At 41.0% G+C, this 144,179-nt stretch overlaps 4 protein-coding genes across 11 annotated transcripts in view; 2 read left to right on the top strand and 2 right to left on the bottom strand.

Annotated features, from left to right (window-relative positions):
* rab5aa (RAB5A, member RAS oncogene family, a) overlaps positions 1-5,422 on the bottom strand; it is an 11,714-nt gene extending 6,292 nt beyond the window's left edge. Inside the window, exons 1-2 of one of the 3 annotated variants that reach the window (XM_074614076.1) lie at positions 5,286-5,422; positions 113-337 (exon numbers count right to left, since the gene is read on the bottom strand). In XM_074614076.1, coding sequence (XP_074470177.1) covers positions 113-278 — 166 coding nt within the window. In that variant the 5' untranslated portion in view covers positions 279-337; positions 5,286-5,422. Of the gene's footprint in view, positions 1-112; positions 338-5,227 lie in introns of all 3 variants that reach the window. The other 2 variants (XM_074614074.1, XM_074614077.1) reach the window with 2 other exon arrangements.
* A 2,846-nt stretch (positions 5,423-8,268) lies between these two features.
* otud6b (OTU deubiquitinase 6B) lies at positions 8,269-13,545 on the top strand. Its single transcript, XM_074613684.1, has 8 exons — positions 8,269-8,567; positions 10,160-10,308; positions 10,607-10,723; positions 10,958-11,158; positions 12,039-12,159; positions 12,312-12,373; positions 12,465-12,571; positions 12,933-13,545. The coding sequence occupies exons 1-8, from the start codon at positions 8,477-8,479 to the stop codon at positions 13,015-13,017; spliced, it is 933 nt and encodes a 310-aa protein (XP_074469785.1). The 5' UTR covers positions 8,269-8,476; the 3' UTR covers positions 13,018-13,545.
* Positions 13,546-14,707: 1,162 nt separating this feature from the next.
* lrrc69 (leucine rich repeat containing 69) lies at positions 14,708-18,193 on the top strand. Of its 2 annotated transcripts, none has more exons than XM_074613160.1 (8): positions 14,708-14,932; positions 15,053-15,179; positions 15,273-15,345; positions 16,576-16,771; positions 16,846-16,917; positions 17,011-17,112; positions 17,224-17,375; positions 18,053-18,178. In XM_074613160.1, the coding sequence occupies exons 1-8, from the start codon at positions 14,738-14,740 to the stop codon at positions 18,063-18,065; spliced, it is 930 nt and encodes a 309-aa protein (XP_074469261.1). In that variant the 5' UTR covers positions 14,708-14,737; the 3' UTR covers positions 18,066-18,178. The 2 variants fall into 2 exon arrangements, with proteins under 2 accessions (XP_074469261.1, XP_074469260.1); XM_074613159.1 differs by having other exon boundaries at positions 14,714-14,932; positions 17,224-17,403; positions 18,053-18,193.
* Positions 18,194-46,428: 28,235 nt separating this feature from the next.
* Positions 46,429-113,924, bottom strand: runx1t1 (RUNX1 partner transcriptional co-repressor 1). Of its 5 annotated transcripts, XM_074613133.1 has the most exons (12): positions 112,811-113,922; positions 112,337-112,637; positions 72,466-72,603; positions 70,246-70,487; positions 67,107-67,196; positions 62,231-62,412; positions 57,292-57,554; positions 56,420-56,517; positions 55,757-55,952; positions 54,698-54,766; positions 51,640-51,872; positions 46,429-50,753 (listed from the first exon to the last, which is right to left on the bottom strand). In XM_074613133.1, exons 2-12 carry the CDS (start codon positions 112,362-112,364, stop codon positions 50,412-50,414), a joined length of 1,881 nt encoding a protein of 626 aa, XP_074469234.1. In that variant the 5' UTR covers positions 112,365-112,637; positions 112,811-113,922; the 3' UTR covers positions 46,429-50,411. The 5 variants fall into 5 exon arrangements, with proteins under 5 accessions (XP_074469234.1, XP_074469235.1, XP_074469237.1 ...); XM_074613134.1 differs by having other exon boundaries at positions 56,429-56,517; positions 112,337-113,924; XM_074613136.1 differs by having other exon boundaries at positions 51,640-51,830; positions 56,429-56,517; positions 112,337-113,923.
* Positions 113,925-144,179: the final 30,255 nt, after the last annotated feature.

The following is a 144,179-nucleotide window of genomic DNA, read 5'->3' on the forward strand; positions in this document are numbered from 1 at the left end:
TATTTGAAGGCGCTGTCGTGCTGAAGTGCACCTGCCCTGAATCACACATAATTGGGTAACAACCAACTGGCAGCTCATGAGAATTAGCCTGGTTTGTTGATATGGAACTCACCTCCTATCGTGCTCTCCTGGAATTCATGGAATTGACCCTTGACGAAGCGGAGCACTAAGCTGGACTTCCCAACGGCTGACTCCCCCAACAGCACCAGCTTAAACTGACAGATCTTGTTCCCTGCATTGGGTCCATTGGGTCTCGTAGCTCCTCCCCGATTGGCCATGACCTAGTCAGATCCCCCGGTGTCCTGCTGTGTGCCAAACCTCACTATCAGGACTTCTGCTGCAAGAAGCAAGAGAAGAAATAGGTTCACTGTCTATCAACGAGTAATGAACATGCGTTGAATCTTCCTCCAAATAAACAGAACAAAACACATCTGCTTACATTGAGGGAAATACAGTATGCTCCAACATGTTATAACAGTGCAATTTTCTCAAACACTGACAACATTGAAGTGATACCAAAATACTAATGGCAGCAGTGTCTACAGCTGACATTTATTTTTTTGTCAAGTTACTCAAATAAGCTACTTTTTTTTCCTTTGCTTTGATAGGATGAGGGACTCTCTACGTGCTAACTAAATATTTGGTTTCTCATATGACGCACTTGTGAGAGAAATACAGTATTACTATGGAAAGTGTGGAAAAAAATATTTTGTGCAAGCAGTTAATCATGGTTTTATTCAAAAGGGATCAGATATATAGGACTTGATCTGCCAAAAGGTGACATGTATAAAATGCCTTAAAAACGTATAACACTGAAAAAAGTAGTGAGACTGATCTATTTCAGTGTGAGTGAACAGGCTGCAGACTATGTTACCCAAACGGTACAATATACAAGTCTAAGCCGTAACCTTTTGACTGGCTTGTCTGAATGAACATGTGATATTAGGCATTTCAAGAATTCTGAAGAGTATTGGGAGAACAGATTGCAAACATTAGTCCTTCTAATGCAGTTTAACAAATTAGTGTACATGTGTAATTTGCCAATATAGAGTAGTATCTCCAACGCCAAGAACAACCGTGTCAAAAAATCAATGTTTACAATCATACAAAAAGCTAGACCAATAAATAGACTCATAGAACTAATGGAAGAAATTAATATGGAAGCCTTACTTTATGCACCTTATTACTATAAATCTGATCAGTTCAGATTCAGTGATTATTAGTCAAGTCTTTAATTCATATTTTTCTGATATATCTATGTAGTGGAGTATCATAAGAAACATTAGCTAGCCCCATCACTGTAGTTTGAGACACTCTCTATTTTGTTAATAATGAATTTGGATAGTCTTGTCTGCTCCCACCTGTCCTAAATGCCAATCATGTCAACTCCAAACAAAGCAAGTACAGTGAAAGTGATGCATTTCACACCTCTACTTTCACATGTCCAATTCAAGCTTTAGCCCAGTAGTATCACACACTTCTTTACATCGTTCATTTTAAAAAGCAGGCTATGACACTTTGGGCACTGCCTATGCAAAATGTCTGTAAAGTTGTGAATTTCACCTTTGAAAGCAATAAATAAGTTTGCATTAAAATGATGCATTGAATAAATTAAAACATTATCAACATTTACTTACAATGTATGCAATCATTTCCTTCCTTGTCTTCAAGTTATGAAAAAGTAAATTTAAATACAGCCAATTCTATGCTGAAAGCACTTCGAACTTGCAAAGCCCTCGTATAATTGTGTCATCATTGATGCAGCTTTTCTACAGTTACAAACACAAGTAGGCATTCCTTGCCTTTACGAATGACATTATGAAAGAGGCAACGAAATCCCACCACAACCACATACAGTAACATCAATCAAAGGAAGCTTTGTCAAGTACCACGGTAGTTTCACGAGTTTTCACAAAAGTTTCACCCACCCACATTACGTGAGCGTCTCACAACCGCAAGAACCTCTACATGCCATGCATTCATGCATTGCTTAGTAACTTATTTAGGATTGAACTGCTGACTAATTCGTATACAACAGATGGATGTTGTCAGGAGATAATCACAGTCTATGTCCGATATGCAGGGAGAATTTGTCCTGTGGAATAGACCACAAAAAGGTCTATTTATGACTTCACCATGCATCCCCACCAACTCCCTTATCCAGGAGACATATATTATGCTTAGTAACAAAAATACAGATGTCAATATACTCTCTAATGCAAAAAAACCCAACCTTTATAAAGCATATTAGTGACATTTCTGCTGATATCGTTCTCTGACGATTACGATTATTATTGACGATAACTGTGATATTTAAAAATGAAATATTGATATCATGTTAATAATACACTATGATAATATTGTAATAATTCAGAGTCTCTTAAATCATTATATATATATAGTTTTGGTTATAGATTCTGTCCATCTCCCTACACTTGTATTTTGAGTGTAATAAAATTGCCATAAAAGAGTTAAAGATGAATTTGATTGAAATATTCTATAGATATCGCAATAATATTGTTATCATGAATTATATTGGCCACAATAATTGTGTTGCGAAAATCTGATATTGTGTCAGCCCTAGTGGCAGGTGACCTGAAATTCTTACCTGCCACAGCCAACATTTACCCTGGATTTATTTGGCAGGTGGCAGGTGCTTATTTCATTCCCTGCCTGGGAGGGAAAGCCCATAAAAGTCACTAGTGAGGTCGGTCCGAGGTAGTTAACAGTGATGTGTTGGTCGCGAACGAGCCGGTTCAAAGAGCCGGCTCTTTTAAGTGAACGATAAGAGCCGGCTCCTGTCCGAGAGCTGTATTTTTTTTTTTCTTTACTTAATTCAAGGCAGAATGATAGGACGATCCTCTCCGCGTGGTCTACAGGTACACAGCAGGAGGGACAGGAGGAGAGAAAGAGAGAGAGAGGAGTGCGGTGCGCAAATAGCAGAAAAGATGAGTGACAGTCAGAAAAGAAGCAGCATGTAAAATTATAGTATTCTGGAAATTATAAGGTTTAGTATAATTATATTGAATAATTTAAGTGATATAGGTGCCCACATACAAATAATAGGCAGAAGTGGTAAAACAAAGAGCCGTTTGGGAGCCGAAAGAGCCGGCTCTTCTTGGTGAGCTGAGCCAAATGATGAAGAGCCGGAATTCCCATCACTAGTAGTTTGGTCAGACATTTATATTAACCAAGAACATTTGACAAATAAATCTTTTAAAACACAAGCAAGCAAGCAGAAAACAAAACATCCAGAAGAAACTGCTGCGTGAATCCAGTATCTAGAATTGATAGACTAGAGACAGGGACTGTCAACAAACGTTGTGCACGGCAATGCTCATAAAAATACTTGACTGTCGTTAGTTGACTGTAAACACACTTGCTCATGTCAGCTGTACCAATGTATCTGTTTTGATTTTAGAGTGGGACGCCATTTTCCAAATTGTTTTTGTCGTCTTAAGTTATGACTTTTTTCTCGTAATATTATGACTTTATTCTGTAAATCTCAGATGTTTTTTCCCTCAATGTGGCCCTAATAATCCGTAGTACATTTGCAGTTGGGCCCTCACTGCAGTAGACTTATATACTATATAATATAAGCTGTGTTACCTTCATCACAATGATCAGATTCTTTGTGGCTCCAGACAGTTTTGTTTTTCTTCCTTAAATGGCTCTTTTGATGGTAAAGGTTGCTGACCTCTGATCTAGAGTCTCACTTTTTTTGAAGCTATGAAACAAATTCTTACCTGCCACATGTACTCTGTATTTGGCAGGCTGGCAGGTGCTAATTTAATTCCCTGCCTGGGAGGCAAAGCCCATAAAAGTGACTAGTGAGGTCAGTCCTGAGGTAATTAGGTCAGACATTGACATTAACCAAGAACATTCAATATTTTAAAACACAGATAAGCAAGAAGAAAACAAAACATCCATAAGAAACTGCTGCGTGAATCCAGTAACTGCGTGGACTCAGACTAGAGACTGTCAACAAACACTAAGCACTGCAATGCTCATAAAACATTTGACTGGTTGACTGTAAACACACTTGCTCATGTCAGCTGTACCAATGTGTTTTGATTTTAGAGTGGGACGCCATTTCCCCTAATTGTTTTTGTTGTCTAGCTAGATAGATAGCCTACTTGCTGTTAGCCAACCATTGCCTTTTAAACTGACCAGTAATGTTATTTAGCTTCCCAACCAGAACCAGAACCAGAATCAGGTGTTTATTGCCAGGTGTAAGAGGTATACACTAAAGGAATTTGCTTTGGTTTTGTTGGTGCAAGTTAAACAGTATAATAACAAAAGAATAGATTAAAAAAAGGTTAGAATAAAATAAGAATTAAAAAAAATTGAAATTCTACCAAAACACAATATACAAAATGAGCTATAAACTAAAATATACATGATATAAACAGATAGTGCAAATATACAGTATAATAACAGAAGAATAGATTAAAAACGTTAGAATAAAATAAGAATAAAAAAATAGAAATTCTACCAATGTACAATATACAAAATAAGCTATAAACAATAATATACATGATATAAACAAGATAGTGCAAACATTGCCATATTAAGAGTAGCACATTAATAGCATATGAATAGCATATTAAAACGACAGCTAACCAAGTTGCATAAAAATAAAGAGCTAATAGTCGTTGTAATGCTATATATATATCTATATAGATATATAGATATATGTATCTATATAGATCTATATATCAGGTTATTGTCAGTGTTTTGGTGTGTAAGTGGTAAACAATCTGACATTTCATTGCTCATTGATACAAAAGTGTAGATATTTTTACATTATTACTGCCGTACACGAATACCTATGCGTTTAAATCTGAGATATGTATTTATGTTTACAGATATTTATGATATTTAAAGTTATTTAAAGGGCCATCAAAAACAAACACTGTGACGTTAGCATGCTAGCTGTTAGCATCCCACCCACTGACCTGATTCCTCCCGTTTAGCCGTTAGCCATCACAAAGTCAACAACAAGCATCCAGTTTGCTCTACACGCAGACATTACTAAGCTGTTACTGATGGCACCACATCAACACTAGAAGAGGAACAGCCTGTAATGCGTGACAAAGGCCTGTGTGTCTGCATCTCCTCTATAGCTATCACACATTAGCTGACATTAGCTCGGAGGCTAGCTGGCTAACGTTGTGAGCTCCAGCCAGCTGGAAACTTGTCGATTCATGTGAAGTCCAGTTGTTACCTGAGAGACAGACGAGGTTGTGAACTTTAAATACCACTGGTGTAGTATTTACACACACACGGAGCCCGGGACACTATGGTGGTGGTGTTGGTGGTGTTAGAGGTACCAAGAAGAATGATTTCAACACTCCCGTCACGTCTCCTCCTTTTCTTTCTTTCTTCTCGCAACTTCCCCTCAGAACCAAAACACAAACAAGCTCTTCCGCCCACCGTGCCACGTCACACTGCACGTCTGCACCTCCACTGACCAGCTCCTCTCAGCTCAGTAGACACATAAAGACACTATTATCACTTATTTTATGATGGTGAAGTATCCCACACATTTTGGACAGATCTAGAGTCTCACTTTTTTTTTTGAAGCTATGAAAATACAGACGATGCAAAAGTAAATTATTTTTGGCGTAAGATTTACACAGAATTAGTTATACTATATTTGGTACAAACATAGTTTTTAAGTGGGACGAACTCCTGTTTGGTTTTCTACTTTCAACATCTACAAATATTAAAACAAAATACTTATTTGGAATATTGAGTGTAGCTGCTAGAAAAGCAATTACTTTCTTTTTAAGAAATGGCTTAAACATCAGATACCCCATCATTAGAGAGCTGGTATGATGTTATTTATGAAATATTTGTAATGGAAAGTATTACTTTCTCAGTGAGGCTTCAAGAAACTAAATTTGAGGACATTTGGAAGGAGTAGAGAAAGTATATTTCCCCAAAACGCCCTTCTTTTCTTTTTTTTTTTTTTTTTTCTAAATGTAATTTTGTTATTATTATTATTTATTTTATCTTATTTCACATGAAAAGCACCCCATGTTCTATCTGTGTGTTCTATAATTTTATTGTAAAAAGTGGAAAAGTTGGTTCACTTCACATTTGTATCTAATTAAATATGTTTATGTAAATGTCTGAGTAAAACCAAATAAAGGAAAAACAAAATGAAAAAGAAGAAAAGAAAACCTTCAAAAAAAGAAAATGCAGACGACGACACTTTTGAATGATAAATGTCTTTATTCTACGTGCAAACAGAAATGTTCTAAATCACTATACCTAAGTTTTCACCTTTTCTAATATAACTGAATTCTCTACTTAAATCCCTCAGTTTGTTAAACAAAAAAGTAATACGCTTTTGAAGAGGTATGTTCGACGGAGTATTAGGGCCACATTGAGGAAAATAAAAATTGGAGATTTCGAGAATAAAGTCATACATTTCTGAGGAAAAAAGTTGTAATATTACGAGAATAAAGTTGTAATTTTATGAGAAAAAAGTCGTAATATTATGAGAATCTGTCTGAAATATTCATCATTATGTATATTAAAACAAAACAAACAAAAAAACAATGTTAAAGGGACTGTTTGTAACTTCTTACACGTATAAATCAATCCGGGTTGGTGTACCATGCGCGCTCGCGTGTGGCTACGCGGTTCAGACTCAGACTCCAACACAAACTACACGGAAGCACCAAAGCACTCGTTCTCTCTCCACCTCACGTTCATACGCACACACTCCACACTGCAGAAGAGTTAGTTTAGCTCAGAGAATATCTAGTGAATGTAAAGTGGACGTTTGTGCAGAAATAACTGCTGCAGCTCCTTCAGACCAACAGAGGTTTTCCGTGTCTTGTGAAGTGACGGGGCTCCGCAGCGAGAAACGTTGTCGTCTCCGAACGGATGCCATTGTCTCCATCCGGCTGCGGTCGGAGACGATAACATTTCTTTTAATTTATTTTATAATCTGAAAAAAATGTCTGTACAAAAAAAAGTATGAAAAATGTCAGAAAAAATTGTCTAAAACAAAGTTTGAAAAATGTTGTAAAAGAAAAGTCTAAACAATGTCTGAAAAAGGTAAAAAAAAAAAGAAAAAAAGAAAAGTCCGAAAAAAGTCTGAAAAAAACAATTTGAAAAATGCTGGAAAAAAGACTCTGAAAAACGTATGAAAAAAAAGTTTGAAAAATGTTGGAAAAAAAGTCTGGAAAAAACTGTCTGAAAAAAAAGTTTGAAAAATGATGGAAAAGAAAAGGGTAAACAAAGTCTGAAAAAAACAATTTGAAAAATGCTGGAAAAAAGACTCTTTTAGCTGACGTGTGTCGCCTCACTGTTTTGACGGATGCTCGCTCACATTCACGTAGCGCGTGCACACGGACAAGCGCGAGCAACAGGATGCTGATTTTCGCTGACTTAACGGGCCACAGGTGTCGCTGTTACAACCAATTTCTGATTCTTACAAACAGTCCCTTTAAAAGAACACTGGAGGGAGACAGTAATGTGATGTTTGAGCAACTATAAGACAGAGAAAAGAGGAAGTATCTAGAAATGATTTGAATTAACACCTTTTACAGCTGTCTGCTCGGAGAGAACTGTAGTATATGTAGACTACAGAGCTGAAGCAGATCCACCAGAGCAGCTTCAAGTGGCAATTGTAAAGTTCAATTCTGCAGAACATCTTTTGCTCAGACAGCTTTTTCTGTGAAAGGAGCGAAGTCTTGGACCTCCCTATCTGATCAATTAAAATCTGCTGCAAACTTTACCACCTTTAAGAGAGCAACCAAATCCTGTTTAATTCAGCGACAAACCTGTATTCATGTCTAGTGTTTACATGTAATGTGTTTAAATGTGTGCTTTATTGTATTGGGGGGAAAAAAAGTCTGGAAAAAACTGTCTAAAAAAAAAAATCTGAAAAAAAAAATTTGAAAAATGCTGGAAAAAAGACTCTGAAAAATGTCTGAAAAAAAAGTTTGAAAAATGCTGGAAAAGAAAAATCTAAACAATGGGTGAAAAAGATAAAAAGAATGTCCGTAAAAATGTGTGCTTTATTGTATTTATTTATTTTTCCTGTACCCATTCCTGTTTTAATCTCTTATTTTCACAAAAAGCCCTTATAGGGACAGGTGTTGCAAATTGGCATCCACTAAAAGCACTATGATACTGGCATCAGATAGCTGTTTTTAAGTTGTCTATGTACATTGTATTGGTCCCTATTAAATAAACCATGAATGAATAATAAGCAGCCAAGAGGTGGCGGTAGAGCGACATTAATCTAGGAGAAGAAGAAGAAGAAAGCTCCTCGTCTCTTCCGGTTAAGGCCATGATATCAGCACGTTTTATTCATTGTGGAATATTTATTTTTATCTCTCGTCAGTGATGAGGACTATTTTATGACAGGGACATCACAACACGTTGTTTATCTAACGGAGGACAGTCTTCATTTAGCTCACAAAGTGTCCCACTGAACACAGAGAGCTGCATCATGATGGAGGAGGAGAGAGTGGAGACACCAGAGGAGACATCAGACGGGCAGCTGGGAAAGCAGCATCGCAAGGAGAAGAAAGATATGCAAGGTTGCAACAGTTTTTCACTTTCATTGTCAGCTTGTGCATCTCATGTGTTGTTTTATTTCTAGGAATTTAGCACCAATGTAGCTACCAGCAAGCCAAGTGATAGTTAGAAAATGCCACTTCACAGGAGACTGAGCAAAACCAAAATGACAGTGTCATTATGACAGTGTCATTATTAGGTATTTGTGCATTATGTTTTTCACTAGTAGCTCACAGTGATTGTAGTTTTCACAAGTGACATTTTGATTTAATCATGATTCAGACACTGCAGATTGTAAGAGTTTGCTTTTATTGTAATCAGATATAAACTATTTCTATAAATTGTTCTGCTATATCTTAACATATTTAATTTAAAACTCCAGAAAGTGCAAGTTATTGATTAAGTCTGTATGTATTGCCTTTATTTTATGGATGAGATATGACATTATTGAAATAAACTCTGATGATTTCACAGTAAATTCACAGTAAATCATAAAGGGTAGAAAACAGCTGCTGAACAGATCTCTATAGGCTGAAACTTACAAGCTTCTTATGATTGATGTCAACATATAATAATAATAATAATAATACATTTATTTATATAGCACTTCTCAAAGCAGATGTTACAAAGTGCGTCACAAGACAAAAGCAGATAAATAAAGTACAAAATATGGTACCTGCTAAAACAGAACATCACAATACATATCAATAATAGAAGTGGTTAAATGGTAGGACGAGTTGATAAAACAAATATACAGTATATATACATAAATGTGTATAAAAGGTATACATGCGTCCAGAAACGGATGCATACATACATATGTTTTTCATCACTTGTCAAAGACAAAATATTAGCTGTGACGTCACAGATTAGGGCTAAAAGAGGAATATATCTTTATGTTAAGCTATGTAGGATAACCTATTTTAATTCATGGAGAGAGGTGCAGCAGCAGTTTCCTGCCACATGTGATTTATGGATTGAAGAAGGATGTTTTTTTTTATTTCTTCTAACCGATAAATCACTCGGTTAGAAAAGTCTAAATAATATCTGAAAAAGGTAAAAAACATTCGTAAAAAAAAAAGTCTGAAAAATGTCTGACAAATAGCTTGAAAAAAACAATTTGAAAAAATGTCTGAAAAAAAAAGTTTGAAAAAAAAGTCTGAAAAAAATGTCAAAAGAAAGTTAGAAAAATGCTGGAAAAGAAAAGTCTAAACAATTTCTGAAAAAGGTAAAAAAAAAAAAAAAAAGTCTGAAAACAAGTTTGAAAAATGTTGGAAAAGAAAAGTCTAAACAATGTCTGAGGAGAAATATATCTTTATGTTAAGCTATGTAGGATAACCTATTTTAATTCATGGAGAGAGGTGCAGCAGCAGTTTCCTGCCACATGTGATTTATGGATTGAAGAAGGATGTTTTTTTTTAATTTCTTCTAACTGATAAATCACTCACTGATGGTACATCAATACCATCAGTGAGTGTATTCTTCTTCATGTTGATCATCCTGGTCATCTGATATATTTTTTTACTTTTCCAACCCACATCTAGCACCACCTGAGTGCTCTATTCTGTATTGTGTGTGGGCTTTATTGAAGTTTTGTTTTGTGATTCATTTAAAGCTAAAATCCAGAGCATGAAAACTGCAATCCCCAAAAATGACAAGAAAAGGAGGAAGCAGATGACAGAGGAGATCGCAAAAATAGAGGCTGACCTAAACCAGAGACACGAGGAGGAATTGAGGCAACTCAAATCTACCACCAACACAGAGGTAGATATCTGCATTCAGACGACTGACAAAGATTTTACATCATGAAACTTAAAAAAGATTTACCCTTTACAATGCAATCCCTGCATAATTTATTGCACACATGTATCGGTCCAAACCAGACACATGGATGTATTGAAAATGCACATAGTTGTATTTAATCAGTTGGGAGGTACATTGTAAAAGAAGCAAATGTGCACTGAGCAAATGCACAGAATGCATTTTTTTCACGTTTGTATCTGTTTTTTAGATGTTTTTTATGTGCAGCATATCTAAAGCTCTTTTCACTCAATGTTAAAAGGTGGAAGAGGTGTTAAATGGAGTGGAGACCATGAAGATGGAGGGTGGAGGAGGAGAAGAAGAAGAAGAAGAAGAAGAGGTCCAACAGCCACGGTTAACCAAGGCCCAGAAGAGAAGGGTGAGATACAGGCTCCACCTCAAATAGGACAGTTTTAAGTGCTGTTTGTTATTGCCCACAGCCCTATAACTGTCATTTAGTATACAATGGAGGAAGCACACTTAAGAATAATCTATCATTCGTATTTAATTGGTAGTTTAATCAACCAACTGTGTTTGCTTTCCTTTTTAATTTTGTTTCAGTCACGGTTTCAAGTACTAATTAAATGCATTTAATTTAAATGATCCTCTCCAGGACAAGAAGGCTGCCCAGGAGAAGGAGAGGGAGAGCAGGATTGCTGAGGCCGAGGTGCAGAACTTGCAGGGTGTGAGGCACCAGGAGGGTTTGAAGCTGGCTGAGAAACTCGCCCAGCAACAGCTTCAGATCAAGGAGATCTCTTCTGATGGCCACTGCATGTACCGTGCAATTGAAGATCAGCTGGCACACCGATCAAAGGTACTTCACCTCGATATAGGACTATTATACCTGTAGCTGTAGTTTGACTACCTAATCAGAAATGGGATGAGACCTTTCACCGCCAAATCCTGTGACCGCCATTTTTGTCACTGCCCCAGACTTGGACTTGCCGAAAGCAAAACTGAATTTGTTGGCTTTTTCTTCTTTACTTGCTCAATGAGCTTTCTTACTTAAGTGGAAGGATTCTGCCCCTCTTTCTCACTCACATTGAATTACAGACGTTATGTCCTGTATGAATCTAGAAAATCCGTTATACTACCCAGGGAACAGAGAGTACATTTTACAAGGTGTGGTGCCCCTTGACATTTTTTGAGAAACCCACGACTAAAGTAATCTCTGTAAATTTTTTAAATTATTTAATTTAATTTATATATATTTTAAATTAGTATTATTATTTTATTTTACTTTTTATTCATTTATTTTTCCTATCCTATTTATCAATTTTATATTTCCTTTATTTCTCGACTTTTTTTTTTTCCTGTTACTATTAAGGTGTTTTATAGATATTCTCTCTGTATTGTTGTCTATAATTTGAACTTTAGTTATCCATAATTTAGAATATTAGATATTTTCTGTGGTCGGCTTTGGTTGCTTGTGTGTTTGTTTTTTGTGTTAGTAAATGGACATGTTATGAGTGATGTTGGGCAAAACAAAATCTTTTCACCGTACAGTTACTGTTTAACTCATTATTGCTAATCAATGAAAAGACCTTTGAAGGAAATGTGATGAGCAAAAGTACCGTCTACACTCCTTTGCCACTGCACTGTCTGCTCTGACAAACTTTCAACAAAGTTCATACATATGTTATTACTAAAGTTCACATACAGAGTGCATAATATTCTATTCTGTTTTATTCTAGCCTGGGTTAATCATGAGTGTGAAAGATCTCCGGTCCCGCACTGCTGAGCACATGAGAGGCCATGCTGACGACTTCCTGCCTTTCCTCACCAACAGCAACACCGGTGACATGTACACATCAGGTAACACTTTGATCGTTTTGGCTTTCAGAAACAATTCATCATAGGTATATTGAAGACCAAAAATTGGTAGCCATAGATATGACATATTTTAGAAAGAAATTATGTGCATGTACAGTATTCATGCAAGTGTTTTTGTGTGTATTGGTGTCTAGATGAGTTTGAGAAGTACTGCAGTGACGTGGAGCACACAGCAGCTTGGGGTGGACAACTGGAAGTGAGTTGTTGGTTTTGTCACAGATGCACTGTGATGTTGCTCTTTGTACTTTTCAATAATTTTCTTTTTCATGCCTTTTTTTCCCCAACAGTTGCGAGCTTTGACCCAAGTTCTTCACTTGCCAGTGGAAGTGATCCAGGCCGACTCCCCAACTATAAAAATCGGGGAGGAATTCGATAGTGAATCCATCACCCTTGTGTACGTCGTGTATACGTTATGTTTGTCAGCGAGTCATTAGCATAATGTTCAAATATATACTGTTAAATTAGTAGGAAAATGTATAATATATCGAGTTGAAAACATATCTACTGTGCTTGTTCATGAAGGATATAATATGATTTTTTGGGCCCTCATGTAAGCGCATGTAAAAGTTAAGAAATCGACAACATCATGGCGAACACACACACTCACTAAAGCAGCTGTAGACAGACAAACTTATATAACTGTAATCTATGCATTAACTATATCCAATGACACGTTCTGATAAAGCTTTTCAGAATTTGGAAATGTTTATCTCGGACCTCTTGACTCACAGAATCTATTTTCTCATTGTTTGCAGCTATATGCGTCACGCCTATGGACTGGGAGAGCACTACAATTCTGTGGAGCTGCTGAAGGACCCGGCCAATGCAGAGGACAGCTGAGAGACAGCTCAGTCTTGGTGTGACATAAACCAATGTGTGTGATGCAGGAGTGTTCAAACCACTCACACTAAGGGCCCCTAAATACAAATGTATTGAAGACATTGTTAAGCTGAGGTTAACAGAGTTTGTTGCTGTTTTCAGAATGGGTTAAACACATCATTGTATGTCTCTGTTTAGAAGTCAAAAGATTATCAGTGGGTAGAGTGAGATCTAGTTCTGAAAACAGTGTCATTCTGCTAATGAAAAACAGCATAGAGGGGGAAATTAACATGTTCATGATTTTACAGTGGACACCCTTGGTCTATCTCAGTGACCCCAGTGCTTCACTTCAGCCCACTTTGGGAAGCGACAGTGTACCACGTACCTTTTTATCCATAATGGGCAGGAGAGGATGTAAGAGATGTTGATCGTTCCTGTCACTCCAAATGTCAACTGAAGGGTTGTTGATCTTTTGCAGTGTTCTTGGAATGAACCGAACTGTGGAAATTGTAAATCACATCAATGTTACATAAACATATACAATACTAAGGTATGTCACTGCTTTTTTTTCTAATATTTCCAATGAGGAAAATGGTATTAACTGGTTTTAAATTAATACAGTTTTCAGTATGAGATTGTGAAAGATGAATATTCTAAAAACTAAAATAATGATTCAACAGTATATAAAGTTGTTAAATCTAGCTTCACCTCTACCAGCAACATCAAAACGCTTCTTACACTTTAATGCATCAGTAGGCTAATAATAATAATCCAGTTATATGATATATAGGCTAATATTACTCTGAAAGGATCCATTCCGCACAATGTGGGGTTTTAATATATCTATTTTTTTTAAACTTTTTTTTTTCATACTTTATTTTTTCGAGGTTGTTTTCATATATGCAATTTACAGTTCGTAATTACAATAGTTTATAAACCATTTTTTAAGTAGTTGAGCTTATAGACAAACTCATTAAATACACTAGAGAAAACAACTTCAACTCTCAAAATTGAAATAAAATTAAGAAAATAAATAATGATAAAGAATAGAGTTAAAAAAAAAATATCAAAATAAAAAAAAAATATTAATACAAAAATAGAGTAATAATAAATTAAATAAACAAATAAGTCTATAGAAAATAAAAAAGGGGGGGGGGAGGGGAAACGCAAATATAGTAGTTTTAATAATATTTTAAGTGCGTTTTGCTGATAATACTCTAGTGTTTGTATTTGTAATAGAGTTTTATACTGGGGTATTTCTAAAGAAAAATGATGATCAATTCAATTCAATTTGCTTTATTGGCATGACTGTCAGGTGAATAATATTGCCAAAGCGTCAATTCAAATAAAATACAAAATAAAAACAAAAACATATATATACATATATACAATTCATTAAGCAAATTACAATATATAGATATTTAAAAAGAACATGCATGTAAATGGAAGAAAACAATAAAGAAGTAATTAATGTTTGTTGTGTCAATAAAACAAACACATAAAAAAAACAATTAATAACAATATATTGCGATATCAAAGGATAAATGTAAAAAAAGAAAAGAAAAGAGGAGTAAATAAAAGGCAGAGTGTGAGTTCCATCTATTATGTGTTGTTGTTGTGGTTGTCTCTTGCACTGACATATCCTATATGATCAGCTGTCACCACTAGAGGCTGCTACTGCCTCAAAGCAAAGTCTTCTTCTTCTTCCACGTGTCAAAAAGCATCTCGTCGCCATGGAAACATGCATGTGAGTGATTTAGAAATGATGGTGTCAGTGGTAAGATCTTTCTATTCTAAAGCAAACTCTTTAAACTTGAGCTGTAAGAAGATAAAGGTGCTTCCCGAGTGTGTTTCCGGACTAACCCAACTGTCGGTTCTCCTGCTGAACAACAACTCCATCAGCTCCCTGCCTGCCTGCCTGATCTCCCTACACCGAGTGAGTCTCCTCCGCCTGTTTGCTCACTGGAAGTGATCCAAGACAACAGCTCTATAAATGTTTTTACACACCACGCAGATTTGTGATTAAATACTTTTTTGTTTTTGCAATGCCTGCAAGCTGGTTGAGCTGAATTTGGGAAATAATGCCTTGAAGGAAGTCCCTGCTGTGTTGGGCCATCTGGAGTCCTTGAAGAAACTGTATCTGTTCAGCAACCAGATTACATTAGTGCCACCTGATGTGATAGGTAGGGTTCTCACTGTGTGCTGCATGATTAGCACCTCAGAAGATTTGTTACAAAAACAAAGCTAAAATTATTGTTCTATTTGTATTTTTACAGATGGTTTACGAAACCTTGTTGTGCTCAATCTGAACCACAACCAGCTTAAAAGACTTCCAGCAGAGATTAAAAGGTACATTTAGGGTACCATGCTACCCGAGATCTTATAGTATGGTATAAAATGTTATAGTATAGTATGTAGAAAAAAATTCATAGTATGGTATGGTATAAAATGTCATTTTTTATGTAGAAAAAAATCATAGTATAGTATGTCGAAAATAGTCATAGTATGGTATAGTATAAAAATGTCAAAAAGTCATAAAAAAGTATAGTGTAAAAATGTCATAAAAAGTCATAGTATAGTACAGTATAAAGTGTCATAATATAGTATGTAGAAAAGATCATTGTATAGTATATCGAAAAAATTTCATAGTATGATATAAAATGTCATAAAAATGTCATAATATAGTATAAAAATGTCATAAAAAAGTCATAGTATAGTATGGTATAAAGTGTCATAGTAAAGTAGATCATAAAATATCATAGTATAGTATGTAGACAAAAAGTCACAGTATAGTATGGTATAAAATGTCATAAAAAAGTCAGTATAGTATAAAAATGTCATAAAAAAGTCATAGTATAGTATAAAAATGTCAAAAAGTCATAGTATAGTATAAAAATTTCATAAAAAAATCATAGTATAGTATGGTATAAAATGTCATACAAAAGTCATAGTATCTTAAATGTCAAAAAGTCATAGTATAGTATGATATAAAATGTCATAGTATAGTATGTAGAAAAAAATCATAGTATAGTATGTCAAAAATAGTCATAGTATAGTATGGTATAAAATGTCATAAAAAAGTCATAGTATAGTATAAAAATATCAAAAAGTCATAGTATAGTATAAAAATATCAAAAAGTCATAGTATAGTATAAAAATGTAGTAGATCATAGAAAATCATAGCATGTCAAAAAAAAGTCACAGTATAGTTACTATGCTGTGACTTTACTATCACTTTTTTATGACATCTTTTGACATACTATACTATGCTATAGTATGACTTTAACAATGTCATAATATAGTATGTCGAAAAAAGTCATATTGATATAATTTTAGATGTGCTATACTTTTACATTTTTATGGCGTGCTACACTACGAATTGTTATGACTTTTTTCAACATACCATATTATGACCTTTTTTCGATATACTATACTGTGACATTGTTAAATTAACTCTATTGTTGTTGACTGATAAACTTGTCTTCATCTAGGCTGATATCTCAAGAAATGATCAAATGAAGGTCACAAAGGAGTTTAGAATAATGTATTCTGTGTTATAAACCTGTTTTTTTCCATTAGTTTGAGCAGGCTTCAACATCTCAGTGTGCTGGACAACAAGCTGGAGGAGGTCCCTGTTGAGTTGGGTCATCTCACCAGCTTGTCTGAGCTAAACTTGACCTCCAATAATTTGACCCGGCTACCTCAGCAGCTGTATCAGTGTAAAGAACTCACCAAGTTGCATTTAGCCAGAAACAAGCTGACCAGCCTACCAGAGGTGGGTACCCCCTGGTGTGATTTTTACTGTACAATGTGTTAGCTACATAACCACATGCTTACCTTACATTTCAGGGAATCAGGGCGCTGGCAAAACTCCAAGTTTTGGATGTGGGTGGCAACCAGTTGTCCATGTTCCCTGTTGAGGTACAGTATACAGTATTAGGTAAATACAGCAGCCCTATGCTGCATTGTGAATTACAACTTCACTGTATGACACTAGGACGTTGCTCTGTGTAGTTTCACCTGCTGCCCCTGCAGGAGCTATACCATGAAGGCAACAAGTTTGTGCGCTGTAAGCCGATGTCGTCAGTGCAGGATGCGGAGGTGCTTACGTTAAAGGTAGAGTGTCACTTAAAAAAAGATATCTCACAATATGTCTTTGTGTTTATTCAGTGATATTGTATGAGTGTATTTGCTCAACAATATTCTTGTCTCACCTTTGTTTCCCAGGAACTGGCTGCTAGAGTTGTCTTGCGGGAGGACAGGGACGGGTTCTCTCTGGTCCACAGGATGCTCCCCCACTACCCAGTCCTGCATGCTCTGTTGGCCTGTGGCAGCTATTGTGCGCTCTGCCTGGATCCCATCCTCACCACCTGGCTGGAGTGTGTTCATTTTATCAGTCTAAAGAAGGTTGGTTGAATGTTTTTGCCCTACTATCATTGCATTATGGTATTATGTGTAAAGATTTCCTTAAAAAGAATATGATTCTCTGGGCTGTGTATTATAAAGAATCTGGATATACGATACATGATACAGGGGTTACGAGTCAATATACAGTATTGCAATACTGCAAGGCGATATATTGCGATTTTTTAAATTAAAATCAAATTTTGAAAAAACTGTCATAGTATAAGAAACACAACACCATATGCATAAAATCTGAGTAAAAACAAGTTTGCTTTTTTTATACAATCAGAACAGTGGGATATACATTTGCATCACAATCCCTGTAACATCCAACATCATAGCACTACTTTTGTTCAATCCGAGCCACCGTCTGCCGCGTAACACCTATCTATAGTGTTTTTGAGAATTGATACAGTATCAGAAAACATAATATTGCAATACGCAAGTGTATTGCATTTTTATTTTCTTTTGTACAGCTACATCTCTTGTATGAAAAGTGCTCTATAAATAAAGTTATTATTATTATTATTATTATTATTATTATTATCATCATCATCAATATTTTATTACACTCCTGGTAAATACAGGATATAGGATGATCATGTAGCGGCTCATGTAATTAAAAGTGCGTCATGTTTTATGTGTGTTACAGGACATGGAAATGAGGAGTTCGAAGACTATTCCTGTGCGCGCCCTTCTTTGTTCATACAAGTGCTTTAATACAGATGGACACGCCTTCTACGGTGTTGCTAAGAGATAAATACAAGTTCATTTAAAAGAAAAGGTACGATTCATGATCTCAATCACTATCCCATCTCTTTTTTTAAACTAAAACTGTGGACACAGATTTGTAAGTACACACATTTAACAACAGACCTCGCCAAGGTAATACATTTCTGGCAGTAGTTAGATGCGTTGAGGTATATTAATACGGTGCTATGATTTCCAGTATATATGTTTTTTGTCCTTCTAACATCTCAGAGATGCCATTTGACTCTGTGGTCACTAGGTGGCATCCAATGAACATTGAAAATTGTCCCAATGTCGGATCCTGCTTTAATGCTTAATATAGGTTTCAACTGGTGGCATGTAGAATATATTTATGCAGTGTGCCAACCATAACTGTCATATAATTCCCAATAATAAAATAAAGACTGCAACAGCTGGATACCAGATCTGCACATGATAACTTTGCTTACTACTTTGTACTACTTAGACAAAACCTTTGTACATGAACACCTGGATTAACTACAGCTGTTTTTTTTTGGTCAGTGCAGGTATGAAAAATATAACTGGCAAGATACTTTCACCATGTTTGTTCAACACGGAGGCTCAACCATTACAATTAAATTTAATTTTAAAAATATTGGATTTTGTATTGGATTTTACTGACAGGTGTTTGTATTTTTTTGTCCACCTCATTTGTATCAATGAAGGTAGGCTAAATAATGGAAACACCTCTCTGTATAATGCCAACCCCTCTCTATAAACAACTAGGGGTGGGGGAAAAAAAAAAATCGACACATCATGGTATCGTGATTTTTTGCATGGCAATATTGTATCGATACACGAACGTCAAATATCAGTCTTTAATTAACAATCTGACGGCCGACAGAGGTCCTGGATGCTATTCTGTCTTTCAGAGGTTGTAGCGGACTCAGACTTATAGCTAGAGAGACGATACTGGTATCATATGAAACTAGAAAATCCATGCCATGTTTGCTTGTCAGGAAGAACGATAAATAACGCTTCAAAAGGAACACAACATTTCGGCGAGGAAAAACTGGCATGGCCATTTACAGAGGGGTCCCTTGACCTCTGACCTCAAGATATGTGAATGAAAACTCAGATGAACAGAGTAAAAACTGCATCTTATTACATAAAACAGATGTTGACAAACTGCATAGTTTGCAGTTGGAAAAAAAAGTAATGAATTGCAATATATCGTAAAATATCTTATCGCCATACTCAGAATATCACAAAAAGTTTAAAATCACAATAAGAATTTAAGTATTGTGATAATATTGTGTCGTAGAGGCTCTGGTGATTCCCAGCCCTTAACAATATAGGATTTATTGCAGGACTGCATTAGTTATACCTATTAAACTGGTGTGAGTTTATAGAACCAGTAAAGTCACACATTGCTGACAAAATTCTAGCAATACCTGAATAAAAAAGTCACTAGCATTATCACCTACACATATTTTATCTATGTAAATCTAGTGAGATCCTATTCCCTTGTCAGTGCTGATCAAGCTGTGCTGAGACTCCATAGTCGTCCCATCTCTATCTCCATCTCCAGCCAGTGGCATCTGTTCCAACCTGCCAGACAAGAGAGAGGAGAGAGGAGGGAGAGAGAGAGAACTTCATTTCTAGCAAATTAATTTCCCATCCACGCCTCCAGAGCTTGCTAGCTCGTTCGCTGGCTGCTGCGGCCGCTGCTGCGTGTGTCTACTGAGTCGGAGCCTCATGCATAAGGCATCAGGTTTAATTGCAAACCCAGAAACTAATGACTTTGGACTGGTTAACAGCAGGGGAGCCATACATCTCGAGCAAACTGAATGAAAAATCAGCTCAGAGGAGAGAAAAAAAGGAGCCTAGCCCCTAATTGATGAATAATTGAAGCGGCGAGCTACAGGGCATAATTGTGACATTTTGTTTCAATCAATTTCCAAGTGGTGTGGGCGAAAGTGCACTTAAAGGGAAAAGGCAATGACAATGAATGAGAGAGAAAGGGAGAGATAGAGAGAGCGGCTGGTGATGGAAATGGACATTGGGTCTTCAGTCATTACAGTGACATTTGCTGGGGCAAAAGACCAGACTCATTCAACACACAAAATGACTTTTCTCTCCGTCTCCATCTCACTTTGTAGGCTTTTTGTCAAACTCCTGTTATGCCACTGTTAGATCACTTTTTCATTCCCAGCCAATTAATCCATATCCTTTTAAATTCATTTCTTTTGTTCATTTTCACTTACCTTATTCATTTAAAAAAAATCTTTTTCAAAGCTACTGTGTGCTACTAAGTGAGGCTGTCATCTGTTTAAGTGTATGTATTTGTGTTTTCAGCCTGAATTCCTTTTCCAGTCAGCTTAGTTAGCTTACTGTCAATTACAATATGAGGGCATTGGGCCAAGTCAGCCAGTGTGGTGGAACTAAACACCACACCAGTCTGTCTTGGCCTCGTTGGCTTGTAGTGGACGAAGCCTCGGGGTCGGGCAGACAAAGAGTCTGGGGCCACTCGGGCACAGCAACATCTGAGCTTATGCATTTGCCCTACATTGAATGGACTATGGTTTAATTTCAATAAATATTCAATAAATTATGACCATACTATAATGTATATTTGCAATACGTAGTACATCAATGCTCCACCCCAAAACAGAAATCATGTCCTGTCATTAACATTGTTTACAGCATTTGAAAATTCAGGATTTGACAGCAGGACAGAGTCTCAACAGAGTTTATGGGATCAACACGCTCATCTCAAGAAGATACTTAAAGGAATAGTTTTGACATTTTGGGAAATACCCTTATTCACTTCACAACCGTATCAGAGTTGGATGAGAAGATTGATACCCAACGCAACAGTCTTTACACACTGGGGGTGAAATACTTGCCTGTGAGTATTATATGTATAGGGATTTTATTGTGAAAGGTAAGAACGGAGTGAAGGCCTTTGTCAATGTTGAAAGGAGTGATACATTTTGCCATCTTGGTTTGGATTACAGTGCCTCCATGTTGTTGTTTCGTAAATATAGGCGCAACTCAACCCGTTCCACACAACGTGATTGGTTGATGCCTTTATGATGCCTTTATGATGTGGTGCGAAAGCTCAGAAAATCAACCTTGTGCCAGAAAAAAAGTATGCCGCTTTTTTGCTGTGTAATATTCATGTTCTGTGTGAAAGTATTCATGACAAAAACAACAGTTCGAAAAAATATATAGACGTGCAAATTAAAAAAACACCGCCGGTGTGTAATGGCCTTAAGGATTAAGCTAGAGTCTGCAGCCAGTTAGTTTAGCACAAAGACTGGAAACAGGGGAAATGGGGGAAACAGCTAACTTTAGAGATGCTACCAGGGCTCTTAAATACTACTACTGTGGTTTTTGTACAGATTGCAGAAACAAGACATGTGTCTCCTAAGCTTTAGAGGTGCTGGAAGGTGGATTTTGTTACATCCCACAATGCGAGGCTAGCTGCTCCGTTTCCAGCCAATTGTGCTAAACTAAACTAACCGACTGCTGGCGGTAGCTTCATATTTACCATATAGACATGATATTGGTATCGATCTTCTCACCTAATTCGTGACAAGAAAGCGCATACATGTATTTCCCAAAACGTTAAACTATTCCTTTAATGAAACTTGCATTAAACATTCTTCTAAAAATGTTATATTATCCCTGAATAATCACACTGGGTATCATCATATTGCCAATTATGTCTAACTCTGTTTTATTATAAATACACCACTTCACAGGGAAATTTTGCTTGGTTACATCACTGCAGACTTTGCTCTCCTGCCTCCGGCACAGGAAGAGAACTGTATGTTAACACATCTACATTAAAACTTTTTAAAGACTTAATTACCATGACTAAGATAACACAGACACCGTTTTGTTCTAAGGTAAATCGGACCATAAATTAGATATAATTTCACTAAATATTCACTAGATTTACATAATGACCTCACAAATTGTTTTTAAAGGGTTTATCTGAACATGGCTTATAAATAGGTCAGTCAGTTCTACTGGCACCATACTAATGGGTGAAAGGCCAACAGTACGTGCCTTCTTGAAGGCAGCAGATGTTGGGTCCTGAAGCAGTGGAGCAGCAGCAGCAGCGGCGCCACTAGCTCAGTGGCCTCGGGACTTGCCTGTTAGTCGGTCTGGTGTCTGGTGTCAAGCTTTATGCATGTATTCACACGTACACACTGGCCTCTTTAACACACTGCAGAAAAGCAAATACAAATCACTCCACCCGCTCTGCATTGATGACACATCATCAAGATAATTCTGCCCCCATCGCTTTGTTTTCATCATGTCGCTTCACAAAACACAGTCGCACCCACACATGTGTGCACACACACTTTTTTCCATATCACTGAGCTGTCCCTTATGATTGCCATATTCAGAGAGCCCTGTGTTTTTGTACAGAATATTTAAAAAAAAAAAAAAACACGCTCAGCTTGATTGACGTCTATGGAAATGAGGAGGTCGCATCCTCAAAGGAGACACCATACGGATGGGAGCAGCGCACTGACGAGAGGCATCTACAAATGGCGCTTGTAAATTCCTGACATGCCTAGCATATGTTAATGAGCCATTCTCTCCCTCTGATATAATTACTGCGAGGGGATATTGCCTTTGGTGGAAATATCTGTCTCGCGTGGCATGGCTACCTCGTGGGGGTGAAAAAAAAAGTAAAGAATGACAAAGTAGCGGGCGCATAAATTCTCATTTACCATGCTCGGAGGTAGAGAGAGTGATGTTGGCAAATTCACTCAGGATGATATATTGGGGAGAAGGCACCTTGGGTTCATTACATACCTCCTTTGTTAAAGCGCTTTCTGCAGTCTTGTATCGTTTGTTAGAGGGTATTTAGTCTGTCTTGTCATTCGGAGCACTTACTTAGAATGTCTTTGGAGGAGCCTATGGCTGCTTCAGCTCACATTGCATCTTGGAGCTAGAAAGCAAAGTAACATGTCAGCTAAAAACAGAACATAGGAGGTTGGATTCAAGCTTGTAATGGATATGATGGAAATGTGTGTTTGCTGCAGAAGGTCATATGCAGCCTTGTCTCTGTACTTATGACTGTGTCTTTGATTTTATATTCTACTCTCTGTATCATCAAGTCTCAGTACTTTGTGTTAAACCTGCAGTAGGCAGAATGTTTTTGGCATCATTGGGCAAAAAGTCAATAATAACCTTTCAGCATATTGTAATTCAAGTGTTCTGATAGATAACTAGACTTCTGCCTCTCTCATGGCTCTGTTTTCAGGCTTTAAAAAAATCTAGCCCTTGTTGGGAAACTTTGGCCAAAATTAGAAAGTTTGCTCCGGCTGGTGGGCGGTTCTTGGTATTTCCTCAACTAATCTCATCATGGCTGCCGATTCACAAACTTTCTAATTTTACAGCTAAACAGTGCACTACAAGATGTTTCTGAAAACATTTGAGGAGAGAAATAGGCATTACAGTAACAGAATATTGATTAATATTTGATCAGCGCTGCCTAGTTTGACCATTTGATCGGAGTTCGAGAGTGATTGACAGCTGCTCAGAGACGGCAGAATCCAGCTCGGCTCTAATTGGTTGTTTTCCTCCGATCTGTGAAATCTTGCAGATGCCATTAGGAGCACCGGAGGACACCAGAGGACACAGAGGCACATGATTTTTTCAGATTACCTGTCTTGCATTAAGGCTTCATATACATATAACTTGCATCTGGTTGAAAATGAATCCACACAGTTATAGTATTACGCTTAAACAAGTTTGTGCAACTGGTTCCAGTAACAAACACAGCCCAGCATGATACCCCCACTGCAGCACTGTAGCGTGTTTAGTCATTTTCAGAGATCCATCAAAGCCATGATTGCGGTCTTCTCCTCAGAAAAATGGTTTGACACCGGCCCACCCTGATTTCTCCTCTTCCCTCCTCGGGGCAACAGCAGAGGTGCTATTAAAATGAGTAGCATTGATTGCTGAATTAGGGGGCTTGTGACTGGAGAGAGAGAAAAACAGCCATTCGATAGCAAGCGGTAGGCCAGTGTCATAGCCAGGAGTGTGCACCACTCCAATCAGTAGAATCTATTGTCGTGCATCGCCGCCCATGACAGATCTTGGTATCGAGCCACTGGCAGAGTACCAGGGTATTGTCTGGTTGACGGCTGCACAATCAATTCTGTTGTGTTACTGACGCCTGTGGGCACCAGGGGGCAGTGTGATTCTCTGCTGGACTCTCAAGCAGATGAGGAGAGAGATGCACTGATGCACAGCGAACTGAGATATGTGCCTGATGAATCTACGAGATAGAGCAGCTAATAAAAGCAAGAACAATGAGCCGTTATTGGAATTCAAAGCTTTAATGAAATCTAAGCATCAGATCAGAGCATTGTAACTCATGTGCAACCAAATATGAGAAAAGGTGAAAGTTTGCTTGAACCCATTGATGCATATCAATAGAAAAAGAGATGACAAAGACACCAGATGTACGAGACAATGACTGCGCCGTCTCTTCATCAAAATCAACACAATTGAACAAAAAGCATCCTTGATATAGATTAAAAGGTGGGAAAAATAATTGAGAAAAGATGGAGTTGAAGCGCGCTAGACTACAAAAAGATGCTACCAAACAAAGCCACCCAGATGCACCAGTCTAATAAACCAGCTTCCTCCCTGTCTTTTTTCTTCTTTTTCACACCACAATATAATAAATAAATAAATAAATAACAGTTGGAATACAAGCAAGAAAACCGTCCTTTGAGGTTACAAGGAAGCGATGCCATTACTGAGTTTTGAGACAAGAGCCCGGCCGTCAGGCCAGCAACCTCTCTCTGGCAGTTCTGGGTCAGCACCAACCACGCTGCGAAAACACCATTACCACGCTGCATTTGGTGAAGAAATACGATAAAAACAGTGCTGGAACTTCAAAAGAAGGAATACATCTTTAATCTTGAATGTCTTTGAATCTCTTCGAAAGTTTCTTCAGGGTTTGGTAATGACAGGGGCCGTGGAGGGGGATGAAGAATCTGTGTTTCTGTTTGTTCGGGAGAAAGTGACTGTTTATTTATCAGGGGAACAAAATTGGAGGGAAAATCAGGCTGAAAGAGATAGATGCTGCATTATATCTTTTGATGTTACTTCTGATAGTTCACTCAGTAGGATGCCATGTGATGTTTCATTGTTGCGTGTTTTCATGCTTTGATTTTCCCAAAATAATTCTTTATTGTGTCATATCTATTTCTATTATACTCGGGTTGTGAAATTACTCCTTGCACTCTAACTTTGTTAGAAAAAGCAAATCCTCTGACTCACATGCATATTTCATATTTCTTATAGCTACCTTATTTGATTCATTATTCAAAACAACCTGGCACATGAATTCAGCCTGTCAGATACACGGTGGCGAACCTGCTGAGTCGACCCTACTAAGTCTTTCAGTTCCGGCTCCGCTCCACTCTATCATCAATATGATTGACGGCACGCGATCTCGAACCCCAGTTTGAGGTCAAGTGATGGCCACTGGAGCATGCCCAGTATAGCGGAGCAGCAGGCGGGTGGGACACCAGGTAGCAGCATCTGGTCTCCGGGTTTTTCTAGAACACACACTGCCTGTGGCACTGCAGGCTTGGCTGGCCGAACATCTGTCTGCAATGTGCAGGCCGGCTGGATGAGCAGACCCACAACCCAACCAACCAGCCAAATGAACGTCCTGCCCAAGCGAATGTCCTTCAGGAACATGTGGGTTAATATCTCCGTTATCTCAATCTGACGCAACTCCTTCTACTCAGCTGCTGTCGCTGTTTGTTCTTCATTCTGTATCAAGTCCTCCAGATAAAGACCCCATCCTCTGAATGTTTATTAATGCTGCATTTCTTGTGAAACAAATGTTTTTCTACAACATCGCACAATTCACAAAGTAGCTGTTGCCTCCAGTGACAAAACTGAAACTAGAATATGTTGTGCATATTTCAACCACGTATTTGTCTTTGTTGTTACAGTCAGATGCCGTGTATATTCTTCAGTTGTGACAGTCGGTGCCGAAAATAAGAAAGGTACTTTTGTTGCTCAGCTGTATTTTTCTAACCCTCTAGCCAATATGTTTGCTATTTCAAGCGCACTTGCTTTTGTAAACAGAGACAAGAATGACTTTCCTCAGCACAATGAATGTGGGAACAGACGCTCTGCATTCATATACTTGAGGATGCATATTCTAACTTTTCTTTGTATACAATCAAACAAGAGTCTACAGCTACGCTAGCAGCGGTGCGTTGAGCTAAATGCTAACGTCATCAAGCTAACACGCTCACAATGACAACATGCTGATGTTCAGCAGATATAATGTTGATCATCTGAGTTTCGCGAGTTAGCATGCTAACGTTTCCTTATTAGCACATAACACAAAGTACAGCTGAGGCTGATGGGAATGTCGATAGTTGTAGTAATTTGGTCATAGACCAAAGGAAAAAATGGCACCAAGTGAAAAGTTAAGGGCACCAAAGTCATTACAATTAATCCTGAGGGGGGACATGAATGTGCATCCCACATTTCATGGCAATCAATCCAATAGTTGTGGAGACATTTGACTAAATAACAAAAATGTCAACCTCATGGTGGCGCTAGACAGAGGTGTGGACTCAGGTCAAATGACTTGGACTTGCGTCAGACTCGAGTCACAAATTTGATGATATTAGACTCGACTTCAAATCAAAAAAGACAACTTGACTTGGACTTTAACACCTATGACTCGTGACTACACTTTGACTTGAGCCTTTTGACTTGAAAATATTTGATAACTTCCCCCAAGCACAAAGATTAAAGAGTACGTTATTTAAAGAGTGTGCCACGAATCAATTAATGTGCCTTCATTTCCTGTAAGTCGACACTTCAGTCCCCAGATCCACATTGTTTGAACCATAGACTGTATATAAAGATGGACGACATGACAGCTCCCCAAAAGTGAAGCCAAATGATCTCAATTGCCCCCTGGTGGCTGGCTGCAGTATAGGCAAAAAAGCCTGCCCCCTCCATGTTAGCGGATTGGACATGGGCAAAACTAAAAAATCTAAGTTCACGTCAAATACATTTTTCCTAAAGATGGTGTCTGTCATTTTAGGTAGTTCTTATCACACGGATGTATGTTCAAGTGTCATTTTTCTGATAAGTTTGGTTTTAATTAGTTATTTGATGCTATAAAAAGGGGGTGACCGCAGACTCTGGCTCCAAATGACATCAAAGTCTCAAGATTGACGCTCCCGTATCCAGGATATTTTGGCTTCACTATTTTACAGTGGGAGTAAGTGGAGACGCGTCATCCATCTATAGATACACTCTATTGTTTGAACCAATCCGACAGCATCCAATCACGTTGCGGGACAGAACCATGGAAAAAATAATGTTACGTTACTGAGCCCCAGTTGGATATGATTTTGTCCGAGTACAAAAACTACACAGTGGTCAGCAAAAAATTAATTGCCGTGTGCAAAACTTATGGGTTGAAAATTACAGACAGAGACGCAAATGGCATTATGATTTGTTTATTATGACTCAAAACTTAAAGGACTTGGGACTTGCCTGTCTTTCCTTGGGACTTGACTTGGGACTTGAGTGCAAAAACTTGAGACTTACTTGTGACTTGTAAAAACAATGACTTGGTCTCACCTCTGGCGCTAGAGGAAAAGTCAGGGCATCACCAAAGTCAGTAGGATACCTCCTCTGGGGAACATGAATGGCTGTACAAAATGTCATGGCAGTTTATCCGATCACCTTTGAGATATTTCAGTCTGGACCAAAGTGGTGGACTAACCGACAAGCCGACAAAAACAAAGTGAAAGCTGACCACAGCTCACTCCACATGTTTTAAATACCACAATCATTTTTAATGGCTCCAACTCCCTGTCCATTATTTCATATACAATCTCAACAGACTTAAAATTCATAGGTTACAGCAGCGTAGGCAGAGAAAAGAGTTTATTATTTCTGTGTTCAGAATGACAAGGACCTGCTGTGAATCAAGAGGCAGCAATCGTAACCTTGCCAGGATAATTGAAGAAACTTTGCAGCCACTGTCATGTCAATCAAGCATTCATGCGCTGTCTCCCCGTGAAGAGGGGTAAACATTTCCAAGATAATTAGGAGAGAGTTCAATTTGACAAAAGCCAACCGTTCGCATGTGGTTTTAATGAATCCAAAACATTCTGTAGGGGACGTTGCTTTTGTGAAATTAGCACATGTTGAATTTCTTAAAAGAAAGGTGTTATCACCCTCAAGAGAAGCTACGGTTACCTTTAACATGGCAGCGCAGTTGTATCTGTAGCTTATTAAAAATTAAGTTTACCTTTTTCCCGTTGCTGTATTATTTTAGCTGAGTAACACCAACAGGAATGAAAACAACAAAAACATAACAGCACAACACTTCACACGGCTCAGACCAACAGAAAAGAGCAGCGTGATGCATCGTGCCCGCTTGCCCCCTTCCAATCCAGCCTGGCCGACACCAGATGGCCGCCTCTCCCACAATGCCGTGCGGTCGCAGATGTCAACAGAAGAGGTGACAAACACTCTGCAGGTGTCTGTCCCTCTGGGTCCGTGGTATGTGTGTGTGTGTGTGCACGACAGGGGACAAAGAGCATCCTTCTTGCAGGGAGAGGGGAGTGTAATTGATAGCAGAGGACAACCTGCAGGAAGGAAGAGCCATCATATGCTAAATGGATGGGTTGGCACAGACTGGCAAAAAACTGTTGTGACAGATGCAGTCAACATTACTCATTATGGATTCTTATATGTTGAGAGTCTAGTTTCCTAACAAATGATGAGTGGAACATGTTTCCAAAAGCACTGATCGGTCTGGAATCAACATTTTGTGCTTCAATGTCCTTAAAATATCACATTCTTTGTTGCGTCCATAACGCTGCAAGCAGCAACTATATCCTGTATCACTGCGTTAGTTCATGCTGCAGTGTAGGAGAGCTTTTGGCTGCAATCTGTTCCCTTTCCCTGTGTGTCGGCCAGGCCAGGTGTGCTGGTTGGCAGGGGCTAGCAGAGCCAGGTGAGCAAGCTGCTGGCCAGGTGCCCTCCAGAGGCTCACTAGACTGACCAGATACCAGATGGCTGTGGAGCACCAGCAGGCAGGCAAGTACACCAGCACATACACCAGAGAACACACACACAGTTGCTCATGTGAGTGGACCGTCTAACACATACTTTATATACACATTGTGCACACATGAAGACACTCTGCTGCGCGCCATAAAAAGGAGCGCATTAGGAAACATTGCAGCCCTCCGGTGAGTTTCGAAGTGAAATGCTTAATGTGTTTTTACTGTACTTGTCTCCCAGCGGCGGAGGCAGAAGTCATGCACAACACAGCGATATACAACTCGCTCCAGCTCGGAGCTCCCATAAATGTCACTCATAAAGTCTAAAGCTCAACTACATCAGGATGGATTTTCGAGAGTTTATGGGTCTCCAGTTTTGGTGCTTAAATAAATACTTTGGCGTGTGAGTAGACTAATGGAAACTTTCGCCAACATTTTGAAGAGATGTTACAAGCAAAGAAATACTTACCTACTACTCATAAGTGGTGGAAGAAGCACTCAGATAGCAATACCACAGTGTAGAAATACTCTGTTACAAGTAAAAGTTCTGCATTCAAACTTATATTTAAGTAAAATTACAAAAGTATTAGCATAAAAATATACTTAAAATTATCATTATAATTATTGACGCGTTAATGTATAAACACCACTTTAATGTTACAGCTGGTAAAGGCTAATTTTTACAATTTTATATACTGCTGGGCAGCTTAATTCATTAGTTAATTTATATTAATAATCTGAATCTGCAAAATAACTAGTAACTAACATTATCAAATAAATATAGTGGAGTAAAAAGTATAATATTTGTCTCTGAATCGTAGTGGAATTGAATTATAAAGTAGCAGAAAATGGAAATACTCAATTAAAGCTACTTGGGAATAATTTTTTTTACAGTGTACATTCACTCACCTGCTTCTAAAAAGTCACAGAGTAAAAGTCAGTTTAGTTACAAGTCACGTTTTTCTCATCATATAAAAGTTCTCCGAGCATACTGTATGTAAAAGCATAGTATTTGCATACAAGTAATTCTCATCATAACTAGCCTTGCAGCTCCTCTGTTTCCACACGGCCGCCCACGCCGGTAATAGACTGCTTTGGATCCAGGGGTTGCTAATCTAGAGCTTTGAATCTCAGCCCAAACCCGATTAGCCTGACTCTCTGGGTTTGGCTTGATTCAGGATCTAATTCCCTCTGGCTCGAATTAGGTCAAGTTTAATTTTATTCATTTTGAATGAATGTATATAGCGCTCTTCATCTGATGAATTTATTATGTTACAATTTGTTGTTAATACCCAGCTCTTGCCTGCAATCAGCCAATTGAGAATCATCTACAGTTAACACGTCTCTTATTTCACTAACTAGAATTTTCTTTTACAATTTAAATAGAAAGTCAGGGATATAGTGACCCTTTGGAGAATATTGAAGTAAAACAGAATCCACACTAGGTCAAGTAGGGTTATATCAGGGCAGAGTTTTAAAACTTTAATATATTCCATTTACTCTTTACCCTTGCCGGTATCATATCTGACAAAGACCTGACAGCTTTTGAAGCTAATACCACGGTTATACCTTTACAGGCTAATACACTCTCAAGAACCTGTTTAAATTCCATCTAGACTCACAGTAGCAGCCGACTGCATGCATTAACGCAGCAGTGTCTTGAGACCTGAAACATCATAGAACGAGTTGCAATACATTCATGCAGTGTATAATATCCAGCCTCCATACAGAAACAATGACAGCCGTTTCTCCCACATTAACTGACGGTTCATAAATCACACTTGTGGGCCTGGACTGGGAGAAGACGGATCGGCCATCTGTAAATATTTATTCAGCATCTCTATAATTAAACAGAGCCAATGCATCATGTCAGGCATACATGTCTGATGACGGCGGCTCACACACGGCGCTGAATAATACAGTGTGGAACAGCTTGGTCAAACATTTGTTGTAGATCTGAGAGAGAGAGACAGAGATAGACAGACAGAGAGAGAGAGAGAGAAGTGAACTGACGAAGGATAGATTAGTCCAACATGTTAGAATAGTAAAGGATGGTCTTCTAAATGCAAGATGTCACTTGACAAAGAGTGATAGCGGAGAAGAAACCAACAGATGAAATGATAAATACAAGATGATGCAGGAGAGAGAAGGATGAGCAGTAAGGAGAAGATGAATCCAAGATGTCAGAGGAACGAAAGAGAGATAAAGAGAGAGAGAGAGAGAGAAGTTTCATGATGGTCTGTCAGTAGCTATTTACCTACTTGGTATAGCCCAGTATTACCTCTCTATGAAGGAGATGAGTTGGAACGGATCTAATCTTCCTCATTCTCTTGATATTACCACTGACTTAACTGTGCAATAATTCAACTGTGCAATACTCTGATTTACTCTGGCATTAATATAGTATTTATACTGTACATTTAATTATACTATTCCTGCATTATAAACACTTCCAATTTTTCCAACAATAATATTATTTACACTATTGTTATATAATTATTTTTTCATATTTCTTATTTCGATTTTTTCATATTTATTGTTGTTAAATATTGTAGTACAATGCACACATTTTGACATACTTATTTTCTATGTTTTATTTTTTTATATGTTTATATTCTTATTATAAAATTGAACAGCTGTATACGTAAGCCAATTCCATCCCCGGGGATCAATAAATATATTTCTGATTCTGATTTGAAGGGAAGTTAAAGTTGATTCTGATTTGAAGGAAAGTTAAAGTTGTAGTGATCTTAAATGATGATAAAACCATGAGAGCAGTAAATTGTTGTGTGGGTGTGTTGGAGGCAGAAGAGGAAAAGGTCTTTGACTTGACAGGGACATTTTGTAAGTCTGACAAAAAAGAGCTTGCTGGATGAACAAAGTTTAGCAACTCATAGCTGGCTGAGTGATAAAAAGAGTAACTGAGCGTCTGAAGAAGTTCTGGAGTTATAAGAAAAAAGTTAGACAGACAAATTGGGCTCACATTAAACCCTTTCAGATGTCTGCGTCTTTGGTTGCTAATAAGAGAGAAGTTCCCTTCCTGTACGTAGCTCCCTTACTAAAGAAAAAATATAACTCAAATTGTCCCCTTAGTCTTATCATCATGTCAGATTGAGCCCTCCGTGTAAGCTAAACTAAGTCACACAACACAACAGGACACATCAAAAAGTGATTTAGGTCACTTATCATCTATAAATATTGGCAGAGTGACGAGGACACACAGGTTCTGTAAATCAACTGTAGAGTTAGGGTTATTTGTCATGATAATGCTAATGGTGTGGTGTGGTTGAAGACTGTATATAGATAAAAGTGAAGCCAATGGTGAACTTGCATTCTTTCTAATAGCCAGCAGGGGGCGACTCCTCTGGTTGCAAAAAGAAGTCTGATTGTATAGAAGTCTATGAGAAAATGAGCCTACTTCTCACTTGATTTATCCCCTCAGTAAATATTGTAAACATGAGTTTATGGTCTCAATCGCTAGTTTCAAGTCTTCTTCAATACAGCATGATGTTCATTTAGTAAATTATTGTCCCATTTAGAGTCAAATAGACCATAAAGCAGCGTATGCTTTAGGGCGTGGCTACCTTGTGACTGACAGTCTGGGAGTTGTCCGTGTTTTGGTCTTACAACTTTAACCCTTTCACAGTGTGTTTCCAGTTCATGAAAGTTAATTGTAGCATTTTGTTCGCCTAAAAAAAAAAAAAAATTCAGCGTTCAGTTGCAAAAAAACGAGATGGCGACAGCCAAAATGCCGAACTCGAGGCTTCAAAACGGCAGTCCACAAACCAATAGGTGACGTCATGGTGACTACGTCCACGTCTTATATACAGTCTATGAGATAAACCCACTACTTAATATACCAAAGCTGCATTAAGCGAGTTTTGAACTATGCAGGGCAAAAAGGAGACTCAGCAACACGCCTTGATGTATTAGCTCAATGAAGACATTAATTGATCCATTCATTTATTAGTCTCCACAGACAAATTTGTCTTGGACCTTCAAGCGTGCTGTCATTTCATTCCACAGCAAGACACAAACAGTTACATCATCTAATGTGCATAAACTGTAGCTCGCCATGACCTGACTCCCCATTAAGCTGCAGCAAAAACACTTAAGCACTTACTACATTAAGTTGCAAACACATGACTAACATTAATGTTTAAAGTATCTAAGTTTAGGCCTACTAAACTAGGTTTAACCCCAGTTTGTTTCCATTAAGTGTAAATATCTGTTGCTGCGACATGCACACATCTCCTCTGTATGTCTCTGTCTGTGTGCAGTTTGCTCATTAGTATGCGGATTGTGTCTGGGTTTGAATCCATAAGGGAGCTGCCATTTCCGATCCGAGACATTTCACGCAGATATAGAACAACGTTGCAACCTCCCCCTGGTCTCTAGACAACCAGCCCTGGACAATCTTCATCCATCTTCCTTCCCTCTCACACCAATCAGATTTGGGTGCCATGGGACGGCAAAGAAGTCCCATGTATATTTCAGCAAAAATATCTCAGCCAATCTGCATTGCAAAACTCCGAAATGTGACATTTAGGATGAAAAATTGATTTCACAAACAAACCATTCACCAATAAAATAGCTTTTAATCAAGATGATGGCTTGATGTGCCCGCGGCGCGTCTATCACATTTTAATGTTTTTATTAATACATAGCATTGGAATTAATTCATTTTATATCGTCCACAGGGACGACCTGTCATGCTTTCTTCAACTTTCGTCAACTCATTAATATGAAAACTTATTTCTGACAACCAGGACAAACATAACAAGTAAAATAGCACACTGGAGGAATATATAGAACTCAGTAATGTGGGTACTGTTAATGCATTTCTCTTCAGGACAGCAGGAAACTAAAAAAGGCAATAGGTGTGGGGGAAAACAATCGTGGCAATATAATAGCGATACACGGACGTCAATTAGCAATCTTTTATTATATAAACTATTATTATTGCAAATACAAACTAAACTTTTTGGGAACAATTGCTTTTTCAGTCCACTAGTGCCGAGTTTTTTTCTGGTGTGGTCATGGGTAAAGTCGGTCGGATTGGCAGGAAGTTAAACAAAACAAAAGTGGAGACATCGAAGAGAGAAATCAGAAATGCACAATCCGCGCTTATATCGTCTGGACTTATTTTGGATTTTATAACAAGGAATGTTTGAAAGGAGTGTCGTATGAAAATAAAATACTCTGGGAATACTACGAACATGAGGGCTCACCTCACACGCTACCATCCAGAGATAGCGTTAACCGTTGACGGCAAAGCCAACGTTCAGAATCGATTGACAGCCTTAGTTCATAATAACATTAAGTAACAAATATTCAATCATCAACCGAGAAAATGTACTGCAATATACATTGGAGATGACATGTTTCCTGACTTTTCCTAACTTTTGCAGGTGTTTTGGTCTCACAAGCCTCATAGACTTTTCAGGCTTATTTATTTATGATACCAAGCCTCACTCGACCATCTCATGGATTTTGGTTGAATCATCCCTCCCACACTCAAACTGGAGGTGAATACTGATTTCTTTGCATGCATTAGCAAATACTATTTTAGCACACCCTTGATAGTCATGACGTCCCCAACTCATGACATTTATTTAGAACTAAAGACCACCATTACTTGCACCAACACAAAGCTATATCATTTAGTTTTATCCACAACACAACCCCCCCACCCCCCATGTTTCTTTGCTTCCTGAAAGCTCCAGCAACCCCAACCGCACACACACATACACACACACATACCTCACATGCCTCCTCAGAGAGATGGATGGCATGCATTCCCATCCCTCTCCTAGGCCAGCATCCAGGTGCACAACAGCTGGGGAAGCCAGGGGGAGGGTGCTGGGTAAGGAGGGATGGGGGAGACGGAGGACCAGGGATGGGTGGATGGAAGTGGGGCCAGGGGGTGTAAAGGATGCTCAGGAAGAAGCTATAAATTTCCTCAGGAGCGCTCCGGGTGCTTATGGCGTCTGCTTGTCTGTCCGGACAGCAGCACTAATCTATGGTGTTGCTGTGGTGGCGAGCCCAGTTTCATCAGGCGCACTTGGTCAAAGTTACTTTTTTGTTTTTCTTAGCATAAACCTAAATCTGTGCTGTCTACTGTCCCATGATAAACAGATCGGAGTATGTAAGGAGAAAGGCAGCAAAGAATAAAAAAGAAAGAAAGTGGAGGAGGAGATTGAGAGAAGTGCTGAGTGAAGAGAAAAAGTACCTGCTGATTTACAACCCTGCTTTGGTGCTTCATTCAGGATTGTGAACGATACTGTACATCACAGGCAGTCCCATATTTTCTAAATGTCCAATGTGGCCAACAGTCACTTTCACTTTCTGATATATGGCTAAAGTGTGTGATTTAGACCAAAGTATGCAGCTAATATTTAATAGTGAACTCTCTGTGCCTTCAGAGTGAGTTATTTCAGGGAAACACACTACTATTCTTTGTGCATCACGTTAATGGACAGGTTTATTTATAACGGCTCAGAATGCAGACAGAAAGGATTTAATATGCCGCTGAATAATGTCAAGAGTTTAAGAAAATACTGCTTGAGGCCACAGACAGAGGAAACAAGCCATGACTGAAGTTTCTTGTTGTTGTTTTTTTAAATCATGACTTATTGATTATTTTCTAGAAGCCACTGATGTTTTCCATTTATATTTAAGGCATTAAAATTTAAAAAAAAATCTCATTTTTTGTTATCCCTTGAGAAAAAAAAAAAAATTGTATCGCACAATGTACAATTTCTTAACTTTTCATGCAATATTTGTGTATTTTGTCATTATATTGTGTCAAAATCATGTGAGATAAACTACATATTATGTAAGTTTATCACTTGTAGAGCTGAAACAATGACAGAAAATTAATCAGCAACAATTTGGATAATGGATTAATTATTAAAATAAATGTAAAACTTTAAGTTTAAAACTTGTTGGGTCTTTTCTCTGCTTTATATCATTGTAAACTGAATATCTTGTTGCATGACTGTTGGTCATAACATATTAAGACATTTAAAGATTTGAAATTGTGACAGGCATTGTTCATTATTTTCTGACCTTTGATCAGTGCTCAACAATAAGGATTGCCCGCTTGCCCGGGGCAAGTAAAATGACACGTTGTGTGGTAAAACATAATTCAACACGTTGTTTTTTTTTCCATAGCTGATGATGGAAATATCTAAGGAATGAGCCATCTTGCTTCTTTCTCATCTCTCGTCAGAGATGCACATGAGCAGTACCGATCGGGCACTCATGAGAAAATGGCGGCGGGTAAAGACAAAGTCTTTGAGCTGAAGCACAAGCGAGCATTTCAATTATCCTGGATACAGGAGTTTATTTGGGTGGCGTTGGAGGATGTGGGCGAGACTCCAGATTAATTTACTTAAATAAAGATTAAACATGACAATTAATTTTGGTCTTTGTTGTTATTTGAAAATCAATAATAAATAAAATTTGTATCGAGGCAAGTAAAAATTGACATCGGGCAAGTAGATTTCTGACCCACACAAGTGAAAAAACATTAACATTGAACTTCGCTTTGATAGATTAATCAAATAGATAGATTAATCAAATAAAACAATGATGAAAATAAGCAGTAGTTGCGGCCCTAATCACTTGTATGTTTTAAGTCTCTGTCTGTTTTCTTGCATGCACAAACATCGCAGTCAAGGTTAGGCTCTAATGTCCGGACCAATTTATCACCAATCAAACTAACCTGGAAGATAAACTACGATTTCCCAGCTATCCATATGTTGCGGGGTTTAAACGAGGCTCCGTGCGGCGTCTATAGGAGAAGTCTGCGTGGTGTTTGAATGGTATGGGATAGATCCACTGAGCAGGAAACAGTTGGGGTTCGAGATGACGGATGGAGTGTGATGTCCCGCTGTGTGTCATGGTAAACTGTTTTTGGATGTGATTTGGCTCAGTGGGTTTAGAATGGAACAGAATGGCTCGTGAGAGGAAATACAACATGAGATAACTGCTTCCAAAGTTACTGTACGGAGTGTAGTGATGAATGGAAATCAGCCAATGTTAGTGGTTTGCACAGTCAGAGTGGAGTGTATCACCTGAAGGACAGTCACTTCTACAAATCAATCACAGAAATACCAAAAATGTCAACCTTTCAATATCAATGTGCACGTCTTACATCAGACCACACATAGAAGCATGCCCACATACACTTTGAGCAGTATTGTGTGTGTGTGTGTGGGCCCTGTATCTCAGCGTGCCATCCATCATGCGGTAAAGCCACAGTAGGCAGTATACAGTGTGTTTGGCCTCGGCTCCTCATTCAGCCCTCATTAGCCATCAATCACCTCCTCTCTACTGGCTGCCTGCATGGGAAGAGACCTCTTGACTTCACGTACCAGCAAGATGTTCACTTTGGCACTTAAACACACACGCACGCACACGTACAGGAGTGAAAACATATATTTGCTCGGCCCAGGAAGTCAATGTCAAATATGGAGAGGTTAGTCGCTGTGAAAATGCAGTGCTGGTTATGTGTGATGTGATGGTCTGCCAGTTCTTGAAGTTAAATAGCTTGTTTGTCCTGAACAGTTTGATGAGAATTTGAGAATGTCAAAGGGAGTCCATAGCGACCGCTATGTCAGCATTGCAATAGCACCGCATTATCAGTTTTAACCCTTTAAAAACTGACATCCCGTGGGCGGCCACGGGAGATCGTTGTTGCATGATCCTGTTTAAATCTATCTAAAATAAAAACCATAATGGCAAGATATGAGGATATAAGGATATGAGGCATTTGAAGATACTCCAAGAAATGACGTTACTTTGAGCAAAAATACCACAAATAACACATGTAAGCACTGGCGGAACGTTTCTATTGCAGAGTTCAAATGGTTAAAATGATTTCAAAGCTATTTTTAATGGATTATCATCTTTATTCTTTACTTCTTATTTGTGCAAGATGTATTGTTCGCTTTGTAAAGGAGATTCTCTGATATTATATCACATTGAAAATGTTAGACGTTATAAAGAATGGGATGAAAGTGGCTCCGTTTAACAGCATGTTTAACATCGACACACACGTGTTGGCACTGTTTTGAACGTGATCTTAATTTCCAGGCTCTTTTCCCCCTCCACGTTGAACAAGCATGTGTGTCTGTGACTGTGTATACTTGAATGTGCGTTTCCATTTGTGTGAAACAACTGTGGTTGTTTCAACTAGAACAACTGCACGGTGAATTACAGGATGCTGCCATGGCTAAGGGTGAGATTGAAGGAGGTGGGAGGGAGGAGGGAAGGAGTGTAAAGAAAAGGAGAAAGATTTTTTTTTTGCTGCTGAATCCTCTCGGTGAGTTTTCACTATCCCCCAGGGGCGTAAGGAAGCGTAGTGTATTTTTCTCTCCACTCACCTGCTGGGCAGTGTATGGAGGCCATTACTTGACATTGACAGCTGCATGGGCTTTTGTCCTTGGCCTGTATATGCCACAGCTGAATACACTGCACTGTACAGCTGGGGAGACATACTGTAAGGTTAGGGCGTTCCTCACACAGCAAGCTGCAGAGTGTTTGTGGTGTAATTGCAAGTTTGTGTCTGACTTTTGTCTGTTACTGCACGGTAGGCTACGCCTTCATCCTGTTCTGTTGGAATAACTAACTACCCCTAATGCAACTCTGAATCATGACCTTCCTCAAAGTGGTTTAGTGGGTCACAGTTCCCTACATACAAGTGTTTTGTCACATGCTTTCACAGAGTCATAAATCATTTTGAACTTTGATATTTGCAGGGCGTTTTTAAACAAATGGCACTGATAAAAAACGAAAAGCATTTCAGCCTCATATCCTTTACCCCGACTTCCTCACGCTTCCCCTCATTCTCTCTGTCTCTCTTCCACTCCTATCTCTTCCTCCAGCTCTCCACATCCATCTCTGCCCCCCTGTCTCTTTTGCTATTTTTCTTTTTCCTCTCTTACTGTTCCCTGTGTGTGTCTGAGAGAGAGAGAGACGGATAGAGGCCTGACACATGGGCCCAGTTCCTTAATAATGTCATTCGGTGTGAACGCTATTAGCAGATTACCCTTGGCCCAGGGCAGCCTAGCCATGTGCAGGAACTAGATAACCTTGTGTTCGGTAATTTAATATCAACACTTCCCCTCTTTTCTTACCACGCTTTACAACACACAAATACCCTGCTTGTCCCCTCCGGTCCTATTTCTTGAAGAGAGAGAGAGAGAGAGAGAGAGAGAGGAGAGAGAGAGAGAAAGAGAGAGAGAGAGAGGATTACAAGATAGTGACTTCTTGAAGATGCCTTTCCTCCGCTGAGAAGTGTGGCAAATCGCCCCTTGTCCATGGATGTGAGAAAATACATAAACAGGCTTATAGTGAAAATTCCATCAGATTTAATGCCGTGAATTTAGCTCAGCGCAACATCAAAGGAGCCGCCCATCTTTTTAAAGGCCCTAGATGGGGTAATGTCATTCCCCCCCCCACCACCCTCCTTCTAGTTCTTCTCCTCGCGGGCTATCATAGGCCTAACATTTACCACATATCAGGCCAAAGTGAAAAGCGCAGAGGAAATTTCCTGTCACACACAGTTTGATTTTGTAAGAGTGGGTGAGAGAGGCAGGGGCACACTGGAAGGGAGAGAGAGAGATCTATCAGTTAAAGGGAGCAAGCCGTTTATGGAATCAAATCCCACGCTCTATCCCCCCACGAGCTGAATCACAATCCCGCTTTAGCTGCTATATCACACTTCGTCCTGCTGCTGCTCTTTTTCCCCGTCGCCCGTGAGCCAAAGCGGGAGCGCGAGGGCCAGCCGGCGCGGCCCTATCACTCACCGGCACTCTCTCATGCCGGCATTACCACGCCTTTATCTCATCTCCTGCAGCCCGGCGCGGCCGGCCGCCTCTCGGTCCTCCAGGCTACTTTACTAATAACCTATTCCTTATCAGTCACTGTGCACCTCTGCCTGTGATCAAAGAGCCAATTAATGGAGCGGGGAAAGGTGAAGCATTCAAATAATGGAGACAGCTGTTTTTCTCTGTTTGAGAAAATCCATTTTGTATTGTTATCGGCTCCAAGCAGCTCCCCCCCCCCCCGACCGGCGCTTAATTCAAGTCACTGTCTGCTTCTGCCTGGCTTGATAAGAGAGAGTGAGAGAAGACAGGGAGAGAGAGAGAGAGGGAAGTATAGAGTCCTGGTCACAATGAACTTTATGTAGAAGAATGTGGCAGGAAAATCATAGCAGTCCAACTCATCCCTGAGCTTTATCAACTCCAAAGTGTTCAACACAGAGATAAAGATGGAAGGGGGGTCATAAAAAGGCAGAGCTTCCAGAGCTCACGAGCTGCTTTATAGCTTCACTGTCATTCGTTTTGGAGGAGAGCAGCTGATCGCAGCTCTTTGAGGTCCAACACAATCTTGTCAGGCGGCAAAAACCTGAGGTTAGTTAGAAGGTTAATTGTACTGGTGACAGAGCAGCGTATAAATAGCTCTGTCAAAGGCTCCTATCTTAACAGCTTTGTTGTAATGTATATCACTCTGCTTCATTTTAACAGTTCCTTTAGCCCTGTCACTATAAGCACAGGGTATGTTGTTGCACTGAATGTATAATCCAGTATATGTATAATTAGTCTTTCAAGTGTCTAAGATGCAACTGGAAAAAAAAGGATATGTCTCTCACAGTATATTGATTTCTCATATTAGTAAGTAATTAGTCATACATCTCCAGAAAACATATGACAAAAAGATAATAATAAAAGGTTTGGATGCATCGATACCGATACCGGATCCGATATCGAGCCGATACTGACTCAAATAGCTGGATCGGGTATCGGTGACAATGGGGCCGATCTATTCAATTTCATGTTTATATACTATATACTGTACATTATAAACTGGAAGTTTTGAACAATGTGTTGCAACATTAAAAAAGGTTTACATTTGAATTGTAATTCCTGATAATTTAAGATTTTTTACCAAATTTTTGTACGATTTATTATTTTAATAATAAATATCAATTCAGTAAATTTATATCTATGTATTTATTTGTTACATTTTGTTTTGCAAAGTTTAAGTCAAGCCTGATGTTGCCTTACACATAACAGAATGATCCCAGTCACTTCCACGCAGTGAGGCATACAGCTTATTAATTATACGTACACTGGTATTGGATCGGTACTCGGTATCGGCCGATACCCAAAGCCCAGGTATCGCTACCGGTATCACTCTAGCTGGTTGTTATGATTGTGTTTCGTCTTTCAAATAACCTGAGATCAGCAAGCCCCAACACCTGAGACTGCCACGCACCCTCAAAATCAATCATTTAGTTTTCCTCGCTGCTGCACTCATCTGTCAATTATAGCGGCTGATACAAATATACATATACCATGCATATTACTTAAAATGGTCAATAAAATAGTGTACAGCCAGGATAATTAAATTTGAAGACATCCTGACACGTGTGACTGTCTTATTGTGTATTTAATTACTGTACCCGACCAAATCACATCAACTTCCAAGTCAACTGGGAAAATCTGATTTTTCTGACAGCCCCAATAAATCCAACTTGTCACTTAATAATACAGAAATGCTGAAAAAGCATTTTCGGATTCCGTATTTGCTGAAAATGCAAAAAAAAAAAAAAAAAATATATATAATGCTGCCACACCAGTTAAAGTCCATCATTTAAGGTAAATAAACCCACATTTCATGGATACTATATGTTGTCAGTGAAGTATTTTATTCTCAATCTATCCTTAAACAGAAAAAAAATATTGCAATATCAGTTTTTTTCCAGCAGCCCTAATTTGCATATTAACAGGAATGTAGCACAGCATGGAAGTAAAAGCAGTGCGCTGTTTATTTTAATGTGAAAGTGCAGTAATAAAAACATGTTGTTGCTAAAATCAATGAATAATCGTGATCTCAATATTGATCAAAATAATCGTGATTATCATTTTGGCCATAATTGTGCAGCCCTAACGCAATTAAAAGTAGGGCTGCTGTCATTTCAAAGACATTATACTCAAGTAAAAGTAAAAGTAGGCTAAATGTGTAAACATGTAAGTAAAAGTAACTTACAGTAAAGAACATCTTTAGGCTACAAAATAAACTGCATTAAATGTCAGCTAGTTGAACAACATCAGCAACATGATCTGATTTCTATAGACAGCATGGTAAATGGACTGTCAACATTCAACCTTGTGAGCCACAGCACTTTGCAGCCTGTTCATACACGTGATTATCAATTATAAAGATACAACCATCCTCACTGTGGCCTTAGTAGAATTAACAAAAACAGACAAAACTCAGACAAAAATGACCAGTAGGCTAATAAATAAAAGTCTATGGACATGGCGGGTTAAACAACCAATATCAAGCTACATAGGCCTGCATTAAACCTGACACTGGCAAAGAATCAACAGCAGCATAAAGCATCCCTGAAGCAACAACACAGATTTGCATCCATTGGAGGAAGGAAGTGTCCTTCATATTTATTCATAAATATTACCCTATCAATCACTACATGCAGAAAAAAGAAAAAAAAAGACCTTTGCAGATTCATCATTGATCATATCTTTAAAGACATTATTATGGGAAAATGTGGTGTTTGGTTTCCTCAAAAAAACAAACAAAAAAAACAATATTTTCTCATAATAAATTTGATATGTTTTCTTTTATTTTTTTATTCATAAATATAAATTTAACAATAAATACCTTATTTTGTTGTTTTCTTGATGGATGTTGAGCAATATGTGAAACCACTTTCTAATTTGACAAGGAAAAAGGCTATTAAGACACTCAATATATGTAGGTTTGAATATTTTTGTTTAGTGTGATATACCTCTGGCTCTTTTCTTATTGTTATACTGAATGTGAATGATGTTCTTGTGTTTATTAAATAAATAAAGAAAGTAAGTAGCCAACTAGTGTAAAATAACATGATGCCATGGGTTGCTGTTCCTCCTGTCCTCCCCAATTGTTTGAGTCACCAGCCTCCACTGGTACAAACAATGGCATAAACTTCACAGCTGTTTAAAGCAAAAAAAGAGAGATGCACAGGATGCTACGTTGCTAGGCAATGCAGTGGTTGTTGTTGTTCTCCTCTGAGTTCAATGAGTTTGTTGTTGTACTCACCTGTTCACTCTACCAGTCTTGAGCACAGTGAAATCCTCCTCAACCTGCTCCAGGTACAACTTCTGCTCGGTCATCCTCATTGCGTAATAGAACCATAGAACCACTCAGCCTCTCCATCTCCATCCATTGAGTCACTATAGCGTGCTCCAGGTAGTGATGTTACGTGCTGTGTCGAGGCTTCGGAGCGTGTGTCGAGTAATCCAGGAAGTTCTCCGCGATGCGCGTATCGAGGCTTGTATCGTTTTAGACCAATGACGTCATTGATGACATCCGAAGCCTTGCTGCCCGGCCATACCACGTGACTGGTTCATGAAGTGGTTCAGATCTTCACTGGTTCAACCAATGCCACTTTCCAGAAGTGACACAGAACACTAATATTACCCCTCCTGCAATTATTATATTATATCACACTACACTACAATGCAATTATTGACCAAAGGATTGGTTTACACACATAAGATGCATTACTCCCAAAAAATTACAGTTTATTATACATGTATCTTATATACTCATAATATACTTACTAAAAAGACATTTTATTATATATGATATATATATAAATTGATTACATGGTAATAGATTTTTTTTCATTGTTTATAGTCATTCCCAACAGCCTTTACTGCCGCAAAATACAGTATATCACAGATCTGTGGTCCGAGTAGACCACAACCAGCACTGCTCCCAGTAGAGCACTTACACTTACACACCAAAAACCGACAAACTGACAATAACCTGATATTTTCAGGTGGATTTTCATTTAATTCTCACTGTGCAATATCATTTTCCACTTGTGCAATTTTGTTAATAGTCTGTTTATTGTCAATACTGTATATACTGCTCCTATTTTTATACTTCCTATCTTTATACTTGGTTCATATTTTGTTACACTGTGTTTAGCTCTTTTTTTTACTGTGTTAGCTAATGCATCTTGTTTTTTGCACTATCCCCTTTGCTGCTGTACACTGCAAATGTCCCCACTGCTGGACTAATAAAGGAATATCTTATCTTATCTTATCACATGGTTAAGATCATATCTGCCTGTTTTACACTCTTTGACCACAAGGTGGTTTCGTGAGCACAGGAAGCCTCGAGCAATGAACCCTTTTCCGAACCAATTTGCTGGAAAGCTTCAAAGCTTCATGAGGCTTCATCTCGCCATCACTAGCTCCAGGTGATTAATTAAGGCAGATGCAACATGTTTAAAGGATGCAGAGGTATGATAGTAGGCTAACCATAGCAGGTAAGGACGTGATCCTTGATTTGATTACATTGCTGAGCATTTTTTGTGCCGTTCACGTCACGTGCCAACTCCTGCCCAGGTGCTAGTGATGTGTCGTCACGAACGAGCCGGTTCAAAGAGCCGGCTCTTTTAAGAGAACAATAAGAGCCGGTTCCCGTCCGAGAGACGTTTTTTTTCCTTCTTTTTTCTTTAATTAATTCAAGGCAGAATGATAAGATGATCTTCTCAGCGCCACGGGCACTCCATGCACTGACTGTGACTGAATGTTGTGTTAATGACGTCCGTGCGACCAATCCGGTGAGACAGACAAGGATCATATCATCAACCAGGGAGGGGCGGTGGGTGCGCGGCGCTGACGGTCTACAGGTACATAGCAGGAGGGAGAGGAGGAGCGAAAGAGAGAGAGGAGTGCGGTGCGCAAATAGCAGACAAGATGAGTGACAGTCGGAAACGAAGTAGCATGTAAAATTATGGTATTCTGGAAATTATAAGGTTTAGTATAATTATATTGAATAATTTAAGTGATCATGTGCACACACACTAATCATAGGTCAAAACCGCTAAAGCTAAATTTGGCTGAATTATAAAAGGCAGAAGTGGTAAAAACGAAGAGCCGTTTGGGAGCCGAAAGAGCCGGCTCCTCTTGGTGAGCTGAGCCAAATGATCTGGCTCACTAAAAAGAGCCGGAATTCCCATCACTACCAGGTGCGTCCGCTGTTGCGCACATTATGCGCACCTCTCGCGCCCTCGGCAATGTGTCTGTTCCGGGGTGTCAGCTGAGTGCAGAGTGTCTCCTCCTCCTCTCTGTTGCTCTGCCCTCCTGAGGCTGCAGAAAGACCAGCAGCCTCTTCTTCTGCTCATTTATCTCCTTTCTTTTGTTCCTTTCTCACACCTTCAGGACTTTTCATGTGACTTTTCTATTTACTCTGTAAGGGAATTAAGAGACTTGAAATGTTGAAATGTAATGAAGTACAATACTTCAGGTTAAAGTAGGCTACTTAAGTAAAAATAAAAATATATTTTTTTAAAATACTCAAAAAAAGTAGGCCTACAAGTAACAAGATTAATGCTTTTGTTACTTCCACCCCTGACCATTAAGGAAAAAAAGAGATTTCAAGAATAAAGTCATAGGTTTACGAGAAAAAAGAGTCATAGGTTTACGAGAAAAACAAATCCTAATTTTATGAGAATAAAGTCATAATATTATAAAGTAGTAATTGTACGTGTTATTTTAAAGACGAAATAGAGCAGCGTGTTGCCTGTGTGAAAATGAGGAACGAGGAGCATCTTGTGAAGTTATAATAAAGGATTCACAATTAAGTGTCCTCCCACCCGCTTTGATGGTTGCTGGTAATGTTTTCCTAAAAAAAAAAATTTTTAAGTCTCGTAATATTATGTTTTTTCTCATAATATTAAGACTTTTTTCTCATAAAGTTATAACTTTAATCTCGCAATATTCCGACTTTTTTTTTTTAAATAGTCTGACTTTATTCTCATTAACTTACTACTTTTTGTCTCGTAATATTATGACTTTATTCTTGAAATCTCAGATTTTTTCCCCCCTCAATGTGGCCCTAATACTCCGTCATATACAACTAATCTTTTCGACATGGTGGATAATGACCAGTCTTTACATTTTTAACCCTCATCCTACCAATGAGGGTTAAAAAAAAACAATGCCGCAGAGACCAAGAAATCCTGACCTTTTTTTTTCTCATATTGGTCAAGCTCAAAAAACACTGTCCGCAACAGTTAAATCAGTGGAATGTCCCTTTAACTTGGGATATGCAGGTGTTTATCAGGATGGTACTAATCGTGGATACTAATGAAAGAACACAAATCTAAGTCTCCAAGGCAGGTATTAACATATTTATTACACCGTTAAGAGAACAACAATACCAGAATTATACTGCAAAGTTTCACAGACTGACAGACCATAGTTTACAGCCCAAAAAAAGAATTTAAAAAAAGAAACAAAAAGAAAAAAAAAATCAACAAGAAACCACAGTTCTGACATAGTAGACTGGAAAGCTCTCTAGAGGACACTGACTCCAGGCGATGGAGAGACCGCCCAGCGTCAGCCTACCACTAACCTGTGGTTTTCATGTCTCAATTAAGTATTGCACAACAACTTCAAATCATTTGAGCTCTTTTTTTCACAATAAATTTTCTCAAGAGAACCCCCCCAAAAAACAAAAAAATCCCTCCCACCCCTGAAGTTCAACTCACTCCCCCAGATTAATGCTACGGCCTTCGCTGCTCACTGTCGGCCCCACACATTGCCCCAAATGTTTCTGGATAAGTAGGAAATTTAAATAAAATTTCCTCCTATTGTGAAAAACAGGCATGCCTGAATTTTTAGCCTTTATTTTTTTTCCATTTTAGTATTTTTTACAAGCTTTTGTATATTCCCCCTCTTTTGAATTTACCCCCGCTGACAAGTCGACAAGCGCTTCATAGCGTGTCTTCACAACAGAGAAGAGAAGAGGAGAAAAAGGTGGAGGGGAAAACAGGAGAGAAAAAAAGAGCGAGAGAGAAACATTTCTTATCTGTGACCCTAGCTTGTATCATCGAAATAGGAATCGACGACACTTTTCTTTAAAATTAGCACAATTTTTTAAAATCTGTTCAAAACAATTCACTCTTGATGTACTCTAAAAATGCCACAGGCATAAAGGAACATAACAAAAGTTTTTTTTTCTTCTCATTTCTATTCATTTATGTTTCATTTATTTATGAGGTCTGCATTGTTACCAAGTAGTGATATGGTTTTGCAGCTGTATGAGCTTCGACTTTGGGTTTTTTATTTTCCTGTTCTCTTGTGCCCATTTGGTTTAGACTAGACCAGTATCAGCGCCGCGACTGATGCTCTTATCGTGCTGTAAGAGGTAGAGTGAGACTTGTTTGCCACCGAGGAAATTTGTAGCAAAACACACATAGAGGAGGGAAGAAAGAAAAAAATAGAGCTTCTCAAAGAATCATTGAGCAATAATGTTTGTCTTTTTTTTTTTTTTTTTTTAACCCAGGTTTTGCCCTGATAGTGATGAACACACATGTCGTTTATTGTATACTTTCAAATACACTAGTGTTAAAACAGCTTGGCTGCTTCTTCACAGCTTCTGAGGAGTCGCTAGTCGGGTGTCAGACACCTTTTTGGATCGTTTAACCCTTTAGAGTCAAGAATGCAGGTGTGTATCTTATTTAGACGAGAAGGGAGAGATGAGGAAGTACAGAGGGAGCAAACAGCCCAGAACCTTTGTGGGCCTCCACTTGTTCCTTGAGGTCAGAATTTGTAACGCGCTTCTGTGTAGCACCAAGGGTGTTTGGGGTGAAGAGCCTTTGTGTGCGTCAGGATAAGTGCTCTCTTACTGCGAATGAGAGGTCTGTTTGATTTACACTGAAGGTTTACAACAAAGCTGCGACTGATTATCTATCCCAACGGCAAAAAAATGACATACTTTGATATAAATAAATACAAAACTGCAAATGGCATTGGTGTGAAAGCCCAGTCTCACATTCACCTCTTTAAGAATAAAGAACTTAACTGCTTAAAGCTGAAATGGCCACTTTTTATCTGACATTTGTGTAATGAGAAAATGTACAAACAAGATCCAAAAATATCTGAAGTGTCCTTCAAAAATGGTCACAGAAGTCATCAGTGTTCATTAGTTATTATTGCTCCAGTTAAAATGTAACACTGTCGTGAAAATGCTCGTTATGTTAAATTCACACCTTCTCATTTCACAATGTAAGATGAGTGCCGTTGGTAAAATAAATGACTTTTATGACACTGAAGTTGTTCCATGAATGTGTGAACAAAACCTGCAGAAATAAATATGTGTGAACAAACCTCTTTTGAAAATCGCTTAAATCAGGATTTTGGTCCTTGGTGTCAGTCTTTGGCTGTTTTTGGTGTTTTTTTTGTTTATCTCTTGTGTTAATACTGTGTGTTACCTGGTGCTTTGCAGTGTTAAAGCTGTCAATCGGAGTCTACACCTCTGCATTTGGAAAGTTAGTTTGTTAGAATATTTTTTTTGTATTTTTTTTACTTTTTTTGGTCGTTTTTTTTTTTCAGTTTTTCTAAAAAATAACAAATATTTAACAAACGTTCAGTAATGTGCATGCACTGTCTGTAACTATTCCAAAAAAAAAAAAATTGTTATGGCCGCTTTTCATGTTGAGAAGGGGGGAAATAAAAGTGGGTGTGGCGATTTTACATTTTTCCAACACTTTTCTCCCCCCCTTCCCAAAAAATGTGAAAACAGATAATGCTATCACTACATACAAACTGGTTGATGAGTTATGGCTCTATACCGACAACACAAGTATGCTGAAAAGAAGCATGCCGAAATAACCTCTGTGACAGTGCAAATACAATTATGTATGTCCCTTGTACAAAACATTTAGGTTAGCATTCCGCGCAACATGCTCGTTCTCAGAAAAGATCTGGGTCGGACTCAAGTAGCAGCTCTGAGATATAGCTTGTGTCTTTTCTTGAGGACGAAGTAAAACTTATAGAACTACGAGGGATCTACCACTTACACACAGAATAGAAAAGCAGCTTGGAAAAAAAAGAAAGATAACACTTCTTTTTTTTATCTCTTTTCGCTAGAGAGAGAGAGAGAGAGAGAGAGAGAGAGAGAGAGAGAGAGAGCTATGAAGGAGTTGTGACTGGTTGAAGTACTATGCATTGTCACAATTGTCCAACACATATACAATAAATAACCATTGGTGACACCACAGGACAGAAGTCTTAAACACCATGACACCTACAGAAAAAAGAATAAGAACATGGAGAAAGATGAAAATGTTTTTTCAGAGTTGAGACAGGAGGGGAGCAGTCTGGGGCGCAGAATGAGTTCTCCATACTGTAAGTTTTCCAGCTCCGAGTGATTCGACGGTCTCGCCGATGACTTCACTTCCTGTTTGAGAGCTTCTGTGACACCAAGTGTGCACGTGTGAATCGTAGTCAGTACATCCTCCACATGTGCAGCGGGCAAAGTTTTGTATCTTGTCCAAGAATTCTTCCTTTTACATCCTTCGGAGGGACGGGTTTGTATTTCCCAGCCCACTGACCTGGATATTATTACAAGTGAGAGGGAAATAACATTGGTTGAACAGCTGGCTCTGCTTGCAATCTGCTGCACATCTGCCCGTTTTCATGGCTGTCTGTGGGCCAGAGATTCAGTCCATCCCTCTCCCCTCTCTCCAGGCAGCAAACTTGTTTATCCATCCATCCGTCGGTTTGTCTTTCAGGGTATTTAAATATCTTTCTTTACAGAGTATTGATGCCGTCACTCGTTCTGCTAGCTAGTTTGGTAAAATGAGGTTGCCTCGTCTCATGCCCCAGGTACAGGAAGGAAATAAGCGTTAATTCAAGGATGGAAAATAAAAACATTTTAAAAAAAAGGGGAGGTCAGATATACTTGTCTGGAGTTCACGGCTATCTCTGCTCAGTCTCTTTAATTATTTACAGGAGAAAATAAGATAAGCTACAATGACAACAACATTAACAACAACGGGCACGACGACAAACGGACAACAAGAATAGCAAGATAAAAGGATGTCAATATTTAAATTCATTCATTCAGAACAAAGAATATCTTTGTGTTTCTTTAAAGTCATGGCAAGTCAATATGACCTGATTATGGACCTTCTCCTCCTCCTCCTCCCTCCTTCTATATGACTACGCTGCAAGATAGACAGAAGCATTGCCTTCTCTTTCTGTTAGCCACGTTAAGCTTAGTATCTTTGCAAGGCAATGTGGACAGTCATGCTGTTTGTGGGGTCGAGGGCTGGCTGTAAAAGCCCTGGGGGCCTTCGCCTCCGTGAGTCTCTTAGCGCGGTGTGCCGTCCAGGGCGGAGGAGGACGGGGTGCTGGGGGTGGAGGAGCGAGGGGTAGCAGCAGGCGGGGTGGCAGCCGGACTCCCAGTCCCGCTGCTCGGGGTGCAGGCGGAGGAGCTGACGGGAGCGGGGGTCTCTGACCCCGGGACGCTCCCCTGCTGCTGGCTGGCCTGCTGCTGCTGCTGCTGCTGCTGCTGCTGCTGGGCCTGGAGGGTCTGACCGCAGACATGGTGGTGCTTCTCCCAGTCCTTATGCTGGCAGAAGGAGCCGCAGTAGCGCGCCGTGTTGCAGCCGCTGCACGTCTCGCTGGCTTTGCGGCCGCAGTTCCAGCAGCTCTGACAGACAGATAGAGACAAAGTTAACTAACACAAAAAAATGATTTATAATCCAGACAATTGGTTCTATTATTCACACAAAAAAATAAGCATATGTTAGTGATAACAAAATGCCTCAAACAGAGAAATCAGCGCACCAGTCTGCACATTAACAGCCCTAGTGTCTCCTTTTACAACACTTAAGCTTAAAGCAAACCACAGACAGATCAAAAGCCCATCTCTGATTACACTTAGGGCCTCTTATATATCTTGGAAACCGCAGGGAGAGCGTGTCAGGGCGGCTGCATATCCACAGGAAACAGGAGCACAAGGTTACAAACAGCTTCTGAAAGTTTGTCCTCAGGGGCGCTTCTCTCTCATAAACATCACTCCCGCAATTAATGACAGATGTGAGCCATATTTCCCTCTCACTTAACTGATTAAACGTCAAGGTCTCTAATGGTGATTAGCGAAATGAAAGCTCCTTCCCTTATTTCCTCTCGAGCTGAATTGGTAACACCTTTCTAAACATGCTAGCTACTCTGTCGGAAAGAGAAAGAGGAAGGAGGAGAGCGAGGGTAATAGACTCCTGATTGACCTTGTTTTGCTTTAACTTCTATTTGCAGGAGCACTTTTAAAGCTGTGAATAATCAGCGACCTCTTTGATATTTGAGAGGTAGTGTACAATGATTTGCTTTTACTTATACGATACAACAGAAATTTCTTTGTAGGAGAAGATCCTGTCATCTGTGTCATTTGGGAGTCACCAGAACAGCTGGCAACCAAAGTGTAGTTGAAACAAAGAAATACCATAACTACCAAACAAAAGGATGGCGATGACAGTTTTCGTGATGCGTTTGAAAGATTGAGGGTACACATTTTGATGTTTTGAAGTGTATGTTCCTACCTCGCTTGAGTCCTCCTGCTGGTTGATTATAGAGAGCGCATCCTCGGCCGCCTGCCGCTTGGCCTCGGCTACCGTGCGCTCCATCTTGGCCCGCTCGCTGCTGATCATCTCGTGAGCCTTGCGCTCGGCCTCTGACACGGCCTTCTGTAGCTCCGACACGGCCTGTCGCTTCACTTCATTCACAGCCTCTTCTGGAAAGAGTGTGGAGACAGAGGAAGTCAAGCCTCCCGTACCTGCAATGTAGTGTGCATTGTAACATCCTGTCGTTGGGAGGTCATCTTCAATGAGTACACAGATGTTTTTACTTAACAGGTACTATTTCTGAACATAAACATTTAATAACATTTGAAATCTGAAATAACTGAAAAGTTTCATTCGACAGCAAGATTGTGCCATCTGAAAGATTAATGATAAATGACGTTTCATGTGCTAAATCTGAAACACATCTGGAAGACGGAAACAATAACCATAAAACTGATGCTTTCACTCATTTTTATGTGAGAACAAAATCAGAGAAAAGACATGCTTTGTAGTTCTGGAGATGATGAGAATTAATTCAAATGGCAGGGAAATTTTATTTAGCATTTTTGTTATTCCAAGATCAGCTTCATGTAGTAGCCTTGGATACACCAAATTCAATTTTTAAATGTGGTAAATATATGATATTGGCTATATAACACATGACGCATCAATTGCTTTCGTCTTTTCATTAAAGAGGATCTATTATGCTTATTTTCAGGTGCATACTTGTATTTTTGGTTTCTACTAGAATTTAAAGTTCAAAATGCGCTTTACTTTTCTCGTGCACCTCTTTTAACCCTCTGTCTGAAATGCTCTGCAAAAGCCCAGTCTGCTCTGATTGGTCAGCTGGCCCACTGTTGTGATTGGTCAATCGAACCAAACTCTTTGGACTCTGCTCCAGCTCCACTCTAACTAGCTCTATTTGAGGGCGTGCCAAACTAGCCACTAGGCAGGTATTATCAAAATGTGTTTCTTGGTGACATCACTATGTTACGGAAGAAAAGGTGGGTCTTCAAGCAAAGCGTTTCAGGCAGTTGAGGAGCAGTGTTTCTGTGGGGGAGAATAATATGGACTTTCGGCTTTGTAACTTTGCAGACCTTTTACATAAAAGCACAAAAAAACTATATAACACATTAAAGGAAAGGGAAAAAGCACAAAAGCATAATAGGTCCCCTTTAAGGCATTTAAGAAGTGAAGGTGACTGTGGCATGTTTAATCAGTTACAGTAGATCCTCCAATGAGTGATGTTTTAATTTAAAACATTGAAAGGATCTTATTTGACGATGAGCAAACAAAATCTATATTTTTTCTTCTAATTTCAAAAATATCCTCGAGACAACAGCACGAGCCAATTAATCCCAGGTAATCAGTCAGAAAACGTGCGTGTGTGATGGAGCAATGTGTTATTTTATACGTGTTTTGTGTAATGAATAACCTTGCCGCGTGGGTGTTAAGCGGTGGAATTCCAACCGAACGTCAAAGCATAAGGAGGGCTTTTTTGTTTGCTCCCATCAAGCCTGTAACTTGACTAATTGTGTATGCAAATCAGGCAATTTATATTTAAATTATGCATTTCCATTGTGATCCCAGAGGCCCATGTGGCGAGGGGAAGTGGGAAGCCGGTAGGACACCGTGCAAGGTGCTTGAATATTTATCACCAACTGTAAACATTTTGCCCGTTTCAAACAGATGCATTCACCGCCTGCACTTTCTCCATTGTGTTAAAAAATCCTATTTTGCAATCCTCCCTGGGTCACATTTAAATCAGCCTCTCCTCAGCCAGAATATATGCGACTGAAGTGAGAAGGAGAAGAATGCAGAGAGAATGGAAAATAGCGGGCACCGTTTATCCGACAGACAAAAGATAAATACAGCTTTATGTCTGACAAATGTGCTTCACTTTACTTCACTCCCTTTGTACACATTACACTTGTATTACAATTGTAAAATCTGTTTTCAATATCAGACAGAATGTGTGCTTTTCTAAAGACGTTTTCTCTCCATTGTGATTGAGCTAAATTTTCAAACCAGGGTGGTTTTGTCTTTAACCTACTGTGCTGCCTGAAGTCATGGAAATTGCCCCGGTGCCGTGTGATATATGCCTTGTGCATGGAATTGTGATTACACACCAAATGCCTTGGATGGAAGATCGATCAAAGCTGGCGAGGGGAGGAGAGTACCGGAGAGCAGGCAGAGTCCCGATGGTGATACTCAATTCAATTTAAATGCATATTACTTGTTCTGAGTATCTCACACATCATGCTCGGTCAAGCAAGGGGACAATTTCTTTTCTCCAAGGGGTTGAAAAAGCAGATATACTGTATCACTGACGGTGAATACAAAGTGGACTCCTCGAGCATCGAACGCTCGGCGGAAAATTCTTTCAGTTTTTCAGGACGGCGATAATGGTGATTGCAGCTGCGCTCATGATCTGTTTAAAGAATGCTGTTTGTGTACGCTAAAACATTTAATGGCGACTAATGAAAGCTGTTAAAGCGACAAATTAGTTTCAATACTTGATCTTAACTGGCTCTACAAATTTCCCTCTACAATTTTTACAACCCTTTCGTTAAATAGAATAGCTACGATGTCTAACGGGATTACAGAAGTGCCAAAAGCAAGAAGATACCAAGTCTTACTAAGTAGTACTTTCAACAGCAGAACCACCGGACCAGCTGTTAAAGCTACTTGTGTCCCTGATTTGACTGGTGCAATAAAATCATTTTACGACCTGACATCATTTTTGGAGTGTGCAGAGTGTGGTGGCGAAACTCTTATTTTTTCTTACTGTATCAAATATAAATGATTTTGTAAGCGCAGTTTGACACACTAATTCAAGTCTACCAGGGGAGGAGACTACGGACAGCGGACTACATTAGGATGAGAGGGCGTTTAAAGGAGCGCCTCTCATCCGCTTCCAGAGTCATCTTGATGAAAAAAGATGGACTTGATTTCTACAAAGACAAAATGTCTTAAAAAATTGCCGATGGATAAAGAGAAAGAGAGAGAAAGTGTGTATGTGGGAAGTGCTGCTCACCAGCTTTCTTCCAGATCTCTTCAGGGACGTAGCCAGACACGGGCCGGTGCAGCAGCTCCCTGTGAATTTCTGGGGAGACACAGCCATGATAATCAGAGATCAGCCAATGTGTTGCATGACACAGCACAAAAGATTGTAGAACGAACCTGTTGGTTACCCTGATGTTTCCTTCAAGGTTTAAGAAATAAATCAAAACATCGAGTTTATTTGTCACTGATACAATAAACTAGTGAGATGCAGTTGACAGGGATATATACAACTACCTGTCATCAGTATAATCATTATAATATAGATGCTATGGCCTAGTGGCAGCATGTACAGACTTAACAGTAGAGGACCTAGAGTTGACCCCTGGGGAACTCCTCATTAACTATCAGCCTTTCTTGACATAAAACTGCTGCAGAAAATTCAAAAATAAAAATATCATCACTTTCATGTAGGACGCAAACCAGCTAAGTAACAATGGGAGATTTCAGATCAGATAATAATAATTAATTATAGGGCTTCTTTAATAGAAAACTGCAGATTTAAGAGACAGATTGCAAGAAAGTGTTTACATACATTATTTACACCTCATAAAATGTGGTGGGAAGAGGATCGAGAGAGCTGGTGGAATCAATATAGCATGCTTATTATAATATATATACACATAAAGAAAGACTAAAGTTAGTAGAAATACCAGTGGAGACATGTGTTCCTACAATGAAATGGAAACATTGCAATGTATCCTCGTAACTTCTGTACGGAAGTTAACTGACAAAAACGACTTAGTTAGGTTTAGGAAAGGATCGTGGTTTGGGTTGAAATAACTATGGAAGTGACGCAACTTAAGTATGGAAGTTACGTGACAAATAAATCAATGGTAATATATCATCCAGTGTTTTTTGACCCACTGATGAATTACAGTGCATTACTTTTCGTAGCTATGAATGATATATGAGAACAGCCTTAACTTTGACATAACTCATTAAACTTACCGGAACATAAATATACTAGTTGCCTTGCCACTGTGTCCTTTAATACCTCTCTAACACATGCATAGAATGTGTGATCCCCCACCTGGTGTTGCATTTTCTTGTGCTGCCGGGCTCTGCTGCCTCGACTGCCCACTAGCGGCGCCCTTCTTCAGCTCTTCGGCGTCGCTGTATCGTCGGATCCAGTAGTTGAGCTCCTCGCGGTCGGCCTCCTGGCACCGCCGCAGTACTGTCAGCGAGCGCCTCGTCTTCTCCACCATGTCCATGATACAGTTCAGCAGCTGGGGGGTGGGGGGTGACAGGGAGCGGACAAGGCGCTGAGTTTACAAATAGAGATGGAGGGATTGATTTAAATTCAGCAAGGCGGCAGACGGGGTTGTGAATTAAAGCCGACATCCATGATGTTATTCTAGTTGTGTGTCTCATTATCATAATAACCTGTATCACAGAGTTTGGTAAGCTGATATTTTGGAGACACACTCTCACCCTTGAAGGGTCAAACCTCTCTACTTGACGTCTTACTTTATCACTTCAGTCAATAACATCTTTGTGTTCACATTACGTGATTGAGTGTGTCAATTTCCACTGCATAATAACAACTCTGAGCCACCAAATCCTACACACTGTACCTTTAACAGTGTAACAAAGACTTACAGTAAAATTTGATGAATAACAATTTAATATGACTGAAATTAGGATTTAGATAATCTCTGTTACTTAAGGTATAGTAATAAAAAAATGTTATTACTTTTCTTACATGGTCAAGGTGCTTCCACTCCTCAGCCCACTCTCTGTCTGTCAGCCTGTGGTCAATCACTTCCTCCTGCCTTGTCCCTGTATGCATACCTGTAAGAAAGAAAGAAAAGACAGATAGAAAGATAAACAAAGGGCCAGTCAGTATGACACAGAGGATAAATGCAATGTTACTCCATCATTCCCGTCCTTCATTTGGTCCCTGGTTGAAACTCTCTCTTCATCCATTTCCTTCCTCACTCCCCCCTTTTCTTTGCCGTCTCCAAATCTCTCTCCCACCCCGAGGGCAGGACTCAAATGACTGAGCTTCTCGTCCAATAAACATCTATCACAAGGCGAGACATGGTAAATGTCTCTCCTATTTTTAGGACGGAGCCAACGTCGCCATTACAGCTTCATCAAGGCTCGGTCTATGCAGAAAAAAATGGCTCTAATGCGACGACACTGTGTCTAAATGTGCTTCTGTTGTGCGCTCATACATCTCTCAGTGCATTACTTCAGTCAGCCATCAGGTCGCGGCGGCCTCAGAGGCAGCAGGACGGCCTTGTGGTCAGAGAGACAGTTTGTCAGTCTGCTGTACCGACACGCACCCACCAGGCTGAAGTGGACGTTGAGTGATTATCAGTATTATTAAAACAGATCTCTGTGGTATATAAAGAACTGAGAAGCCTGATGTAAAAATGATGACATTGGTGTAACTGTTTACTTTTGTACATAAAAATCCTCTTTATGATTCTCTTGGTTCTACTACAAAGTAAAAGCTTTGACTGTGTGCCATGTAGTGGCATTGGCTACTGTCTCAAAATCAAAATGTATGCACACACACACACACTTATAGGCACCCTCCGCCCTCCACTGTGTCCTCACCAATCGGCCTGGCTCTGTCCCGGACCTCCCGATGATTGGACGCGGGGTGTCTGTAGTTGTCGCGGTAGTGATGGGCGATGGCCATGTCATCCAGCCTGTAGTGCTGCGGAGGGATCGGGCCCGGGTGGGGCAGGCCGTTGGGTTGGTAGGAGAGCCCATTGGATGGGCTGAAGCGCTGGGCGGGGCTTATGGTGCAGGGCCGCTTGCTGGGGTGAACATCCGGGTGCAGGGCGCCATCTCGCTCGAAGCCGTTCTCTTTGGTTCTGGGTGGAGAAACAAAGAGACCCATTTTGAGTATTTAATTGTCTTCCAGTGGATGTTTTTATTGGAGTCTTTTGGAAGAATTCTGATATTTCAACATACTGGCAAAACATCTCGCTCGATCCAAATAAAATAAGACTGAATATGAGACCAAATATGGCTGAAACTTTTGTTGTTGTTAGCAGACTTGAACACATTTTTATTACAGTAAAAGCCTGGCAAATAACAAAAGACCTCAATGAATAAGTAGAAAAAGGAAAGGGAAATAAAAGAAGGAAACGCAGTGTGATGATAATATCACATCTATTTTGTAAAAATAGGTGTGATAAAGTTATTACATACAAAAGCCAAACTTGAAACACATCATCACAACAACTCTTCCGCCCCTTTGTGCCGTACTAAAGGCTTGAGTTGACCTGCTAACAGACAAAAGAAACTGCAGTGAGCGGCAGTTTTTTTAATTCTTTCATGGAAAACATGTCCATTCATACGTACGCACACATACACAACTCAAGTGTGCACTCACAAATTACACACACGTACATACTCACTAAGGTAGCTTCCAAGGGATCAGGTGAAATTTTGTGAGGCTGCTTCCGAAGATTAATGTGGCCAGGTGTGTTTGTGTGTGCGCCGGCTTGCACTTGTGTGTGTGTTCTCAGCGATGTCAGTTCACAGTTAAATCTTGCCAACCTCCCCCCACTATCTGCAGTCCTCCACTTTCCTCCCTCTCTCTCCTCTTCCTCCCCATCTCTCTCTCCGATGAACAGATTGAACTTCTTAATGAGCTGTTTTTATGGGCTCCTAATGCTCATCCACAGCTCTCCATATGCTCTTTCCCTCCATCCGTCCGTCTCTCGCTGCCTCCCTCGACTCATCCATCCATTCTTCTCCCCCCTCCTCCCCCACCCCCCAACCACACTCTTATCTCCCCAGCCTTCCTGCTGCAACAATGTTTATATCTACAGGCACTGGAGGACACACATGCACACACGCTCACAGTCACCTATACAATGCATTGGTGTGTGCACACATTATTTACCTACACATGGGCCCAATGTATATGCTAATGCCGTGACATTTATAAGAATACTTTTATTTATTTATTTTGTTCACATAAAAAAGTGATACTTTATAGTGAATGACACGAACATCTGGACCCCTGCTCTATCATGATGAACACCATAGACTGTATACAAAGATGGACAACATGACAGTTCTCCAAAAGTGAAGCCAAAACATCTGGATCGCCCCCTGGTGGCTGGCTGCAGTATAGGTCATAAATCCTGACCGCACCATGTTAGCGGATGGAACATGGGCCAAACTAAAAAGTCAAACACATTTTTCCCAAAGATAGTTTCTGTAATTTAAGGTAGTTCTTATCACATGGATATACTCTATGTTCAAGTGTTCATTTTTCTAATAAGTTTGGTTTTAATTAGTTTTTTGATGCTATAAAAAAGGGGGTGAGACGTCATGATTGACAGCTGTGATTGACAGCTCTGAGAGAAGTAGTCACGCAGCTGGAGTCTCGGGAATTGTACGAGAGAGATGTAAGTTTTACTTTTCATAGCCGTCTGTGTAATAGAACATTTGTCTATTTGATCATAAATGTAGTTATAGAGATATCATGGTTAGTTGTTGTGTCTTTACCAAACGGCTACCGTGATAGCTCAGACTCTGGCTCCAAATGGCGTGGGAAGTGGAAATGCGTCGTCCATATACTGTATATATAAATTCTATGATAATCATAAACCTACATCAACATTTAAGAAATAGGGTTCACATTGTCTCTATGTTTATGTGATGAACAGCATCTCATAATGAGCAACATTCATATCCAGAAAGTAGAAATTCGCAAACAGTGAATGAGACTTTTTTACTGATGAAAGACCCATGCCTTCACTTGAGACTTACAGTTATGAGAGAAAGGGCTTTTATTTGTACATGTAAATTCCCTTGTTTAATAAGTACATTTTAGGTTGTATTTTAGAAAAAAGCCTCCCTGTTTTTTCTTTATCTGCTCCGCTTTGTTGTTACACAAATTAAACAGTTCCCCTATTTCACATTAAAAACTTCTCAGTGGGGCGTAATTCCTTAATGTGCCTAGAAGACTTTTATTGTGAAACATCTGCAATAAGTTGACGAAAGCAGAATGGATCAGAATTAAACAATTAGTGAGTGAGAAAAGCATTTCTCTTAAAAAGAGAAATTCAAAGCAATAGTTGTATGTCGTTGATGGAATTAATGCAGTGAAAATATGCTGTATTATAATTTACATGCGAGCCATTACAGTACTGTAGCAGTCATTTTGCACTCCCTGCTGTTATCTAAACATCGGCTTTGTTAGATAATTACGGTACATGTATGTTTTTTTTCTCATATGCATATTGTACTGCGATATTCTTGGTCAGGTTCCTGCAGACCAATCGTATTAATCAGGATGCATTGACGTCGCATTGTTGTCTGTAATTAAGGATTCCCGTTCAAATTCAAATATTCCGACGCAGGGCTCCACTAAGCGGGAACGCAGAGCAGAGGTAAGCAGAAACCAGAGGTGCTTAGCCAGCCGTATTGGTGCTGGAGCCTCATCTGTAAGTGTTATCAGCCCATCTCCCTAGGCACACACACACACACAAACACGTACAGAGGTGCACATGCATGAACCGTAGTCACGCCTTCACACTGCATAGAGAATCACGCACACACACACACACACACACATTCACACAAACAGACCACATGTTTTCACTGAATACAGATGCCTACTTACTTTTTCTCTCTCTCCATATATTCTCTCTCTCACACACATTTACACGCACACCTTTTCCCCTCAGCCCGCTCCCCTATGCACCAGACGGCCTGCAAATATGCAGGTATTACAGAAAAAGTCTGCCTATCCGACTGTTGGGGGAAAAGAGAGGTGAGAATTATTAATATCGCTTTTGGCATTTTTTGTCCCTCAGCAAATATAAAAAGTACATTTTCCTATCCCCTGCCTGCATTAAAAATTTCAGACCCCCGGAGAATTACTCTTTATTTCAAAAGACCGTGCACACATTGTACTCGGAGCATAAACTCACAACAATGCACAAATGTTCACAAACTTCTGTTCAAGAAGTTAAAAATGCTTATTAATGTTTAATGAAAGAATATTTTTATGGGTCTATGCACAGTTAACTGCATCTATTAAAGTTATTATTTCGATTAGAAATGCTTACAAATCTATAGCTTCTGATGCAAATTTATTTCAACGCCACTAATTTCTTTAAAGCATGTCATACTAGCTTGTGGCGAAGGAGGCTAAATAACGCTCCAAACTAATTTTAGTGAGGAAAACTGCCATTGCCATTGCCATTTTCAAAGTGGTCCCTAGACCTCTGACCTCAAGATATGTGAATGAAAATGGGTTCTATGGGTACCCACGAGTCTCCCCTTTACAGACATGCCCACTTTATGATAATCACATGCAGTTTGGGGCAAGGTCATAATCAAGTCAGCACACTGACAGCTGTTTTAGCCTGTTGGGCTGCAGTTTGCCATGTTATGATTTGAGCATATTTCTTATGCTAAATGCAGTACCTGTGAGGGTTTCTGGACAATATTTGTCATTGTTTTGTTTTGATAATTGATTTCCAATAATAAATATATACATACATTTGCATAAAGCAGCATATTTGCCCACTCCCATGTTGATAAGATTATGAAATACTTGACAAATCTCCCTTTAAGGTACATTTTGAACAGATATGTGTGATTAATTTGCAGTTAAATAATTTAATCGTTTGACAGCCCTAATTCTGACATTAATTACCAAATGAAATGTATGTTATTGAGCAGGGGATGAGCCACAGTCTTAAATATGCACACATGCTCGCCGTTGGGCTAGCGGGTTTTGTGCTTGTTTCCGTTTTGTGCTGCTCTGGGGGAAGACTGTTGGAGAGAGGACTACAGTTTTCTACAGTGCTGTGTGTTCCTGGACGGCACGTCTCAGTGCTTGTCCATTAGAGCAGAGAACATTGAGTCATTACCAAAGTCCGTGACAACAAACGGAAGCAATGATTAGGCTGTGGTGGCTGTGGAGCTGAAGCAGAGACACACACACACACACACACACACACACACACACACACACACACACACACACACACACACACACACACACACACACACACTCACACACCCACACACCCAATCAAGCATGGAAGTAAATGATAACTTACACAGAATACATATTCATTGACACACTCACACTTTTCATTAAAGCACAGCACAGCTGTCTTCCTTCCATTTTTCTATCCTCAGGAAAGGTGTGTGTGTGTGTGTGTGTGTGTGTGTGTGTGTGTGTGTGTGTGTGTGTGTGTGTGTCGCCCGGTCTACTCTACCATCTCTTCCTCTCCTCAGTTCTGGCCCATTAAGAGCAGGAGCCGGGAGCTGAGGTGTCCAATGGAGCACGTCATGAGGCCCGGTGGCGCCCTGACAGACACTTCCCATACATACATTAACACATCACACTATCGCTCTGCATCGGCTCAGCTTGTGTCTGCGGAGTGTCGTACTGGTTCATGGGGATGCAGGCAGACTCGAAGGGGTTCATTAATGTTCGGAGCTGGTGAATGTATAAACCAAATGAGTCCCATGCGGGCAAAATAATGGCCCGACTTTCCGTTTCACCCACCTGTCTGGCGTCCTTCTCTTGCCGTTCTCGTTGACATCCAGCAGGAGTTCGGAGGAGTCCACCGGGGAGGTGGTGCTGGTGTCCAGGAGAAGCTGCTCGTGCTGGGCCAGGTACTGAGCCGGGTTCTGCTTGGCCAGCCTGGCGCAGTGCAGCAACTCCCTCTGTAGGAGCGGCAGGTTGGCCTGCAGAAGCACAGCACAGAAACAGAAATGTAACAGCTGTACAGTTTAATCAACACTGAAGACCATTTCTTCTAGAGAAGCAAGAATATAAATATCACATCTGCCTTTCAACAGATATTAAAAATGACTTGCTCTGTCGCTCACTCCTCTTTCTAAGATGTTTCCTTTTTGGCTAATTTGGGAAATAATCTGTCAGATTCTGAGCTGAGCTGTTTTTACCGCAATGTCTTAAACAGATATATCTTGAAGGGAAAACATAATAAGGAAGATTCGGAAGCGCATGAAACAATAAAATGCAAATTGAATTGCGTCTGCATCGCTTTAAGGGTAATCAAAGTCAGCTTAAGCTCTTAAAAGAGCAAATATGCATTTGGAATATTCAAGCTCTACTCATGGCCTTGTGCAAAATGTAATACGTAAATGTTGACGAAGATAAATTCAACCAGACTGATGCATCTCTTTGATCTAAAACAACATATAAAGCTCATAAAAATATGAAGTTATAATAAAAGCTTTTCCCCAGTCTTTTCATTCCACAAACACCAATTTGAGATCCATTTCTTCACTGTCATCTGACCCCTGTTTGCTCATTATTTCCACTGAACCACCACCACTTCCTGTGACCCCGAGTGCATTAACACCCAAAGAGTTTCTCTGTGGCATATGCATTTTTTTTTTTATAAAGAAATGGCAGTAAGGGGGTCTACTTTCTTGCGTTGAGTTACAGGGTCATGCAGGTATGCACAAGACGACTTCAAAGGCATCTGATGGGGTGCGTTTTGAAGCAAGAAGATGAAAGTGTTGCGTCAGGCAGGTTCAGAATGAGAGCAGGGGCTATTTTGGCGAGGTACATCACAAGAGCCTTTGGAGAGGCCATCTTTGTAAGTTTTCGGTCTGTTAATCTTTGTTTTGTCCTCAATAACATAATCTCTCTCTAAGTCTCTTGCTTTGTGTTTTTTCCTTTCCTTGTTTTTTCCCACTTTTATAATCTATAGGCTTTTATTCACTCTTTCTTTCCTTCCGTCCTACATTTCTTTGATCATTCCATCGTGTCTTAGCCAAATGCATACAGAAATAATATTTGCAAAACACAATCACGGTTTGTTTATTGGGATTTATGTTTCATAATCATACGAGAATCCCTCTCCAGTAATTGGGTGTAGTAAAAGAAATGCCAAGCGCTGGCCTTCGCTTTACCTGCCCGAGTTAATGGTCCGTTAATAGTTTATGATCGTAATTACCCTCTGAAAAAAAAGAGCGTAAAATAGATTGCTTTGACCCCGGTGAACTCATCTTTCATTAATTAGAGGTCATCCTAATTGCCAGAGATGTGGGATGCATTAACAAAAAAGACTGAGTCAAGAAACGCCGACCACTGAAGAGACTGGATCATTTTTCATATGACAAAGTACGGCCATTTGCTTCTGTGCAGTTATGGTAACCAACATCTGCACTTGCATAAAAGGAAAAATTTCAAGTAGTGTTCAGCAGCCACAGCTAAAATCCGCCCAGGATGATTTATTGTGAAAATACTGGATCTGTCATTTTGTAAAACGGTGCCAAAAAACTATTCAGAATATGCCACGTTCAGGATATGCTGCACTTCATCAACTCTCTGTTTCTGTGTAATTTGCAGTTGGAAGAAAATCGAGGAGACTTCGTTTTTGCACGTCTATATTGCTCATTTATTTCCTATCACGACTTTCTCTCTCTTTCTCTTTAGGTAAATGTGTTTATTCTTGTGTCCTCGCACTTCAGCGTGACGCAACGAAAACAAAACAAAAGCTCGATTTTAACTCGAAAACAGAGAAACATTGTGTTACTTTTGTACTTCTCGTGTGGCGGGCGTCCCGCCAACACATCACGTCACCGGCGCTGTGTGGTTTATGATTGCCTCCTTCCAGTAAAGAGTCCCAACCAATTTGCGGTTCAGTATTAAGAGAAGGGGAAAGCAGTTGAGTGGATTTGGGCGGGGGATGGGGTGGTTAGAGGGGTCTAACATTAGCGTAATGAAAAACTCAGAGCCTTGACGCGCATTGTTGCAGCTGTGCTTCGACGCACCTATAAAAGCTCCCCTACACCTCCGACTGCTCCCTGCTACCATATGGTAGCTGGCATTAAAGGCTCCGCAGTGGGAAGACACTAAAATTAGACTGGGGAGAGAGAGAAGGAGCGACGGAGGGGGAAAAAAAAAAGTTGCATCTTTGATTCCGCAGCCATCCCAGTGATACACTAACCATCTGGCGAGGAGAGGAGAAGGGAAGGGAAGGAGGGACTGGAGGATGGATAGATGGGGAACAGTAAACAGAGACGGGGAAGGGATAAAGACGGAAAGATACGGAGGGAGAACAAATGAGAAGGTGAGGCAAAAATATGAAGAAAACACGTTGAATAAGGGAGTGATGTGAGGAAGGACGCAGGGAGGACTCAAAGTCCCTGTTTGTGTTGTTAACTGCCAGTAACAACGATTCTAGTGGGACCAATAGCACATCCACGCAGGACCTCAGTGGATAATATAGGCTTGTGAATGTCACCTCACACATGCACACATCTGCAAATGCAGTCATGCACCTACAGAAGTGAGATGATATTGTGCTCAGGGAGAACACAAATAACATTTACCTCATGCCTGTCAGTCAGACACAAGCAGGTAGAGCAAGGTAGGGAGGGATGGATAAGGATGGAGGAAAGATGAAGAGGACGAGGTAGGCAGAGGAAGCATAAAAAAATGAGTAAAAAGAAAGTGAGAAAACAAAATAGAGCCTGTAATAGAAACAAATGAGCTCTGTTTTAAATGTCCCTGCTCTCCGTCTCTCAGCAGCACACTGATATTGATCTCAGCTTCACCTAGACCCCATAACATGATCTGAACTGCTGCTGCACAGTACATCCCTCAATATAAACCCCCCGGTCCCATTTGTCATCTTTGACTACCAAAACAAATCATACCGCCGCCGCCGCTGCCAACAGTCTCACCTCTAGACTACTTTAGCTCCTGCACTGACACTAAGAATATGCACCTATCTGACACAAACAGCCCAAATGCACATAAATGGCTACTATTTCACCTGTTAGATACAAACAGAAACATCCGCCATCAGTCTTCATTTTTAGCTCCCAGACTGGAATAAAGAGACGTGAGCTGTGCTGTTGTGACTGAAAAAATACGACCCGTGACAAATAGGCTGAAGCCAGAGCACGACTGGAGTGCTCCTTCCTCTGGTAATATACCATGCTAATGGCTGAAAATGTGGCTTAGTGGGATGAAGAATCGATGACAAAACAAGCCTCAGAGAAAGTGGAGGACATGAAGGGGGATGTTGTCCTCCTCAGGTCACAACCACACTCATTGTGCTCTGTTCCAGCACCAGTTCAGCAAGTTTCTTAAAAACAAAACACAGAAAGAAATTCTTCCAGTTCAAATATTCAGCCGATTAGACTGTTGTCAGGCTATTAAATAGCCCACTAGTAGGTTTTATCATCTAGTCACATGGTAGACCACCGAAAGAAGGTATAAAAACACGCAACAGTGATCTATAGTGACCGTAGTAATTATGACAGGAGCAGAAGTGGAAGTCAGGCGCTGTAGTATGGACAGTGAAACTCCATGAGGTGTGGAGGTTGGGAATGATGGACACAAAACAAAGTGTTTTCACCCAGGAGACCGGAGTTTGCATTCTGTGTGAAACTAACAATGTGTAGTTGTCTTTGGGTTCGTAGTTTGACCCAAAACACAATGTTTTTCCCTAAACTTAACTGTTTTTTTGTTGCGTAAACCGAAAGAAGTTGTAGTTTTGTTGCCTAAACCTAAAGAAGCCTTTTTGTTTGTGTTCAAAATCTAACGTTTCATTCAGTTTTACGTGTTAGAAGGTGTTGCTTTTAAGCTTCACTTTCACTTTTACAACGCGGTAGGCCCCTATTGACCCACATCTATGGTGCTTACAGCGACCGATAACGTCCGATAACAGTTGAATCGGGTGCAGCATTGTACAAAAAAATTATAGTCTGAACAAAGTTGCTTTTAGTTGAACAGCGGTATTGATCTGAGTATTAACTAGGGGTGTAAGAAAATATAAAAAAATATCGAATATCGCGATATTATGTTTTGTGATACTGTATTGATTTTTTATTAATAGTTTACATGCAAAGATTAACTCAGTCAATACTTAATTTAATTTGCAAAGAGTTGGGCCCTCTCAGTGTATGTGCCCTCTGGACTGTGATAAATTCAAATGCAGATCCTCCTGTTCATTTTTTTTACTGGCGGTGTGTTTTTTTATACTATGACAGTTTTCCTAAAATTAGATTAAAAAAATGGCAATATATCGCCTTGCTTACTGTTTCGCAATATATTGCAATATATTGAATCATAACCCCTGTATCATGATATGTATCACATTGCCAGATTCTTGCCAATACACAGCCCTAGTATTGACGAGATATTGACAGAATGAGTGAGAGAAAGAAAAAGATGACGTGCGTTACACAATGAGAGCGGCGGTATTTCGTGAGATTGCAGAGAAACTCAGTGAGAGGGAAGAAAGAAAAAAGGGGTTAGGGGTAGATACAAGAGGGATAAATATCATGAACATAAGTATGCACATCTGGATCTGGGCTGGCTAAATGTTTTCCAGATTTGGCCGATCAGTCAGGCAAGCAGGCCTTCTGTAGTGATTGCATATTTAAATACTTACCTTCAGAAAAGGGATGACAAAAGGTCGCAGAGGGAAGTTGGTGGCTTCTTGGAGCTTGGAGTGAAATTCTTCGATGGTTAGCGTGGAATTCTGGAGGAGAGACACAGAGAGAAAGCACATGAATGCATGTGGAAAGCATTAAGTGATAATATTACTTATTGGAAGCTAAGCTATAACCCGGCCTGGAGTGAATGTTTCGGGTTTTTGTAATAGGAAGCATATGGGCAGGCCGCGGTGAAGAGAGCCACAGAAAACAAAGACACACATCTCCTTCAATTAACAAAACAAATACACACAAATATGCTGCATGAGAAAGAAATGTGCTTCATTTTTTTTTATCAAATATGCTCTTTTTGAACAGGAGTTATTGGCTCATTTAAAAAACAATCATCTCCGTATTTATCTAAACATTTAGGTGAATTGTTTGAATACTTGCTGTTCTTTCAGGCTATTTTCACATCAGCTCAGGCTTGCTTGTCTGTTATTATGAATAGAAAGTGACAAATTGTATATTTTGAAGACAACTGTGACATGAATGCTAATTTTTGGTGTGTATTCCCTAATTTATGACCAATAAAATTATACATTTATTGCAGTTTTGCACAGGATATTGGGAAACAGAGCTTCTTTGATTGAAATACAGCCTCCTAGTATCATCACAGGGGACGTGATCTTTTTTCTTTGTTTCCATCACTTGGACACATGCTTTCTGTTGTCTATACGTCTACATGCATGACACCCCCCGTCCTTATCAACACAGTACATGAGCCCCAACACACGTGTGCCACAACGCTCCACGCCTGTGCTACCTCTCTCCATCAGTGCCAACCCAAAAACTGTCTGGCTCTTTTCAGAAACCAGATAAAACCAAGCTGACCAAAATACATTATGGACCAGGAACATGAGGACAAGGAGGGTGTAGTATATTTGGTGAGAGAGGGTATTTGTGTGTTTTGGAGCAGTGGGGGGGCCCAAAGTGTGTTATACATTTCAGTTTGTCAACACCAGAACAAAGTCTCTCCTTCTGTGGTTGCCTGTAACTCACATTAATGGCTGACAAGACAGCGGTGACACTATTTTAGATTTTCAACATGAACTATTCCCACGATGCAGAGCGGAGAGAAAGAGTGAAAAAGAGAGGAGATGGAGGTGAGGATGCACAAAGGAGACGTATCTGCTCTATAATAAGCAAAAATACAAACAAGGAAAAAAAAGAATCAAGCGAGACGGAGATAAAGAAAAAAAGCAGCAGATATTATTTTTCCTCCCTACACTCTCGGTGTTATTTCCCAGACCTGAATTTTGTTACATTCAGCCTTACATCTGTTCGCCCAGATTGCGTAGGGGCTGTTCTTGACAGCTAGTGAAACCTCCCGAGTCTCCCTCTCCCCGGCACACAACTAGCTAATTAACGGTGTCACTCTTTTCAATAAGGCAAGGGGAGGGACAGAGAGAGGAAGAGGGGGAAAGAGAGAGAGAGAGAGAAATGGAGGGAGGGGGGGTATGCAAGCCAAAACGACACAGGAGAGGCACGTGCATATGCAGACGGTGAGAATAATAAACATAGTGAAGCCAAAAAGAAGGCTATGCTCTGTGTGGCTAATTAAAAAAAGTCCTTCCTCCATCTCCTCCTCCTCCTCCTCCTCCTCCTCCTCCTCTCTGCACAGCATTCAATCACTATTTCTGTATTCCCCTGCTCGTTAAGTCAAATCTTCTCAGATCACACAGACGTGCGGTAAATCTTTAGATTTGCACATGTATTTTATATTGCATCCGTGTAACCATGTCAGCTAAGCCGGAGAAACACATCTGTCTTATCAAATCTTTGCTGGATAAATGCAGTTTGATGTTTACACGCTTGATTTGTATCTCGCAGTTTAATCTCTGGTGAAGAAAACACTGTCTTGTTTTTGTTTTCATTCTTTGCATGCATGTTGTTTATGTACTGTGTTATTAGTAAAGTTCTAATTTAGGTTTTGAATATCAACACATTTTATGGGTTAGAAGTGTGATTATCAGCAATGCTTTAATTGCATCCTCTTAAAGCTATAATCATCTTTTTTTATTAGCTAAATAAAGAAATACGTTTTTAATAGTGCATCATGTTTTCAGACACCTGCAAATCCTAGGTGATAACATTAGTTTGATGTTAAAGAGGACCTATTGTGCTTTTGTGCTTTTTCACTTTCCTTTAGTATGTTATGTCGTCTTTTCTGCAAAGTTATAAAGCCCAAAGTCCACGCCAAAGGGAGTTATACGCTATGATTGAAGTCCCGCCTCTTCTTCCGTTATGTGGTGAGGTCATCAAGTAACACTTTTTTTCCCTAGAGGTTAGTTTGGCACGCCGTCAAACAAAGTTAATTAGAGCGGAGCTGGAGCAGAGTCCGAAGAGTTTGGTTTGGTTGACCATTCACAACAGAGTGGGCCAGCTGACCAATCAGAGTAGACTGTGCTTTTCGGGAGGGGAAGGGGGGAGGAGCTCGAACAGAGTGTTTCAGACAGAGGGTGAAAAGAAGTGCTGAAGCACAGCCGGTATGAGAAAAGTAAAGCGTTTTTTGAACAATAAAGCATGTAAACATGTTCTACTAGAAACCTAAAATACAAGTAGGCACTTGAAAATAAGCATAATAGGTCCTCTTTAAAATAACAAATCTAATCTTTGGTTTGTTGCGTGTTGTATTTGAATTTAAATAAGTGTAATGTCATAAAATCCAAATTGGATCAGATGCATGAAGACGGTAGGTAGTCTCCTTGTCTGATTATATTCTTTGTCCCAGAGGACAACACACTGCCTTTGTTTTGTCAGGCATTGTATCAATCCTGGAGGCAGAGGCTTATTTTAAACTTATGCCTGAAGGACCGGATGAGGTTTCTGACATAAAAAAATAAAAAAGCCTTACAGAAATACCCCTGAGGTTTTTATAATTAGCGTTAAGTATTTCAAAGTATTTTAAGTTTTCATCTCTGACAACTCACCTGACACTATTTAAACAGTTTGATTCAGTAAACTCATTCCATCAGGCATGCTGAACAAATGCTAAGGGTTATTCTCAAATAACCTTCCAATGGATTCACTTATTCCCTTTGAACTAAAGCTCACACACACACACACACACACACACACACAGAGGCTACTCACCACTAGTCCCAGCACTAACGTGCGGACCCGCTCGCCGATCTCAGGTGAGATGTCGTTGCCAAACTGCTGCAGAGTTGTGAGGAAGCGCTTGAGCTTGCTGAGCTGCCGGGCGCCGCAGGCCGGCGGCAGTTGCTGGTTGGCCAGCGAGGAGGAGGAGGAGGAGCTGGGGCCGTTGCTGTAGCCGTTTGGAGGAGACGGAGCACCGTTGAGCGCTGTGGGAGAGTGGCTGCTGCCATTGGTTACTGTGTGAAACAACAACATAAAGAATAGAGTTAAGAGATGCATTCCATTGTGCAAAAATAACATTCGCTCTTGCTATATGCAAATCACCAAAAATAACCCTGACTGTGCCTTTAACAAACACCAACAGAGGAAACAACATACGTCAGCTTCACTGAGACCAAACCGCTGATTTGGAATGATTTACATTCCCCTGAAAACATTCACAATCCTCAACATTTGTTTCCAATCATGGCGGCTCGTTTGATCCTTTGCGGCATCCTCTCATAAAAAACATATTTCTGCATTTGGAGACTGCCTCTCTGCACCTCCTTCTCCCTTTCCCTCCCAACCTCAATCCCTCCCTTCCTCCCTCCCTCCCTCGCTGCAGTCTAAACAAGCAGGGACAGTGTGTGACCCCCCGTCGCGCCAGAGCACGGGAGCAGTGTGTGTGTGTGTGTGTGTTGGGGGAGTTGGTGTACAAAGAGATACAAGGCGGCATAAAGCTTTCTCTCTAATGAGATTAGGTTTTGACTAGCAATCCACTCACTCCCCCTCTGGCTGCCGTCCAAAGCCGCCACTGTAAAGAGAGACGAGATACTCAAACTGCATCTGGTAACAATTACGTCGGGTGGAAATCAAAGCATACTGCTTTGTTAAAACCTTCGGCATGCGTAATGAGAGAGCCGGGCCTTTCCTCCCTCATCGCACGGAAGCCCCGATGTTAATTGTGGAGTGTGAGCGTTTGCAACAGACAGATACAAAGAGAGAGGGAGAAAGTAAATACCAGAGATGAAAAAAGGGTAGAATAAGTGATTGAAAGAGAACAAAATAATGCCTCTGTTGCAGAGAACCAGCACCACTAACGCAGACTTGAGTGCTCGGAGCATTTTTGAACCACAAGGCCTTTGATTCTTTGATTCTAGTGCTCTTCATGCAAGTGGTTAAGTATGCACTTCTAAGTGAATACTAGGGTGTAATTTGTCACTCGTCAGAGGCTATGTGCACGTCGTGGCAACGCTCCAAGGGTTTGTAAGCGTGGGCGTTAATGAACTTGTTGGGGGGAGTTGTTTGGAACGACTGCAATTTGGGAAGGCTCAATGCAACTTGTTAAAAAGGTTTTACGATGCTGATGGCTTTTAAAATTTTTGATTTGGGGGTTTTACATATGGATGTTGCGACTGCCTTCCCATGTGTGAGCACATGCATAGCCTCCTATCTCCGATCAGTTCTGTTTCAGGGTGTTGCTGTGTTTATTTTCCATGGGTGACTTAAGGTGGAATTATACTTCTGCGGTCTGATGTGCAGCCATCCCGTCATCAGTTTTTGACTTTGGTTTTTGTTTTTGACTCCCTGACGAAGGTTTGATGCCGAAACGCGCCGGAGTTTGTTTTTAGGTCTGACATGACTATGCCATTATAATAAAGGCATGTTTAAAAAGAGAGTTTTCTTGTGATTTTTGTGTCTACATGTATCTTTATACAAAGAGCACCTCACATAAACTCTTTTTGAGTCCAGGAAGAGCTCCTACCTCAAAAATCTGCATCTGTTGATACAACCACCAAAGTATTGTAGCCTACATAGGGATGCAATAACACAACTATTCCTCTCCAGATACCGATTGCGATACCACAACCCACAATGCTCTCTTTTCCCAAATTTAAAATGTGTATTCTACATGGAACTCTGAACATGAGGCTGGGGATGCTGTTACTACGATGTAACTGATACTGGACACAATGAACTTTATGATGACATTTACAAGGAAACTGTATTTAATGAGGATCGGTTACGGCCATGACCAATACCAGAGCCACTTAATAAAGTCAGTATTGGCAATAATACGGTACATTGAAAACTAGTAGGAGACAGCATAACTGTTAAAATGTCAAATATGTAACAACATATATGTACAGTAACTGTTGTTAGATTAGGTGATGTGTTCCTCCGTCGCTACACCACAACCCCTTAACACAGATCTATAAACCTGACTTTACTCACATGTGGTGGGGGTGTAGGAGCTGTTACGAGGTGCTCCTTGCGTGCTGGGTGGAGGTGGCATGGTAGGAGGGGTCAACCTGGACTGTGTCTTGACGTCCGCAGGTGAGTCGGGCATGGTGGAGCGCTTCCCAGTGCGGTCTGAAGGGAGACAAAGCGAAAGATTATAATAACATACCAAAAATAACACGCTGCTGACTTAACACAGGAAGTGAACAACAGCTCAGGGCAACACTCTCCACAAAGGAACTAAATCATAATTTGCACATAAACACCAGCAGGATTTAATTTGATAACAAAAGCGCCCATGAGGTGCACCAGACTAGAGTAGTTCTGGAAATAGACTGCTCACCACCACATCATGTGTCGGGGCCACGATGACACTGATGCAGATGCTCAGACTGTCAGTTGAGGAATGAGAGAGGGGAGAGTAGAGACTCACAGACACACAGACAGACGCCCGAGAGAGGAGCGTAAATCTGCAGCGAGCGCGGGTCTCATTCCACCACCATCTGTGCCATCCTGCATGCCCGCTTTACAGAACGGCGAAACAGTGTACCCCCCCTCCCCTGCCAACGACTAAGGCGCTCATTACACACACACACACACACACATACACAACTTAAACCTCTGGATACTATATTCACATCTGGTCAAGACTGAAACACGGCAGAAAAACAACTGGTCTAGAGCTGCAACAATGAATCGATTTAATCGATTAGTTGTCAACAATTAAATTAATCGCCAGCTATTTTGATAATCGATTTATCTGTTTGATATAATTTAATGATTTTATGATATCATTTAAAAAAAAAAAAAAAAGAAAAGTCAAAACACTCTGATTCCAGCTTCTTAAAAGTGAATATTTTCTGGTTTCTTTACTCCTCTTTAACAGTAAACTGAGTTTAGTTGAGTTGTGGACAAAACAAGACATTTGAGGACGTCATCTTAGGCTTTGGGAAACACTGAACGATATTTTCTACCATTTTATAGACCACACAACTAATCGATTAATCGAGGAAATAATCGACAGATTAATCGAAAATGAAAATAATCGTTAGTTGCAGCCCTTAACTAGTCAATGAACTGAATTAAGATGGCAAAAATACACACAAATCAAAAGTTCTTAATTTGTCTTTCACCTTTGACAGTCTGTGATACTTGTGACAAGAATGACCCCACACTTGAAAATTACAACAGATACCTAAAAACAAGCCGGAAAAAAAATTCCAAGATAAAACATGAATCAAAAACACAACATTTTTCTTTGATGACATGTCTACTTTCACCTAATTCAGTTGCTTTGTGCTCAGCAGATAAGTGACCGTATCAAATGTAACAACAAGACATTATCAGAGTCCTGCACTGGCATTGAGGGCTGAGCCCGTATTGTGCAGGATGAGATACACGACTTCCCTCAGCAATAGCAGTAACACAGAGTCAACAGACTGTTATCAGGCGTCTCTGTGGCACATTGTGAAAGGGAGGTTGTAAAAAGAGAGTGACACAGAGAGGAGGGAAGGGAGGAGCTGCAAGAGAAACAAAAGTACTATCGGTGACATTGGGAACATATAGCTGTAATCATGGAGTGGATGCATGTGCTTTGACTCAGACACAAACATGCATGTTCCAGAAACAGGGTGGTCCATGTTACACAGTTTTCTCAAGACTCAAGAGTGTGTTTGCGTATTTTTATTTGCATATTTTCCCCTCAGTATTTGTGTATAAAGTTTATACACTACAGGCTGTATAACTGTTAGAGTTCCTCTGTGCCGACTGTTTGGATCCATAGAGTTAAGTTTAGGTGAAATGAAAGAGAAATACTGGTGTGAGAGAGACAGGATAGCCTAAGCCTGTTAGCTATAGGCCCGAGCCTCAGTAGCGCTCTGGCTCACTGCTGCCGAGGTGCACTGTGACTAAGTATTTTAGTCACGCTAGCTCGGCTTTAGCAGGCGAGAGGAGCATGTGAGAGATGGAGATGTCACTGAAATTCTAAACAGAGAGCGCTCCTTTTCAAAATACGCAAGAGGGGACGTGATGGAAATGAATGAAACAATCACAATAAATATATACAAGATATAAATGTAAAGCTTCCTGACCAGCGACATGTTCAGGAGCAGTAATGATTGGCCTCCGTAAGCTTTAAAGGTTTACAGAGAAGAACTGTGACATTCAAGAAAGTGAAGATTCATCTCTTTAAACAGTTTTCCAAGAATCAAGCAAGAGTCTAAAAGCCACACCAGCTCCCGGAGGCTACACTGCTCCTTGTGTCCAATCACACTGAAATGATTTGAACTAACTCACTGACTGACGCTGCTATTCCTAGAGCTCCTCGCTGACGTATACAGGCAGCAATATGCTGGTATATCAAGGTATCCCCTTGTTGTTAAATGGTCTCCTGGAGCTTCCAAAGATCCTCAAAGGAAAAAAGATCCCAAGTCAGACACTGTCAGAGGACAGGAAAAGAAGAGCAAAGAATCATCACATCCCCAGACAGAGGTTACACATCTGCCTACTAACCACAGATGGCTGTCCCTCAGTAGCCATGCAGGCCTCTGGAGCCGTTCTAGGAGGGGTCGACTGATAGAGTCACTGGGAAGGTTGGATTCATTAGTCTCCCAGCACACTGGCACAGAAACTGGGAGACCTTTTAGATGCAGACCAAGATCAAGAACCAGAACACAACAGACTTCAAGCCTAAAACCTTGTAGGGTTACTGGGATACATCTAGGCCTGTCACGATAACTACTTTTGTTGGACGATATTTTGTCCCAGAAATAATTGGGATATAAGACCATGTTATGCCACTGATATAATGATAATATAATAGCATAATAATGCAAGTACACCCTTTCAAAGAGCAGTGAACCTTTAATTCCTAAGAATATTCAAACATTGGAATGTGAAAAAATATTAAAATATCCAAAATAAAGAAAAAAACAACCAAAACAATAAATAAAATAGTTTCTTGGACTCTGTTAACAAAAATTTGCAATTTCTACGCAATGGCCAAGTCTCATAATGGTCGGGAAAACCCTGCTGTTTATTCTGCCATCATGTTGACTAAAATGTTGGTGACACTCTTGTGTAAAGAAACACGTATGTAAACATAACGGGAAATATCGAGGACAGCAAAAATGATCAATCATGTCCATATATCGTACGATAACTCGATAATTACAGGCCTAGATGGATTCAGTTTGGGTTGAATCTCACAAATCTTAAGGTTTTGACTCAAAATGTTATTCATTTATAAGTAAAAATGAAATTATTAATGAAAGTTAAGCATTGACTCAAACTATAAAGCAAGTTTTAGCTTGGCAAAGGAGGACTGGAGTGAAATGCGGAGAAGAAAAGAGGACTATTGCAGAGAGCAGAATGATAGGGATTATGGAAAAAAGCTGAGTGATTAGGAAAGTGAACGAAGAGTCAATGTGAAGAGAAGAGAAGAGAAGAGAGCGACTGTCTAAACCTTTAACTGTCTATTCACTGGGCTGCACACACACACACACACACACACACACACACCGTTTCTCTCCATCCTCCCCGACCTGGCCAGACTGAGAAAGGTTTACTACTCTAATTTCACCACAGTAAAAAACGTCTGGTTCTGACTATTTATTTTATAAACTCGGGATCTAGCAGAATCGCTAGTGGAAACATATAGTCTTACCTCTGGCTGCCAGCTATCATATCCTGTATGCCTGCCTAAAATATGATCTATGAAAATACAAGGTCATTAAAAAGAGACGGCCGGGTGACAGGACCCAAGGTAATTCATCATCCTCCAGTCAAACACAAAGACCTTACATGTATAATGAGCCCGAGTTAAGTAGAAAGAAGTTACCGTATCACACATGGTTGTACTTAAAAGTGCATTGAGCTCATGCTTTCCATATAGTTCTGTATATTGGCTTTTCTAATTGTGTGGTCATTTTTGGCCCAGGTCACTTGATCCATTACTACTTGATGGTAAGACGTCAAATTACACGTAGGGTCCAAATCATCTTATAATTACCTTAATCTTTGTGACTAGATAAGGGGATGGATAATACTGTAAATGACTTACATGCAATCTGAAATCAGATACTGACCCCCAGGATGGTTTAAGAAGGCTGGAGCATTATTCTTTGGGATAATACTCATTTAAAAGGATCAGGACTACTTTTCCTAACATTCAACATTTGTTCACAATAAAAACTTGAAAAGTCAACGGGAGGTAAAATACATAAAGAGGGAAAAAAACCGCACAAAAGTCTGGACTCAAGATCCCCCTGACCTCCTGCATGGCGCTGCCGGCCCTGCGGCGTTATGAAAGGATGAGTTTGGTTACAGGCTTGTAATTGGGGATTAACACCTGGGTCAGTGTTATGATTGGACGGCAGTAGTCGGGTGGAGATGAGAGAAACATAAACCCTGAAAGCATCTGAAACTCTGCAGTCCCTCAGGGGGAAGAAGATGAAAGATAAGGAATGAGTTAGTGTGAAATCCATGTACACAGCAAAGACATGCATGCATCCAGGCTATAACATGCTCTCTCTCTCACACACACATACACACACACACACTTTTGTAATTTAAAAACAGCATCTTCCCTGTTTCTGATTTGATTGAGAGCACCGCAAAGCATATAAGCAGAATAAAATCGATTGCTTCACGCTAACCAACAAGGGCTGCACCCAACCGTTCACTCTGAACTCACTATGCCACTTGAATCAATAGCAATACTCCCTCCAAGTGCAATTTACCAAGTCTTTGGGAAAAATAAAAATACAACTGAAGCACATTGTTGAAAACAGCCCACACCATGCAAGTGTGTGCTATCCATTTTCAGGAGCAAATACGGCATTCGTATGTGCAGACAACTGTCGGACAAGCCCTCATTTTATTAAAGCAATGGAGCGAGGCTGAACAATAGCAAGTGCTCGCTAACTCATGCATAATTCAATTCAAAATGCACCACCTGTAACCTTAAACAACCTTGAAAACAAAGTCGGGCGTCTCCTCCAGCCTCATACATGTGTTAAAAGTTAATGGCTGAACTTAATGCACATCTATTGTTCATTTATTAGCCTCGCCACTTGCATTTTGTAGGTAGATCTGTGGCCGGCCGACGGATGGTATTCCAGCACTGGACAGGTATTGATGTGCGGAGCTTTAATGGAAAGGGGCGATGAGTGCTTTGACTTTGCCTAACTCACTTTACGACTTCTCAGAAGTGCTGTTGTCCAGGAATTAATGGATTGAAGAGGACGAGGACGGCTGCTGAAGAGGCTGCAATTAGCCATAAAAGAACAGAAGAGCCTCTCAGATGTGTGTTGATTCACTCGTGCACACCGTGCAGGCGGAGGTGCCAAACCTATTGATGATCATGCTTATGGATGACAGTGATTAATGTCCCACAACAGCCACTTGCTGCGTGGTTTTACCCAGAGCATCGTAAAAGGAGCTCTTAGTGCAAATATTTGCAGTAGGGGTGGCCTGAATGAGGCTCAAACCCATGAGGATATCAGGGATGTAGTGATGCCTCATTAAGTGTATTTGGTATATTGTTACCCAGCTATCAACTTGTATGTGTCAGAGGTAATTACACTGATATGTGAGTTATGAGCTCCCAGGAGGGATGAGGTTGTATTTGTTTTGTCTACATGAAGTCAAGATTACACTGATAGCAGAGGTGCTGTTACAAGGCTGTGTAGTGAGAAATCCTTTGGTATAAACCATATAAGAAGTGGACGTAGTTACCGTAACATCTCTTATTGGTTTGTGGACTGCAATTCTGAAGCCTCAAGTTCGGCATTTTGGCTGTTGCCATCTTGTTTTTTTGCAACCAGAAGTGACACGAGAGGGTGGAGCTGAGCACAACTGTATGCTGAATGAGACATTTTTAGGCAACCAAAAAGGTTATAATTAACTTTTAATGAACTGAAAACACACTGTGAAAGGGTTAAAGTTTTAAGACGTAAACACGGACAACTCCCAGACCAGACGACGCCGTGGTAGCGACCTGTCAATCACAAGGTAGCCACGCCCTAAAGCATCCCCCGCTTTATGGTCTATTTGACTCTAAATGGGACCATAATTTACTAAATGAACATCATGCTGTTTTGAAGAAGACTTGAAACTAGCGATTGAGATCATAAACTCATGTTTACAATGTTTACTGAGGTAATAAATCAAGTGAGAAGTAGGTTCATTTTCTCATAGACTTCTATACAATCAGACTTCTTTTTGCAACCAGAGGAGTCGCCCCCTGCTGGTTGCTAGAAAGAATGCAAGTTTAAGGCACTTCAGCATTGGCTTAACTTTTCAGACCTGGAGGTTGCCCACTGATTTTAACCCCTGTTATTTTAGGCCTTTTAACCCTTTATAGCCAATTTGCGTTATCATAGATGTCTTTGAGCTGTCAGCAGTTCAATTAAAGAGTGATGCTCTTTTCTTTGTTTGTTTCAGTTTAACAGGTTTTAGATGACTGAAAATGTAAAAGTTCTCCGCATTTCACAAGAAAAAAAAGCTTTGAGAAAAGTCAACCAAAAAAAAGTAATTGATGTGTTTTCTGTTAATCATCTTGTGATCCCTCCACTTTTTTTAAACTTTACTGTACTCTTTGAATTTGAGTACGCTAACCACCCTCAGATCTCTCTCAAAGTCTCCCTGCTGAAATAATAAAATCAAAAGTTGAATTGCTCTTGTTTGTAACTTCTTTAATCTCTTTACAATCCATCCCTCTGATTCACAGACCGATCCTAGAAAATGAGGCAGAACCCTGGACAAACCACCTGCCACTCACGAGGATGTCTTCACACTTACATCACCCGTTTGCATCGTCCGCGATTACGTGATCCTCAATGTTTGCAAAATCTCTTTCTTTCTTTCTTTCTTCGCTTCTCTCCTTCTCGCTCGCATACCCTCTTTCAGCCGAGCTCAAAGAAAGGAGATTTTATCGCCCCGCTGACTTGTGATACACACCTTTTCTAAGGTTACATGCAAGTTACATCACTCGCCTGAAACAAGGTTGCTGCAATGAAGGATATCTAGAAGGAACGCGGCCCCTGAGAAACAGTTCGATATGTTGCAAAGAGGACTTTGTTAACCCACAACTCCAGGCAAAAATACAATGTTATATCAAGACCTCATACATTTCATCATCGCACACAAAGCAGTGCGGTCATTTCGTATTCAGATCACCTTGCGAAGTGGGGACAACATCGCCTAACCTTGATATTTTAGATTATTCATACAGCGACTTCAAAGTATATCATCAGGAGACTGAGTCAAACAATCTCCATTACACACTTCATGAGCTAGAATTGCCGCTGCGTGTGTGCGTGTGTGTTCGCGTGCGAGTGTATGTGTGCTTTGTGATCGTACAGTTGGAGACCCGGAAAATGATGTGATAACAGTGGCAGTAATATGCCACTCGAGAGTACTTCACACAGGCAAATCCCATTCTTCAAAACGACAATGGATTTCAATCACGCTGGGTGAATTTTTCGAGAGTTGGCGGCTGTGACATAAACAATTTACGGTGCGCCGGCGCCTGTGTGAGCACAAGATTGTATTAGTCAGACATAAGATATCATCATTATGGACTTAAATGGAAAAATGCATATAGACTGACCCACTTATAACCCTGCACAAACACACAGGCAAACATGTAATCTAGACAGGCATACTGTAATACCGTCAGTGCACACGTTGATATGTAAGTGTTGAAGTGAAAACCGTGAAGCCACAGGAAGCCTGTGAATTGAGCACTAATGTCCACGACGTGCCAATGTCTGTGCAAAATGGTGTGTTATACCAAAACACACACACACACACATACACACACATACGTAGCACACAATAATGTGTGAAGAGAGGGAGCGGGACAGATAGGTAATGGAATAGATGAAGCGATACAGAGATGGTGCGATATAGTGGCTTGTGGTGATTGCTGTGTGTGCTGGGTACAGATGTGGAGAGAGAGGGAGCAGGGAACACACACACACACACACACACACACAAGAGAGAGATAAAGGTGGAGAGAATGAACGAGAGGACGGATGTGTTAAAAAAAAAGAGCACGGTTGAGGGACAGGTGGGGACGATTGAGATTCAGACGGAGTACGCGGAGAAACAAGGGAAATCTATCGGTATGCAAGTGTAGTAACCTCTCTTCTCTTTCCATCATCCCTCTCCTCTAGACCATGCACACACACACACACATACACACACACACACACACACACACACACACACACACACACACACACACACACACACACACACACACACACACACAGAATCATCGGCAGCCAGATGGAGCAGTATGCAGAGCATGTCCCATCAAACTCCACCCGCTTGTCAAGAAGATGTATGGTTGCAACGCCCTACCACAAGCCTAGAAACACACAAATACATACACAGACACACAGCTGCAAGGACGGACGTGCACAAATTGCAAGCAAAACAACACAACTCTCTCTCTCTCTCTCTCACACACACACACACACACACACACACACACACACACACACACACACACACACACACACACACATAGATCAGATTTCCAGCATCTTATTTATTTCCCTCCCCAGCAGATGCAGGATGCAGAGGAGAGCAGTACCACCATCAGTGTGTCCCTTTGGACTTCTCTCCTCTCTTCCCTTCTCTCTTTCTCATTTTCTCCATGTTGTTCCCGTCTGCACTCACACTCACTGGCGAACACACATTCATCCTGAAGGTTACCGTTGACTGGTGGCTGCTGCTTCACCTCGTCTCCCAGCAACATTAAATGATGCAGGGACTTTGGGCACAGTGGGATAATAGTTTCCTTTCCTTGCCAGTGATAGGAGTTCACAAAATCAGCGTATTAGCTGTTACTCATCATGCATTCAATGCTAAGATCATTTCTTTACAAGTCACTCCATGGGATTAACACTTTGCTCAACTAGTTACCTCCTAAATGTCATCTCTATCACGACTCAAACACTCCTGCTGGGCCCTCTCTTTCCTTTTATACTCATTTAGAAATGATCTGCTTTGCCATTTTTCAAACTAACTGAGGAGGCTTTACTGTAATGATAGTCAGCATTTTTGTTATAAGTAGGCATGACAGTACTGATATCGACAAAGTAATTGGTCACACAGCATATTACTGGAAAAAGACTTTTACCACCTAATGTTGTCCTGACCGGCCAGCTGGTGGAGCAGTCTAATGGGATCCACTAACCTCAACCACCAGTCATATTGTAGGATTATGCTACATTTGGGACTTTGGTTATCTGAACGAAACGACTCGCTAACAAGGTTGGAGTTTCTCTTTGAGACCAATGATTACAGGAGGAATGTTGGGGTCAAAGGTCACTGTATATAGTTGTAATGGGATTTTTGTTTCATGAGAAAAAAGGACCTCAAGTGTGTCATAATTGTTGTATTTTAAACACGTTATAACAATTAACAATATAAAAATACAACTCACAAGAATTCAAGAATATATTCAGAGAAACAGCAGAATCCAGAATTAGTTTTTTCCCTTCATCATTAAGTTTAAAGGCGAAATTACATTACATATCTATTGCCTCCGCACGGCTGTGCCAGAGGTTGGGCGCTACGCTTCCGTGATGATGTTATCAGGTGTAACCGCTAGTAAGGCTCGCTCACATGCACAAACATGCACTAACATGCATGCACTGCCAGCCCGGTTGTGTCAACAAAGCACGGAGAAGCTCAGATTACAACACACACAGAGGGAGAGTGACTTCATTCTCTGCTCAGGTAGCCATTACTCCTCTATATCTTTACATAGCAAACAGTTGTTTACTGCTATATTAATGCTCTTGATTTCGTATGGAGCAACTTTAATGTTTTTGTTTCGAGTGTACTTTGTATTCATTTTAGCTAATGTGACACTGTCTTTCCCTAGTATCATAAATAGGAGAGTGATTGTACAGTATAGAGTGAAGGAGTGATAGTACAATACAGCACTAGAGCACTGCCAACAGATCTGCTCCTGATCAGTGTTGACAGTCCTCAGCATTTCCCACCATATCTGTATTTTCTCTCAGCGTAACATCGTGTGTTTACACTTTGTCAAGCCAGCAGAGACATAAGGAGATTTCTCAATCGCACACAAAGGTCTGAACGCCATCTGTTCCATCGCACAAACATTAACACGCACACGCATGCACATATGCACAAAAATACATAAACTAAACACACAAAACCGGCAAAACACCTCCGACTACACACACGCAGTGGACAATAAAACATATGTGGTGCCTCACATTAGAAGTCCTTCACTCTTTTTCAAAAAATAGATTTATAGTAATGTCTGTTTTACCCATCTGTTGAAATAAAGTCTCTGTTGCAGAGAGAGAGAGAGTGTTAAGGAACAATAAAAATGATTCACAGTGCCCGTTCCGCGTCCTCTCAAATCGAACCGATTCCTGCCACATCTTGTTGCCAGGCAAAATTGAACTACAGGGTCTTGTAAAATAAAGACAGGCAGTGGGAATGGGTGGTGGAAAAAAATACAGAAAGAGGGTGGAGGAGGGAGAGAAGTGGGTCAGGGAGAGGTAAAGGTAAAGAAAACATGAGGATATGTACAAGAGAGTGAGAGCTTACCATTATTATAGGAATAGCTGAACTAGAAACATATTGCCATCAGACATTTTTCCACAGCAGGGCTCAACATATTTAGAAAACTCTATGAAAAGCATTGTTTACTTATATAAAGCTGGCCTGTCATCGCCATTAACAACATGATGTCAAAAATAATGATAGAAATGTTGCTTTTTTGTGGGGAAAAATAGAGCAATATAAATCAGATGTAAGCCTTTTGGGAGCTCTGTTTGGCCATTTGATGGAAGCCAGCCTATTGGAAATTGCTTTCTGTGTACAGTTTGGTTCATTTCTGATGCCACGCTGACACGCGGCCAAGTGAACCCAAATGGATCTGGGTGTTTTCCCAGGCAAGACTCAACGCCAGCGGAGGAGGAGTCACACACTAAACACTCAACACACATCCTACTGCTGACGACACATGGCTGTATTCTCCCAAGCTTTACCTGTCTTTCCTTTGTGATATTGTGAATCTAATTGTTGTGTGGCTGAGGATTAATCTTGCTGCAGCATATATAATAAAATACTAACAATAAAATCACTATTGGAATCTCAATGTAGGCTGTACATGCACAAACGCTTTATGATACAAGCACTATTTAAAATCACTCATGCGTCCAATCCATCTCTAGACACAAACATGAAAGCTAGAAAGTGGGTAACATAATGCAGAATGACAGAGGAAAAGGATGAGGCCATTGGGAATATCAACATTTTCTTCAGACATATTATAAAATTACAATATATTAACTTATTATGCACCGAAAAATTAACTTGCGTGGCCTCCGCCATTTCTGACAACGTCAACAAACATGCCAAAACTCGTGAACTCTGAGCTTTCAGAAACTTTAAACTTACCAGGTGATGAATACCACAAGAGGGGGGCGTTCATATGGACTCTTCACATGAACCCCATAAACACGACCCCATTTGAAGGGCACCGTGATAAGCACTGATATACACACACAAGTGATGATTTTATCTTTTCCACTGTTATATCTCCTTACGCTACATGGACCCGTCTCTCTGCTGCAGCCAATGCTAAAGGGAATCGTATCCCTGTATTCAGGGGCAAAATCAATTTTCAACAGACAGTAAAGGCCCAAGTGTTTTACATGACAGTTATCTTTTACTACGCGGAGAGGCAGAGAGGGAGAGGAAGGATGGATGGATGAAGGCGTGGATGGATAAAGTGATATACAATGCAGTTACTGTGTAGGAAAACAGACAGGGATGAAAGGGTGAAGCAGATGTGGGAAAACAGAGATCTAGAAAGATGGAAGACATATAGGAAAAAGGGAGGTGAAGACAGGGATTGAAAAGGAGAGATAACGTTAAGCGCCTATGAGAGACAGATGGGGAAATCAAACGCGAGAGGCAGAGGACGAGCGCAGAAAAAAAAAGGGCAGAGGCTAACAGTAAGGGAGGGAGGGTTCCTGTGGGGGGGTGGTGGTGGTGGGGGAGGGAACCAGCCTGTCTGCCTGGTGTTTGCAAAATATCACATGACGGCTGCCATGTGTTGGAAATTACTGACGGTTAACTATCTTCCCCAAAAGCGCTCCGAAAAAATATGTCTGCAATTTATGAAATGTGTTCCAGGGCTCTGCTAAGTAGAACCAGATTTGCAAACATTTTTTTTTACCCTTCACCGCCCCTTCTCTGAGAACCGCTACTCTCTTTTCTTTTTACGCTCCCTCTCCCTCTCTCCCTCTCCTCCACCCCTCCCTCCTCCTTTCCCCCTGCAGGAGAAGATGTTTAAAAAAGGGGTTTGAGTCACATCTGGTGAGCAGGGAGCCAGAGAGCGCTGGTTGGTGTGACCTCGCATCAGGGCATTTCCAGGCTTGTGTGTGTACCTGTGTGTGTTTGTGTGTGATATGGTGACCATGGTTTGCTAATGGCTCTGAGAGTAGAGTATGTCTGGAGGGGGGAGGCAGCAGAGGGATGGCCTCCACACACACACACACACACACACGCTCGCATGCAGCACCACCACGACCATTCCGGGTCAGCGATGTGTCTTTGTCTCCTTTCATCTAACCATTACACACTTTCTCCTCGGCTCATCGTTTCACCTCTCGCTGTCTCACCTCCCTGTCAGCCCCACAGCCATCTGAGGCCACTGACAAACAAGAAGACAGGATCTGAAAATGGGCAAGAATACCAGTTCACAACATAGCGCTGACACACAACCTCGACCTCTGAAACATCAGTGACAGAGTTGCTGCCTGGATTCATAATGCTCCGTGTATATATGTGATATAAATGCTGCACATGGGACTCATTATTTTGGATTCTTTGTGTTTAAAACAAAATCCAATGTATCTGTATTTGATTTAAACATTTAAAACGTTTTGAATGAGGTTTTAGGAATAACATTTGCTGCTCAAATGCTGTAGTTTAACCATTTACTGTGTCGTCCTACTGTTTCGAGACGCTCACAATCAGCAGCTCATTCAAGATTTCTCTTCAGCTTTCTCTCAGCTGAAGCACCTTTTGAGCCATCCTCACTGCAACAGGACAATGCAATGCAATGAACAGTATTTCCAGAAAACAATCCAAGTATTAAAGGTGCAGTGTGTAGGATTTGGTGGCATCTAGCGGTGAGGTTGCAGACTGCAACCAACTGAAACTTCTCCCAGGCATGTAGGAGAACTACGGTGGCCAATGCGCAAACGCAAATGTCTCTCTCTAGAGCCCGTGTTTGGTTTGTCCATTCCGGGCTACTATAGAAACATGGTGAAGAGGTCCCGCTCCCTATGTAGATAACAACAGCTCATTCTAAGGTTACAAAAACACAACGATTCTTATTTTCAGGTAATTAAGAAAATATTAGGACTGTCCCGAATGACATTTTTTTTGGGCTTCGAAGATTCGGTGAGAAATATTCAAAGGTATTCGAAGCTTCGGTACAGTGCCGCTGCCACACTACTGTACACACACGCACCACTACACATAACAAACAGTGATATCCGTCTGAGAATAACTAATAATAATTAATGTTGAATATGAATAATGAATAATGTTGTGAGATTATTCCTTATATCATGGGCTATTTGGGGATTTATACATTATTATTATTATTATATACTGTACTTGTCAACAGTCGAAGCTTCGAAGCATTCGGGTCAGCCCTAGAATATATACTTATTAATCTTATATTCCATTCCTGACAATAGATCACCCTAATTGTTATACACTGTTCCTTTCAAGCATAAAAGCAACAATTTAAATGATCTGCTCCTTTTAAAAACAGCAATTATTTTAATGGAATTTGGTGATAAAGGAAATTGATTAGCCTTATATTTACAGTATGATACATATGCCAATGCTATTTTTCTTAACTGCTGTCCTAAGTTGCCAGAACACTAAAACTTTGCTCCGACTTCATGAAAGTTAACTCAGCAGCACTGTGGGACACATGTTGCAGTCTTTGTTCTGCAGGAGGCGCTTCGGATCACTGTCCTTCCCACATCCACCTCCCACCGTCCATCAAACAACAGCAGCACAACAACTCTGAACTCTGTCCCCACGCCCACCACCAACACTACTAATAGCATCATCATGACAATACCATTGTTTTGTTTTTCTGCGGCATATACACAAATACTAACACACACACACACACACACACACACACACACATACAGTCAGACACACAGATTCAGACACACACAGCCTAACCGCTCTCCAGTGCTACAGATGGATGCCACCACTCTCTCTGGAGCGTTGCCAGCGCCAGCTAGTGAACAGCTTGCCTGGCACAGCGCTCTGCGTGTGTCTGTGACTGCTTGTGCGTGTGTGTGTGTGTGTGTGTGTGTGCCTGCAGAAACAGTAGCGAAATAGCCTAGCGCAGATGGGTGGCCAAAATACCCCACCCCCCCACCCCTTCCTGCATACACACAAACACACACATGCGCACACATATGCTCCAGAATAGAGACACACATGCACACACACACACACACACACACACAGTGTCTTGGTTCTGCTTAAGTGTTCCCGACCTGGCACACGATGCCGCTTGCACAGCTGCTTCCTCGGAGGCACACACACTTATAGACTCACTCACACACAGTGTACACACAGAGCGGAGGATTGCATTAACGCACACACACACACACACACACACACACACACACACACACACACACACACACACACACACACACACACACATACAGTACATACATCTGTGCTTAGTTTACACTTCCTGTTTAAGGCATGGGAAGTATAAAGTCCACACTCGCCACCAACATACACACACATGCACGCACACACACGCACACGCACACATTACCACCAAAGCCCACACACAGGCAGACATACTGTATGCATGCCTTTACATCTGCAACACACACACACACACACACATACACACACACGCTAATACGGTGCTTTATCCTCAGTAGCTATTCAACCTTGTATGTATCTGCTTGTTTTGCTCGACACACAGAGAGAGAAAAACATCAAGGCGTTCAGTTGGAAAGCCTCCAGCGCTGGCAACCTGCCAGCAGAGGCCTATAGATCAGCACGATCATAGTAGTGTGTTAAGACACATCGCTGTTTAATGATTTGACAATGAAATTAAGACATGAAAGCTCTTACTGGAACAATAGAACCAACACAATGTAATTACAGTGCAGCTGTGTACAGTTGACGCCGGTTTTAATGCTCAAGGTGTGATGTGAATCCTTGTGACAGGCGATCTGATTTTTTTTGTTTTCATTAGATGCAGCTGTACGGTAACTGAGTAACCATAAAACGCCACTTCTGAACCATTGATGCTTCATATTCATTTAAGGTGAAAGAATCGAACAGAGGCAGAGAAACTTTTAACAACTGAATAAGCCACTTGGTAGACAGCCTGCCAGTCAGTCAATGAGCTCAGGCGGCTGGCAGCAGGTACCCTCGCCCCGGTACATAGGGGAGAGCATGGTGGCTGGCAGTGCCAACTGTGCACTGGGTAGCCGTGCCAACTCTGCCAGCCTTGCAATGTCTGTTTGCCAGAGCCATCTGGGAAGAACAGCCCTGCGCACATACAGTACCTCTCCTCAGCTCAGAGGGCACAGACACACACACATGCATGGATGGATGCACACAAGGGCAGAAATGCCCTCCACATACATGCAGAATGCACACATATATGCAACTACACAAAGGCACACACACACGCACAGCCGGCCGCTGACAGCTCACCATCTGCGCGCTGCCTCCGACTTCTCCCTCTGCTTCGTTCTCTGCCCTTGTTTTTGCTTTCATAAACTCTCGGTCCCTCTCCTCCCTCGCATCCTCTCACCACGTCTCATCTCATCGGATGAATTTCCAATCCGCGGATTCCTGCGTTATGTCACGACCACCTGCGTATTAATGCTAGCTTTACATGTATTTTTGATATCACGGGCATTAAGATGTGTCATTACCTGACAGGTCTTTTTCAGGTTAACTGGAATTGAACAAGACAGCGCAGAGTCCACAGAGGCTCTCCTCTAAAGCTCCTTTCCTCCCTATCAGATGTAGAGATGAGATAAGAGGTAGTCATACTGAAACACGTGTGCACATATGGACGCGTATAAAAACCTGGAATGCATCACACAAGACTTATGAAAACCAGGGGGAAAGATGTGAAAACATGGAACAAAAGGAGTGAATGTATCCCTCCATCTGCAGTCACATTCCTCCTCAGAGAAAAGTGGGTGAGAAGATGAGAACAAAAGAGCAAAAATAACAATGTAGAGAGAGAAATAGTGGCGGAGGAGAGGGGGAATAAAAGGAGAAGGTAATATGAGTTCAGATCTGTGGAATTCACATCAAAGAAAAAGCTAAAACAGGTCACTGTCTTTACCAGAGTTATGCCTTGGGTGAAGCTCTCTCTCACGTTTCTCATTTAAACCCTCTGAACCACTGTTTGAAAATGAAGGCCAAGGAAAGACACGAGTACTACACACATTTACCCCATGTCCTTTCTTTTTTTTCTTCAGCTGGAGTACGTGTGATTTAGCTCATTTGCTGCTGAACCAGAAAAAAAAATTGTTACCTTGTCCAGATGCTGCTCCATTTATCTTAATATTTTTATCCCTACATCACAGTTTAACAGCTTGGCTTTTGGAACAGCGCCAAGCTATCACTTTTCTCCTCTGCAACACAACAGCTGTAATATTTTCAATCACAAATCTCCCCTCTCTTCCTATTCCTCGCTCCATTTATTTCTTTCCCTCTCGCTGGCCACCACTACCTGCAATAACTGATTGTTTCTCCCGCCATCTATCCTTTCCTCCCTCCTCCCTCCCTCTGGCAACGACATAACACCATCAGAAAGATCTACGATTGAACACTTTCCCACTCCTATTATTCGTACTCTTTCTCACCCTCCGTTCTCATTCAGTTCCCCCGCCGCTCCCTTCTTCCTGCTCTCTCTTTACCACTTCTACCCATTTCCACCACTCATCCTCCGCTATACGCCTCTCCATCCTTCTCTCCATCCAGCCCCCCCAAAAAGCACCACATGCTCTGGCAGCGGCAGAAGAAGTAGCCTCATTACAAACAAGGAAAATCCATTTGGAGCAGCCGTCTGCTGCTTCTCCTCTGGCCCCCTCTGAACTCTCCTGAGAAGAAATGCCCCACATCTCTCCTCTTTCCAGCTCTCTTCTTCTTCTCTTCTCTCCCTCTTGGATTTCCCCTTCTTTATAATTATTTCTCTTCTTCTCTTTCTTTTATCTGTTTCTCTGAGCCACTAACTTCCACGCCTTTGTACTACCTTCAGATTTGCTCTCTGTACTGATACACATCAGGTTATAACAGAGCTCAGAATTGAATTCTGAAAATGAATTAACAGTTTATATTTTGATATGGAAAATATGAGGGGTGTTACAATACATCGATCTGGAGCGATATATTGATTCAAATATCACCAATGCAATATCATCGATGCAAAGTGAAAACATCGATACATATTATTTTCTTTAAGATACGCCTTTATTTTGAAATTCCCATGGCCCGTTTGTGTCACCATTTCAAGCATTTTCCAAGCAGACCTCCTTCCCAGTAAAATTGTCAAATCATATTTTAATTGTTTTTTGTGAGTTGATATACTAATTGTGTTAAATGGGCATATGGTATTGTCTCATATCGATCACAGGCCCCTGAATTGAATAGAAACAAAATCATGAATCCTGGCGGACTTCAAGATATCAGCAAATATCATATCGCTGTCCAAAGAATCAATATAATATTGTATCATGATGAAATGTTGGGATTTACACCCCTTGAAAATATATATGCAAATATAATATTATGTAAAAATAACTATAACAAAATAAAACTGTTGATTTTCAATGATTCAATTAGTTCCACGGCTTCAGACATTATCACCTTATAAAGATGATACAGCACACTTATTTGCAAACATTTGCGTCAACCTGATAAAAGTCCAATATTTACTTTTCTTTTAGCTCTTGTTCTCTTCTGACATCTGAGGGAAATGTCTGCCTATTTACTAGCTAAATGGTCCGCTATGTTCACCAGCTATAGCCACTAACTTTGTCTGTCTGACATGTGGTGCTGGGCCGATGGTGTACACTGTGTATTAGAGCTTTTCCACCAAAAACAGCTGCCTCATGCAGCTGGAAACAACATTGATGAGAGCAGAGAGAGAGAGTGAACCCAAACAGTAAAAGTTGCGGGCCATAAAACCAAAACAGCGTGCTGAAAGATGCTAAAAGCTCTGAAGGGAAGCTGCACAGTTGGTGATAATTCTCTGTGGATTCATCACTCAAAGTGACCCCTCTCACATTACATGTAGTCATTTCATACATTTTATAAAAAATAACGATCATAGCAGCTTTAATTTTACTTTCTTTTATATGATACAGATATCAGATATCTGCGAGACTAAATGTCGTACTAAAATCGGAACAAAATCCCACTGCGTATGGATAATGTATCCAGTACCTACAGGAAACATTTATCATTTTTGTTCAGTGACCTCAAACTTATCGTGTAGGTCCATTCAGTTAAACTAATGGATTGGATCGATTCTCAGCAGTGTTTTTTGCAGTTAGAGAATGAATCACTGCACCACTTCCTGTCATTTTCTCTATTCTCCTCGTCTTCCACCGAGGCCCCTTTTTCTCTCTCCTCTCTCCTCTCTCACTCTGTCTTTTAAAAGCTCTTCGTTTTTTCTTTTCACCCTTCATTCCTCCCTCCAGTGCTCTCTCGCTCCCTCCCTCTCTCGCTCTCTCCGTCTGCTCTGCCATCATCACAACATCTGATTAACATATGTCTGGGCTTTCACTCCCTGTCAGCTTGCAGGCATCTGCACACTGCAAGCACACACAGTCGCACAATCTCATGCACCACGTCTCAGGTTCAGGAAGGTAGGAGACAAAAAAGAGGCACAGAAATTCCACTGATCCTCCTTTTAACTGCATTTACCTCCCTTTGTGAGTGCGTGTGTGTGTGTGTGTGTGTGTGCCCACAACAGTGAGGATGAGAGACAAAGCATCTTAACATTATTGCAAGCCAACAAGCCTCATGCTCCCTAGTGAGCTGCTTAAAATGCCAGTAATGGAGGAGAGAGAGAAAGAAACATAATAAGACACACAGAGAGACGAGGTAGAGGCAGATGAGAGCGAAAAATGTGTGTGTGTGTGCTCCACCAGCTCCCATGAGATTTGCGGCCCTGAAAATTACTCACATTCACATGCACGTAGTCAGTCTCTTTAAGCTCATATTTCCTTTCATAAGCAGACATTGATACAATGGATTTAGTTGGTTCAATAAACAGCAGTTGGGAGCTTAACTTCATATCCCACCTTCCAGTTATTGTAATCAGAGATCTGCTATTGATTATTTTTAACGCTGGTGCCAGGAAGGCCTGCCACGCAGCACCAGCACCAGCCAGATGATGCCAGTGCTGTGTGCTGTGCACCCGATTCCACTGTTATCAGGACATTAAATAGGCGTTATCTGCCACTATAAGCACCGTAGATCTGGGTCATTAGGAGCCTACTACACCTACTAAAAGTTAAAGCGTTTGTTGTAAAACTGAATGAAACGTTCCGTTTTGAACACAAACAAAAAGCGTCTTTAGGTTTAGGCAAAGAAAACTACAACTTCTTTAGGTTAAGGCAACAAAAACAATAGTGTTTTTGGCTTAAAATTACTACGTTTCAAAAGTGAAAGTGAAACTTTACACTTGTGAACACAAAGACAACTACTGTACACGTTGTTGGTTTCACACCGGATACGAATCCCGGCCCTCCTGGGTGAAAGCCCTGTGTTTTGTGTACCATCCATCAACCCGATCCGATATTTTATACCTCTTTCGATGATCTACCATGTGAATAGATGATAAAAACTACTATTGGGTGTAGTAGGCCCCTACTGACCCACATCTATGGTACATATAGCGACCAATAATGCCTATTTAATGGCCTGACAACAGTCTAATCGGCTGGATCAAGTACTTTGACTGGCCAGCCAGCCTGCAGCGTGATCAGTCAGTATGGTGGAAGCTTTTTTTTTTTTTAACCTGATAAGGATTTATTGGCTCACAGCAATGAATGAAATCATTCCATATGTGTGGAAGCGCAGTGTTGCAGCCTCTTTTCAAGTCATTTGTTCTCACTGCTCTGTCCCAGATTGCCTGGAATCAGTCCCACTTTCACCATCTCATCCGCGACAAAAGCATGTAATAACAGCAACAGACGAAAGCAACCAAACAAATACTTTAGCGAGAGGCTTTGCCAAAACACATAATCCAACCGACGGCGACAAAAGGCTTAGCAAAAACTCGGCGGCCAAATAGTGATGATTGTGTGCATTGGTCTGCGTTTTGTAATGCCTGTAATTTCACCTGTTTGTTATAATGACATTCCCCGCATGCCGTTTGAACACTTTTTGTTAAAAAGGGGACAAATACATCGGAGGCACTCGCATTGCAAATACCGCTTTTACAATTGTATGGGGATATGAGTCGTGCTGTGTTAAATGACTCTCTCTGTGTGCGAGCGTGTCTGCGAATGAGCATCAAGGGCTCGCTTTACTCGAGTATTAAACAACTTGTCAAGAAGCTGTGGCTTTAAGTGAGCTTGCTGCACCCAAAATAAAGATCTTGTCTCCTCTCCTGCCTCCTAACACCCCCCCATCACCTCCTATTCAGGCTATTAAAGAGTCATTCTCAATATATGGGTTAATATATGTGCTTAAATTCAAAACAGGCTTTCTTCATACAGGCGCATTAACAAACTGAATAGTCACACAATGCTGATGAGGAGAAAACGTTTCGCTAAGGGGATTTCAATGGAGCGCCGAGGCTGTTTTGTGTGGGACGCAGCCATCCTGTGTGTCAGCCAATGTGTGTGTATGTGTGTGTGTGTGTAAGGGGGGTTAATGGCTTCAATGAGAAAGAATGGGAGTGACTTTTTTGTGGAAGACTTGATAAACTCAATAGAGCTTTGGAGGGCCCACTCAATGATGAGTCAATGAGGTGGACTTGAATGGTGGGGGTGACGGAGTGAGACACACACACACACACAAAACGCTCTCTTTCTCTCTCTCACACACACACATGAACACACACACATTGAAGTCCCACGAGACAGCCTCTGGTCGCTCGGCATGTGTAGGTTTAATGTCGCAGAGTGATGTGTGTGTGAGAGAAAAGAGGAAGGGAAGCAAGAGAGGTATGCAAAAAAAGAGCGGAGATGCAAAAGGATGTAAATACAGGGTTGTGTTTGGACAGCACACACCCAGACATGTCTGCCTCCTTCCCTCGATATTCCCTCTCCTGTCTTCTTTGCCCACTAACCCCTGCTTCTGTGCTGTCTAAAATTGATGTGTGGGTATCTTTGTGTGTGTGTGCACAGCCTACAGAACCCCACACAGTTTACACCCCAGTGGAGACCATTAGTGATTCTCGACCAGACACACAGGGAAGACAGTCTGAGAGAGAGAGAGACGCAGGAAAAAGAGGCAAAAGTGTAGCAGAGAGGGGAGGGGAGACAGAATCAAGAGAAGAAGGATGAGAGAAAGAGAGAGTCGGTGACAGACTGGCAGACTGATATACAGACACACACACAGATGGGAAGATAAATGAACAGATATTCTGGCAGCGCTACACAATGCTGAGAGAAAAGGAAAGGGAACATCAGGGCAAACGTCAGTACTCTTCCTCTCTGCGACTTCATCTCCCTCTCTCCCCCGTTCCCAGTCAAAGGATCGACCAAAAGATGGCCTCAGCTTTAGTGCGATCTGATGTAACTCGCCAGAAACAGAGTCTCAATACTGCGTATCAAACGTAGTCGCAACCCAGTCATCAAACTGAAGAGGGAGGCTGTGTGAAATCTGTCCAAAGTGTGTCAGACTGTAAGGTGGACTGCTAACAAACTCCAGTTCATGTAAGTCATTAATTAAGGGGATATTCACGACCACTCCAGTAAATGGATAATGAAGAGAAGAGAATAGAATAGAAGAGAAGAGAAGAGAAGAGAAGAGAAGAGAAGAGAAGAGAAGAGAAGAGAAGAGAAGAGAAGAGAAGAGAAGAGAAGAGAAGAGAAGAGAAGAGAAGAGAAGAGAAGAGAAGACAAGAATTGGCATCATTGGGCAAAAATTCCATAATAAGCTTTCAGCATATTGTAATTCAAGTGTTCATATTTGATCAGCGCTGCCTAGTTTGACTGTTTGATCGGAGTTTGCGAGTGATTGACAGCTGCTCAGAGACGGCAAGGCTCCAGCTCGGCTCTGATTGGTTGTTTTCCTCCGGTCTGTGAAATCTTGCAGATGCCATTAGGAGCACCGGAGGACACAGAGGCACATCATTTTGTCATGCAATACTATCAGGATATAGTGAGCGTTTTATAAAAATAACTTTTTTTCTAAATCATATTTGCTCCATTTCTACCTTTAAAGGAGACACCTCTAGAAAAAGGAAGGTCAAACGACAAGGTAAAAAGGTAGAAGGATGGTGAGGGTGAGGGTGAGGGTGAATGAAAGAGACATGAGGGAGGAGAGGAGTTAAAGAAGGAGACCAGTTTGTGTAGAAGTGCAATGGGCCACAACAGGCGCTCCACTGGGCTGCACTCAACTGCACTCTGCCTCCTGGTCACTAATTGCCCATGAGAGTATATATGTGTGTGTGCACGAGCACGAGCACGACGGCTGCATGTGAACAACAACTCTGGAGGAAGGGAGGTTACATATGGGGTTGGCCTTTGTGTGTGTGTGTGTTGATGGAAGTGAGAAAAAAGGGGGGGGAGCTGCAGAAAGAGAGCAAGTGAAAGCGAGTGTAGTCGAAACGGTGCAATCAGCGGAGTAAAAAAGCGAGCGAGAGACTCCCTGTGTGTGCGGCAGGTCCCCAGCCATCTGGACACTCTCCTCCCTCCCTCTCTCCCTCCCCCCTCCTTTTCCTCTCCTCTCCTCTGCCGACTGGTGTGCTATTCATGGCGGACCCATTTCACCTTTCAGCGTGTTACGCCCGCTCGCCACAATACATGCTAATGAGGTAGAACAAATGACTTTTTTTGCTGCGGGTGCATGCATGTGTGCGGGCCTGTGTATGTGTGTGAGTGGGAGGATGGGGTTGCTGAATTCTCCCAATCTCAGCTGCTCGCTGCCAAAACCGCTCGCTTAACTGCCGTACGAGTTGTTAATGGTTATGCAGAAAGCGCCTTCGCTTCCTCACCTGGAGGCACAAAATAGCGGCAGATTACTGACACATGATCTGATGTCTTTTCGCACACAGATGTTTGATTTCCAGAGCGCTGAAAACAGTAAACTCTCCAATATATCCAATAATCCTTTTTACACTAGTCCGGGGAGCTGTAATTTGAATGCACTTCCCGCTGTGCCTCAAGGATCTATAGCAAATAAAGCATATGATCACAATGGGGAGCTACCCCATTTCATTTCAGCTTGGGCAGCCTCAACCGCTCCTATAAATCCTCACTCACGCGGCCTCCTTCCATTCATCCAGCAGCACTGAGTTACTTGGCCCAGTTCCGATCTGATCTGCTCGGCGATGATAAAGTGGAGAGGTGGCTGTCAGTAGAGACAGAGGAGAGAGAGAGCGCGCATTTCCAGTTGTCTGTAACACAGACGACACCAGATGAATGGGGCGCTTGATTTGTCGCAACAGTACAACACGAGACTGACATCGGCAAGAGAAGTGGCGACAGGGAGGAATAAAAAACAAGCAGGGAAGAAAAGGGAGGGTGTTGAAAGATTGAGGTGAAAGATAGGAGATGGAGAGAAAAAGAGAAAAGCATTTGTGAAGAATAGATAGAGAGGGAAAAGACAAATGCACAGACAGAATGGAGTACAGTTTGTCAAAGACAACTCCCCTTCAAGTCTTCCTTGAGTTGCTATTCTCTTCTCTGTGAATCACTGGGTGGCGCTAACGATACATCTGAACACCTGCCAACTCTCTCTCCTTCCACTCTTCCTCTCTCTCTTTCCATAGTGAATCACTGTGACAGCCTGGCTTGGATCATAATTAACCGGGTGCAATAGCTATAGTGTAGCAACACGCCACGGAGAGCGAGTAGTCTCAAAGGGAGATAATCACAAGGCAGAGTGGACGGAGTACATAGTTTAGAGAGCTGCCACAAGGTACGATGGTCGTGGCAGTGATGAATTAAACCTGCAGTAAGCAGAATGTTTTTGGCATCATTGAGCAAAAATTCCATTATAACCTTTCAGTATATTGTAACTCAAGTGTTCTGAGAGATAACTAGACTTTTGCATCTCCTCATGGCTCTGTTATGAGGATTATTTCCTCAACTGATCTCAACATGACTGCCAGGTCACAAACTTTCTCATTTTACAGCTAAACAGTGCACTACAAGATGTTTCTGAAAACATTTGAGGCGAGAAATAGGCATTACAGTAACAGAATATTGATTCATATTTGATCAGCGCTGCCTAGTTTAACCGTTTGATCGGAGTTCGCGAGTGATTGAAAGCTGCTCAGAGACGGCAAGGCTCCACCTCGGCTGTGATTGGTTGTTTTCCTCCGGTCTGTGAAATCTTACAGATGCCGTTAGGAGCACCGGAGGACACAGAGGCACATTACTTTGTCATGCAATACTGTCGGGATATAGTGACCGTTTTGTGTGGACACAGACGTTTAAAGCACACATACATGCACTAAAATGTGTGTTTACATCACATAATGAGAGGTACGTGTGCTTCACTTCAGTTATTCTTAGGGGTGGGGAAAAGAAAAGGACTTTTAGAGCTGGCTCATTTGAGTATCATTGTCTTCACTGAGGATGTGTGTTGCTGCTTGGCTGCTGATAAAGTCAGTGTTGGACTATAAGGTACCAAATTATCCTAAAAAAATACTGCTGACCATATTTGTTAGTATTACATTAAACCACCAGTGACTTTGCTTTTTAAAAAAGTTGAAAACGAGTATTTTGATGACTTGATTTGTATGTACATGCGGTCAGTGTTTCCTGTCTCTGAGCCAGAGGAAAGCCATTCATTTTTATGCTACATGTAAAATACAGATTTGTCCTGTCCAGCTGTGGAACAAATTGTGTTATTAAGTTACTTTAACACCCAAGGCATCCAATTAAACTGCCCGATTTCTCCTCATCAAAGCCACACTTGGGAAACAACTTACATGGACGTAACAGTTTCCACAAAAATACCCCTTCAAAAATCAGTTTCACGGCAGTTATGATGGACTAATGGAAACGGTGCCACAGTTCCTTTAACTAGCACAGCAACAGGAACCAGGCCATTCCTGGCTCCCCTCCCGGCCCCCGGGGGCCCAGGGCCCAGCCCAAGTCGCCACACAATGGGCCGGCAGAATGAGAGGAACCGCCGGCCATCCAGCGATAGCCCCGCCGGTCAGGAACCAGAAGGAATCTGGAAGGAGGGGAGGGGGGGGGGGGGAGAGGATGGGAGTCATGAGGATGGGAACCCAGGGAGCAAGGGAGAGGAGAAGGGTGGGGATGGTTGGCTGGTCGGGGTCAGGATGTGTGTGACGGGGGACAACGTTTGTGTGTGTGTCTATGTGACAGAGCTGTTCAGATAAATGTCTTGTTCCCATGCAAAAACAAACTTAGTAGCACGCACACACATTACACTCATTCACCAGTTGAAACCGGATGTTTCTGCTTGTTTTCAGGTAATTAAAGTTGGAACAGCGACTGTGGGATTGAAGGCGGATGGAGGGTAGCTGATGGAGGAGGAAGGTGGTGGTGCGACCGATGGCCCCGGGCCTGACCCCACTGCTCTGGCTGCTTCCCTGGGTAAGCAGAATGTCCTATCTGGCTTCTTCACACACGGCCTGGGGCTTCAGACAATGAGTCAATGAGTGTTCTCTGAGCTTTCTGATGGGACTCAGCCATCGAGACAAACAGTAAAAAGTATAAGAAGTGAATGAAGCGACAGTGTGAAAGAGGTCTGAATGTGGCCCTGGTCCTCCTGACCAGACCTGCTCCCTGCTCTATTTTGGGGATCTTGGGGGTGAAACACATACATACATTATGGTCCCCACTGTTTCCATGACAACTAGTGGAGCACATTATGCTTTCCCAACTGTCAAAGGACTTTGTAAATGTGTGTTTTAAATAATGCAGTGCTGGAACGATTAATCGATTAATCGGTTTGAGTAATTTTTAAGAAAACAAATCCAAATTCTCTGATTGTAGCTTCTTAAATGTGAATATTTTCTGGTTTCTTTACTCCTGTATGACAGTAAACTCAATATCTTTGAGTTGTGGACAAGACAAGACATTCAATGACGTCATCTTGGGCTTTGGGAAACACTTTTCATTATTTTCTGACATTTTATAGACCAAACAAATCAATTAATCGAGGAAATAATCAACAGATTAATTGACAATGAAAATAATGATAATTTGATAATAATTCAAAACGTACCTTAACGGGAGATTTGTCAAATATTTAATACTCTCAACATGGAAGTTGACAAATATGCTTGCTTTATGCAAATTAATGTATATATTTATTATTGGAAACCAATTAACAAGGTACTGCATTTAGCATAAAAAATATGCTCAAACCATAACATGGCAAACTCAAACCCAACAGGCAACAACAGCTGTCAGTGTATCAGTGTGCTGACTTGACTATGACTTGCCCCAAACTGCGTGTGATTATCATAAAGTGGGCATGTCTGTAAAGGGGAGACTCGTGGGTACCCATAGAACCCATTTTCATTCACATATCTTAAGGTCAGAGGTCAAAGGACCCCTTTGAAAATGGCCATGACAGTTTTTCCTTACCAAAATTGTGAGCAAGTTTGGGGCGTTATTTAACCTTCTTCGCCTTCCACAATCTAGCATGACATGGTTGTTAACATGAGCACAACCTCAAGAAGATCGACTGCGTTAATGCGTTAAAGAAATTAGTGGCGTTAAAACGAATTTGCGTTGACACGATATCATCATGTTAACTTTGACAGCCCTAGAACTTAGAAATATATTTTCGCACAGAACAAGGCTATTCTTACAGTGTAGCTGTGCAAGGAAGGGACTGCGTTAGTGCCAGTAATGATTACAGCAACCAATATCTCAACATATCAACGTACATTATATGACTAAGTACGACATCTCTTTTTGTGTTCTCCTCTCTCGCCCTGAACCAGACTGGCCATGTGTCTGGCTGGTAAAATAAAACACTGTCCTTGCTTCTTCCTTTTGCACAAGTGCTCTCAGACACTAGAGAGAGATACAGAGAAGAGACTGTACAACGTTTCCCAAATCAAAACCACTCAGCAGTCTCACAATTGGTGGTTTTGCGGGGGATGGAGAGATGTCGGAGAGTGTGGATGTGGATGTGGATGTGGATGTGGATGTGTGGTTCTACATTCTTCTGTGCCTACAAATGTGTTTGTGGTGGAGGTGTAACTTGTGTATTATGCAGAGGTATAAAATATTGTCACTTCTGTTGCTGCCATTTCTCAGGGAAACTCATAAAATGACAAATGTTCCCTTCTTTAAATGAACTATTTTATTAGGATCTGTGAATTCATGAATGTATTTTTCCTACACATTCGTATTCCAGCAGATCCTGATTTAATTTGCGGGGTGTGAATGAAAACACTGCCATGTTTGAAATGAGAAGAAGCAATACATTTCAAAATCGCTCCCCTCGCGAGGCACATACAGGAGCGGTTTTGTTTATTTCCTCATTACAAAAACAACAATTGTAAGTCTCTCTATCCATTTTCATGAAATAAGGCCGCCTCACATCATCTGAAATGCTCTTTTAGCTGCAGGCTGTGTCACATTTTACAAGCTTTCTTCCACATACCATGAATACAGCATTTTTCCCCAACCTCTTAATCCCCAGTTGCACTATAATTTTCTATTACAGTAGAGCGGCTATATATAGTGTAAGTGGCTCGCATGTAGCTGCGGTTAAGACTGGCTGTGTGAACTCCTTGACATGGACTAGTTAAATATAGGTTGACTGATTTTGCATGTTATTTTTCCTCAAATGCTGAAATGCTTCCAGCGTCGGGGCGGTTTAACATTAGTGGCATGTCTAAAAAGAGAGACAGAGAATCTCAAAAACACATTAGAGGTCTGAGAGCCGAAGCTTGTATCCGAGCTCAGCAATTTGGGAACTCATAAATGTTGTTGAACATCTCGTACGGTGTATTTCTCTCTGCCTCCATCCCTCCCTCTGCTGCTCGACTCTGTGGCTTCTGGCATCAGTCTCCAGCGGTTTAGAGTCACTCACAAATGTGCCCCACTTGATTTTCTCCATTTCCCACTTTCTCTGTTTTCAGGGTCTTGTTCTCCAACTGGCACGGACAAACGGGCTTACATCAGAGCCACAAACACACCAGACCTCACTCACCCTGCTTAATAACATGGCCTTTACTCCAAAACACGGATTGTTCCCACCGGTCTAACTGAGTCCTGGTAGCTAAAGTCTCACAGTCTGTGCCATCAACAGCTCTACAGTAAGTTAGTCTAAAGTTATTCCTCATTTTTCTTGTGTTTTCCTACGAATGTCCAGCAACACGTGTCAATTTCCACTCGTTACATACACGTACACACACATACACGTTTTCAAAATAAACTTCCATCTTCACAGGAAACAACTTGGATAGGTCTAGGCAACAAAACTACTTATTTAGGTTTAGGAAAAGGTCGTGGTTTGGGTTCAAATAACTGCAGAAGTGGTGTAATTTAAGTACGGAAGTTACGTGAAAAATAAATCAACGTTGACTTCTGGTTTCACACGAGGTACGGACACCGGGGTACGGACACCGGGGTACGGACACCGGGGTACGGACACCGGTCTCCTTGGCGAAAGTCCGGTGTCTTTTGACCCACCCATCCACCTCGACCTCCCTACACAGCGTTTGTCGCTCTTTACACTTCCTGGTTTACCATTACATGGATTACATACAAATTGATTTCATGGGATATACACAAATTACAGTGCATTACTTTTCATAGGTATAGCTATGAACGGTGTATAACGGTGTAGCCCCCAACTAATGAATGATTATTATTTGAAAATCTCTCATATATTTTAAACATGCAGATGTTTACATCTCAAAACAATGCCATAAAGATGAGTTTAGTTTTTGTTCTAGCAATGACTTTGCACGATGGATATCTTATTTCGAAACAAATCCTCATTTTCCTGTCTCGTCTCCCCACTTCACCTTGCTACACCTCTCACCTTGTCGCCGCTCTCTACTCTATGCTCCCCACCCCCTTTTGTAATCACCGTCTAATCCTTTGCAATCAATTCCCTGTGAAGATACCACCTACCCCCAACATACACACACGCTCACACACACAATCAACCTAGTGTGTAAACAGAGGTCTTCAAGACACAAAAGCAGCCAACACCGAGGCTCAATCCTCATCTTATCCATAGACTGTAAATAAGAAGTGGACATAGTCACCGTGACTGAATGAGACATTTTTAGGCAACCAAAAGGTCATAATTAACTTTCATGAACTAAAAACACACTGTAAAAGGGGTAAATTTCTAAGACGAAAACACAGATAACTCCCAGACCGGACAACACCGTGGTAGCGACCTGTCAATCACAAGGTAGCCACGCCCTAAATCATACCCTGCTTTATTTGACCCTAAATGGGACCATAATTTACTAAATGAACATTTTGATGAAAACTTGAAACTAGCAATTGAGACCATAAACTCATGTTTACAATGTTTACTGAGGTAATAAATCAAGTGAGAAGTAGGCTCATTTTCTCATGGACCTCTATACAATCAGACTTCTTTTTGTAATGCATGAATGGCATGAATGCAAGTTTAAAGCTCTTGCACAATGGCTTCACTTTTCAGACCCGGTGGTTGCCCACTGTACTCAACACACTATTAATAATAAAGAGATGATTTTTGGTAACATTGTGGTTGCATCATTTGCACTACAAAAAAACACTTAAATAATATTCAATCATTTCAGGTCGATAGAGGAGTTCTATGAAAACAGACAACAGGTAAATGTGTCATTGAGTTCTATTGAATTATTAAAACCAACAGCGTACATTTAGTGTAATCCCTTTCATATGGTAATGGTAAACAAACATGGGATCAGGATAAACACACATGTCATGTGCTTGAACCATTGTGTGTGTGTGAGTGTGTCCTCCACCCGTGATCAGCTGGTGACTTGGGTCTTGTTATTGTCCTATCAGGCAAAAGCCCGGGGCAGTGCACGACTAATGCATTAGCGTCTTTGGCAGTCGGGGGCATCTGTCGTGTGTTGAATGCATGTTTCTGTGTGATTGTGTCTTGTAGCCTTGGGCAAAGTGGCAAAGACTTGTTACATCTAAATACAGAGCCAGCATGTGTGGTATAACTTAAGAGGTTTTTCTCTTTTATCAGGCCATAAAAATAGTCATTATCAGTGGTTATAAGAGTCAAATCGGGTGTTTTTTTGCTACTCAACAACAATAAAACCTAATTCTAACTTTTAGTTTAGTATGACCTGAATTCTGTTGCATATAGTGGACCTTAATAACCAAAGCTTAATGTTTAGAGAAACCCGTCACTTTGATGAACTGGTAAAAAATGGTACATGCTGTGGTCTCAAAACGTATTTGACGCTGCATTTTACTCTTAATGTTCATGTCACAAAATTGTGAGACCGTGTTGTGTTACAGGAACAACACTGAATTAATAGAACATAATTGGCGGCAACAATGAGCTCAGCGTGCTTTTGTTAAGCCACTAAATGACAAAAAGTAGGACGAGGGTATGTGGTGGAATGAGATGTTGTGTTCGTGCCGACAAGAAACAGAAGCGAAAATGAGTATTTTTGAACTTGTGCGTGTTATGTATGCGTATACGGGTCTGTTAATATGACACCCTATCAAACACACACCAGTAACACCGTGCACCACCTTACATGGCACACTCAAAGCACGCTCTGCATGCCTTCATTTCAGATTGACAACCCTGCCATATGGTGCTGAGCTGCGTGTCTTTTGTCTGCATGTTCAACTTCTTACTGTGAGCATGTGAGATCTGGTGAGTGCACACCTGTGTGTCTGTTTATAGCTGTGTGTGTGTGTATGTGTGTGTGCGTGCAATATGAAGTGCAGTTCAGCTCTGTGTGTGAGACGGTTTAATTCGCAAACATAAAGTTGCAGCTGCGACACAATACGCCATCCCTGCGCAGCTGTGAATTATTATGTGGACAATTTAATATTGCCAAAGAGGAAATTACTGTAAGATCTTAATTTTGCTGTGCTGCTAAAGTGTGCAGCAAAATGTTTGTGTGTATTCGTTCCCAAATAAACATGTCTACTTCCTACAAGTGAATTGATGCGTCTCCGATTCTATGCTCCTAAATGAGTAGCAGAGGTGCAGACAGAGACCCAAGGGTCCTACTCAAATGCTTAAGGGGAAGAAGGGGCTTTCCTCTCACTAAAGCATCTTCAAACTAACAACTAAGCAATAATTTGTCCTCTCACAGGGGAGGCATAAAAACCAGAGCCTCAAATTCTTTGCAGTTATGGAAAAAGTGAAGAGAGAACAAAAAAAAAACAGCCAAAATACTTTATCTCCCCCTCTAACTGAAAGTTATTACATTTTCTGAATGGTATGACTTTCTAATGGTTAGCATATGTGAGTATGTGTGCACAGAGAGAGAGCAGTAGTTGAGGCTAAGTTAATAGCACAAGCAGAGGGGGAACTGGGAACCCTTGGCTTATAAAGGATACTTGTTTCCCCGCCGCACCGAAAACCAGATGTTGATAAAGAGACATAGGGGGAGGAGAGAAGACAGATGGGCAAGAAATTACCGTCACTTGGGCCAAAACATCTTGAAACATCTGCAAAAAAATTTCGGACCGTACAAGGGGAGATGGATTTATGCTCTCTCCTGGATTTTTTATTGCTCCGTGAGAGCCCTTCTCCCTCCTCTGCTCCTGCGCCTTCTCCCCAGTCAGCGTTACCAGGACTAAAGAGTTTCGCCGCAATCTGGAGCTGTTTAAATCCTGGAGAAAAGCTCGGATTCTTCCACAAATGGCTTTATCGTGTAGAGAAGACAAACATGTCCGTACACCGCAGGAGCCATAAAACTTCAGAGAGCGCCGCGGCATATGCCCAAATCTGCACGAGTCCGCTATCACGCAGACTAACTCGATATAAAACACTATAAATGTCAAGGTACATAACAATACAGACAGCGGTGTGTGCGTGTAGACATCCTGCACATGTGGGGCCAAAACATATAATTCATATCATATTTCTAAAAAGTGGAGTTTGGTTTCTATGGAGACACATCGTCTATGCTACTATGAAACGCGCAGCTGAGGATGACACGTCCATATGGCGAGAGTACGACAGAGGGGAAGAACAGATGCTTTGATGAAAGGGCTGTCAATCACAAATCCATAAGAGCAGCTGGGGTCATGAATGTATATCAGATGACACTACAGATAGATAGATAGATAGATAGATAGATAGATAGATAGATAGATAGATAGATAGATAGATAGATAGATAGATAGATAGATAGATGGATATGTATCACACACTCTTGAGATCTCTATCTATTCATCGATACACTGCTCCAGCCTCACACCTAATCCACACAACTCCCCCTTCCTTTACTTAACCACCATTTCCAGCCAGAAAACCAGGACTTTTTTATCCCCTTGGAGAGAAAAAAAAACCCCAGCGGTGAGTGTGATTATTCTGCAGCATAATCTTCTTTTTTTCGGAGGTGGAAATGCCATCAAATATAATTTTTTGTTGAGATAAAATGGACTGTAATTTTGTTCCTGGCGAAGACTGCATCGACTGTGAGCATACAAACACGACGCGGGGTGGCCAGCGACAATTCAGGCTATTGAAGGTTGGATGTGGGGGGGAGGAAAATACTGGGGACGGGATGCACTAGAAGTTAAACAAAATGGGTCTTTTTACTTGCCCATTTTGGTGGAAAATGGACCAGCTCCTTTTCATTTCTTTATGTAACCCCCACTGCCTCCTCTGCCACTCTCCCTCTCTCTCTCTGAACCGATTTCCAAAAATGGCCCTTCCTCGAAATAATTGACACTCTGCGTTTATCATCCGAGGCACCTGCTGTCGGTTTGACAACAAAACAATCGGGACGGAGCGAGCGGCCGTCGTCCCATTGTCCCGTCTCCCTGTTTGTCTGTGACACTAACCGACAACAGCTGGAAGCCCTCTCCTCCTACAATACCCATCATGCAAGTCAAATTCAACCACAAAAGAAAAAGAGCCTCATTATTTGGCTGCAGTGGTGTGATTTTTAACCAGCAAAGAGAGGAAACAATGATTTTGTTGTGTCTGTGTGCTGATGGTTGATAAAAAAGCAAGTGGAAGTCCTAAAACAACAGCGGATCCGTCTGCTTCGCAGTCGTCAACTGTATTTTATTATCGAAGAAGCACATCTTAAATGTAGATGGCAGTTTGCACCTACTCATACACACACCCACTACACACATAAACATTCACAATATGTGAGCCCATCTCCTCCACACACACACATAGCTGAACACACACACACATCCCCATCCCTCTTCTTCTCTCTCTAGCTGTAATTGACTGAACACGTCAATACTCGGAGGGAAAAAAACAGAGGGTACACTGTCTGCATCTATTGATCGGCGCTCCTCTCTCTCCCTGTCTGCTGATCTTAATTACACTTCTTTTTACCAGGCTAGCCGGGCCTCCACTCCAGCGGCTGCCCTTTTCATAAAGTGTACCGTCCAAATCCATACATCAAAATTAATGAGCGAGAAAGCCGAGCTGTAAATCAAATATGAGGGGCGTCGGAGCTGATAAGCAGGGTTGGTGAGCGTAAATTATGTTCTTTCTTTTTTTTTTTTAAAACACAGGAACAGAAAGGTAGAAAGAGAATTATTTTCACATGCAGGTCAACGTTAACAATGTCGAATTTTTATGGAGGAAGCAACCTCGGTCTGGGTGATTAAAAGCGCTAAAGCGTGACGGGGCTGAGGTGAGGTTCCTCCCCGCCCTCGCTCTCCCTCTTTCTCATCCTTTTTCCTCTCTCTTTGTCTCCTTCTTTGTCAATTTGTCAGATTTTCTGCCTGCCTGTTTGTTTGTTTTAAGAGCTGTCTGTCTGCGCCCACCCCTCCACCTCTCTCTCACACACACACACACACACACACACACACACACACACACACACACAAGGACAGAAACGACTTTTATGGTCAGGTTTTATGGACTGGCAGAAAAGCGAGCCGGTCCATTCTTCAACAATTGTCCTCTCGTGAACTAGGGAGGAAAAAAAAGGCTCCTAATCGCACAGTTTCACAGCTCATACTCGCCATCAATCAAACCCGTCTGTGTGTCCTCGGCATTTGTGTGTGAGCGCGCGTGTGTGTGCGTGCACGCTCCCACCTTCCAACATCACAAACCTCTCCTGCATCACAAAACAAAAGCTATTAGAGATGGCGGCGCGGTAATCTCTTTCCACGTGCCCCCACACACACACAAACACACTTTTCATACAAACCTTCACAAAAGACATACGCAACCACACACACACACGCTTCCACTACCACCACTGAATCCCTTCCACTGTCTGAAATTTTAAATGTAAATCAGGTGACAGGTGAATATTGAGGAGGTGAGCGATAACGGCTAACATCTTCACTCAGCCACATTATCGCCGCTCCGCATCACCGAGAAGAAGTGCCCATTCAATATCGTTACCTTTGGCAGAGTGCAGGGAGAAACACACTTCTGTGTGTCCCTTTGTATTCATTAGACACACTGTATAGACACCTGCATGTGCACTTATACGCTCACACACACAGTCACAGAATCACATCCAGTGGCTTATCTTTTGGAATAAGAAAAGGGGCTTGTCAGGATGGCACATTGTATGTGTGTGTGTGTGTGTTTGTGTGTGTGTGTGTGTGTGAGGGGAAGGCAATGTGCATTAGGGCGATTACAATATCAGCCGACTCCAGATGGAGGCAGGAAAATAAACAGTGGGAGAGAGAGAGAGAGAGAGAGCGTGAGGGGAAAGACATCATGAGAAGGAGCCTAAGAGAGAGATTCTGTGTGTGTGTGTGTGTGTGTCAGTCTGCCTGTGTGCGATACAGTTTGAGAAAGTGAAGTTAATTAGCAACTCAATCCCAGTCTATATAGAGAGGACTGAGAGAGCAGTGTGTGTCCTGCACATGTCTATCAGTGTGTTTTAGTCCAACAACCCTGAACTATAATGCAGATTCAGCCAGCTGTCTGTATTGAACAACACTGATAGTACAGCTGTCTCTACTGTATGTTACTGCTTGTACAACAGTTAAACCTGCAGTAGGCAGAATGTTTTTGGCATCATCGGGCAAAAAATCCATAATAACCTTTCAGCATATTGTAATTCAAGTGTTCTGAGAGATAACTAGACTTCTGCACCTCCTCATGGCTCTGTTTTCAGGCTTTAACAAATCTAGTGACCAGTGACCGGAGACTTTGGCCAATCACAGGTCATTTCATTGAGAGAGTGTTCCTATTGGCTGAGCTCCAGCTGGTGGGCGGTGCTTGGTATTTCCTCAACTGATCTCAACATGGCTGCCGAGTCACAAACTTTTTTCATTTTATAGCTAAACAGTACACTACAAGATGGTTCTGAAAACATTTGAGGTGAGAAATAGGCATTACAGTAACAGAATATTGATTTATATTTGATCAGCGCTGCCTAGTTGAACCGTTTGATTGGAGTTCGCGAGTGATTGACAGCTGCTCAGAGACGGCAAGGCTCCAGCTCGGCTCTGATTGGTTGTTTTCCTCCGGTCTGTGAAATCTTGCAGATGCCATTAGGAGCACCGGAGGACACAGAGGCAAATTATTTTTTTCAGATTACCTGTCTCGTGCTTTACTGTCAGGATATAGTGACCGTTTTATAAAAATAACTTTTTTTAATCATATTTGCTCCATTTCTACCCACTGCTGCTTTAAGGGAAGGAAGAAGAAGAAGGAGCTGGATTTGGTCACAATCAGGAACAGATCTATTATAAATATGATTCATTTACAAAATGGCTTAAACCTACGAAGAATTAACTGCGTCAATGAAACTTGACGAATTGTCAGACTCTGCCCTGTTGGCCTCTTCTTCACTCGTCCCGTAAGTCTCATGTTATCTGGAGTAAAAACACGAACGAGGCCAATAAAATCAGTTTGTAGTGCTCACTGTTGACTCTGACATTAAATAAGCCCCCGTAAAGGCCAGCTCACGACTACAATAAAACAAAGACCTCTTGCTTTTGCGGAGAGTTGCACACACACACACACACACACACATACATATACAACACACTTGCACACAAATCCATACACAGAACCACACACACACACATAGATGCGAGTCCTTTTATACCGCTGCTGCTCTTTCATGGGTGATGAAATTCAATAAGCAGTGAAGAGAACTGCCCTCTCGCTGATAACCATCAATGGGCCTATCGATCTACAAGGCCGTGTGTGTGTGTGTATGTAGGCACACACACCTACACGCACGCACACACTGACTCCATCTATAATTCACTCTGGGACTTGGTAAGAGATGGCTCTGAATAATCAGAACAGATCGATACATCTTGAAGGAGTGCACGGAACGCTGGTTTTAGTATCCAATTCTGCTGCTGACATTTGACCCCCTGACTTCAAATGCAACCTGTGCCCATTTCAAAATGCACTGAAAATCTCTACCTTTATACACCATTTATGCAATTACAGAAGGAAAGGCAATGACTATTGTATGTTTTTCTTGTTTTTCCTTAAGTGAGATAGCAACAACCCTTCCAGATTGAACTTCAGAACATTATGTAGGAGGAAAGCTGACTTATTCCAAGTACTTAATTATACAACAAACAAACAACCAAAACTGTCTAACTCTTGAGAACATACAGTATTTATAGCATATAGTGTAGCCAGCCCATAAATGACGCAATTTTTTCTGGACATCATCCAACACCGAGCCTTATTTGCCTTTTGGTGGGAGAGTATTTGCATCGACGTGTTTAGCTGCGAGGAAGTCGAGCCTCATACAGCTGACACGGAAACACACAAGGGGGCTTCTTCATGATGTAGCCGGCGTATTTGCTCTGTTGAGTCATCATCACTTATTCACCGTACAGCAAACCTGGACCGCATCCAAACGTCTGTGTGTCATACTTAAAAGGAAGTGCTTTGTAATCGCATCACAGTGCCGGAGAGCCTCAATATGACTCTGTGCTAAAGGAGAAATCAGGTTGTTTTTTCCCCCTCTGTAATAATTCATTGTTTGAGGCTCTAAAAGCAGTGTTTGAATGCACCAACGCTATTAACTGTGGTAAGCATCAAAAAGCACTAAAGGAAAAAAAAGAAAATAATCAAGCCAAAGATGTGTCTGTCCACATTCCTGTCACTGTGCACACTCCTTTTCAACCTGCCAACCAGGGGTTTATAAGTGTTTCTGTGTTGTGTGTGTGTGTTTGAAGGCGAGAATAAAATGGCTGCCATCATTTTTGCAAGGCCACGTCTGTGTCTGTGAGCAGCGGTCGGATGCATTTGACCCTATAGCCTGAGAGCTGGAGGGAGGAGGAGGAGAAGGAGAACAGGTGTGAGGCAGGCTGGTGGCTGGGCAGATGGCCCCCTGGAAGTGATGCTGCTGCTGCAGAGCCTGGACCACAGAGAGTTAGCAGCTATAACGTTAATACACGCCTGTTTATACAGCGTGCACGGACATGTGCGCAACCACATGCAACCACAAACACAGTGATAACCTGCAAACAGCACTTATCATTTACTCTCCCCTCATCACCGGCTTTGTTTACCTTTCATTTACTCCTTCTGTCCCTCTCTCTCACTCTCTCTCTCTCTTTATCTCTGTAAACACACACACTCCAGGTAATGGTCTTTTCAGTCCAGTCACTACTTAAATGGAAGTCCCAGTGGTTAAAGAATGGGAAAAAAACAACAACAACAGATGACACAATAAATGAGGGCCAGGGTAACCAATTCAATATGAGCACTGCAGTAAATAATAATGATATAACTAATACTGGATCTCCATTTGGATCACTAGATATATATGCATCATGACAGCCCAATAAAAATACTACTGCCTTGGATTCACAGGAGAAGAGGATTTTCTAATTTTAAGTTGTTGATATACATCAATGCAATTGTATCTATATTTAACTGGGCAAAGACTCCATCTGTCACGCTTTTAAGAGGAGTTAACAACCACCCTCTCGGATGCCCACAAAGCTTTGCATGGGACTATTCGGCATGCGTAAAAAATGTCCAAAGCCCTGTGGGTTTGCAGGAGATATTTTGCTCCCTCTCTAATCCGAGCCGTGAGAACAGTCGGTCGGGCATCGACAGCAGGTTGAGCCCCAGCAGCCTCCCTCAGCCTCCCTCCCTATATAACCCGCATGTCTGCTCTTTTCCCAGTCGGGGGAAAACATTCCCACTGGAGGAAAATATAGGAGCACGAACCCTTTAATTTCAACCCGACGCCACTCCATTAAAAAAAAGAGAGAATCTGTTTAATTTGTTGGTTTTTTTGCGCTTTTTGGTTTTTGTGATGATGACTGAGATTGAGAGTTCACATGGATCTGAGAAGATGCGTTTGACAGTTGTGACAGAGCTCAGGAGGATGTTTTCAAATGCAAACTGTAAAATGCAAAGTCTCTCTTATTTCTCTACTCTAAGAGAGCAAAGGGAGAAGAGGAGATTCACTGAACAACAGAGAGGGATACATCCAAAATATCTCTCCAGCAAAATTGCAAAACATCAACAACCACAATTTCTTGGAACACAAATGATTAATAACATTTTGTTTCTTTTAGAAACTATAGTGAACATTTGTCATCAAGGAATATTTTACTCAGTCAGTGAGATAAGGAGCTTGTGTTTTCATTTCTGATTTTCAACCCTGCATGCTCTCAGCACTCCGTGGAACATTATTATTGTCTATCCTCGCCTCGCTATAAAATATACTCGTAAATCTGAGTGTCCATGCTTCTCTGGGGGATTATCAGATGATGTGAAGGCTACTTCACTTCTAGAAAATGGGTCCTGACAGATCTACAGGGAGTCACCAAACTTGATCCGTGAATTTAAGTTGCCTGTTGAACCCGAGAACAAACTCTCCATCCTGGGGGTCAAGCTCATGAATTGATATCTGCTTTTTAATGGACACAGCAGGACACAGCTGGTGTCACCATTTAAACAAACCCAACCAGCAATTTATAAAAAGCTAATTGTTCTGATAACACAAAAAACTGTGAACTGGTTTTCCAAAGTGCAGTCCTCAAGACACAATACTGATGGGTTTAGTAGAATAATTAAATAAGTAATAATGTTGGGATATCTAGCCCATCTTCAACTTCAAAATCACCAAAACAAAAAATCTATTTCCACTGCTTCCTCAGCCTGTTTCTCCCATTTAGACTGAGGTGCATAACACACACTACATACACTATTACGCACAGCACAGACACGCATTGTTCGCTTCTGCAATGGATTTGTCATCGCAGACAATGAAAATAAAATACAAAATCAATAGAAATAGGATAATGTAATTGCTGGCAATATAGGTTGTGTTTTTTTTTTTTATACTTATCATTCTGGAGCACCAGCTGCTTATACTTTACATGAAAACAAATCATAAATGTCAGATCTTATAGCGGGGCAGCAGCTATTTTGTGTTTTTTTCCTCAATTTTGGTGCACACATGAGGGCTCCAAACACACTATTGAAAAATATGTAAAATCACAAAAGCAAGAGAGAGGTCACTTACACTGAAAAGAGGCAGAAATTCCCACCATGCGGTACGTTGGTGTGAGAGGGCTAAATAATTTCCAGTCCTTTTGACAGTCCTTTGCGAGCTCCCCTCGATGATCCTGCTCGTGTCTGGAAGACTGAAGCTGCAGAGTCCTTCCAGCTCTCAGTTGGCTCTGGCGGTGTGTACTTCCAGCAGCTCGGAAATGTGGTTCAAACTCCGACAAAAAGAAGAAGAAGGGCAGCTGCACGGCTTTAGCAATAAAGTGATCAGTCACTGGGGATGTTCAGGATGGGAGCAGTGTTGTAAAAGCGCAGAGCTGGAGGAGAGAGAAGGAGACAGAGATGGAGAGGGAGGATGCAGTATAGTGCGCAAGGACACTCGTCTGGTTTCTCTATCCGCCTTTATGTACTTTTCCTCCAAAAATCCTTGAAAACGTCGAGTCGGTCTGTAGAAATTTTGAAATATGAGAAAAATTGCATGCACACACACCCTCGGTCAAGGGGCTCCTTGTTTTTCTGCTCTCCGTTGGCGTGATGATGAAGAGGAGTAGCGGCTCTCTGCCTCCAGTCGGCGGTGCGCAGCAGAGCCAGGTGGCGGTGGGAGGGACCTGAGGAGGAGGAGGAGGAAGAGGAGGAGGAGGAGGAGGCGACTGGGCAGCAGCTCAGCCAGCCAGCATCTGTGTGTCCTAAAACAGGTTTGGAGAAGCGGGGTCAGGTCAAGTCGATGTGTTTTCTATACTGTACCACGAGTTCCTGAAGCTTCTTCACGTCAAGGTTCTCCCTGGGAGATCAGGGTTTTTACCCGAGGACGCAGGAAATGTGTCATCACATATTATAGGCTATTAGTTGAGAATTAAAGGATAGGTTCACATTTTTTCAAGTTTGTCTCAAAAGAATACTTACATACATACGATACAACTTTACTGTCAGTTTGCACTGAAATTCATTTTGCATCCATAGACAGCTCAGTTTGAGAAAAAGTACACATACAATTTACATACTGTTATCATAGACAGACAGACAAGTAAGACCCATCAGACAAAAAAAACAAAACATTGTGGCACACGGGTATGTTGTTGTTTGTGAGTGAGCCAGAGACCATAATCTCAAAAGGGTAATGATCCCCGCCAGTGTCAGTGTAATCCACAGATGATTCATTTTACACATCACATGCAGACATTTCGGACAGACGGCAACAACAGTAAACAACAATTAAGACATTTAATAGGACTCGAACAGAGCTAGCCCAGGACGCGGTTCGCAGCCAAGCAGCGCACTGCACTTCCGCACCGTTTTTACCCAAGGACGCATGAAATGTGTCATCACATATTATAGGCTATTAGTTGAGAATTAAAGGATAGGTTCACATTTTTTTCAAGTCTGTCTCAAAATAATTCTTACATGCCCATAGGTAGATTAAAAGCATCATTGGGTGCTGTTATTGTTTCATCTGTCCATACTGGCTGTGATGAAATCTCTTCCTAATGCAATTACAATAGGCTAAGTGATGGGGGACAAAATCCATCTTTATCATTCGGTCCAAAAATGCATTCAAAGTCAAAATACTCACTTGACTGAAGAAAAAAAAAAAAAAAAAGTACAGCAGACCGGCATCATGTCATCACCAAGGTCGCACCCCTTTTTGGGGACGCTGTCACACATAGAGAGAAACAAGAAAATGCTGAAAAGCTGTTGTGTAGCAGGTTATCTGAGGTTTTCTCAGTGAGATTTGAGGCACATAAGATACGTGAATACTCAATGACAGTGTGGTAAATCGCTAAATGATGCTGTGACAGTTACTACTGATGGATGGCTAGCTTGAGTGGGAGGCTGCTGCAGTGAGTTAGTCATACAGTAACGTTATGGCAGCATCAGTCTGTCATTTTCAACTAAATCTCAGCCTATAGATCAAACAGTTGGCTATAAACACGTTGCACACAATACATCACAATATATCACAATACCTGGTGATTCAATCAAATATGTATAGATGTTTGAATAAGCAATATCCGGCCACTGTGTTGGATGGGGGAAGACTGAAGGGACTTTGCGGCGATCAACCTTTATTTATTAAGGTATTGCGAATGCTCAGGTTCAGACAAGGTCGCAAAATAATTATTAGACATGTGTATAAAACAAACATTTGTTTAACTAGAGATACATTCATACAAACTTGTCAAAATTACAGTCCAAACAAACGTCAAATTGCATTAACTTCTATGGTATTGATTTTCTATCCCCCAAAAAAAGGGACGTGGCCGTGATGTTTTGCGAAGTACCCGTATGTGCTGATCTGATGTGTGGAAACTTAATGTATGAATCACGACAAACATGAAGAAGCATGTGACTTCAACATCAACTGAAGAGACGAAAACATCAGATCTGTGTGGAGCGATGAGGAGACTGTAACCTTCATAAAATGAATACCTGAAACAAACAGAGATACCATATTGTCATCTTGTTTTCCACATTGTTACCAATAATTTGAGGCAGGCGCTCTATTAATTATGCCATGTCATTGCGTCGTCTGCAATGGTTTAACGGCACCCGACTGGACAGTTATCTCCACCAGCTGTCTTATCTCTTATCTTGATGCTTCCAGCTCCTAATACTCGCATGCAGTAGTGGATGGAAAGGCGCATTAATTCACATGTTCTTTTGCTGCTTTTCTGGAAATTCGTAAAAAAATGTGCGCTATATTGGGGATGGAAACTTGGCTACTCTCTGAAGAGGGGATTTTGCACAAAAAAGACTGTAACTTTGGAAGATAGCCACTTGATTTGTCTAACTTTGACGGATTAACCCTCATATTCAATTTAGATAAACAAATGCATTTTTTTGCGCAGAAAAGGGACTGTAGATTCTATCAAAGAAGCTGTATTTACGCTTCATTCCTGAGCACAAACTGGGACATTTTAGCACAGAAATGTAAATATCTGTCCCCGATGACTTGCACTGAAATTACCTTATGAGGGTTTTTCTTCATTGCCAGTGTGGACAGGAGCAACAACTCTTTCAATGCACATGTGGGCATTGTTTTAGAACAGACGTGGAAAAAATGTGAAACAATCCTTTAAATCTTTAGTTTGCTTTAGGTGTGGAGTTATTTGCTATTAGATCAAAAAATACTTATGCCATAAAATGAACCAGGCTATTTATTTAGTTTTGCTTGGGACCCCCTGCAGTGTCCTTAGGGACCTCTTAGAGATGCTAGGACCCCGCTTTGAGACCCACTTGCATAGACATCAGTTGAGTGTCACAGACAAGAACCAGCCAGCTGAGTGCTCGAGGAGCTGGTTGGCTGTTGTGTGTGTGCAAAAAGAAAGTAGGACTGCGTGATGCATGTCTGCACTCACACTCACTCACACACACACACACACACACACACGCACACACGCACATTGTGTCTCTATCTTTCCCTCAGCTGAAAAAGGCACAGGCAGGCTGGCCTGCAGTAACCCAAGGCAAACACTTTCCCCGGACCATCTGGAAGTCATCTCGCCCGCAGAGCCAGCGAAAGCACAGAGCAGAAGCTACGTTTACAACTCGGTGATAACAACCGGTCCACTCGAGCTGCATGGTTGAACAAGTCATGCACCAAAGCCCGTTCATAACATCTCATAAATTAAAAGATCCTATTGTATTTTACAATGCTCGTATACTTGTGGGCATTTTGGCTAAAACAAATCAACATTATGGTGGGGTGGCGCTAGACATGTCCTTTATGAATATTCAGTTACATCTTGTGTGATGTCAGATCACTACCGCTAGCTCTCTAATTTCCTGGCAATACTAAAGGAAACACCTTAATGATTAAAGTCTGTGTTTTTACTAACAAAATCATTTTTCTTTACTGTAATGTACTTCATTCAGCTTATGGAGCATCATCACAACAAAAGTAACATCTTCCACTCTTGTCTGTCGCGTACTGTATGTAAAACATTCAGGAGATTGTTAGCACACCATCAACGCGCAGCTCATTGTTCCCTCAACGCAATCTCCGTGGGGAAAAGATGATGCCATTAATGGCAATTGTTTGCAACAGTGCCATTGTGCATTTCTCTCTTTCACTTCATCTTCCTCTCTCATCTCTCCCTTGTCTCACTGGTTCAGCGGTGGGTTGCATTGTGCTCTCAAAGGGAATATGGATAGATACAGTCTCTAGCACTCTCACGAGCACAGAGCAAGGACTCTGTGCTCTACTTCCATTTTCCAGTCTGGGTCCTTTTGTCAATTTCTGACAAAGGCAGTGGGCTACGCAGGATGTGTGAATAGATATGGGGGGGAGAAGGTGAGGGATGGGAAAGGGAGGGAGGGGGAATATTCAACGATAAGATGAGAGGAAAAGAAAATGAGACGTGGTTCATAACGGAGCGAAGGACGAAGGGAAGATTGCGGCGAATACACGTCTGAAAAAAGAAGTGTCCTCTGAATCTGACATGAGAAAGATGCAGAGGTAATGTGCCCACTCAAACGTGGTCCGAAAAAAACAGCGGGGCTGTGAGGATGCCGTCACTCATCGCCTATTTGTGTCCTCTGGTTTGTTCCCGGAGAGCAAGTTCTCTCATGGCAATCACAGCGAAACATCTTGACGGCCGGAGGCACAAGGATAGGCGTTGAGGAAACCTGCAAGGGAAAAGAGAATAGGGCAATGATCTGTGTGTGTGTTTGTGTGTGTCCTGTGATAACGGTGCGTGAGAGCAGGAAACACACAGTGCCTGTTTTTGCTGCAGGGGTTCCTGGAAGTCAGCCGCCCAGTGTGATCGGCGACATACATACACACACACACATACGCACACGCACACACACACGCACACACACAGGATACCTCGCCTCTGAAAGGGAAAAACATGCTGCGTCTGATACATGTGGACACAGACAAGCAGACTTCCTGCATTTTCCCACCTACTGGGCGGCCACCTGTAACACAGTCACACATGCGCGCAGACACACACACTCATATTACATTCATGGAGACAAAGCCAGAAAGAGACAAATATAAGTTGGGAGTTGACAGTAAACAAGTGCCATTCGAACCCCTGTAATTACCTGGCATTGGGTCAACATAGCCTGAGGCCAAGCAGCCGACCATCAACACCACTGGTTACAAAAGCAACAGGAGAAGCTGAGAGACAGCTAAAGTGAAGTAGCTTATACCCAGTGCTGTATTTCATTAAGTTAAAGACATCAGTAGTGGAGTAGTGGAGTTGAAGCCAGAAAGGTTTGCATGAAAATAATGATAAGTCTGTCCTTCCCAATTGAATCAATTCAATTGTTCGTCACAACTTGATTCTACTTCCTCATTTTCTGTCTGCTCCCATTAGTTCAAATCCAGCCACTCCTGCCTGCCCTGCAGTAGACTAACCCAGGAGTTCCCGCCATTTCCCATCACAATGACCAACCCCGCCCGCCTGCACACCTGCCTACCTGCCCACCTGTTCCCACTTCTCCATTAGCCTTGCAGTATGTGCTTTCAATTTAGCATTCCAGCCATCATCTCTGCCTGCAGGTACCACTACCTGCTTTCTGGATTTTGCCTGATCTCTAACTGGATAAGTTTGCCTTATGGCTGGTTCAGACTGAACAGAATCAGCCAGATCATAGCCCGACATGGCCGTCATAGGGTGTCGGCTCTGTCAGGAACGACAATGAGTGTTGTGCGTGACAATTAGGGATGCGCTGATCCGATACTCAGTATCGGTATCGGTCCGATACTAGCCAAAATCACTGGATTGGATATTGGAGGGATATACAAAGCATAATCCAATCCGATCCATTTCTGTCATATACCCTCTTCTAGTTCGCCATCTTTGCCGGGGCTGTCCGGGGCTCAGTCCGTCACGTACGCTAAAGCCCCAAATGTTTTCACTGTAGCCCCGACAGAAAACGTAATGTGTGTGAATGTGCGTTAGTGTTCATTACAGAGCCGAGTGTCACCGTAAATGCAGGTCTTTAAATCAACTGTGTGTGCGGGGGTCTGACGGTCAGCGCTGAGTGACTTACAGCGGGAAGAGGAAAGAGAAATGGCAGGGCGTTTTGTCCCCTTCATGATTGTAGCTGCCGTTTTATTTCATTTTACAAACCTCACGTTGTATAACATTACGTTACGGCATCGCTCTAAATTAAACTAAATTGGTGAAAGACTCATTTTACTAGAGGTGAAAACTCTTGAGAGTTTGTTGGAGAGAGAAAGACAGACAGACAGACAGCAGCAGTAGATGATGGAGAGGTAAACAGTGCGGCACTACACTGCATTATGTGTTTGAAAATGGTGTGCATGTGAGTGAAAGGAAACCCTTTTAATATTTAATAAACTAATATAAACATGCAGAGATGGAAGAAAAACATGTGTAGTGTGACATAGTAGACCGTAGATCTGTAGCGCTTTGGTATAAGTCTTTGTATGAGTATATATTTGAGTATTACCGCAGGGACAAAGGCAGGAACCCAACTAGACCCATTTTGAGCAATTGCAACAGTAAAATGCTACTTACATATTAATGCACCAGTAATAATAATCCAGTGATATAATCTAGATTAGTTAAACATTTACAGGGGCAATTCTTTGGAGTTATGAGTACTTTTGTTACTTTAAGTGGATTTTTGAATCGTCCAATATACCGCCATTCTTATTTGCCGATTTGGTTGCAGATAAACCACACATCTCACAATAAATGTACTACAATCAAGCTCCTTATGAGACCACACCACTTAGTTTGCATTGTGTAAATGTCATGTTTTTGGAATAGAGGACATTCCGCTCTGAATGGGTAACAATCCTCAGCATAGTGAATCGAGAAAGAATCGTGTCCAGTATCTTTTGAAGTTGTCCTCACGTGATTCAGCAAAGGCTGAATACCTGATGATGAATCTGCTTTATAAAAAAAAAATGAAAGTAGCATTGATGGAGACGGGGAGTGCCGGTCTGTCAAGGAAAATTTGGCTTTTATTGAATGCCCTCTCAAGGTCAACTGATTAAAATGCACCCATACTAGAAAGAGTCAGGAATTTTGTGTTAACTGGCTAAAATGTAATATTTGAAGAAATATTTAGGGGCTATTTGGTTTAACTTGAGGTATTTCTGCCACATGGCATCCCATCATCAACATGTCGTTGAAAGACACACATACAATTATTTTTTTCCTGTCATAAATTAGTTACATTTTTAATTATGACATGCCACGTATATTATTCTACAAGAAAGTATAAAACGCAGTAAATTAAAATTTAACAACGCGGACAAACCTAACCCTCCTTTGATAGAGATGGAAAAGGGAGGAATAGAGACAGAGTTGCATGATGGGATAGCAGCTGCAGTGCAGCATCTTATGCAGGTATACGGTGTCTGGAGAGGGATCTTACTCACACACTGGGGTATTATGGAATTCAACCCACCGTCTGGCTCGTAGCAAAGGAGAAGAACTAAGTGGGCGAAAACTGACAACCTCGCCGTCTTCCATGAGAATGTAAATGAGTCTTTCCAACTTCCAGAGAGGACTGGCTAAATATCTTGACAGCATGGAAACATGTAAGACAATAACTTTTAAATCACACTGTTGATAACGCTGTCTTATCATGTCATAGTATATTAAAGGACAAAATCCATGTCGAATGAGCAAACAGATAAGTTGTCATCTTAACGAATGCATTACATTCAAATATGATGTGTAGTAGGGGATGTTTGCTTTGTGAAAGCAGAGAAAAAAAGACAAAATAGGGATATCCCTACTGTATAGGCCTACGTCTGTCATTGCTTCTCTCTTGGGCCCTGGAGGGTATCCCACAATGCTTTGAGGTGATGTAGTTTTCCATGTGCATTTGATGTGAACACGTGAAAAACTCCCTGCTTGTTTGCCACCACGCCGCCTCTCTCTCTCCCATTCTCGTCACTCCCGTGTTCCCTCTGGTTGTGAAAGGAAAAAAAAACATGACAGACGAGATGCGAGAAATGTTCTGTTGCTTTCCTCATCAGTCGGTCTGACGAAGTCTGTTTTTTTTTTTTTTCAAAGTGAGCAGAACCTCTGAAAGTTGAGTCCTGATTTTACACCAGGGATAATGGAGTGAATTAATTCGCCAGGACGGGACCATGTTTTAACAACTGGAAGAGTGATCAGTCAATGACACCTTTAAAACACGTGAAATTTAGGAAGCCGGGTATACTTTACGTATCCTTGGGATTTGATACACGTTGACACTCAAACACACATGTAATATTAACTGCTCATAGACATACATTATACAGGAGCTCCCACTATACCCATAGTTTTCATCCAATAAGAAGTAACTCATTATGAAAACGCCATACAGGCATTTCCTATCCTGAGAAGGTTTTGCCCTTTGTAATTCCTACACTTGTAGCTTCCTTTCGACAGCTGTGCTAATCCCTTTGTTATAATGTCACTCGGTCGATGAATCATCTTCTGAGCCTCTTGATGTCGGCGAAACAAATGTACAGTGGAATTCAATTGACGAAACTACTCGTCAGCTCCGAAAGTAATTAACCACCTCACATTACTCCTTTGTCTTGGGAAACAGCAGTGTGTTCTTGACTCAAGAGCACACTTCCACTGTTTATCCTCGTCACACAAGGACACATTTAATGCCTTTAGGTGTATGAGCAATGTAATGGAAAACGCTGCAGTCATTAACATTGCAAACGATCGTCATAATAGTGTTTTACGGTGGATTAATTTTACCTTTTTTTGTTTGGTGATACTATGATAACTTCATTATATGATTCAGGTCAAATTAAAATGACAGTAACTCGCTTTTTTGAGGAATTAGTGTATTCTCGATCAGAAAATGTATGGAAAAGTCAGCAGACGTGTTTCTATTCAACCATCAAACGAGCATTAAGCAAACTTTTGAAATGACGCAAAAAAAGAAATGCGAATCAGGCGTGTTTCCATCAACTGGTTTGGAGCGGATAAATTCGGCTACAGCGTAGTTTGGTCAGAAGTTGGTGCTATAGGCTACGCATGGCTGTAATCCGCCAGTAAACAGAGTAGAAGAAGTAGAGGAAACCGGAAAACAAAACAAGTCGGCTAGGCCATCTAACCATCTACGAGAGAAAAATGGAGAGAAGTCTTCAGGAATTTGTTTCAATTGGGCAAGTATTAATTGCTCTTTCATGTCAGCTAGTATTGGCCATGTTTCATGCTGTCTGGAAGACGAAGATAAGCATTCGCACATTATGGTAATATCCAAGGAGACGCTGACAGCAGAACTAGCTGATCAGTCATGTGAGTTAAAATGTTAAAACGCTACTTCAGAATTTATTCGGCAAAGACGTTTCCATATCCTATTTAGCGCATCATCTCTTTTTCAATAAAGGCATGAACCACCTCAAGCGAGCACAATAACTTTCTTTCACAATTGAGGAAGTTTTATCAAATTTTGCAGTTTCCATACAGCTTTTCTAATGCAATGCTTCAAAATGTGCATACAAAAATGTGTGTCCTGATTGTTGCTATCCTCACACTGACTAACCAAATAAGACTGCTTCAGAGGAGCCTGTTACATTCACCAAACTTCATGTAAAGATACCGAGGGAATACTCACGCCTCAGGTATTGAATTTCACAATGACATTACCGTATGTTAGAAAGAGATTCTGGATTTTCCTGCCTGGATTGAGAACAGCAAATGTACCGTTCAGATAGGAGAAGGAAGGTAATGCAATCTGAAAGATAGAAGGAGGAAGAAGGATTATTGAGAGGAGAAAAAAGAGAGATGAGTGATTGATAGAAAGGTGAAATTAGAGAGATTGTGTGTGCCGCTAGTGTCTAACCATGCCAGCATACTTGTGTGAAACAGTTCCTCTCCACATGTATGTTTAATAGCTGCCAAAGGTTGCTGTGATTGGCGGCGATGCTCCCGGCCCCATCCATCATCATCACCCACCTTGCTACACCGCGCTTGCGGACCCGACTTCCCAACTTCCCCCAAATCATCGGCCAGATGGCCCTCGCCAACGCTCGCCCGCTTTATACACCTGATATGAAGCTATCCGTCATCTGATAACGACCAAGCTTTGGCGGTCCCCCAGCTGGGGCCTCGGCTGCAGCACTGGGCACTGGCGGGTATCGGGGATTGGGTGGTGGCGGCGGGGTGGTGCACAGGCTGACTGCCCCTCTGATGGATTAGTGCCAGGTATAGTGTGGCTGGGGAGGGGGAACGGTGGCGGTGCTGAGGGGTGTCCCCTAATAGGATTCACAGTCATCCAGCGGACCATGGAACAGGTGGAAGGAGAGAGGGGGACAACGGGGAGAAAGGGAGGTGTGTGGCGTAGGATGGATGCAGTGCAAAGAGATGGAGCGTGAATCAGAGAGGCGGCAGCAATGCAAAGAGGAGAAAATGGTGGAAGAAGAAGAGAACAAACAAGACAGAAGGAGATCTCCGAAGAAAAACAACATTTGTGCCTAAATCTAACCAAACATTGACCATAGTGTTGTCGATGATTGTTCCCTAGCCTTAACAAATACCTTTTTGTGCCTAAACATCAACTAGCGCTGTCAGGACAGGAAATGGTTTTATGCAGGCTGTTCTCATACATCGTTCGTAGCTTTACCTACAAAAAGTAATACACTGTAATTCGGATATATCCCACAAAATGAATTTGTATGTAATCCAGGTAATCATGAAAAAGGAAGTATAAAGAGTGAAAAACGCAGCATAGGGAGGAGGTCTGGGTGGATGGGTGGGTCAAAAGACATTGGACTTTGCCCAGGAAACCAGTGAAACCAGAAGTTAATGTTGATTTCTTTGTCACGTAAGTTACATACTTAAGTTACACCACTTCTTGCGTTATTTTAACCCAAATCACTATCTTTTCCTAAACCTAACTAAGTGGTTTTTGTCACGTAACATCCGTACTTAAGTTACGCCTATTATTTTAACCCAAACCCTTTATTCAGTCTATGCCCAAACCATGATCTTTTCCTAAACCTAACTAATTAGATTTTTTCCTAAACCCAACTAAGTAGTTTTGTTGCCTAAACCTAACCAATTCGATTTTATCCTAAACCTAACTAAGTAGTCTTGGTGCCTAAACCTAACCAAGTTGTTTCCTGTGAAGACTGACGTTTATTTTGAAAAGACTGGAGCTGAAATTGACACGTGCACCACACAAGTTTTCATAAGATATCATACGAACCGTTGTATGAGGAAACGTTGACCTAACCAAACTTCAAGTGTAATGCTGTCAGGACAGAAAATGATTTATGGATTCATGATTTATAGGATGGAGGATATGTTGATATGACAAAAGATTGACCCTGTATATGTTTGCATGACTGAAACAAAATAGTTGAATGTGAATGCAGGTACAATGGGAGGACAGAGAAGAGGGGGTGGTTTAGGAGAAGCGGGTGTCACAGATTTCTTTTCTCACCTGATTTTTAATGATGACAACCACGCTAAAGCTGACACAGTAGAAATATTTTACCTACAGTGTAAATGAGGGCAAAATTACCTTCGGCTCACTGAAATGATTGCCGTCCCCGCATTGCATGTGTTCGGCTGTAAATAATGACTTTTTAAGCAGTTAGATACAATACTTTAAGTGTTAACAATACCTCGGTGTTAGGGTGATTGACAAGATAAAAATGCCTTAATGGCTTATGTTGAGCCTAATGTAGCGGTGTTTCCGACTTACACATGCCAGTGCACAGCGAGGGAGGCTGGCAGCACAAATACAGTATACACAAATACACACATACACACATTTACACTGCCTCTCACACACACAGACACGCACACAGACACACACATACACACAGACTAGCAGTTCTCATTAGTGAAGTCAGTGTGCTCTAGGCAGGCAGGGCCCCTGCAGCAGTCTTCGGGAGTCAGAGGAGCCATTTGTCAGTGGAAAACAATTAGCGGGGAATGATCCGTTCCATTGGTTTTAATGAGTACAGCCGGGTCACTCTGCTCACAGCAGCAACACGCGAAAGGTCATCAAAGGCTGAGAGCGACGCACAACCAAGTCACATTCGTACGTAGGCGTACACGGCCCACATACACACCTCTATTTGCTGCTTCCAATGTGCTGCATTCACACACACACACACTGATGCAATCAAACTCTGACAAATGGACACACCGTGACATCTCAACCCCACACCCATCCATCTCTCATTCCTTTCAAGCAATCCATCTCCCTCCACTCCCCATCACAGGTATTGAAAAGTCATCATGATAAGTGAAGTCGTGTATTATATTAGGAGGGTATTGTGCATATATGTGACCTTGGACAGTACCTATGGCATACTGATATATGTGATGCAAGCACCATGTTAGTGTGGATGGTTAGCGGCAATATGGTAGCTATAGTAACACATGGAAGAGCCATATACCTTTATTTTGTATTTCAAAAGGAGGACAATAGCTTATGGCAAAAGCATGTCAATAATGGGAACGCATGAATGTCCTGACGATGTAGGATCCACTACACTCAGATCTATGAATAAAGGCTATCTGTCGTATATCTATAATGTTTATCCTCACCGTCTGACACACGCTACAGGAGCAGAAGGGTAAATAAAACATGTTTTTTATGTTGGAAGAGGTTGAGATTTTATTTCACATTAATCTAAGTAAACTGTTTAATGCTTTGTAAAAAAAAAAAAAAAAAAAACACGCAGAGATAATTAGCTACTTTGGAAGTATTTAATCTGTTTATCTTGAGGTCAAGAATGATTGATCAAATTATGCAGGACTGACTCCATATTTAGGTTAATTATACTTGACCTCAGGCTCATTAAGCAAAACAGACAGATGACTGCCACATTTTACTTGAATGTGGCATGGACATATGTTATACCAGTCCGGATGATGCATTATCTATTATTAGTTTTATATGATTAGATTAGATGCATCATTTATTAGTTATTTCTAATGTGCAAGTGAGGATTTCCTTTTAAAATGCAAGATTTTAAGATTTATATACTGTGACATTGAATGATTGTAATATAGTGCTGTCAATCGAAATGATGATTACATGATTATCCATAGATAAAAGCGATTAATCGCAAATTAATTGCACATTTGTTTTTATTTGTTTATATTTACCTTAAAAGGAGATTTGTATTTAATATTCTTGTCAACATGGGAATGGGCAAATATGCTTTCTTTATGCAAATGTATGTATATATTTATAATTAGAAATCAAGTAATAACACAAAGGATTCCTTAGGTTTTTTCAGTTTCATATATCAGTATCTTCACTCACCCTACTACAACCTCCGAAAGATGGATTGCGTTAAAGTGTTAAAGAAATTAGTGGCATTAAAACAATTTTGCATTAACGCATTATTGTTGCATTAACTTTGACAGCCCTATTTTAATAAAATGAGAAACTGTATGCACATGCACACAGTTTAGATAAAAGATTGCAAAGCTAATAACGCAGACCATGCCAACTTTCATTTCGAGGAGACATAAAGCATAATTGACAACCGTATTTTGAGCATTTAGTTGTTGAAATAGACCATAGAGATATAGAGGTTTAGTTTCATGCATCCATGTATTCATTTTACACGAGGTGCATTATTGAACATTTAGCTTACATATTAAATGGAGACTCTAATTGCTCTGAGGCACTGACCTTCAACTCACGGAAAGACCGTTCTTTCGATCTGCTGGTTTTCTGCTCCTCCTAATTTCTCGCTCAATACAAAACACTCAAACGTCCATTAAAGTTTTTTCCCCTGTCCTCTTCCTTTAACACACACATACTTCTCTCTGTGTGTGTGTGTGTGTGTGTGTAGGTACCCTTACTGTACATTATCTAGTATACTCTACTTTAAAATAGCACCTGCAAATCTATTACTTTCATTTAATAGATGATCTTAAATGTCTCCATCTCCTCCGCCCCCCACCACTACATAAAACAACCACAGTTTGCCCTGTAATGGCGCTTCAGACACACTGGGGAAATGCAAAGTGTTGAAGAGTTATGTACCACAGAACACGAGTCTCACTGTCAGTGTGTAACAGCTTTGGTTTGAAGACGGAGAGAGACAGACAGACACAGAGAGTAAAAGTAATGGAGACCACCAATGGAAACGCACCAGGGTTCATACAGTGTTCACACAGGAAAGGGGTTGTCCAACACTTTACTGCCCTTAATGGCCACATTAAGTGAGCGATGGCCATTTAGCTTGAGAGCCCACCTGGTGGAGCCACGGCCCCCCCGAGACCTTCCCTCCATCCCACACTGAAACCAGTGGAATGACCTCATGATGGTTTGTGAACTGTGACAAGTAAAGTGGGCTGGTGGTGGTTGGGGGTTGGGACGTTTAAAATGGGAAAGTCCAACATTAGAATCCATGTAGTTTCATTGTATGAATTTAAACGTTTCACCTTAAAGGTCCCATATTTTAAAAAAGTGAGATTTTCATGTTTTTTTTATTATAAAGCAGGCTTAAGTCCTATATAAATACTGTGAAAGTATCGAAACACTCAATCCACAGGGAAATACACACAGCCCGTATTCAGAAACTCTGCGTTTGAAACAAGCTGTCTGGATTTCTGTCCATTCATGATGTCACGAATATACAATATTTAGACCCTTGACACAATTTTAAACGTAAACATTCTGAATGTGTCCCAGTTTATTTCCTGGTTGCGGTGTATGTGAATGTCATCAGCTGACAGGAAGTACACATGGACCCAAGCTGTTGCCTAGCAACGCAATTCTGCTGCAATTCCGTCAAAATGTGCTAAAACGGAGCGTTTCAGACAGAGGGTAAATACAGGTATATTCAGGTCGACAGTATGAGGAAAATAAAGTTTTTTTTGAACATTACAGCATGTAAACATGTTCTAGTAGAAACACAAAATACAAGTATGAACCTGAAAATGAACATGATATGGGACCTTTAAGCTAAACAGTAGGCAGAGTGTACGATGCTATCAAAAGGCAAAGCATGGAGCTTCTCTCTAGAAAACAAATAATAATTATCAATATACAACTAATTTCTAACTTATATATTGTATTTCAAATTTACAATTATTTAAATTAAAAACAAGAATGAAAAAAATGACATTTTTCCTCTAAAATCAGAATCAGCTTTATTTGCCAAGTAAATACATACGAACAAAACCGGAGTCAAATTCCTTGTATGTACTTGGCAAAAAAGCGGATTAAGATTTTTTTTAGAGGAAGCAATGCCACTTATTTTGTTTTCATTTTTTAATTATTTTTCCTACTATATTCATTCCTAGTAACTAAAACTTGTTTTTTATAGTCAAGCAACTTAAGAGAAATGCATTGCACATGGCGAATACAGTTTAAATCAGTGATTCCCCCAGGTTGTACATGTTCTACAGTTGCCGGGAGGGTACATGGAAAGATTGTGAAGTAGCTCTGCTAATTTAAAAAAAATAAAATAAATAGATGTAATAATTTGGTTAAAAAATCCACATAATTGTGTTTAGGAGGCAAATAAACACGCAAATAGGTGTATAGCTAAAACTAACGCCGTCTAATACAGCAGTCCTGTAATAAATCCTACCTCCATGAAGATTATAATGTTCAGTTTCTGTTGGAACTATTTTGAGAGGTGTTGATTCAATTATCATTTTGGATGCTGCAGTTTGTGTTTAATTTTATTGCACTCTACTGATAGGTGTTCCTATTATTTTGTCCCCCCCATTTATATCAATGAGGGTATAGGCTAAATAACTGAACTGACTGAATACACTGCCAAATGCCGTCTTCAGCTGCTTACATCATTAATTCACACAATGCTCTAATTATTTGTTGGTGGTTATTGTGTTTGCTGTTTCATTGTTTGAATGCGTCAGACATTTGATGGTATTAGACAGATATTAGGACATTTACCTCAGAATGCAACACGGCTTCTAGTCTCCAGTCTCTCTCCTGCTCATGCTGTCAGTTTCTACTGTACTGCACTGAAAGAGGAATTACTGATATGACAATTTGATATATCTCAGAGGAAATGCTGCTAATAAGAATCAGAAGAATATCAGAACTGGCACTCCCTCAGATTCAGCTATGCTGTTCTCAGTAGATGTTCATGTGGTGGATCTCAGGGCCCGTTCAGACCTGGCATTATCATGTGTCTTCGGTGATCAAATCAGTGGACAGCTCTGAGTGCGTCTGTTCACATTTGGCATTAGAATGCGTCTCAAGTGACCATTTGTGATCGGATCTTGCTCCATATACAAATAAACACATAGGCCTACATCCGTTTGCAAAGACCAAATGTGTTGTTGTTTTTAACCAGTTTGTGTTTTGAATGATTTAATTTATTTACAATTGCCGAGCAAATCAAGCAGTTTATAGACTGATAAAAAACTAATTAAATTCACTGTGTCGCTCAAAGGCTACCGGCAACCACTACTACATTTACGCCAACCTATTTTCTTTGGGTATTAGTAATTTAGCCTTTTCTGTGCATCGCGCCATGTGTGTCATGTTTTGCTTGCAACTTTCAACTGTATAGTATCCAAAAATGTAAAGCCTACTCTTTTGTAACAAATCATCTTTATGTCTTGTCCTGAGTAAAGAACACACTTTCCTCTTGTTGTGTTCATCTCAGTTGATTCAGATAAATACTCTACAGTACAGAGCTACACGAATCAAGTGTTCTGCGAGTGTGGACATTAAGGGTGGGAATCAGGCCCCACTATACAATATTATCACGGTACTTAAGTCACGATATGATCTTATTGTGATTTTAAACATTTTGCGATATGCTAAGTATTGCGATAAGATATATTGTGATTTATAACCTTATTTTAACTGAAAACTATGCAGTTTGTTACCATCTGGTTTATCTTATAAGATACAGTTTTCACTCTGTTCATCTCACTACAATAACTTTTATTGCAGCAAAATGGGATGGTCAGTCAAGCAGACAAACTGACTGACCAACACTGTCATAAAAATGTAAATGTTGCATCAATCACCTGGCAAACTGAACTGTTTGTATTGCAGTATACATCAGAATCAGAATCAGAATCAGAATCAGAATCAGAATCAGAATCAGAATCAGAATTGTGTTTATTGCCAGGTGTAAGAGATTTACACTAGGAATTTGCTTTGGTTATGTTGGTGCAAGTCAAACAGTATAACAACAAAAGAGTAGATAAAAATGTTAGAATAAAATAGAATTAACAAAATTGAAATTGAAATTTTAAGAATACAGTCCAACTTAACGGAATGCAAACTTGTGTGGACTCGACTACTGTACTTTTTTTTTTTTTTAAATGATGCCATCCCTTTCTTTTACTTTATTATTTTTTTTTCAAAATTGGACTATCAAGCAGACGGACTGACCAGTGCTTTCATAAAAACATAAATGTTACATCAAGCACCTAACAAACTGAACTGTTTGTATTAGAGTCTACCTTGTATTTGCAATATTAATAGTTTATATAATAAAAGATCCATACTTGACGTCTGTGTATCGATACAATATTGCCACGTAAAATATTGCGATACTATGCTGTATCGATTTCCCCCCCCCCACCCCTAGTGGACATGATTTAGAGCATTTCTCTAATGAAGACATGTTGCCGGCATTAAGGCACTGCCTTCTCCCCCTCTTTCTCTCTTTTCTCTCCTCTCTTGCTCACGCACACATTTGCTTGCAAAGTGCATCAGCGAATGAAAGGATGTGTCACGGCAATGGGAACAAAGTAATTAGAAGTGCGAGAGAGGTGGAAAGTGCTTTACGGTGATAATGTGGCACAGTAATTAAGGGGAAATATCATGACCCTAGTGCCCACGGCATTTTCAAAAAGAGTCATTTAAGCCCGAGATTACACAGTGATTGTCAAATCAATGGAGGAGAGGGAGGGGGAAGGAATGTGGAAAATGAACCTGCCTTGATGGGGTGCATCGGTGATGAAAGAGACAGATTCAGTATGCATACATGGATTTACTTCTTACTTCCTACGATTTATTAATCAACCCAATAATCGTAGATTGCATTTTGTTTTCCCAGAAGAGGAAATATTATCCCGGGGCTTACAAACTTATAAATATGTGTTTTAGCATATCACTTAATATAACTCAAAGTGCACTATACTGTGATGCGTGCGGTGTTATGGCACTCACTAATATTTTGACACTGTCAGGCTGCAGTTGCAGAACAACCACAACTAGAGGAGTCAGACAAAAGGGGAGAGGGGGCAAGAGTTACAGACAAAGGGAACAAGGGAAAATAGAAGGAGAGAGATCTCGGTAATGACAAGCACTTCACAGTCAGATCCGACCTCCCTCCACCCACGCACCCCGATGAGATAATTCCTTCTCCAAATTGCAATCAAAGCTCAGAAAAACACTTGAAAAGCAGGAGCCCTTTTCAGCCATTAACTCGCCAGGTCCTGGGGTGCTGCTTTTTAAATATTACATTTCTTTGAATGTGTTTTCTGCATATTGTTTTTTTTTCCTTCTCTTAATTATTATTCCTATTTCTCTTTGTCTTCAACTCACCATTAGCGCACTGTTTGGGATTTATTAATATTCAAGCTAAGTAACTGCATTGACAAAAGAATATTAAAAAGTTTACGCACTTAATCACTCATTTTTTTTCCTCCGATCCTTTTTGTACTGTATATACTGTTTTAAACAAAAGACCACATTCACAAGAAAGCTGTTAGTTTGGTCGTTTCTCACACTGTGAACACCAAACAAATTATGCATGCTCATTAGACTGCAGCAAATACAAATGGGACAAAATACAAACAGCACAGACAACCAGTGTCATTAAGAACACACCTTAAAGGAGTCACCGCTGTCGTATACAACAGCGAGAAATCATATCCAATTAGAGAAACTGATTTGCATTCATCTATATTATTTTACACATCCTGGCTCCAACTTAGGAGCTCAGCAGGACTCAACCTCATATAACCGATATACTGTATCCATTAACCAGTGTGGTTACCCATTTCTCCAGAACGCGTTGGCGTGCAGATGAGGGACATCATGAATTAGAGGATTGAGACTAGAATGCGGTCGTTTGAGTGAAAACACTGTGTGTGGGCGGAGGAGACGGCTGATGTAATATTTTCATGTATGGTTCGTTAACAACAGGTCAGTGGCGGTATAAATCCCCTCTAGAAATAAACAGCACTCCTTCAGCATAATGCGGCGGCGGCGGCCCTTTTGGACATTATTGTGACCCCGCCTGTAGGTCCCCATGCAGGACTTGAAAGACCCTGAATGGCAGAGAAAAGAGAGCTCAGTCCTCTGCTGCAGATCTGGTGTCAAGTGGCTCTATCTGTCATAATTATGTGGTTGTAAAGGGAAAGTCTAGAAAAGGTCTAATCAATCTGATTTAATTAAGTGCAGTCAGTCATTTGAAATGTGCAGAATAGAATTAATAAGCACATTGTAAATTTGCATTTAAACCCATGTAATTATGCCAATTCAGTGGCCTCACAAGCACTCGTTTTTTTGAAAAAGCGCAGAAAAGAGAAAAAGAAACAATTTCTTTATTTGATTCTGAATCAATATGCGGTGAGAGGAAGTGGCTTAAATAATGCAAAGACCATGTGTAGTTTATTGTATAAGAAACAAGAACATGTCTGCTGTTACACTGATGCTGATGGGTAGGGTACTGTAGGTGTATTCACCCTTCCTATTGAGGGTACTTCGATGCTTAAGTAATAAGAATTACGCATCCAACCATTGATATGTGTGTGTCAGTATGCCATTGTATAATATAATGTATAATGGAATGTAATGGAATAAATAATGTGAGCTTTTGAATCATTAAGTTTGACAAGCATCATTATTTTATGAGCAACTTTATCATTTCCAATTTAAATGTTGTTAAATGATGGAGCTAAATCAGTGCTTCAAATCTTCAACACATTATTGATATTTTTCCAAGTAGTTTTTTTTATTTTTTATATTTTCAGTTTCTTATTTCAATATTTAATTTAAAAAGATATCTGAGCAGCAGCACCTTGCTATTTCCTGTGTTAGACTGAGTGTACAGTATGGAGAAGAAAGAGATGAGTGGCACTTAGGGATGTCACAATACCAGAAATTTAGTGGTTGATACCAAGACAAGTGAAATTCCACGATTATTAATACCAATTCGATGGTGAAAAACAAAACAATAAATCCTATGTACTTCAACATACACTCTTTTATTACTGTTTGTATGCTGTTTTTTGTGAATTTATTATTAAACCCTGATGATCTGCCTCAACTTTTTTTTTTTTTACAATTACATTTGAAACATAACCATAATGACAACGTTACAATTTACCTTCACCCAATTGACATTTTACTGATTAAAGCTTGAACGCATCATAATGTAACTCAATGAAACCTCTGTACGTTAGCTGATAGCTCCGTTATTTAGCCAAGCAGGACTGCGCTGCCCACCAGCTGCTAACTGCTAACGTTAACTAGCTCCTCTTCTGCTGATTTCGACATGGATTTGTTGTTCACAATGCAGCGTTATCAGGGAAATTTTCTATCCTCCCGGACACGACAGAATGCCGTTAGTCTCGAGCCCTCATCCCCGTACATACGGTACTATAGAAAAACAAGTACCGTCATGTTTTCAGAAAAACTTGGTACCGAAGTATCGGTTCTCCAGACATCCCTAGTGGCACTACACCAGAACAAAAACTGATTTCATAAAGAGAAATAATATAGCATACATAATATTTTGACCAAACAGCCGCATGTCTGGATGCGTACGGGGGAGGGAAGAGGTCCCGGTCTGCAACTCTACCAAGCATTAGTAAGTGGAGGAGACACTGGATCAGTTGGAGAATAGAGGGTGAGTGGGTGCTCAGTCATTGGTTCGCTAGGTAGGTGGAGGACTGGGTCGTAGGCTGGATGGTGGACGGGCCTACTGGCTCACTGACAGACAGGCTGAATGATTGACAAGGTGACTGACAAGGTGACTGTTTATGCGTTGGGTCTCGCATGGATGATTCTCTGAGATGCAGTGAAGCATTTCCTCCAGAGAGCGCACGACACGAGGAAAACTTCCCCGACTCTCCTTTTTGACCTGTTTTCATTGGAATACGCTTTGCAGGAAAAAATCTAGAAAGTCTACAGAGATTGTTCAGAACAGCTCTACGTTTCAACCGTGTTTAAACAGTCCTGCTATAAAAAAATCTAGCTGTGATACTGCAATTTTCTCCCAGTGCAACTTTGCCTTTATTGCTGATTTTTTTTAAACCCTTTTCATGCATATTTTTGAACTGTGCAAAGCATGTCAAACATAATTTGACATGCTGCGTGGTGAAACGACGGCACACAAATAAACATCACAGCCCTGCCGACGGAGCTTACCTGCCATGGAAACAGCTGAAATTAACCGCCTCCCACAATCCTTTGTTCTATTTACGTTTCAAATTCCGCTTGAGCAACTCCACCTCTCCCACTGAAAACCATATGGGCATGATGCAGGCCCAGGCTCTAAACAGATATTACACTTTCCGTCACAAGCAGCGCTGCACATCTGTCTTTTAACTAGGAACAGCTGAAAAGGGTGGATTTTTTCTTTTGCAGAAAGTGTGTTTGTGCATATGTGTGTGTGAGAGATTTGTTATTGAAAGAGAGAGGAGTGACTCTGTCGATGAAAAGATGCCTACGAGGATTTACTGTATCTTACACATCTATGCTTCTTTTTTTTTTTCTTTCTCCTTGATATCAGAATGCCGCCTCGCGCTCCCAAGATTTCCCAAGCGGTGTCGAGTCATTTCCAAGCGGCTTCCTCCATCTTGCCGGCTAATCAACAAAGTTAATTTGTTTCCCCCGTTTATTTTTATGAATCCTCAAAGCTACCGCACTCGGGTTTCTGCCGTTCCACAATATATTTCTCCTCCTAACTGGCAAAAGCTCTCTTCATTTATCAGATCCACACAGCCGGCTTATTACAAGAGTCCTCTTATCTGTCATATTTCCTTCCAGTAGCGCTGCAGTGGTTACAAATGGGACTTAGTCTATCTGGCTCGGAGCTGATGAGGGGGGAAATGAAATTATTGCGATTAGATCTGACCCATATGCTGGAGTGCTTGGAGTGTGTGTGTTGGTGCATGTGTGTGTAGAGGTAGTGCTACTTTATTGTGTCTCACACTGTGGTGGGTGGCAGTGGCTAGCAGCAAGATTAAGGCATTAGGCAGTGCTTGCACCAATGAAGGTGGGTGATAATAAGAAGCAGATCTTTTTTCAATTGGTAATATTAGGTGATGCTCAGCATTTGAATTGCCCTCTTTCATCTTTCTTTAGTCCTCCCTCCCACACACACACACACTCCCCCTTTCTTTCTCTCTCTTTCTTGCTCTTTCTGTGAATAATTGAACAGCTATAGCCCGGGCCAAGGTTTAGCGCTATCATCTAGCGTACCGTCTGACTGCCAATCAGTTGACTCATCTACTCTTGTGAAGAAAACAAACAGGAGGGCACTGATGCAAGCCAACAGACGGCACTCCAAATCCTGAACCGACGGAATGAATAGCGACGCGTTATCTGTGGCAATCCAACCACAATGAGAGCAATACATGGATTCAATAGATGTAATAAATAGATTCAGCCTTTTCTTAAACATAAACAATTCAACAGAGATCTGACTCAGAGGTTTGCAAGCAGCAATGATTAAGTTAAAAAGCCATTATATACCTTATGAAACCCCTAGTGTATATGAAACCCTCATTGCAATGCCATGAAATCTTGTTCTAACCTTTTCACAACATGCGGCATTCCAGACGCACCTGTGTGACCCTCTCACTCCCTGCACAATTAGCCGAGATGAATAAGGAGCTATACGTCCCCTTTGGTAAAGCAGGCAGCGTTTTAGTTATTAGCTATAAGTAGTTGCATGACCCTGCTTTAAACCAAAATACTGTGTAATATGTTATTGGACTCCAGATGTTAGGGGGTTTCAAACGGCTTAGGACATCGTAGTGAAAGGAAACAGAGCAAGACTGGTGACTGCTGCACATGTAACAACAGTATTGATAGTAATAATAGGACAATTCGAGATAAGATATGTATGAATTGGTAAATGTCTAGGTTGTGCCTAAATGGATCCAACCATGGGGAAAACACCAAATAAAAATAATATGTTTAACAGAAAAGCAAACCGGGTTTGAAATAAGGACAAAATTGTTAAAGTATGTATTAAGAAGTTTTTAAGAATGGATAATGTTTTAAAGGAACACAATGGTTCAGTGTCAGAGCAGCCAATAAGTGAGCTACTGATCAATAAAGTGCTGCAGGGATGACATATTTTTGTAGGATAGACAGGAAGTTGGCATCGCCCTGGTAACCTCGACAAAAAGCCAATGGGATTTTTCCATTGGATTTTGGATTATTGCAGAAAATAAACTCTGTGGCGAACGAACGTTCATGATACATACACGTTTTGATCAGCAAGATAATCTTCACAAATGAACACTTTTTTAATGATTTTTTTAGCTTAAATGCAATCACCAGAAATAAAAAGCTAATGTTAGGCTATAAACAAACTACTCCACAGTCGCTTCAGGTATCTAACTAAAAACCCATTCAAAAAACCCATTGACTTCGAGACGAGGGAACCGGAAGTGCATTCATTCATTTCCAGGTTTTAGGACTCTTTCCAGCAACCTTTATTTGGTTTGAACAAGCCAAACACAGGTGGCAGTTTCCAGTTGCAGGCTTGTGGCACAGTCCTTCAAGGGAAAATTTTAAGTCAGTGATAATTTAGGAGAAAGAAACTCTATGATGTCTATGATGAATTTCATTGCATCAGAAACACCTTTCAAAGCTCAGTTCTCTGTGAACGATGTGCACTCAAACAGCTTTCATTAGGCTTTCCAAGCTATGGGGGTTGAGTAATTGAACCAACAAATGAAACATCAAATGAAGAATTGCTTTAGCTCTGGCAGAGCACTGAAGTCATTGCTCACCATCAGCTGATCAGCATCGGCTGATATGTTGCTCTATTTAAGATTAGAAGTGTTCACTCCTTCATTATGCTGTTGTTGCTACATGCTGCTACCACTGTATTAGCACTGTCAATTGGTTTCTCCCTCCATAACCCCTTCAGAAACATCCTGTAGTGTACTGTTTAGCTGTAAAATTAGACATTTTGTGACCCGCCAGCCATGATCAGTTGAGGAAATACCAACCTCCGCCCACCAGATGAAGCACAGCCAATAGGAACGCTCAATAGAAATGCTCTCTCTGAAATGACCTGTGATTGGCCAAAGTCTTGAAGGCTAGATTTTATAAAGCCTGAAAACAGAGCCATGAGGAGGTGCAGAAGTCTAGTTTTCTCTCAGAACACTTGCATTACAAAATGCTGGAAGGTTATTATGCAATTTTTGCCCAATGATGCCAAAAACATTCTGCCTACTGAAGCTTTAATCTGACACAACTTAATGGTATACATACAAAGAAGGGCACATTGTATGCAAAAGTAGCCCTGTATCCTCTGATGTGTCTCTGTAAGAGAAATTCAAGCACACACTCACATACACACCCACAGCAGTACAAGTATGAGACCCTGTAACAGTTTAAGGTTCTCCCACCCTAACCTCCCCATGCCGAAACACTTCTTTGCACCTCTAACCGCAAAACATCTTCCTCCAAGTTGACACGTAGCTTCACACCACATCGTATCCCTCCTCCCTTCATCTCTCTGCCTCCCTTCAGAGAGGATCAAGGCGCTGCAGCACCAGTCAAGCTGTCACCACGAGGTGCCCTCTCCATACTTAACATGGCCCGATCAATAAGCATTGGACGGGAGGACACAAGGACGAATAATGAGCACCAGGTCCGGGACACACACACACACACACACACACACACACACACACACACACACACACTTTCACATGCATGAATATCAGTGTTTTCTCCTGGAGGCCAATGTGTTGTTCTATACTGAATATGTCAAAGCTGCTCTATAGCTCCACCCATCTACTCTATACACACTGATGTGTCAGTGCACACGTATGACCCCCAACACACACACACACACACACACACACACACTGAGAGAGAGAGGGATATAAACGGCACACTTTACATAGTGTAGGCAATAACCAGAAATCAGGCAAAATACAACTAGAAGGCCAAAAATTCTGCCACAATAATCATACAGTAGGAACCTAAAATGTCCTGCAGGATGATTTAACAGGGAATTATCTTAAAAAATGGTTTTAATTATGGCTGACATGATTTACTGAAAATTAATCGTCAACACATTTGATAATAGTTTAATTGTTTAAGTCATTTATTTATGAAAAATGCCAAACATTCTCTGGTTCCAGCTTCTCCAATATAATGACTTTCTCTGTTTAATTTCATTATAAAGGGAATATTTACTGTTGAAGGATAAGAAATTAAAAAAACGGATTAATTGATAATTAAAATAATCAGCCATAATTCTATTCTTTTCTACTGTGTTTTTATTCAATTATGCTTATCTTCCTTAAAAGCAATATGAACTGCAGGAAGAGGTGTAAATAACATTAAAGTCATTGGAATATATTAAATATGTGGATGTGCTGCAGTTGTAAAGCCTGTTTCTAAGCCTTTTCCGCTGCAGCATTAATTTCTATATTCAAACCATCTTCACCAGAACAAGTCCATTGCTTGTTACAGTGACACAGAACATAAGTGGGAATTGGATTCCTGTGCCCGTTTGTTCCCGTACTGTATTTTATTTCTCTGTAATGGCCTTAATGCAAGTGGTTCAATGCTGCCGTGCCCCGCTCATTTCATTAGCATCGAGTCCTTGGACAAGGCTAGCCGAGGTCTCTCCAACGCAGCTTGTTTCTACAATAATGGGCTACGAGGCATGTAAGCAGTGAACAGAGGAAACATTAATATTTGAAACCATTTTGAAAACCATTAAGCCTGCTGTGTGTGTGTGTGTGTGTGTTTTATTCTGGCCGGTAAGTAGTAAGAGGTTAGTGACTGTTAAGTAAATAAAATGCAGCAGAGAGGTTTTGTACCAAAAATCCTTGATGCACGAGGAGGGCAGTGTTTTTGTCTCTACTCCGCTCTGGAGAATTAAGTGGGTCTGATGCGTTTTTTCTTTGTGTGTCTTTGATTTTAAATTCATGAATTCATGATGTCTCTGTGAGTGTGTGTGATTTTCTTCATGAAAATGTAGCCTCTCACTTCCGTGCTTCTGTGTGTGTGTGTGTGTCTGTGCACGGCAAGGCGGCAGATTAGCGTTTCTTGGCCTCTAAGTGAGCACATCTGCAGCGAGGGCTCGACATCTGGATCTCACATTTTCTCCCACCGCCACTTCTCCCACTGAAAATGAGCACACAGGAGAGGAAATAAGAGAGGGAGCGAGAGAGAGAGGGAAGTGCTACTCAAGCAGAGAGATAACAAGTATTCCTTTTAAAACCACTTTCTAACCCTTAAACCCATTTTTTTCTCTCTCAGGTCTTCCTTTGTTATTTCAGTTCCTTTCCTACACACTCGGTTGTTCATATTCAAATCTTATGGGTCATATCACCATGTGATCAATATGCACACATGTCTTTTACCGTAACCTCAAAATTTGTATGGGCAAATTGGGGATAGCTGCTGTATTGTCAACTCCAGATTTGTACCATGCAACAACAAATGAAACACACCACACAATTTTAGAAGATACAATATAGATTGTGGACAAAACAAGGTTCATTTAGTAGCTGTTATGGCGCTGTATTTCACATAACCTGCTACTTTTTGTTGTGCTCCGGCAGCTCTGGTTAGTTTAAAGGTACAGTGTGTAGGATTTGTTGGCATCTAGCGACGTGGTTGCAGATTGCAACCACCTGAGTTGGCCTTCGCTCACTCCTCCTTTTCCAAGACTGTGTTAACGTGAGGCACTAAGTGCAAAACCGTGGTAACGCCGTTCACCTCGCTCAGAGGCCATCTCTACCATAATAACACTACTTTAGGAGCAACGGAAGTCAGACAGCGGCTGGCGGCACCACAGTTTTGCACTCTGCGGCTCACGTTACCGCAGTTTCACAAGCGTGTCGGAGGACTATGGTAGCCTTCAGGTAACAGAAAAACGCGAAAGGCTCTATAGAGCCAGTGTTTGGTTTGTCCGTTCTGTACTACTGTAGAACGTGGCGGCAACATGGCGGACTCCATGAAGAGGACCCGCTCCCTATGTAGAAATGAAGAGCTCATTCTAAGCAAACAAAAAAAACAACAATTCTTAGTTTCAGGTAATTTTGAAAACATAGTTATTAATATTATATTCCATTTCTGCCAATAGAGCCCCTGAAATATTACACACTGGCCCTTTAATGCAATTCAGTTCCTTCATTTCTTCATTGAACCATGTAAATGCTATCGTTGTGCTGCTAGTAACATAAACCACAACCTTCACCACCTCTAACCCAAACCCTCACCCTAACCTTAAATATTTATCCTTATGGGGACCAGATTTTTTCCCATATGGAAGGTAAGTCAGTCACAAATAATGATGTGAACAGATTTTTTGTCCACAACATGAGAAATACATAAACACACACACACACACACACACACACACACACACACACACACACACACACACACACACACACACACACACACACAGTCCAGCCTGGATGGCAGCCTTTCAGCTGGGCTGATTTAGCGGTCATAGAGTCAAGCTCTCTACGCTCTGGGACAGACAGTTGGTCACAGAGCCCGTCCAAGACCCATTTAGCCCTCTCACCCAAAGCAGATGTCAGAACACAGGCCATAGAAACTAAGAGCACACACAAAAACACACACACACACACACACACACACACAGTTTGACCTCAGAGCTACATGAGATGCCTTCTTGATGTACAGAAAAACAGCGTTATACAGGACACATTAACGCAAAGTCTATATGTTTCATATTGTAAAGACACTTTCATACAAAGACTGTTTAGGCATTTTGAATGGCATTGTTTGAGTAATTTGTATTTTCATATTTACACTATACATTTTCTCTATTATTCTGTTCTGTAAATGTAAAAATATTAAAAAAAACATGACTTTTGGAAGGAAGTTTTTAGTATAGTTTAACTTGACTTTGACTTTGGCTGGAAAAAAGTCTGAAGGGCGTTAGGTTTCTCTGTCTTTCTCCTTCCCCTCTTTGATCATGATACAAGTATATTCACTTCAGAAACTCCCCAGGCCTTCTCTCTCCTTCCCCCTTCCTCAATTTCTCTCTTGCCACCATCTATTAGATGACAAGGGACCAGCTCAGAGTCCGTATCAAAGCCCATCTGGGTTTGAAGTCTGTCTCTCTCTGCCTCCCAGTCATCCTCTGGAGTCGGTGTACAGCCGCTCGTGACCGCCCCAGCGCTCGCCGCTCCCGATCCCCTTGACTTAGGAGGGTTTCTGGGGCTGCGACAGCCTCGAGGTGGGTGGTTAGATAGAGCATGACCTGACTCCATGCTGGTCAAAACTTCATTATGAGGCTGCTAATAACAAAAAAACTATAGGCAGCTATGTGGAGAAGGAAACTGCTTCATGTTTTCTAGCTATAATACTTCTCCGCCATGAGCTGTAATAATATATCAACACACTGTACTTATATATAATCCACATGATGGTCATATAAAAGACACAACCACTGTGACATATAATGGCGTTTAACATGCAGCAGATTGTTTTCAAATGCGAGCATAAGCTCATGTGCACGTTTGTAATGTCAACCGCTCTCTTACTCGTACAGCTCTCTGGACCGTGAGTCAACATCAGAATGGATTGGATCACGTCTCGGTTTTTGACAAATCTCCTCAAATGGGAGAAAGCAGCTGTGAGTCTATGAGGCAGAAAAAGTCCAGAATGGCAATGTTTTCCACGTGGGACGCAGACACTCTGGAGGGTATACACACACACACACACACACACACACACTCAGGCATCCTCACTATACACACATATCTCATAAAATAGTCTAGACTGCATCCCTGTCATCCTCCTCATCCAGTTAAGTAAAAAAAAAATTCCCTAATCACACAAACTACACTTTTGCTTGAAATTGTCAAATCTTTCCTTGCTATCCTCGTACGAGCTTCTTTTACTACGACACGTACAATGTAGGAATTATGGGATGGAGTCGCAGTATGTCTTCCTCCACGCACTCGCTGACACTTTCTCCAATAACTCTCTCAACCACATTTCACTGTCTGGTGTGACACCATCACAATACCCCTCGTCTTCTCCCACCGAGCTCACACACACACATCACGCACTTAATAAAATATTAACTAGATGCGTCTATTAGCGCTGCCAGCCCCGCTGAAATATAGCTGATGGATTTACAGTTTCACACAAACTGCTCCGGTGAAAGGACCCGCAATGCCCCCTCTCCCCCTTTCTTTGGTGCTTTTTTCCCTCTCGGTAGCCCCTCTGCGACCCTCCTCCAGCTGTTTAAAGTACAGCTCCGTCTGAGGGGAGGGGTGGAGGAGGGAGGCGTGGAGGCCCTCTTAATTTCTCCAAATTCCCCTGCCACACACATTCACATAATCCCCCTCCTCTATATGCCAAATGTCTTCACCTGAAGCCTCAGCTAATATGCTAATAGCAAAGGAGGGGCTCAGGCCCATGAAATAGTTAAACCTGCAGTAGGCAGAATGTTTTTGGCATCATTGGGCAAAAATCCCATGATAACCTTTCAGCGTATTTTAATTCAAGTGTTCTGAGAGATAACTAGACTTCTGCTCTTCCTCATGGCTGTTTTCAGGCTTTAAAAACTAGCCCGTGACGGGAGACTTTGTCCAATCACAGGTCATTTCAGAGAGAAAGAGCGTACCTATTGGCTGTTCTTTCAACGGGGGCAGCTGTCAACCACTCGCGAACTCTGATCATACGGTCAAACTAGGCAGCGCTGATCAAATATGAATTAGTATTCTGTTACTGTAATGTCTATTTCTCGCCTCAAATGTTTTCAGAAGCATCTTCTAGTGTACTGTTTAACTGTAAAATGAGAACGTTTGCTCCGGCTGCTGGGCGGTGCTTGGTATTTCCTCAAAAGATCTCAACATGGCGGCCGGGTCACACACTTTCTCATTTTACAGCTAAACAATACACTACAAGATGCGAGTGATTGACAGCTGCTCAGAGATGGCAAGGCTCCAGCTCGGCTCCGATTGGTTGTTTTCCTCCGGTCTGTGAAATCTTGCAGATGCCATTAGGAGCACTGGAGGACAGAGAGGCACATGAATTTTTTCAGATTACTTGTCTCATGCACTACTGTCAGGATATAGTGACCGTTTATTTTTTTATTATTTTATTTATTTATCTATTATCATATTTGCTCCAATTCTACGCACTGCAGCTTTAAATGATGGATGGAAATCTACCATTTTTTAACAACCTCAACATTGTCTCCATGCATGTTTTATATGGAGTTATATGATCTTTTAGAGTTGAAATGAATGGCCTTCTATGGACAACCTGTCTCACAATAGAACTACTTCTGTAAGCCCTTTTCTTTCTGTTATTTTTATGCCGTCTTTCCTTTCTTTTCACATTCATATCATTCCATTGAATCACTGTTACCCTCCTGCTTACACAACATAAACTCATGACCTCTGTCATGGGGAGAAATGCCAAAAGAAGACAGATGTCTGCTTTTGTGGAAATGACACAGAACAGCTACTTTCTCCTCATACCTATTCCCTTTTAAGGCTCTGCTGGCTGTGAGCAGCTCAGCCCCTTGGCTACAAATAAATTCACTCAGCTCCACCTCCGTTCTTGGTCCCGTCTTTAACCCGGGGTTCCTGGCAACAAGCTTGTTGATGACAAGACCATTCCTAGTTGGCTTGCGAGCTGCGGATGGAGTGAGCGTAATTGATCATAGGCGTTTGAGACAAGAATAGGGTAGCGTGCCAGGGAAGCTGTAAAAGAGGCAGAAAACCGCGAGTGGAGGCTCACCTAAACATGAATCTTAAACCCTCATTCTTCTCCAAAACCTCAACTCTAAATCTCAGCGAACGGCTGAATCAATGTGCGATTTAAAAGGGAAGCTTTTTTTTGTCAGTCTTAATGTGATTAATAGTTTTAGCGGCCTTAACATGAACTCCTGGCAGAAAGGACTGCACAGTAAAGGCATACAGTACAGTAAAGTGAGAAAAAAGTTACTTCAAGTTGAGAATTCACAGAGGAGCGTATTTAACCACGTTACCTCATTCAAACAACTGCAAGAGATCACAGATAAGCAGCTGGCTCTACAACACAGTGTCTCGACATCGTGGCAACATCAAAAACACTCAGACCTTTGAGTTGCCCGAGTGATCACAGTGGCTCGGAGATGTGGGAGTCGCGTGTCAAATCAGACAGGTAGATAGGATGCTGACAGGCAGCAAGGTAAAGACGCAGGGGAGCGTAGACCAGCAATTAGTGCAGATTGATTTAGGTTGAGGAGCCACCCACGTCCGCCTTGGCAGGAGCAAAGTCGAGGCCAGCAGCTGTGAGAAGCACCAGGTTAATTAGCGGTGTGTAGATCTGTTCAAGTGTGTGCGCTGCATGTGTGCTAATATAACTCTCCTCTCCCTAGTGGAGTGTATATGACCAGATGTGTGCTAAATTACACACATTACTAATGCCACCCCCCTCCATGGGTTCACATACATGAAAACACACACAAAGAGAGAGAGTACCGTCATCAGCAAACAGTTGGCTCCATCAGGCTCCACCATTGGTTGATTAGAATAACACCAGTGTCAGAAATGGCCTCTACATGCAGAGACAAAGACACACCAACCCTATAATCACAGACATGTGCAAAAGTGTGTATCTTTCGCTCTGCAATGCCTGACTTCTCATCCTTGGCAATTAAAAGGTACCAATTGTGGTTGTCATTAATCAGCATGTCCGCCTGGCAGTTTCCAATTCATATCTGTCAAATGCAATGG

The sequence above is a fragment of the Sebastes fasciatus genome, chromosome 17 (genome assembly GCF_043250625.1).
Source record: "Sebastes fasciatus isolate fSebFas1 chromosome 17, fSebFas1.pri, whole genome shotgun sequence".
In the NCBI taxonomy this organism is placed as follows: Eukaryota; Metazoa; Chordata; class Actinopteri; order Perciformes; family Sebastidae; genus Sebastes; species Sebastes fasciatus.

Coding starts and splice junctions, on each gene's coding strand:
- runx1t1 (XM_074613133.1), bottom strand. CDS start 112,364: ATGGTGGGAATTTCTGCCTCTTTTCAGT. Junction 54,767..55,756: donor ACAAGAAAATGCAACACCAG/GTGGGGGATCAC, acceptor GTGTCTCCCCAG/AAATTCACAGGGAGCTGCTG. Junction 50,754..51,639: donor AGCAGGAGGACTCAAGCGAG/GTAGGAACATAC, acceptor TCTGTCTGTCAG/AGCTGCTGGAACTGCGGCCG.
- otud6b (XM_074613684.1), top strand. CDS start 8,477: ATGATGGAGGAGGAGAGAGTGGAGACACCAGAGGAGACATCAGACGGG. Junction 8,568..10,159: donor GGAGAAGAAAGATATGCAAG/GTTGCAACAGTT, acceptor ATTCATTTAAAG/CTAAAATCCAGAGCATGAAA. Junction 12,374..12,464: donor CTTGGGGTGGACAACTGGAA/GTGAGTTGTTGG, acceptor TTTCCCCAACAG/TTGCGAGCTTTGACCCAAGT.
- lrrc69 (XM_074613159.1), top strand. CDS start 14,738: ATGCATGTGAGTGATTTAGAAATGATGGTGTCAGTGGTAAGATCTTTC. Junction 15,346..16,575: donor CTTCCAGCAGAGATTAAAAG/GTACATTTAGGG, acceptor TTTTTCCATTAG/TTTGAGCAGGCTTCAACATC. Junction 17,113..17,223: donor CGGAGGTGCTTACGTTAAAG/GTAGAGTGTCAC, acceptor TTTGTTTCCCAG/GAACTGGCTGCTAGAGTTGT.